General features: G+C 31.7%; 4 protein-coding genes across 4 annotated transcripts; 3 read left to right on the forward strand and 1 right to left on the reverse strand.

Annotated features, from left to right (window-relative positions):
• Positions 1–1386: 1386 nt before the first annotated feature.
• LOC124357226 (4-coumarate--CoA ligase-like) lies at positions 1387–70041 on the reverse strand. The gene is made up of 9 exons (XM_046808776.1): positions 69664–70041; positions 55319–55529; positions 53442–53662; positions 52832–52961; positions 47887–48041; positions 44849–45026; positions 42621–42799; positions 42085–42240; positions 1387–2906 (listed from the first exon to the last, which is right to left on the reverse strand). Exons 1-9 carry the CDS (start codon positions 69961–69963, stop codon positions 2604–2606), a joined length of 1833 nt encoding a protein of 610 aa, XP_046664732.1. The 5' UTR covers positions 69964–70041; the 3' UTR covers positions 1387–2603.
• Positions 8560–20678, forward strand: LOC124357225 (serine/threonine-protein phosphatase 4 regulatory subunit 2-like). Its single transcript, XM_046808774.1, has 2 exons — positions 8560–10755; positions 18220–20678. Exon 1 carries the CDS (start codon positions 8763–8765, stop codon positions 10728–10730), a length of 1968 nt encoding a protein of 655 aa, XP_046664730.1. The 5' UTR covers positions 8560–8762; the 3' UTR covers positions 10731–10755; positions 18220–20678.
• A 21565-nt stretch (positions 70042–91606) lies between the features above and the next one.
• Positions 91607–107483, forward strand: LOC124358694. Its single transcript, XM_046810995.1, has 4 exons — positions 91607–91669; positions 104075–105121; positions 105272–105405; positions 107123–107483. Exons 1-4 carry the CDS (start codon positions 91661–91663, stop codon positions 107265–107267), a joined length of 1335 nt encoding a protein of 444 aa, XP_046666951.1. The 5' UTR covers positions 91607–91660; the 3' UTR covers positions 107268–107483.
• A 3732-nt stretch (positions 107484–111215) lies between these two features.
• On the forward strand, positions 111216–121316 carry LOC124358696 (odorant-binding protein 59a). The gene is made up of 7 exons (XM_046810996.1): positions 111216–111331; positions 112577–112751; positions 115659–115894; positions 117867–117902; positions 119133–119259; positions 119579–119646; positions 121127–121316. Exons 1-7 carry the CDS (start codon positions 111266–111268, stop codon positions 121202–121204), a joined length of 786 nt encoding a protein of 261 aa, XP_046666952.1. The 5' UTR covers positions 111216–111265; the 3' UTR covers positions 121205–121316.
• Positions 121317–133480: the final 12164 nt, after the last annotated feature.

Here is a 133480-nt window from a genome sequence, read left to right on the forward strand (position 1 = left end):
TGGAATAGTGTTATGTGTGATTCCAAACTTGTGTATTAGATTACCAGGAACTACAAAAACAGTTTCACTGAGTAAAAGATAAAAGATTCATTTTTGTCATTGTTATGGGAGATTGACAGTATTAATAGGGTTGAGGGGGCAAATATTTGAGCAAGAAAGAATAATTTAAGTGATAAGAAACTGTTCTCAAAGACAGTAATTTTGGCGAAAGTCAGATCATTGTTAATTTCGTCTCTGCTTTCCTAATTGACATTTATTTTGTGGTATTATTAAGAACTTGAACCTAAAATTTTTCTTTGAGTTTATAATGTTTTTCTTGAGAGCTAAACAACAAATGAATAAGAGTGATGGCCATCTTGATTTTAGCTCCATAAAAACAATGTTTAACCTCAGACACTTGGGCCACCTTATTTTTGTCTTGGTTAAAGTGATGTCTCATTTTAAAGATATAATTATACACATCTTAACACTTTTAAAATTTTTCAATATTTTTATTACTTTAAAAATCTTTCATTTTTGTAGTTTATGCTTTAAAACTAAAAAGTATATAATTTATAAGAAAAACAAAAAAAACCATTTGGTTGTGTATAATTGATCATATCTTAAAATGAGGTATGAACCATAATTCTACAACAATCGTGATGTGATGTGAAAATGTTTGAGTTTTAACATAGCTCTTATGGGGAAAACCTTGACATTTCATTTTACTACAGCTGACTCTTTGTATGAAATGCTCGTTTGAAATTTTCAACTGATGTTGAGTATTTATAATGAAATTTTAAACCATTTACAAATTACCATTTATAATGGTAATTATTTTAAGCAATAACATATATTACACTAAAAGGCAGGAAAGTCTTATAGGTTCATAATGCAAATAAGGGAAACTAAGTCTATACTAGAGCATCCTACACCAAAATAGACAGTGGATGGTGTGACTAAATAATATATTCTGCACCCAACACTATGGAAAATTACTGATACAATAAACAAACATCATCAGTTGTTACAGTAAACAAAATATAAGTACATTGGATTTGATTCATCTGTTTTGCAGACAATGTGTAAATCAAACCCAGAATAGTGACCATAGTCACGTCATAGTAGGAACAGCTAGTGGTTATCAGCAATATGGCCAGACTGCCTTAAATGTGAATGGACTATTTTAGTATAGATTGTTTAAGTTTTTTCAGTTATATTTCAAAGAACATAATATAATACCAAATAACAAATCGTACAAAAATTAATACTTGGGATTGTGTTATTAGAATTAGAGAGTTTGAATTACTTCCTGGCATAGACCAGGGAGGTATTTCCTGTTAGTATGTATTTAACCATCACCTGAACACCAAACTTGGATAACAATGGATATAAAAAAGCACTGAAAACTTGTGAACTTTTATTCATTTTTTGTGATAACAACAAAATTAATAAAACTGAAATTCGGTCAATACTTATGATCCGTATAATAATTAAGTCACTTATAAACTTAACAATCAGATTATAATTACCGATTATTAATAATAAATCATAACATATAGATAAAAATAAACAAAAAATGCTTTAAAAAAACATATACAAGTGCAGTTCAATCACAATACACTACTTAAAATACTCTATACAACTCAAATTATTCTAAAACTATCTTAAACTAAGCTTACACATAAAACAAATTGTCAGTTTATACAATCTCAAACAAATAACCACAGTCTTATCTTCGTGATTTTTGGGAGTATATATATCTTTACAGTAATATCAAATGAGCATATTTTAAAGCAAATTGCAAATTTTAGAAGTATAGTTTTAAAAGTTGTAAGACTTATATTTGAGATGGAAAGCCTTTATCTTTAACGTAATGTAAAAGAAAACTATACATTCTAACAGGTCCATGTTTTAATTTCTACACGTTGATAATAATTCTTTTATGAATATACTCTAATGCCTTTAGACAGAAGTACGCAAAATGGATAGAAGAAATTAATTATTTCCTCAAATGCTTAAAACGTTCCAAATATTTGGTTATTTTGCTTTCTCCCTTCGTTATTTTTAAGTACTGTAATCAGCTGTCATCTATGTAACCAATAACCGAATTTCGTTCAAGTGACATAGTCAAGTTTTCCTGGTGAATAATATAATCAATAAAACATGTAAACATAATTTTTGTGTGAGTCACCAATGTTACGATTTTGTTGATACGACTAATAATAAAACAAATGTTTTTCATTTCTTATATTGTTTTGTGTATCATAGCCACTGTTAAATAGTTGTAAATTATAATAACACCCAATGTGTTTGTAAGTAAAAAAAGAAATTAATGTTGCTCCCATGATTTGAAAGTATATTAAATTTGCAATTATTATCCAGATCCAAAATTGAAAATATTGACTAAATAGCCATTTTTAGGGTAGATTATTGCAGCCGTATTAGATATAGTTAACTATTCACATTCTTTTCCGGAAAATTTCAAATATTAGCTTAAACGTTCTTTGAGTTCCTACATTAGTCTTTAAGCCTTGGGGAGAGGGCTAATGATATTAATACCTGATGTTTTCTGATTTGTATGTATTTAATAAGAAACAGCTTATTATTGTGAAGAAAAGCAGTTAGCTAGAAGCAACTTCTTCTATATTGGCACCAAAAACTTTCAATTCATCTCTAAGAACTTTACCAGCTGGATTTCTAGGAATTACATCCAAAAACCTAACACCTCCTGCTAGTTTCTTGTAAGGTGCGACCTTTGGCTCCAGAAATGAGCATACTTCAGACTCAGTTAAGTGATGTCCTGGCCTCAGGACAACAAAAGCTCGAGGAATTTCACCAGAAAGAATGTCAGGAATACCAACGACTGCACAATCTGCCACTCCTGGCATCTGCATTATTATGCTCTCCAGTTCAGTTGGGGATACCTGCAACAATGGTGTTCTTTATTAAAAATAACTCAGTAAATTGTCAGAAATGCCAACTGTACAATATTTACGTATCTATTTTGCAATATTCCCTACTTTACAGTAGGAGTATATATGTATAAATGCATAGAATGTAGTGTCGGCCAGTTAAAGCAATGAATGGCAAAAACAAAATTTCGCACCCCCCTTTCTAACTTTTGACTGTGTGCTTGGACTGCAGGTGATACTTTTATTTCCAGCATTATGTTCAGAATCATGTGAGAGTGTTGACCTGTTGGTTATATTGTAGCTCACAAACCATTTGTGCCACTCCCTTTCCCCTTGTTTCTACTTTAAATGTCGTGGCAGCCATTTCTTTCATTAAAGTTCAACATCTCATTTACTCATAATTTTCCCTTAAGTTTATAGAATCTTCGTTGTGAGTATCCCCTTTCCTAACCCTCAGACCCTGGTAGTGTCAGTGAATATCACGTCTCCAAACTCTGTGAAGACTATGTATTAAATTCTACAACTGTGAAAAATCTATTTAAAAAATTAGGCCTCATGTGTTTTCGTAAAATTGTGTATACCTCTTAAAAACTTTTTTTAAGTAGACAATTTTCAAGAGAGAGTTGACACATAGTTACAATTTGTAAATGTCTCAAGGTAGATATTTGGAAATTTTTCAGTGTTTTAAATTCTAATGAAGTCTATATTAGTCAAAATAATACATTTTCTTAAAAAAACTTCAGATTTTCAATTTGTTTTTACAATAATATAATATTGGTTTTATGTTTGGTATAGGTACTAGGTGGAATGAATATTTGTAATATTTTTTATTTATATCAACAAGGAAATAAACAACAGAAATACTATTCTACATTATAAATCTTATTTGTTAAGGATGGCCCTGAAGAAGCTTGGGTTAAAAATATAACACATCAGAGGCAGATTAAAATAAGAACATATTAAAAATATTATATTAAAAAGTTAATAAATAGATTTATTGCATGCTGTACAGTACATCTGTATTTTCATTCCTTTAATATGTGTTATAATAATAAATATAATATTTGTCATTATGTATTTCCATACAGTGGTAAAGTAGCAAGCAGCCCACAGTGTTTATTTATTTATATGGCAATACACCATTTTACAGATATGCTGCTCACTTTAGGTAAGTAAACAACAATAATAATTTGCAGAAGAATTGTAAGCTACGAAATGTTTATAATTAATAATAATGGAAAACAGTATTTGATAGTGTCCCTTAAAATTTAAATGATCTGAGGAGCTAAATTACTACCCAGGTTACTCCCAAGCCAGTATTCCAGTCAGCTTGGGAAGCTTTGTTTATGGCCTACAGCCGGCAACATCCTGGTTCAAAGAGCGATTCCCAGTGAATTTAGCGTTTACCATTTTCGATTTCGATATAGGCTACAGGTGGTAGAGATGGAGTTTCAAACCAAAATTTAACTCTTCAAGTTCTTATTTGAAAGATCTTAATACAGATGAAAACACAAAATAATGTACTTTTATTACTAACTGGTGGAATAGGCTGTGCCTTTGACTTTCCGGAGAATAGACCTTGCATCCATGTGGGGATTGTATGGCAGAAATATTGTTGGTAAAACTAGTTACCTATGTCCTTTAAAGCATATATGGCGCTATTATACTATTTACCTTTTGTTCAGATTTTAAATCCATTTTTATCTTATAGAAATTACCTACTTTTTATGAATTGAATTTAAAATATAGAGCATTTTTTATTGTAGAGGTTTACTCAATTTTATGACGTATTATAGTAAGTTATCTATGATATTTTTATAGTCACTGTTTCCTTCATTTGCCGCTAGATATCGCATAACCTCAACGTATTTTTGCACTGTTATCCAGTTCTGAGTTATGTTCCAAATTCAATACCCTTATTTTATTCTTCTGGGAGTTATTTTTAAATCAATAAATTATTAGTACTTACAGACAAAACATGAACTAATTACATTTAAAATCTATTCTGGTAACAGCGATGTCGGATTTCGAGATAAAATGAACTGACTTCCACTAAAACAACTGCATAAATCTCACACATACAAGGGATGGTTAAACAGACAAATGTGGCTAATACCTTGATAATAACTGTAAAGTATATTAATCTCAGTAAATAAATAAGTTATTATGTATGGAAACGCCTGTTAATTTTCTTTCGAAATCTAGTACCTATATTTCCTCAGTTACTAAAAACTTTCAATTTTATTAGTAGTTAGGGCTATATATGTATAACTATATAGTCTTTCAATAAAATAAGCGTGAAAGTACTCAAACGAAACAATTTGGAGACCTCTGATTTAGCTAGAGTCCTTTAAGGGCCTAAACATTTAAGTATATATTCCGCTGAAGTTACCAATAAAGATTTGCTTAGAGAAAAAGAGGTTTCCTTAAATTGTATATAGTGCCTCCAGATACATGTATACAAAATATGTAAGTTTTTGCTTGTAGGTCATGACAATCAAATTATTTTACACGCATGCATATAATCGAAAAGGGTAGAGACAGTTATATAGTTATTAACAATGTGGCTAATACCTTGATAATAACTGTAAAGTATATTAATCTCAGTAAATAAATAAGTTATTATGTATGGAAACGCCTGTTAATTTTCTTTCGAAATCTAGTACCTATATTTCCTCAGTTACTAAAAACTTTCAATTTTATTAGTAGTTAGGGCTATATATGTATAACTATATAGTCTTTCAATAAAATAAGCGTGAAAGTACTCAAACGAAACAATTTGGAGACCTCTGATTTAGCTAGAGTCCTTTAAGGGCCTAAACATTTAAGTATATATTCCGCTGAAGTTACCAATAAAGATTTGCTTAGAGAAAAAGAGGTTTCCTTAAATTGTATATAGTGCCTCCAGATACATGTATACAAAATATGTAAGTTTTTGCTTGTAGGTCATGACAATCAAATTATTTTACACGCATGCATATAATCGAAAAGGGTAGAGACAGTTATATAGTTATTAACAATAATAATTTTTTAAACCGGTCAAAATAGCTCGTATCCGAGACCACTTATAAATACACACTTTATTTTGTCCCTGTACTGATAGAGAGAATTTTATAAACCCTATTGTCCCAGGTTTATTTCTGTGGAATTGCAATTTTAAACGTCTTTTAACTCTAATCGACATCGCTCTTGAAATAAATTCAGGCTACATGATCTGTTGATAGGAAAATCGTTTTGAATAATCTTTATTTTAGATCAATGTTATTACTTTATACACAGAACAACATATATTTTATGTTAAAAAACATGATAACAAAGATAATTAGTAGTATTGTTAGCCTTATGAATCTGTATAACGACTGTCTGCTAGAGGGAATTTTTTCCCAAGAAAATTAAAATCTCTCGTGTCTGGCCGGTGTTTAAGAAGGTTCCTACAGACAAACCAGAAAGTGTCCGTCCAGTTTCATTAGTTCAAATTTTCTCTAAAATGTTTGAAATTATTATCCATGATCAGACTAATAGTTTTTTTACAATTGTATTTTAGCGAAATTTCAATTTGATTTCCATAAAGGAAGATCAACCATGGATACCATACATGAATTGGTTTGCCAAGTGTTGTATGTGCTTTAGAACAGGTTCTTTGCTCAGGCTATGTGACCTCACAAAGGCTCAGGATAGCTCTCCACAGCGAGGCTGAAATATTAAAATTTGAATTGTGTAAGCAATGTTTGGACGCGGTGTGAATATTAAAACGTTCAATTTTGTTAGGCTATGACGTAGTTATTTATACGCAATGTTTACTGTAGCCTTCCATTATGTGGTTGTATTTTTAGATGTTAAATATGACAACTGGAACTGTGTTTTTTGTTATTACCAATGACTATTCAATATCACAAGTAATTTTCTGTAATATATTAAATATATAATAAATAATATAATAAATAAATAAATATATATAAATTGTATAACCAATATTCCTATTGTTAGCCACCAGGTAGCACGCAACCATAAAATTTAAAATGACAGATTTTAGCATTGGATGCCATATATTTCCATAGACTGTTGCATAATAAAAGGTGTAATATATTTCACTATAGGTACAAAAAGCCCAAGTAAAATAGTTTGTGTGCTAAGAAGAATACCAACCAACATTTAGACGCACGTATTTCATTACAAGTTAATCGATTATGAAATTTCGATAATGATAATTTCAGCATATTTTCTGTTTAGGTATTTTGGACCAATTCCTTGAGTGCCGATCTATCTTTGTGTTAATAGGCCTTGATTTAGGATATTGTTTTGAGATTTCATACCATAATCTAAAAACGCCTATTCATGTATTTATATAGTACATATATGAATAGGCATTTTTAGAGTATAATATGGAATCCCCAAACAATATCCTAAATCAAGGCCTATATATATGTTTATACTATATCATTTATATTCTTAACATTATAATTTTAATGGCCCATTTCGGCTATCTATATATATCCAGGTCTATATACGACACATTTAATAATATTTAAACCCTCATGATAGATAAGGTATTTAATTATTATCAAACAAAACCTTGGATTGTGCTTTACATTTTTGTATTTTAAAGGCAAAATTTCAAGTCATGGAGTGTAAATCGTAAAACGAGATAGATAGGAGTGAGTGAATTAAGAGATCCTATAGAATATGAAAAAAATATGTAATTAAGAGAGGAATAGAAACGTTACAAACAAAACAGAATATACTTTAAATAAATAATGATGTAAATTATAAACTGTAATGCGTTTCACACACATACAATCCACCATAATATTGATCATTGACTATTTTGAATAGTATGCTACTATCAGATGATTTCAATTACGTGTAGAAGTAGAACATAGATATAAAAATTCGATTCACATCGTGTTTAAAGCATTGAATTATTTGAATTTAAGTATTAGAATTGAATTTACTTGATTTTGGCATTCCGCAAAATAAGCATTTTTCAAATGACTAATTAGCAACGAACTGCAGCCACAAATAATTTGAATCGTAATAATAACTCACTGAATACCAACTAAGTCTAATAAAGTAGACTATAGTCATAAAAGCGTAAATATTTCTGTTGACATCTAACATTTACAAAAATATCACCTTTAAAAAATTAAAATGGTTTATAATTAAATAAAATCTCAATTGGGACTGCACACTCAAAAATAACTTAAAAATTAATCCATTCCTCTTTGATACTGTCATTACAATAATTAGAACAGAAAGTATTGATTGCTATATAACTCAAACAACAATAGTGCCACGCAGATGATACAGTTAGTCATGGTACATTACAAAACAATGACCTTTCGTGAGTCTGACAATGACGTAACATACAATCGAATCGACGTAGCTAGCGCACTCATACGAGACATGGCGATAAATTGAACTACCGAATAAACAATCTACCGCTATTTAACGTTCTACGCAGTGTAGCCAACCTCAAATAAATAGTTATATTATTATTGTCAAAAATTATTAATGTATTTTTGTTAGATTGTAATTTTACATGCATAGATTTTCTTGGACATTAACGTAAAAGTTGTAATTTTTTTCAAAACCAACGTAAGTTCATGAAAATCGTTATTATTACTTGAAGTACCTTGCAAGATGTGTAGGGAAATTTCACTGTTGTCATTGGTGAAAGCTTGAGTTGGAAAAGTGAGTAGTGTGGTGGTGTGATGAGTAGGTGAATGTGAACATTTGTTGTCGTGTTATTTGATATCTGCAATTCTGTTTACTAATAACATTTTTTTGGTGAATTATAGTTATAATATAAAGAATAAGATTTATGTAGACTAAGTTTATAGTTTATGTTAATTAGATAGAGCTCGTGTCATGGAAAACGCAGAAGAAGTGATGCAGTTATTGGAAGAGTTTTCCAAAATAAAGCCTAAAGAAATACCTCCAGAACTGGATGACTATCTTGGTTATGTTGCGAAAACGGGTGATCCAGTTTACCAGTGGTCTTTAATAAAAAATTTATTTAGAGAAAAGTTACTTAGTGTGATCACAGACTTTTATGAAAGTACTTTAACTGTAGAGCTACCTCCTTGTCCTAATGTAGAGCCATTTAATTATGAAAGAATGAAAACTAGCTTGCTTGAACGTTTTGACACATTTTCTAGTGCACCTTTTACTGTTCAAAGAATATGTGAACTTTTGACAAACCCTCGAAAAGAATACAATAGAGCTGACAAATATATGAGGGCTATTGAAAAGAATATTTTAGTTGTTAGCACACGAGAGCCAGGTACTGGGAAAAGGTGTTTAGAGTGTGATAGTCAATCAGAAGCGGTCTTAAATGGTATTCCAGAAGTGAAATTAAATGAATCGGATGGAAGTTTGGTTCACGTACCTACAGATTTGCCATATCTAGGAGCCCCTCCAGCTTCTAATGATGTAACAGTTGAGACAACAGAAACTAATGTCACAGTAAGTGAAAGAGTAGTGTTAGATATCAATGGAGAATCTACGAACAAAATCTTTAAACCCAATAATGATAAGCAATGGACTAGTCAAGGACCTGCTTCTACTGCTCAAGAACAATCTAACTCTAAGCCAGAAACAAATGCCAATGTCACCATTACTATAGTGGACAAATTCCCAGAAGACAAAGACTGTAATATAAGTGATAGACCTTCTTGGAGTAGCTGTTATAACAACTCTAGAACTGCAAGCCCTAAAAATGTTGAGGGTGACAGTAGTTCCGATACTTTTACACAAAATAGTGAATCAATCCTTCCAGATAGCATAGATTCTTCTCAAGAAGATGCTGAAGTTCAACCCACTGTAAGACAAGAAAATGATGATGTAGAAAATAACAGTGATGAAAATGAAGTCTCGTCAACACCAGTGGAAGAAAGTACGGAAGTTCCAATAATTCAAGAAGTAGAGGAGCCAGCAGATTCAGAAGCGGAAGCCACGAATTCTAGTATTTTATTAGAAAGTGAGTCTGATGTGAATTCTTCAAATGACAATGAAATAAATAGCAGTGACAGGGTAATAGTACAAACGGACGAATCAAAACTAATAATATCCGAAGTGACTGCAAAAAACTCAGATGAAGTAGATTTAGAATGTAATGAAATTACTGGTACTGTTGTTTCCCCCTTTTCACCACCAGAATGTATATGTGCAAAATTACGGGCAGAAGAAGTGGTTCAGAATATTAGTATAAATGTGATAGAGGAACCTGAACAACCTGAAACTCATCCAGATTCAAGTAATGATGTCTGCACAGAGATTAAAGTCCCTATACCAGTAGAAACACAACAGCCTGAAATAAGCTCAGAAGCAGATTCTATGTCGGAAACAAATGAAGAAATAGGTGAGTCAGAGAGTAAACAATATTTTTCAGGCAGTGTTCCAGACCAGACGAACAGTGAAATCATAGATGAAAATACTGATCAGGGGTCTTCTCCAGACTTGAATAAAATTACTGATGAGGAGGAATGTGTGGTAAAAGTATCAGAAAATGCAGTCCTTTCATCCAATTCTCAAGAAGAAACAATGGTGAGTGGAGGGCCGTGTTCTGAATCCAAAATTAATGAGATACAAAGCACAAGTGATCATGATGACATGTATGACCAGGAAAGGAGGGAGGAATCTGTGATTCACTCTGTTTCAAATGTTATTCCTGACAGCCAGCAACAAATCACAACAATTGAAGAAATTAGTGTTGATCCCAGTTGCGAAGCAGAAGAAGAAGCAATGGATGTAGATGACACCAGTAACCAGATGTTGATTGGTGAATGTGAGAATGCAGGAGAACCAATGGACCAGTCTGATCAATTGCAGAGTTAGTTCAAGATTCAGGAGTTTGAGTTTGGTAAGATTATATCTGTTGGTTACTATATTTGAGCAGTTACTTTCATACAATCTTACATTAATTTTAGTTTTTAAATTGGCCATTAAGAATATCATGTCTGTCAACTAGATGGCTGCAGGATAATAAGTGGCCACCACCACAATATAATCGTTGACATTTATAATCATCTCAATTACTGAAAATAAAATGTTGAACTGATAGTTTTTTCAAATTACAGTGTAATTCAACTGTTTTTATGTCAAAAAGTAATAATTTATTGATAAGTGAAGTAACAATCTAGGCTATTTATTGAATGTTAACAAACAAAGAAGTGCAACATTAGTTCCTTTTTACTATGTAGAAGGATAAACATTCACGACAGCTTGTGACAAATAAGTTTAACACATGTTCATCACCATTGTACCTGTAGCTACTACTCAATTAGGCTACCATGCAAATGCCTTTACTTTGTTTGAATAAATTTTGAACAATATAGTTATTTAATACATTAAAAGATAGGGCAATAATTGTAATTAGAATATTTTTGTATTCAATAGTCAAAGTAATTCTGTGTAGGGTACGATAAGCGGACCCGGTTTTTTATATCGAAATAGGCAAACGATATTACTTAATCATAACCATCTATATAATCAATCGATACTGATTAATTAATTTGAATAATTAACTTAAATAATCTATATCACTAGCTGTAAACACTTTCAAATAATACTCGTAAGGTAATATATCAATTTTACATAATTAACATTTGATTATTAAAAATAGCAGTCAATTTTAGAAAACTGCACGAAATTGCTTTGAAATAAGATATGTTTTTCGTGGCTTCAACATGTTGTATTCGTACCAAAAAACCCATTATGTGAAATTTGTGGGAAAGAAACAACTGTAACTGTGAGAGGAGCAAATATGGTCGTCTTCAGTTATTTTCCTAATTTTGGTTATAATAATTTGTTTGACCACTGTAAATATTAAATTCATATTTTAATTTAAAACATATGATTGTTATTGAGGACTATAGATACTTTTATATCGATTGATAGTCTAGGATTTGAGATGCGAATATTAGGTATAGATGGTTACATTCTTCGATATAAAAAACCGGGTCCGCTTATCGTACCCTACCCGTAATTCTAACTGATAATTTTATTCTATTGCCATTTGCCGGTGGTGGCCGCTTACTCTATGCATTTGATTAGATCTTCAAAAATGTAACCATTCATTATATCATTTGGGTAGACTTTTAATAAGCGGCCTACACTATTCAGTTGTTCTTATCTGAATGGTTTGATTGTTGTCATCGGATAATTTAGTACTACAATTTATTTAACGAATCATATGATTCCAACTTATTAGTTACAGTCATTTGTTATGTAAACAATAAACAGCAAGAAATAACTAATTTGTTGAGAATTAGAAAATGACAATGAATATGAGGAAATTATGTGATAAATTTCTAGATATACATGTAGGCTTGGCTACTGCCTTTACAAAAGCGGTTGCTCATTACTATCCGCACAATTAAAAAATATTGTAACATGTTTCTGATGTGTAGGTCTAGGCCAGAGTTGGATTTGTTATTTTGTAATGTTATTGTTAAATTTATGTTATTAAAAATTGTAATGTATGATTCTTGTAGTTAATGTATTATAATTCTTGTTTCATATGATGAATATGTAATATCGAATTTTGATAATATATCAAATAGTTTGATAATAATTGATAATAATAAAAGTGTAGGTGTAGGCCGCTTATTAAAGTCTCCCCCATCATTTCTCAGAGTTTACTTATATGAACAGCGTAATTGGAATGAATAGTTTTATTTACATCAATTATATTTATTTTATTATAAAGAAATTGAATAATTCTTGATTCTAATAATCCAATAAAAATATTTCCCTACTTTGTGCCGTCTTTGTGAAATACCCAATCTAATACATTGATAACAATTTAATAAAAAGTAATAATTCTCCAGGATTCAAAGTAATATTAGGCCTAATTTATATGAATTTAATTAATAAACCCAATCAAAGTTATTTTGATAATTATTTGTGCTTTCAGTCATATGTTACTAGTTTTATTAATCAAGTTTTCCAGTTCAGACCATGTTAAAATCTTGAAATATTTTGACCTCAACAATTAAGAAACCTACGAAAATAATATGTTAATTAATGTTTCTTTAAATGTGTGAAGGAAGTAGAAAAAGCAAATCAACCCTTTGGCCAATTAGATCGCCGCCCTAACTGGTGCCCTGTTAATTTGATAAACACGTGTATTTTTGCTTTCTTTAAAAAAGTTACATTTTACTTTCATATGCAAGCTTTTAATACTTTGGTGTTATTCTGAGACTACTATTATTAGAAGAGAGTTTCTTACTGGGGACCGAAAGAAACCACATTATTTGAAAGAATAGATTTTATTTGACTAACTGTGAAAATTACATGTTATTATGAGAATTGTTTCTTGTTTTTTACCTCCTTAAAAGAAGTAATGTCGGCGAGACAACTCTGGCTCTATCTACTAACTCAGTGAAAATATTTACTTTCTTTCTGCCATCTTTGTAAAATCCCCAGTCTATTACATCAATAAAAATTAAATAGCGCCGAAAAGAAAAGATTCTTGACATGTTATAAAGAATTAGAGATTTTTGCATCTAGTATAGTTGAATTGTTCATTAAGCAGGTATATTTGTTATTAGGCTATAGTAGTTAAATACATACAACGTATTATAAATATAAAAAGTTACTGAGCACTCGTATAATCTGAGCTAGAATTTAGGTACTACCTCGAGAGATGTTTTTCTTTTTTTGTCAGAAATATGGCACTGAAGCCTGTACTAATGGCTAGGGGAATTTTTGATCATTACTTTCCCAACCTGCTATCATGTGCCGGATCATTCAACGTGGTCTGATGTTGGAAAAAATAGAAGATGTGTGATGTGATCATAGGTTGGAAGGTATCGATTGGAAATGCCCCTGCCCATTGGTGTGGGCTTTGGTGGCACCGCACTTTTGGCAGAAACATAAAAACATCCAAGATAGCACCCAAATTCAAGCTTGGATCACTTGAGAACTCGTAAAGGTTATCTTTAATTTTGATACTACTAGTAATATGTTTATGATAACCTATTCTAAACATATAAAAGATAGTAGATAGAGACAGAGTGGTTTTCTTTTCGCCAACATCGCTTCCATTTGGGAAGCAGAAAACAAGAACCAATCTCATAATGACCATATAATTTTCATAGTAAATCAAATGAACCTTGTTCTTTCTAATAATGTAGTTTATTTTAGTTCCCAGTAAGAAAAACTCTTTCAAAAATAGTGGCCTCTGGATAATACCAAAGTACCATGATTTTTACACTTATTAAACTTACAAAACAAACAAGAAACTCTTAGAGTTTTATCGTAATTTTAAAAAGAGATACATAATTTTTTTAAATTGTAACATCACATCACTGCAGTATAGTAAATGGCCGCCACTGCTATAGAATCGAGGTATCAAAATATTGATTAGAAATACCTAAACTATCAAATACAAAAGTATTCTAATTATAGTTATTTATATTTAATTATGGCCAGCTCTTTTTAATGTATTGAATAGCAATATGTTCCCAAATTAATTCAAACAAAGTAAAATCATTTGTAAGGGAATTTGAATAAAGGCTGCAAGTAGGCTACAAAGGTGATGTACATGTGCTATTTGTGTCACAAATTTACCATTCACGAAAACATATTTACCATTCATAATAGTAAATAGTCACTAAATTTTACACTGTTTTGTTTGTTAAATTTTATAAATACACATAGCCTAGTTGTTTTTTATTCAACATAAAATTAATGTGTTTATACAAAAACAGCTCTGTGCTGTAACTGTTAATACCTATAACATAATTCAGTTTGGTATTTTGGTTTAGGTAGTGAGGATAATCATGATTATCAATGATTAATTTTATTTTTATTTTATTTTATTTCCACGGATCAACCATAACTAAAGCGAGATTCAATTGTGGTGGTGTCCAATTACTATACTGTAGCCTATAATGGTAAGTGGCAATGGCAGGTAGATGACACACCCTTTGAATTCACTTTGTTGTTTTCACAACAAAATTGTAAAATTGTTCTGCAGCCAAATGTTTATTTGAATCACAAAAAGTAAGGGCTCTGTGATATACAGGGTGACAATTAAGTCTGGAACCTCTTTTTTAATTTTTGAACCACAATAGAAAGAAATACCAAAGTTCACACGTGCTTACTGGTGATAGTAACGCACACATCTGCCCAATTACCGACCGGATAATCCCTTTGGGGGACGGTCCACAAGGAGTCAGACAAAATTCTTAAATAGCAGTATAGGTCAAGTTTGGTATCAAATTAAAGGTCTTACTTTAGCAGAGTACAATCCCACAAACCGGACTTCAAAAGGTGTCATTCAGTAGTTATAGCTATTTGAATTTTAAAACAATTGAACAATGTAAATTAATTAAGTATTACAAGTAAACACCAATTTTTTAAGTACCTGTGATCAAAGTGTTCAAAATGATCCCCCTCCCATCATCTGGCAATGTCCTAGGCGGTTGTAAAAGCCATCCACTGCATTTTGAAGGTAGTTACGAGGAATAATCTTGAGCTTCTTGGACTATGAGATTTTCTTAGGTGCGCCAAATCTCGAGGCTTAGTACGATAAACTTTATCTTTGAGGTATCTCCAAAGAAAAAAAATCCAGCGGAGATAAACCAGGGGAACGAGCAGGCCACTCTACTGCACCATGTCTTCCAATCCTCAGTGAAGGAATATTGTATCCAAGTATTCTCTAACAAGGAGAGCAAAGTGTGATGGCGCGCCATCTTCTTGGAAATAAATTCTTTGAAATTGTCGACCAAGAGCAGCTTGTAGTGCAGGAAATTATCTCATTTTGGAGCATTGCTAAATACGAGTCACCATTTAAATTACCATTGATAAATAATGGGCCCATAATTTGATTTCCTATAATACCTGCCCAAGAAAGTTTCTGTAGATGCTGTGTATGACTCAATCTGCCACTTTCACATTCTAACAGTAGTTGTGTTGTTGGTAATAATTATTGATTCCTGGCTTCGATAACTACATTGTCAGATGATGGGAGGGGAACATTTTGAACACTTACTTTGATCACAGGTACTTAAAAATTGGTGTTTACTTGTATTACTTAATAATTTAGATTGTTCAATTGTTTTAAAAATTCAAATAGCTATAACTACTGAATGAATCCACCTTTTGAAGTCCGGTTTGCGGCATTGTACTCTGCTAAGTAAGTCCTTTAATTTGATACCAAACTTGACCTATGCTGCTATTTAAGAATTTTTGTCTGACTCCTTGTGGACCGTCCCCCAAAGGGATTATCCGGTCGTTAATTGGGCAGATGTGTGCGTTACTATCACCAGTAAGCACGTGTGAACTTTGGTATTTCTTTCTATTGTGGTTCAAAAATTAAAAAAGAGGTTCCAGACTTAATTGTCACCCTGTATATATATATATATACATACATATATACATATATGCTTAGTAGTTAGTTTGCATGCTTGCCTAGTAAATGGGAAATCACGGTTTTTTAATTAATTTTTTTAACTATTGACTTTCCATCTAATATTGCTTTCTAATAATTATATATCAACTTTACTTTCGCTGTAAATTATTTTTGTTTTTTCATATTATTTAACCTTGCAACAACAATCAATAAATAAAATATATAAACAATGAATATTTTAATCAAACAATAACAAAATACAATGGTAATGTGATGTGTTTTTTTTCCAAGAGGAGATGCAGATTAGCATCTTCAGTTGGATTATTACAGCAGCACAATTATTTTGTGGTTAAGATGTAAGTTCTTAAGAAATATACGGTCAAACTCGGAACTTACATGTTAATTGAATGTTATTTATTTTGATTTTATCCACCTGATGAGCATAATTTTTAAATATAAATTTAATTGTCCCCTTGCCAAAATCTTGTTTTTGTAAAAAATAATTTTATTTTACGTACATCATGCTTAAACAATATTTTCATTACTTTTACCTCAAATGTAGGCCTGTCTGAATATAGTTTTGAAGAAATTTAATATATTTCACATATTGATTATTTGATGACTATTATTTCAAAGAATATTTTATTATTTTAACAACAAAAATCAATAATTCTGGCATATCTAAATACAATAATAATGTTGACTATAGGCTTACACGTTTAGGAGTTGAAACCAAAAATAACATTGGGTTTATAGTTAATGGAATATAATTAGGTATATATATATAATATATATATAAAATTACTTTTGTTGTTAAAATAATAAAATATTCTTTGAAATGGCAGTCATCAAATAATCAATATTGTGACGGTTAACTAACTTTCATATAGAAGATAAAAAAAAACTTGTAGAGTGACAATTAATATGCTACTTAAGCGGACTATATGGAGTTATAGGAATCTTCCTCAGACTCACAATTTTGTTAACCAGCGCTTAGAGGATTAGGCCACACTATTAATACAGGCTGGAGTCATTAGATACTGTGACATCACATGTCGTGCTTCTGTTAATGGCAATAAGCTACATGGAACAAATTTAAATTCATTTTAAACTTTATAGACAACACCGTTTTTATCCGAGTTTCATTATTAATCTGTTGTCTAGATGTATTTTCACACTCAACTACATTCTATGAGTAAATTAACCTAGATACATATAATTACACATGATATATGATAAAAAAAATACAACTAAAGTTAATTAGTTACCAAAAATACTAATTTGACGCATAAATTTACACTCGTCCATTAAACGTTACAATTCAACGTCCTTTAAAGCAGAGAGAGCCAATATCCTCAAAATCGAGGTTTCATTTTACACCGTACAGACTTGAAGTTGTATAACTTATGTTGGAATATTATAGTTTTGATCCTTTAACTAAAAGATATGTATGTATTAATGTCATATATTCCTATGAGGTATACATTGACTTTGAGTTTTACCTGCGTTTAAAAGTAATCAATTATTTAGATTAATGCAGGTATTTATCAAATAGTATTAAAGTGACAGATCATTTATTCTTACACTATTGAATGTGTAAAATGGTCTCTATCCTAATATTGATTGTCAGCATTTCCAACTTACAGAACAAAATTAATACGTGTATATCCTAAATCTACATCATTATTAGACTTATTAAAATGTATCGCTAATCGTCATTCCTTTAACTCAAAATACTGTCATCACTGTTGAGACAAACAAAAAACATCTTTCAATGTGGTCAATGAATTTCACTGAAGTTTCACATTTCAGCTGAAGTTGAGATTTGATAGGCAGAAGAATCTGAGTTCTTTCAAAACTTTACTGTAGATAATGGAATGCCTGAGATATACATGAAATGTGTAAACTATTTTTATGTTAACATATTATCATCATCATATTTAGTAAAATTTATCTTTGTTACAGGTCCAGGCATATTTATTCAGTCATGGATTCAGGAGATTTCCAACTGTATAATATTTTATTTTAAAAACTTTGTTCTGATAGTTCATAAAAATAAATTACTGTTGTAATTCTGTAAGAAATAAGTGCTACATTTTTTCTAATTTTTTTAGATACATTTTAAGATAAAAATTAATTATATTATAGAACAAAAATAAAAAACAGACAACATTATCGTAGTAAAAGTGTTAAATATTTAGTGTATGGAGCCATTAAGTGTATAAAGAAAGTTGAACTCACAACTTCCCATTATAAGTGTTGTAATGCTAAAAACATATTTTACCTTCCTATGAATAAAATACAGCTAATCCCATGTGTAAAACATGAAAGAAGGAAATCAATTTTTAAAGTGAGAATGGCTGAATAAAATTACATTTAAATTCATCTAACCAAAGACAAATTGAAATGACAAGTGGTAAAGAAACATTTTTTCAGAACCACCACAACAATTTTTATTTAATTTGTTTGAAGTGATCACAATAGAGGCATCAGTTCTTTCTCAAACACTAAATCATGTCCCACAAAGTGGGCATAATATTATAAGGTTGTAAAATACTGCCTCTGTACTTGTAGCCTGGTAGTTGTAGGATATTTAATTAAGGGTTAATCTTTTTAAGTTTGTATACTGATTACAGCATTGCTTTACCAAACCATTTAGTTCCTGTTAAGAAAATTATATTAAGCCCAAAACAAGGTATGGAATTATAGTTGCTACATTAGAGAGTTAAATTTTTCTGAAGTAATTTTTTATGTCAAATAAAACAGATTACAAATATGCAAATTAGAGGATTAAAACTGTAAAATCTTGTATTTTTGCACAAGATTTCGGCCAGTTTTGTATGTCCGCAAATCATTTAGTGTTTTTGTTAGTTTTATATGAACAAAAACGTTGAAATATATAATATAATATATATATAATTTCTGTAAATGTACGTTTCTGATATTGAGTTTGTGGATAGACTACTCTGATACAGTACGACACCTTCTGAAGACTTCCACACACTCGCTGTAACTGTGACTGAAGTGAAGTTACTCTTGCTGCATGTTGATGAAAGGATATAGAATAATTTTCTTCACCTTCAGTCACTGTACTTCCAATAAGAACGGTTTGAGAACATAGTGAAATAACCATCTATCTTCTCTCAAATATTAATAAAAAAATTGATTTATTTTTGACATAAATATTGTGGCTGTTGTATATCATGCAACAACTTTTAAAGTTATAGGCGCTTATGGTTACAAATAGATCATCTGGAAGTTGTCAGCAACATTTATATTTGTGTTTTCCATTTGATGTCAACAAAATGTTAACAGCCGTTTTAGAAAACTTGTGTGTACGTTATGTATGTAATTTTGAGGAAATCATTTTACATAATTGTTATTTTAATATTGCCAAATTTTTCAACTTCAAAAAGTATTTGTTTTAAATATTAACTGCTTTAACTGTTTTATATCTATTTCAAATCTTGGTTTATTAAAACTGTAAAATCATTTTATCATGTACACCAAGATTGTTTATAAAAATCATGGGAAAAATGGAGGATATCATGATGTTTTAAAAGATGTGAGATTGGTAAATTATGAATGTCATTGAGCATTGACATTTATATATATTTTATGTTTAGTTGGCTGTAATGAAGAAAATATTTAGGTGGCCATTAAAATTTAAATTCTGTGAATATGGAATTTATTTAAAACTATATTGGTGTTTAAGTATTTCAGTTATATGTACAACTGGATGTTGTAATGGCTAGCAAATAAATTCCAAACTGTTTGGATAGTTAAATAGAATTAGAAGTCTGTAGTAAAATTAATAGTGGAAATCTATTTCATTTTTACTATTACTAACGGTAATATACAAAATTACATACAAATCGAATCTGCCATATCTTCTTTTTTTAAGCACAAAGTAATGTACAGCTTTACATACATCAGTTTAATGTAAGGTAAAATTTAAAGTTATAATTTTTAAGATTTTAAAATAGAATTTGCATATTTTAAATTAAAGTTAAGATGCAAATCAATGAAAATTCATGACTTGTACAGTGCATAAAAGCACAGTATCCATTCAGATATGAAATTTAATATTTTTCATTATACATGTAATATTGACAAATTTGGCATATATTTTCTTTTTAACATAGAAGTTTTAATACTCAGTTTAAAATTGTGATAAATAAGATTTTTAAAATCCTAACTACTGTGAAGTGTTAGTTGGTACACTTTGCATAATAATCTTGTCTCAACATAGATAATGTTCAAGCAGTTGTAATATGTGTCAATTGCATTATATTATTGTATAAACTAGACTACCTCTAATTTTATCTATTTTGTTGTTCTTAGCTAGAACTTATTTAAGTTGTGAAAGTGTGAGTTTTTTTATCTAATGTAGAAAATTAAAAAATATTCTTTTAGTGATAAAACATGTATTATTCATCCCAGTTGTGTTGTGTTCACCCTGTATTAAATTATGTAATTTGTCTAGATACATTTGAATAATCGGTACTGTTACTGGTCTTCACTGTCCAATAATTTTTAAGTTTCAATTATATTAATAGAATTTTCTTTTTTAAATACACTATAGTGAATTGTTTTCCAACTCCCAGCAAATTTGCTTAGACATTTATATTTTATTAGAAAAACTATTTAAATACAAGGAAATCTGAAATAATTATGCTAATAATTACATAATACATAATAATGTTATGTCTTAATTTAACATAAAACCAAGCTACATGCATTGTCAAGTTCCAGTTTTTCTGGAAGTGGAACAAACTTGTTGCAGATCTTTCCAACTAATTTGCCCTCTCCAACTTACTTACGAAATTTCCGTAACTGAAAGACCATTTTTATGTTTTGTACTTGTATTAAAAAAATATTTACTATAAACCTTTATACTAGGTATGTTCATAAAGTAACGGGTATTTTCATTTTTAGAAAAAATATTTATTTGTCTACATTAATGTTGTTACCTTCAAAATAGTCCCCATTAGACATTATGCCAGCACTTCTACCAAACCTCGAAACACTTCTCAAACTCGATCTTTGGATTTAGTTCTTTCAATGATACACTTTTAATTTCATCTATGGTAGTAAAACAACAGCCTTTTAAGGTTATCCTTTTTTTAGAAATAAGAAAAATTACACAGAGCTATGTCTGGAAAATATGGAGGCTGGGGCATCCTTGCGGTACTGTGTTTGGCCAAAAATTTACAAAGCTATAAAGTGTGAGCAGGTGCATTTTCATGGTGCAAAAGTTATGCATTTTTTTCACAAATCCAGGCATATATTTCAGATTGTTAACAAAGTTGAACTTGCAGGTAGTATTCCTTCTTGGCCATTTAACCTTGTGGCAAGAATTTATGATGTTATATGCCATTAAAATCGAAGAACACAGTGTTTAAACCTTCACGTTCATCTACACTTGTCGAGCATTGTTCACATTGTCCAATGGGGGACGCTGCTTTAGCACCCCCTGGAATAAGCACCCCCTCGGGCTCTGACGTCATGGCAGGGGGTGCTAATTCAGCGCCTGGACACGGACCAGGCACTGAATTAGCACCTCCCCAACTACAAGGGGGTGCTTTCAGTGCATGGACATGGTCGAAGCCCTGAATTAACACCCCCCTGTTCCAAGGGGGTGCTTATTCAGCGCATGGACATGGCTCAGTCACTGAATTAGCACCCCCTAGCATTCAACCAGCAAAAAGGATATTCATCTTTTACACATTTAATTTAATCATAAATATAATAGTTGTTATCTGGATTTTTGTGATGCTGCCACTTATAAGCTACTATCTACGATTGTTTTGCAATTTCCGATAAACAATTAAATAATATAATAATCAAATATGCCTACTTTCTCTTCAAAATTAACATAGACTTAATATTACATAAGTGCTCCGACGAACAAGGCTAATAGACCTTAGCACTCCTCTCTCTCACACGCATTGTAATATTTTTGTAACAATTTTCACTCATGACTTTGCTTTCTAAATTTTTTCTAAATATCACCTATTAAAATAATTAATTAAATCATATCCTTCATTTATTCTATTTCAGTCGATTCTTTCAGTTAATACGTTTGTAAAATTAATTAACGCACTGCTACATATATATCACAAATACATAACATTCTTTTCGCCAAGATCATTAAAGCCCATGTAGGCTCTTTTCCCTTTACGTTTTTTAATTACGAGTATACAGTAATTAAAGACAAATTAAAACTAATGATAAATGCTGTTTTTGTTTTTAATCTTAATTAGCTGTCCTAATTTAGATGTATGGATTCATTCTTTTGAGATATAAGATTTGTATTATTGTATATTAAGTTCTGTCATATCAACTATAAGGATACTATAAAAATACCATAATTTGTTTTCCTCTTGAATATAAGATATTTACTGCTGTACCTACAGTTTTGTACATCCTTTTGAAAGTAAAAGCTATTTTTGAGTCGATTTTTGGAATATTACGGAAGATAAAATGTAATTATGGGTTTTATACACAATTAGTCTAGTACAGGTTGGCGCAGAGAAACGGGAAATTTTAAAGTTGCTGTTGGTACACCTGCAAGTTTTGTAGGAGTGGTGGACGGAAGTCATGATGCCAAGTAGAAACGGTCATTTAGTTGAGATGGAGCAGTGGAGTTGTGTAGAGCGTTTCGTTGCTGTGAGAGCATATTAAAAAAATGGCGATAGTGTAACTCGGCACAACGAGTGTTCCGACGCCATTATGATATTCCTCCCCGCGGTCGAGTTCCTTCTTCACATGCCATATAATCATGGGTTCGGAATTTTGAAGGGACTGGTTTGGCCTTAAAGAAAAAACCTCCTGGGTGTATAGTGAATGTTCGAACCCCAGAAAATGTTGATGCAGTGCGAGTCACAGTGGAAAGGAGTCCGCGTCATTCCGTATGAAAAATCACCTCATCATTGCGACTTGAGCATCGGAGTATGCAAAGAATATTGCACGGCCTGCAATTTCATCCTTTCAAGCTTCAGATTGTTCAAGCTCTAAAACCAAATGATGGTGAATTCCGCTTACAATTTTGTGAACAGCTAAATTCAATGAGGACGCAGATTTCCTTGACAATCTTTGGATGTCTGATGAGGCCCACTTTCATTTAAATGGGCATGTCAATAAGCAGAACATGCGTTACTGGGCTCGCAGAAATCCCGGTGAACTTCATCAACGTCCGTTACAAAGCCTTAAAATTATTGTATGGTGTGCAGTATCTTGTCGAGGAATAATTACTTCTTTGAAGATCGTAATGGTTCCACTGTAACTGTCACATCTGAACGTTACATTCATATGCATGCAGGCCTTTTTTTGCTCCACGGCTTCATGCTTTTCTAGATATTGGCATTCAGAAAATCTGGTTTTAACAGGATGGAGCCACCTCACACACTGCCAATCTATCACTGGCAGCACTGAGGCGTTTGTTCAGGGAGCGCGTAATTTCAAGGAACGCTAACGTCACTTGGCCTCCACGGTCTCCAGACCTCTCAGTATGCGACTTCTTTCTATGGGGACATCTAAAGAGCGTTGTGTACCAGACTAGGCCAAGAAATCTTCTTGAGCTCAAGACTCAGATTGAAGAACACGTCGCCAACATCCCAGAGAACACATTGCGTCCCACAATGACAAGTTTTCGAAATCGATTGAATGAATGTGTTAGGTGCAATGGACAGCACTTAACTCATGTTATTTTTAAAAAGTGACATTAGATTTATTGTTATTTCAAACATTTCTCATGTAATTTCCACTCTTGCCTAACACATTTTAAGCATTAAAAAGCTGTTTGTACAATTCATTGGTTTATTATGATTATTTCCAAATTTCCCGTTTATCTGCGCTACCCTGTATCTATGCTGTGTCATTTTTATTGTACAGGCGTTGCGTACTGGGCGTCCATACCAATGGAAAATCTACTCATTGTCTAGTTAAGGGTATTCCCTGAGCATTAACAGTTCAAGCTTAATCCAATCGTGAAAACTCAATGAAACATGTTTCTAGATATAATTAAAACTATGTTATTTGTATATGAATCCATAATTAAACTATTTATTTCATTTAATAGCTTCACGGAAACGGAGTGTTCTTTTTTAGTTTAATTAACTCAAATTTAAAAACTAATATAATTTTGTAAATCATTTAGCCTCGTATTTTAGGCAAAATAGTTCACTGCCACACAGTATAAAATTTTTCTTTACGGCATTTTTGTTTCATATTTAATTTTAATTACATTTCAAAATTAGGTTTTATGGAATTAAACAGATAAAGCATGAAAATTACAGTTTTTGACTTGTCATTTATTATAGAAATAATTTTTCAGTACCTGCCCTTAAATAATTACTCGTAACCATCTGCAGTAAGAAACTAGATTATAATTTTTTATCTTATGCACTATTAGGTGTACCGTGAATCATCTGCACAATGGAACAGCTCCATAGACTTAACACTACAAAAAATCCGTAGAATGGTACGGTACTCACAAAAATATCTCAAGGTTACTCCCATAAGTATTACTATAAGCTTCCGTATAAAATATCCTCTATAGAATCATGCCTAACTATTTTTCATAATTAAAGGAATATATAGAAACATCAAATACAAAATATCCCTTCCGGCTGAGTCTGAAGAAAGGTATATTTCACATGAGGCTACAACTTGAAGATGCATTATTAGTTTATGAACTTAACACTGTGATAAAAAAAACTTGTGGATGAGGCATTGGTAGCTAAGGACGATGAAGTATATTAATCCACAAAGGTTTCCTCCTAACTAGTTAATATAAAAAAAAAATGTTTGGTCGACTTCTGTCCATCTTACCTCTAGCAGATATATACCTCTGGTAAAGGATTATACCCTCGATTATATTACTTTTTCTAACGGTATCGATGATAATTAGTGTCATATTACGAGAATGAATAATAGAATTCATATTGGAACTTTGATATTAAGTGTTATCAACTATTACATGTAAAATATTCTCACATGTATGTTTTTTTGCTCTTTTTATGAGTAACCCTATTTTCAAATGTGGATCATAAGTCTTTTATTACCTACAGTACTATAGGAAAGGAGGGATCGCGATTTATAATAATTACTTTACAACATCAGTTCAAAAAATCATGGAATGTTGCATTAAAATTTAAATTGGAATATTTTCCAATGACCATAATTTATTTCATCAGTAGTATGCCATTTTTTTAAAGACATGAAGGAGATGTCTATAATGTACCAGTTATTCTACAAAAATTCCGTACGAAGGGGCGGGTATCAGCTAGTAAACATATAAAAACTTGAAACTCCTTATTTTTGCCTTAACATCGTTGCTCGTTATATATCGGCCGTCTACCAAATTTGAAATATACAGAGTGAAATCAACCTGCAAATATCGATTGTAGGACTGTAGGTCCACACATAATTTTGACGAAGCTGACGAAACCCGTTCGTACACTACTGACCCTACTGTTCAAAACTGATCTGGCCGTATCGAGTGGTCGAGTAATAATATCGATGTTATTCTCAGTTGTTATTCCTATATTAATACAGAACTTATTATGTATAGTGAATTTGTTTGATGAAATTTCGTAAAAAAATATAAGAAGAAATTAAACAATGTTTGAGTGTACAGGCCCAAGGTGTGGCATATCTCTAAGGTAACGGATGCTTTTACACGAGTAAAGAGAAAAGATAAATTAGAACACGGTAATTATGTATGGGCAAAAACGGAAATTATCGCCTGTTTGTATGCAGTTAATCTGTAACTATTGTGCGTTACATTAGTCACATGTGCACTTCTAACCCCATGTATCTGGAAGTGTCAAACTTAAGGATGAACATTCTTACGTGAAGTCTTTAATAAAGCGTCTAAAAAAGGTAAAATTTAAAATTACACTTCAGCTTAGCTGTACTTTTATTTTAAGGCTATTTATATCAGATAGTGTGATGGATGTTGTTACACTCTAATTTTCAATTTGTTGTAATTTTTACAACTGATTTGTAAACTAGGTAGTCAACAGACGTATAGAAGCATAAATATTACTTCATTAATAATAACAAAAATACTATACAAAAATACATTATATTTCATTTTGTTTAACAGTAAACTTTTATGTTTTTTAATGTTTTATTTTCTGGGTAGAACAAAATCTTCAAACCTCAGTTAGATCTTTACTGGTACATTTAAGCATCTACGTTTACCACCGTAATCAATAGCATATCTACAAACTCCGTATAAATTTACAAGATAAGGGTCAGAAGTAAGTCTGAGGTCTTCCATTTAAAAAACAAAATATTAAATAGATATATTAAGTGATTTTAATTTTTGGTCTAGGTAATCAACATGTATTAGGGTGTTTTTTCTGACGTCTTAATCAAAAGAAACCTATATTCAGAAATAATTAAGGATATTATGACCACAGTTAAGCAATGTAATGTTAAAATCACCTGATTTAGAGCAGCTAAAATCAAAACAGCTGATTGTTGCAGCCCACATTCAGTGGTGACATATAATAAAGGCGGATGTTTGGTAATTGGTTTTAAAAAACAAACTGTCTCCTTTATTTCACAACTCATTTTTAAAACTTGGTATCGTTGGATTTTTAATTAAATTGTGTAATAATTGAGACATTTTTACCATATATCGCTTTTAAGATATTTACGCTTAAAGATTTTTTAAAAATCACTATTTTGAAAATAAAGCTTGTAAGAAATTTAAATTTTTGATGTAATTAGGCCTTAAGGTTATAAAGGTATATACAAAATTTTAACCTAAACAATCCATCAAATATAAATAGTAAATTAATTTGGATAAAATATTTGTGGTAATAAGGTCAGTTATAAAGAATATTCATTAATACTTTCGAAATGGCGGCCATTAAATCTGATTAACTTTGAACGTCTTAAAATCCAGCAGGTATACAAGAATAAATCTGATCGTGGATTGTATCACAAATCTAATTACTCAAATACTATTTCAAACTAATAATAAATAACTCATTAAGAGCATCTTTACTGTGAAAAAACACGGTTCGTTAAAATAAATTAACAGCAGCTTTAGAGTATCTTATCCCTATTTTTGTATTTATTATGCAAAACATTTGAAATACATGTTTTCAGGCCTATCTAAGGATAGAATATAATCATATATTTGATGTGTAATGAATTTATTTAAATATCTGTTGTTTTAGAACATATTTATTTACGAAAATTTAGTCAAGCAACTATCATATGTATTTCCAATAAAACCGCTTATCTTTGATTTTGTCATCTATAAAAGCATTATCGTCTGAATATTACTGTACGATTTTTCTTGTTGTTTATTATTCTTTATTAAGAATAATAAACAACAGAAAACCTAGTCACTTTATTTAGTTTTTTAACATATATTGTGAATAAATTTAAACTTTATGATAAATAAAACAGTTTATTATTTGTTAATTAAAACGTTTGTTTTTGTCCTTCATTGTTCATAAAGGCGTTCATTGTTGATAAATTTGCATTATCTCTAGTAGTTTTTAATTTATTAAACAAAAAAGTTGCTTGGTAACAGATATTAATGTATTTCCTGTACTTTAAATGAAGGGACTAAGATGTGAGCACAATTAATTATTGGCATAAGATATTCTGGAGCTGCCGTTTACTCGATTTTTGTATTGTGACCTACTCGCTGAGAACCTCAATGTTGACAGTGTTTTGTTACAGTAAATCTGTGCATATGATATTTCATATATTTGGTCATTAGATTTGTGATAGAACCCTCTCAAATTCATTTTCTTGCAATATTTTAGAAAAATTGCAGATTTTAAGAAGTTAAAAGGTAAAATATTTTAATAGCCACTATTTTGAAAGTATTAAAGATAACATCTTAATGTATTTTTAGCCGCCATAAAATTTTTACCAAGACTTGGTAGGATTAAATTTATTAGGTTTTAAGATATTCCATTTTTAACAACAACAAAAAAACGCACACTGACCGACAGAGGGGAAATTAAGCAATGTAGATCCATAATACTCAGTATATAAATGTATGCTTTGACCTAAGCAATAACGCTTTTGAAAATATGGTAGACCTAGTATATTTATTGCTACGTGTTTTAACATTGTTTTCAGCGTTTTTTTTTTTTTTTTTTTAATTATAGTTGAACTAACATATGGGTATAACTGAATGATATTGATTCTTGTAGATATAATTCTTGTAAATGCATAATTTAGGTTTCTCGTCTAAGTTGGTACATTTTTTTTCTTCTTACTTTTTTAATAGGTTACAATATGTTTCTTATATGGGGCACAATTCTAGTCAATATTTAGTAACTTCAGGGGTTCCTCAGGGGTCAAACTTGGGCCCAGTACATTTTAATATGTTTATCAATGATATTGTTAACTGCACAAAAAATTCACAAATTTTACTGTACGCAGATGACCTTAAACTTTATAAAGCAGTCAATAGCCCTCAGGATTCCAACGCATTACAGGGGGATTTGGATGCAATTGTAGATTGGACTAGTAAATATAAGATCTTTTTTAATATTAGTAAGTGCAAAGTAATGTCATTCAAGGAAAAAGATATCAATTTCGAATAACTATGTCATAAATGGTAGTAATCTTGAAAGGGTATTTGAATTTAAGGATTTAGGCGTAATTTTGGATCCTACTTTAACTTTCAATCCTCATATCTCATCTATTGTAAATAAGGCCTACCAAAATTTGGGATTTATTATTAGACAGTCTTCAAATTTTCATTCAATTTCAACCTTAAAAACATTGTATATATCACTTGTCTGATCAAATTTAGAATTTGCCAGTATAGTATGGAATCCTTATTTTGCTAATCGCATTAATTTAATTGAAAAGGTTTTTATGATATTTATATTTAAAAGAAACTGGTCAATTTACCTTCGATATTTCATATAATCAACTTTTAAGCATTTTTGAAATGGAAAGTCTTCAAAAACATAGAAAATTAGCGAATTTACTTTTAATTTTTAAATTGCTGAGAGGTGAAGTAATGGATTCATTTTGCTTGTTAAAAATTAATTTTTACACTCCATCATTTTATAATAGATCCCAAAATTTGTTTCACATTAATTTTTCTCGTACAATGGCACATTTTTCATCACATTTTTCATACAATGGTGAGATTGCATAATTCTTTGCCTGGGAAGGTTGATATATTTTTACATAATATTAATCGATACAAAAGACTATGTCAGAGGGATATAAACTGAGCTAGACTATCTAATACCTTACATATACACATTTAACAAATATTACACTACCAATATTTTTATTAAGATGTTTATACTTTTAATCACACACACACACACACACACACACACACACGCACACATGTTCTTTTTGTTATGGCTTATCTTGACTTTGTTAATATTTATGAGTATTTATTATTGTTGTTATTTTGTTTATAGTTTTATTATAGTTACGTTGTTATATCTATATATATGTATCTGTTATTTATCTTTAGGCTTAATTATCTATTTAATGGGAACTATTTTGGTGGAACACTGGACTGGACTGGATTATATTTGAATGTGTGGATATTATTGCATGTCATCTTGATTTAAACATGCACAATGTAATTGGGTGTGTAACCTGTATTGTTGCATGTAAATAAAATAAATATAAATATATATATATAAATATAAAATAATATTTAAATTGTTTGTCAAGTGTATTTGAATTATACTATTCAGTTTAAATAGGATAATTCAGTTTATGATGCAAAAAAATAACTTAAAAATAATTGGCTCTTAGCCGTCGCAAAATTACAATTTCACGGTTCTAAATTTTCCCGCTTTTGATTGGTATTCGAAAAATTAAAATAAATAAATAATTGTTTTAAAAGTGGTTAATAGGTTGATATAATCTCTGACCATGTAAATTTATTAAACATGCCGGATTTACTCAATATCAGTTCCTCTGCGTTGTTTGTACCATGGTTTAAAATTAAATTTACTTTAAAATAAACCTGTATATTTGGTGCATATTATTTTTACAATAATTAGTAATGAACTGATTGTTTTTGAAATATTAAGTAAACCACAGCAATGCAGTAAATACACTCATTGCAATATATTTAAATCATTATATATATATATATATATATATATATATATATATATTTATATAATAATTATATATTTATATTATTTTATTTTATTGAAAAATAAATCACAATATGGTTAAACGTTTATTATTCTATTCCGTTGGGGTAATTATTCATCTCATAAATACAGTATAGACGCTGATTTAGCAGCCCCCAGATTCAAGGGGGTACTAAATAAGCACATGAGCACGGTCAAGGCGCTGAATTAAGACCCCCCCTATTCAAAGGGGGTGCTAAATCAGCACATGAACACGGCCAAGGCGCTGAATTAGGACCCCCGTATTCGAAGGGGATGCTTATTCAGGGCCTGGACACGGCCACTGTGCTGATTTAGCACCCCCTTTCGTGACATCAAAATGACGTCAGTAGCGAGGGGGTGCTATGTCCAGGGGGTGCTAATTTAGGCGCACCATCCAATGCCCCCACGAAGATTATTGAGCCTTAGTTTCAAAATCATATTCGTAAACGCATTTATCATTTTCTGCATAATTTAGGTATAGTAAACAACTGTTTACTCACTCTCGTCCTATCTAGTTTTGTTTTGTATGATTATTTCATAACCATTTAATAAATTTTTGGTTCTAGGAGAAGGCAGTTTATCCTTCGTTGTGAATGTTGATGAGAATTTCTTTGTTTCTTCATAAAACACATATACCCATAGGATAGTTGTCAATGTATATATCAATAAATCACTTTATTCTAATTTAAAAAAATTCAGTAATATCAGAATACAACAAATTTGGTCAACTGAACCAATTCAAGACGACATCACAACCTGGAATATGTTAAATGCTAATAATATTTAAATTTGTTAAAAATATTTAAAAATTTGGCAGCTGTCTGAGAGCATTATTATTATTTCATCCTCTATGAGAACGGCTATAACAAGCGAAAATGTACCCTTATGGAGACTGCCCAATAACAAAACAGAATTTCAAAAAAATTATGCTGTGTTAATAAGAATAAGAAAGGCTTGGGAAATGTCTATAACTTAAAAACTGAAAGACACATTCTCCAACTTTTACCTAGAATTTATATGTCCAAACATGTGCTTTTAAGATACATATACGAGGTATGGCTATTAAATAACGGGACTGACACTGCAGTGGAACGAGTGCGCATGCACCAACCAACAATGACCAACAGCTGTGTAGTTTGAGACTTCCTCTTCAGAATGCAGTTAGTCTTGTTTCTGTAAACAACATCGTTGTGTCATAACCTTCATTTATGTAAGTGTTGTTATTTTGTTTTGCCGGAAAAATGGTTAGCGTAATAATAGAGCAACGAATTGTTATTAAATTTCATGTTAAACTTGGAAAAACCGCTACCGAAACCTATAATTTACTAAACGAAGTGTATGTCAGTGAATGTTTATCGCGGACTCGTGTTTTTGAATGGTTTAAGCGTTTTCAAGATGGTCGACAAGACGTGGAAGATGATTCGCGGCCAGGTCGTCCTTCAACATCAAAAACGGAAGACAATGTCGAAAAAGTTGCTAATTTGATTCGGTCTGACCGACGATTAAGCATTCGTGCAGTTGCTGAATCTGTAGGCATTGATAAAGAATGTGTACGGCAAATTTTACATGACAATTTGAACATGCGAAAAGTGTGTGCAAAAATGGTACCAAAAATTCTTACGATTGATCAACAAGCAGCTCGTAAAAATGTTTGTACTGACACTTTGAATGCCACTGAAAATGACCCAAATTTATTGGAAAGAATAATAACATGTGATGAATCGTGGTTTTTTACTTATGATCCGGAAATGAAGCGCCAATCCATGCATTGGAAGACCTCAACTTCACCGAGAGCCAAAAAAGCAAGAATGAGCAAGTCAAAATTTAAAGCAATGATGATTGTTTTTTTCGACATTCGTGGGATTGTGTACCTTCACTGAGTTACTGAAGGTCAAACAATTAATCAACATTACTATCTTGAGGTACTTAATAAACTACGTGAAAGATTATTTTTGACGATGGAAGGATTGTGAAGGAAACAGGATTTTTCCGGACATTTGCCATCGTTCAGTGAAACAAGGAAAACAACAGTTAACACTACGTTTCGAGATCTGCAATCTGATCTCTTCTTCAGGTAAAGAACTAACCTAACACATAATTACAAACTAGGTTAATAAAATAAACAAATCTTACTAAAGCGTTGTGGCACGCCTAAGTCAGGGAATCACAACCTACATGTTGTTGTCAACTTCACTAACACTAAAGACATGCACTTAATACAAAACTATACAAAACACTAATCATTAAAACTAAACTACGGAATATAGGTCACAATACGTCTTCACTCGTCTACTAACCACCTACGACTGACCAGAGGGACTAGCCAATGGCAATCGTGACGGCTGGCTAAAACAAGATGGCGGAAAAAATACAAGGGAAGGGGAACAGGAATGGGCCCTTTCGTTATTATTGGTTCATGCGAGATGAACTTCTTAAAACCATATTGTGACTCCGCATTGGTTTATTACTAATATCCGATCCGTTTGATACTTTTGGTTTTCTCTTTAGTTCATTTTTTAGAATTGGCAACCAAAGCGGCCTAATCTCGACTGATGGTTGACTGATTGGTTGGTCTGCCAATTTAATGTATGTTGCCTCAATTAATTTCCTTTTGAAGAAATGTGGTTCCCGATGTATTATGGTGGGCTTCATCCCAATTCATATGATGGTCTTTCGGACCAACAATGGTGTGCAATTTTTGACTTTTCTGTGAAACCCTTTCTCGTGTTTTCTTTGTGTTCTTTTATCCTTACGTTTAGTGGTCTTTTTGTCTCGCCTATGTATTCCCTATTGCAGCTACATTTTATACTGTAAACACAGTTTTTGGAATCCTGTGTGCCATTTTTTGGTTTTGTTTTTACGAGACTTTGTCTAAGAGTGTTGTGTGTTTTAAACGCGGTTCTAATGTTGTACTTTCTACCTACTCTTCTAATTTTTCTCCGATAATCCCGGCACATAAGGGATTGACATAAACGCAAATTTATCACAATTCTGTTTTTCTGACTCAGGAATGATTCTTCTGGTTCGTTTGCACTTATTAATTACTAATTGAGGGTATCCATTGCTTCTGAGATCCGATTCAATTTTCTTAAATTCTTCTTTTAGTCCATCTTTATCTGAGCACAAGCTCTTTGCTCTATCAAACAACGAGTAGGCTACTCCTTCTTTGACAGATTTTTGATGGTTGGATTGAATAATTTAAATATTTTCCTGTGTGTGTTATCTTTCGAAAAAACAGTTGTCTTAAGGACATCCCTATCTCTTAATACACACACATCCAAAAAGGGAAGCTTGTTTTGGACTTCCACTTCCATTGTGAGGCGGATGGAAGGAGAAATACTATTAATGTGATTCAAAAAATTATTTAATTTAATGTCTCCATGAGAAAAAATAACAAAGGTATCATCCACATACCTCCACCAAATCTTCGGTTTGAACTGAGCTGAAGCCAAAGCTTTTCGCTCGAATTCCTCCATAAAGATATTGGCGAAAATAGGAGACAGTGGAGAACCCATTGCCATCCCCTCATCTTGACGGTAAATTTTACCCTCTAACTCAAAATAATTGCATTGAGTGCATAGTTCTAACAGTTCCATAATTACTGGCACGGGAAGTTTAGTTCTATCCTTTAATGTTTGGTCTTCTTTGAGACGTGATTTAATAATTCCGAGAGTTTCTGGAACTGGTACATTTGTAAATAGACTTTCGACATCAAAACTTACCAGTTTGTCAGTTTCACAGTCAACTTTAGGGGATTTTGACTTCTCTACGAAATCCCTGGAATTTTTGATGAAAAGAGTCAGTTTTTCCTACCAATGGCGTTAAGATGTCCAAGAGGACTTTAGGACAATTCCCTGCAAGGTGAATCACGAGAACTAATGATGGGCCGAAGAGGGATGGTAGGTTTGTGGATTTTTGGGAAGGCCATACATATGGGGGATTTTTGAGTGGTGAGGGAGTTAATTTAGATCTAAATTTATCTGAAAAAAATTCTTTATGTTTTCTTAAGGTGTTTGCTACTTTGCGTTCAAATGAATCAGTCGGGTCTTTATTTAAAACTGTATATTTGCCAGTATTTAAAGTTTCCGCAATCTTTTCTTTATACGCTACTGAGTCAAGTACGTGTACCTCTGGTCAGTCGTAGGAGGTGGTTAGTAGACGAGTGAAGACGTATTGTGACCTATATTCCGTAGTTTAGTTTTAATGATTAGTGTTTTGTATTAGTTTTTGTATTAAGTGCATGTCTTTAGTGTTAGTGAAGTTGACAACAACATGTAGGTTGTGATTCCTGACTTAGGCGTGCCACAACGCTTTAGTAAAGATTTGTTTATTTTAACCTAGTTTGTAATTATGTGTTAGGTTAGTTCTTTAACCTGAAGAAGAGAATCAGATTGCAGATCTCGAAACGTAGTGTTACTGTTTTTCTTGTTTCACTGAACGATGGCAAATGTCCGGAAAAATCCTGTTTCCTTTACGTGAAAGAGTAAGAAAAAAAACGACCTGAAATGTGGAAGGACAAATCATGGATTTTGCACCAAGACAATGCACCAGCTCATTCCACGTTATCTGTCAAGCGGTCCTGACCAAGTACAGCATCCCAGTGTTAGAACATCCACCTTACTCGCCAGACCTAGCACCATGCGACTTTTATCTTTTCCCTAAGGTGAAATCTGCAGTGAAAGGTACAAGATTTGAATCCGTAGAAGCTGTTCAAGAAAAAGTGGCAAGACTCCTGAAAGAGTTGACAGAAGATGACTTTCAGCATTGTTTCCAACAATGGAAAATTCACATGGAGCGTTGCAGGGATAGAGAAGGGGTGTATATTGAAGGTGATAATAAGTAATTATGTTTAAAATGAAAATAAAATTTTTTACAATATCAGTCCCGTTATTTAATAGCCATACCTCGTATATTGCTTGAAAATATGGGTGTTTAATTGTATTACTTAAATAATATGTATTTACATTTAAACGATTTTTAATTTCAAACGTTGTCATCCTAATAAAAATATTGGAATACAAATTTAAATGAGGATATATTAATTTTACTGTATATACACCAATTTCAAGACATGAAATTATTATTTGTGTTGTTGCTGCGTGGATGACGCCGAGTACATGCATTGAGTATAGAAACAGCAAACTCTTGGCGATGAACAAATCCGACATAAAAAATGTGAACTTTAAGTTTAGTATAATTTACAAAGCATGATATTTTGTTATTTTGGTTGCGTAATTTTGGGTTTTTTTTGCACAAAGTGTGACAGAAACACGTTATAGTGAATGGTTAGTAACTATTGTTATAATTAATAAACGTACACGAATATAAATCAACAAAAGATAAATCTATTGTGTATTTTTGGCAATTTTAATGTCATCATACTAGTGATAACAAGACTATTGCCATGGTAGACAATCTTTTGGGTTACAGTTTTAGACAAACTATTACCAGCATCAACCTGAGATCTGACAAGAGAGGCAGGGTATAGACATTTTTGTTAATTGTTCACAAAAAAATTTGGCTTTTATTTTGTAGTTTCTTTGAAGCAACTATGTTGAACCTAAAAAAAATAAAACTGTTAACTCTTAGTTTAAAAAGTATTGAAAAACATTGCAACATTAAAATAATTGGAAGAAAGTATTTAATGAAAGAGATGTTGAAAGACGAATCATTAATGTTTTATAGCCAACGTTTCTTAATCAGAAAATTAGAAATTAACAGACGAGAACTTTAAGAAGCTTATATTTTATGTATCAATGGTCCACCAGAATTAATAGTTATTATAAATTAAAGAAGTTTGAACATAAAACTTATTGCTAGAATACAATTTGACCACGCCAAGGGCTTCACTGTTGCTGTTGGCAACCTAGCAAATTATTACCAATTCTATCTATTTTATTATTATTATACATGGTGTTTGAAAAGTCTGGGTACGGCTTAATATTTTACAAACCATAGCAGATAACATCTATAAACTTTGCACAGTGTCATATGGCTTTGTAAACTATTTTTCCTTGCTATTACCATGACATGACAACCATGGGGGGACGGCCCACAGAGGAAAACATGAAAATCTTAAATTAAAGCATGGGTCGAGTGATACCTCATTTGAAAGAGCTCGCTTAGTAGAGTTGAATGCCGCAAACCGCATCTTAAAAGGTTTATCCAATCAGAAATGGCGGGTTGTTTTAGGTACACATTGTGAAGTACATTATGCGCTGCCATTTCTGACTAGATCGTCGTATTCTGATGCGATAGGCGGCGTTTCACTCTACTAACCTATGTGTTTTCACTGACTTTTTTTAATTAGCAAATTATGTCATAAATTTATAACACAATAAATAAACCTAAAATGAATTCGTCGTCTTTATGTTTACGAATTAATTAAGTTCTACCATTGTTCTTTGTTGGTGAAGTAGTTAACCTACCACTTCATTTTGGAATTACATTTTTTTGTTATTTTTTATAAATACTAATGAGTGAAACCATTGGTTAGTGGAGTGAAACGCCACCTGCCGCATCAGAATACGACGATCCCGTCAGAAATGGCAGCGCATAATGTACTTCCCAATGTGTACCTAAAACAACCCGCCATTTCTGATTGGATAAACCTTTTGAGATGCGGTTTGCGGCATTCAACTCTACTAAGCGAGCTCTTTCAAATGAGTTATCACTCGATCCATGCTTTAATTTAAGATTTCCTTGTTTTCCTCTGTGGGCCGTTCCCACATGGTTGGCATGTTATGGTAATAGCAAGGAAAAATAGTTTACATAGCCATATGACGCTGTGCAAAGTTTATAGATGTTATCTGCTATTGTTTGTAACATATTAAGCCGTACCCAGACTTTTCAAACACCTTGTATATATATATATATATATATATATATATATTTAAAAAACATATTTTTTACTGTATGGCAGCTGTTATAGAAATATCAAACAAATTAAAACAAAACTGAACTATGTTACATTATTCGACTACAAGTATACTTTCACAAGTTAAAATATACCTTGAATATTTGTATCAATGGGGAGGGGGAGTTACCACCCCCAAAACCCTCCTGGATATGACTCTGATGAGAATTTTCCATCTATCCATTTCAAGATTGCAGCTATTTAAATATTTTTACTTAAAGTAACTCAAAATAAGCATTTTAAAAATATTTTATCAAAATAACCTTTATTTAGAAAATGTTATTAAATGAAACAACAATAAATCATTTAAGTATAATCATTGAGTGAAAAATAACCAACACGTAACCTTAGTGAAGATAGTACCTAGGGTCTGTAGTTACTCGAGCCAGTTGTCAGTGTAACAATTAAAATAATTTAGGTAATAAGACATATTAACTTTCTAATGCACGCTATTGGCAGTATACATGTCGTAAAAGGAATAAATGAGTATTTAAAACTCACTTTCAAGAGCGTATTTACTGTCATACAAAATACCTTGAATACAGCATCGTTTATTAAACATTGTGTTCTTTGTGTTAATTCTATTGCTTTGCTTTGTGATTAACAAACAGCTGACTGTAATCAGGTGGCAATAGTACATACATTTATTTAATTTTCCCACTGAAGTTTTTATCAAAGCAAAATTTCACTAAATAGACGTGTCCTTACCATTAATTTTTTTACATACCATTAATTGGCTGTAAAACGGATTTTAGTTATTATGAAATATTCTTCAGTCGATTATTATATTATTCAATTTTTTCATGAGTTTGCTGACAGTAAGTCTGTTGCACACTGCAAGTTATCCTAACCGTGATTATAGTAAATACTAGACGGCCAAGGACAATTATCCATTTTTTAAAACTACATGTAAAACTAAAAGATATTTGTATTACTAATTATTCAAACTAATTTTCTATTATTGGAATTTGAACTGTTAAATGTGCACATTCTTTTGCCCAATGTTTGTTGATCTCCAGCACGGGCTCCCACCCCCTGAAACCTCATTGCTCTTGTAAAATCTATAAATTTACTTAATAGGTTTAAGTAATTTTCAATCTTTTCTCATCACGAGACATTACAAATTTAATTAATAAACAGTTACAGTAATGTCTTTCATTTTGAAAGACAAAACTAAACTAGTGTTTATATTGTTCAATTAATCTATTTGATAAGGTTCAAGTAATTAATTGGTAATTATCAATGTTATATTTTAGCATAAGTATATATTTATTTTCAGTGCTCCTAAACAGCGTACCAATACCCCTGTCTGAAAAATGAGTACTTTTTTATAGTACAGCATAGAAAATTTTGTCCTGATCTTCAAAAATGCATGAAAAACTCTTTTGAGACCTTGTATTTTCAAAATATTCTGAGGGTGTGTTTACAGATTTCATTTTTCTCTGGTAGGTATTCCACAGCTGGGAGATTACAGTTCGACCACCTCTAGTTCTATAAAAATCTATTGTTATGAATGTCTATATCTTTTAAAAGTATTTCTTAGCGCATACAATAATAACAATTTGGTCCAGTGTCCAGGTTGTAACGTATTTGTTTTGTTTATAAGAGATGTAATTTTGTAAGTTTAAAATCTATGAGTAGTGTTAATCAAGCTAAGTGCACATTAGCTTAAAACATTAGTGTTATGCTAACATGAGGCAAGTTCTCATACAACATTGTTATGAAATACCTACATGAAAAGTTATACAATTATGCATGTAGTAGTACAGGTAGATAGTCCCTATAATGTATACTTCCATTTAGGAAATGAACAGACTGCTCTCAGTGCATTAAAAACAATGCTTACAAGCATGCATTGATTTGAAGAACTGCAATGCCTACTGCCAGTACTTTCATGATGAAATTCTACAGCATTAACTTTTTCATGTGACAAATGGATTCCTTGAAAAATGAGTGGAGATCAAATGTATAGCGTGGCGAAATATAAAAATAGATTTCACTTGTGTATTTTATTACTTCATATTAGAGGTACTTTATCATTTTTGATGATCTACATCATACACTACTCAGTACATTTAAAGAAACTACAGTCACATGTGAATTATTATTCCAGTACAATGAAGGAGTGGTACTATTGTATAGAAGAGTTCAATACTAATAGATGTTACAACAGCCAAGTCAACTATTTGTAACAAAGTTGTTTCTGTGAGCCAACATCACTCCTAGCTCTTTGGATTTTATTTATAGATAAAATAACAGGCAGTAATGCAAGAAATAGATGAGCATGAAATTAATGGCATCATTTCATCATACTCTGATTATTTAAAGAGGAAAATGATTAAATTGTACTATTGTTCATTTGTTAGGGCCAACAAAAGTAGCCTGAATATACCGAATACAACAAACATAAATAAGCTGTAGTGGCTTAGAAATGTATAATAAGCTCAACTACAAACAATAAAATAGAATAACATAGTTCTTTATTAGTTTTTTTTACTATGTTTGATCTCAATTTAGGAAAGGAAACTTTGAATTAAATTAGGTGTATTTATTAAACTGGGAATTTAACATGTAATGTTTTCACCATAAGTAATATTAATGATATCAGATATGAAGAATTAATCTATAATCAATAACCCCCTAGGTGATAAACCATCAACAGATCCAAGATTGCTGTATATACTAAGGCCAATAACAGGTATTGTGTTTTCGAGGTTGATTCTGGTTTAGTGGTTAATGGTGTATTCCTAAATAGAACTGACTGCACTTCTCATTTTCGAGTTCTTAAGAAAGTATTTCTAATTTGTATGTAAATCCAACTTGGTTCATACTTTTGATCAGGGTATATGAGTAGGCACTGAAATAGTTTGTTTTCCTATGCATGGACCTGCAGAGTTAGAATTATGATAATGTGATTGCAGAACTCTTATGGCCATTATTGATCTGTGAAGCCGACGAATTAAATGTTAAACATTTGTGCATTGGTCACAAAGCTGTAAATAAAATTAATTGGACAAATACCTAAATATAAGAGAGAACACCTACTGGCTTTTATCACAGTATCCTGAAAACTCGCCAAGGCATGTTGAAGTGGTTGTCCAAACAACACTTTTTCAATTCTTGAGGGATTAGGAGAAAAATATAAAGTCCTCCAGAATTACATTTGAACATCATGAAAAATACTGAAATGAATAAAAAAAAACACTCCCTCAGTCAAAAGATTATTCAAGAAAACCTTCCCATGTTTATAGACAAATGAATAATGTTCCAGCCATAGAAACTTAAACCGTAAACATCATAATTTTGTGTGGCACACCATCCAGGTAAACCTGATTAAAACTGGATACCTATATACAGTTTGTGTTATGTGAGCACTGTAAAATCAAAGGGAGTTTCCTGTGACTATAAATGTCACATTAATATGTATATAGTAAGACATGAGCTCAAAGACAATCTATCAGATCGGATTTGGAGCATTGTGTTCTCCTAATAAACACCTTTAATTTGATGTATTACTTGACTTAAGAGTTGATTTAAGATTTTCTTATGACAATCATATCTGTGATATAATGATTACGGGATATTAGCTTCTGTTGTTCCTATTCATTTTGTATGCCCCATATATTCAAATGCTGAAAAATAATTCATTAAGTTTCCAATCTACAGGCCGACCATTGTGGGTTGGTTTTACTTTATTCATAACTAAAACTTTTTTGTTTTTTGACTACTCTTTTGATTTGGATTTTATAGTGTCACATGTGCAATGTTAGTCTATACAGTAGTAAGATTTTTTACATTTAGTTACAGGTATTTTGATATGGACCTGTCATTGATTTGAACATTTATGGTCAAATGTAATGTTGGTAACTTTAGTTAGCTGGCCAACAAAAATATGCTGTGAAGCATTTTAGTTTTTTTCCAAACCAATTATCGCAAACAACTGAAATATGAACTCATCAAAAATAAACAACAAAGCTGACTGATTTTCTTGTAATTTAATGGAAAAAAGGATAGTATGTCCATTCCAATGGAAAGAGCACAATAAAAAATAGACTAATATTATATGACTGTTTGGGGAAAAAAACAACAATGGGTTATGTTAGAATGCTGGTTAAAGGTCGAGCATCCTAAACAGATGGAGATTATCTACATTGAGGTTTGACATATTACAAATAGTTAATGAAGACTACTTTTTCAATTTTTGTTTCTCATGTAATCGGTAGTCAGCAACGCTTTAAGACAGACCAACCTAGCAGATGATTTTACAGGTTATTATTCCTATTTATTATCAAACTCCTTGCTGCTTGGCTAAATTATCATTTGAAAAACTTAAAAATGTTAGATGTAAAAGAATTTCATGTCTGGTTACTTCAAATATCATACCAATTTAAAATCACATTAATCATCTGGCTGAATAATTCTCTGACAAGTCTAGTTAGATTATTGGAAGCTGAAAAGGCACAGATGAGACACAAACTGTCAGGCATGCTGTTTGGCGTATTGGCTAGTTTGTGGTCTATGTGACTATTGTTGGTGTATTGACCTTATTTCTGAGTATGTCGTACCTTTTTCATTAAAAGCTTTTACTTCAATTCTTGTATTTTAAAATAGGAGTCAAATTCTTACGCAATGGCTGTACATTATCCACAAGAGAGTTGTGCTTAAGCTTTGCTGAGCTTCCCAATCTAACATCTGTTGAGTGAGTTAAACAATATCACTAAAATCAATGATAAGAAATGTTATTTATATGAATTCACTGACCTGATTGCCTTTGACTTTGATGAGTTCCTTGGTCCTGTCGACAATGTAGAAGTACCCATCCTCATCGTAGTATGCAACATCACCTGTGTGTAGCCATCCTTCTTCGTCAATCGTCTCCTTTGTAGCTTGTTCATTGTTCAAGTATCCAATCATTACCTACAAATCAGGCAACTAAATGTTACAAGTGTTTTATTTTTCACTTGTAGCCTATATAAATTTAAACTTTTGACATGAGAATTACAGATACTCCTGTTAGATCTGATATGTATTGAGAGTAGGATATTAGAAAATTTCAGTGAATATTTAAGGGACATTAAAATCCCAGGGCATTAGTAAATTTGGTGCAGTCTATAACTTAATAGACACAGTGATTAGAGCACAGAAGATCTCAGGTATCAGTCCGATGGTTTCAAGCTGTTCCCTCAGGATAAAAGGGTTTTGCACATGCTCTCCTACAACTATAAGGAAGCACTCTTCCCAGTCTTTAAAATATTTATTATTGTACCCAAAAGTATAAATTAAAGAGATCAGCTCACCTGAGGGCCTTGCACGCAGAGTTCTCCCGAACCATGAGGAGGCAGATTTTCTCCAGTTTTGAGACTGACAATCTTTGCTCTTGTACCCAACACCAGCTGTCCAGTAGACCCAGACTTACTCTCTGGCATGTTGTTGGGAGTGAACAAAGTTACAGGCGATGTTTCTGTCATGCCATAACCTAGAAAAACCAATGTATATGAATGACTCCATTCTGACAGTTATTTAATAGCATCTTTGCATTTTGAGACGTGCACACAACCAAGAGACACATTCCCTCCAATACTCTTGCTTCAGTAGGTTATTAATGTAAAAGATTATCTCTATCCACATGAAAATTCAAAGTCATTCTAGTTCTTGGGATTCTCAATTAACTGCTCTATAAGTACAAACAGTTATTCTCCAAATAGGATAATACCTCCTGACAGACTAAGAGGTACATAACTACAACACATGCCTTACAAACAGCTACATATTGCACACCACCACATAAACCCTCTTGGAAAGAAACCCACTTACATTGGCTGGAAGCTGTGAAATATCCTACCCCAACATATTAAGGCTCTAAAGAGGAATGAATTCAAGAAAAGGCTTTGGAACTTCTTAACCAGACATCCAAGCTACACATTGGAATCCATTTACCTTTCAACAACAAACTGAAAATATCTGTATTTAACATATTGACTGTGGTGGATGCAACTTACTGTATTCCAGCTGACCTAAAGTCGGTACTTGTCTTATGTTGCAGTGGTTGTGTTAAAGTTTATTTAGCAAAGAATATGACTATAAATTTTCATAACATCCTAATCCTAATAATATTATAAATGCGAAAGTGCCTCTTGTTTGTTTGTTTTGTTTTAAAGCGTAAACTATTCAACCGATTTTACTGAAAATTACATGGACATTCTTAGGGCCCCTGGGATGAATTTAGGCCTATTCTTATTTCAAAAATTCCTTTGGGCTACACCCCATTGATCTCTAAAGCGGTGAAAAATCCCATTTTGGTCCCTAAAGTAGTGCAATGTTAATAGGAAGAGCTTGTTAAATGTAATTAACTGTTCTTTGTAAACATTTAACCTCTATTTTAAATTAGTTTACATTAGTATGAAAATATATAGTAAGCTGTTAGCAACAACACTTCTTATTTCAAACTTTTGTGTAACCGCTGCTTGTCACATAATTTGATAAGAAAATACAAGTTTTAGTAAAAATGTACTTTTAATTGTACATTTGAACACATATTAAGTATGGAGTGCTTGGTCAGTACAATAAAGCAGATATAAAAGACAAAGTTACTATCTTAACTTCTACTATAAATTTAAAGACTAATATAAAACCCATATTCAGACCTGTGTACGTATTTCCTTAATTAGGAAACAAGGTTAAATCAACTTCGGAAAAAAATACTAAGCCCATAGTAAATTACAATGGTTGTAAATATACACTTTTTGACAGATATTCTTGATTGTGGCAAAAGGCAAACTCAACTTTGCCTTATAAATATAATTACCTTGTGAAATATAATTCACTCAAAACAGAACCATTCATATACGTGCAAAGCCTACAAAATTATGTGCGAAGCTGTTGGTAACTACAAGTGGAATCACAAAGCAATACACCAGATGCTAAATTCAATTTTTAAATTACATTAAAACATCGTAGGACATTGTGTCCATTTTTAGCTCTATTGCATTAAATGCTTTCACTAAAAAGCAAAGAACTTCGACTTTGGTGTTTCTTCACATAAGTCTAAAATAGTTCCAGTGTTACTGAAACAGTTGGAACTATTCAATCAAATACATGGAATGTTAGATACAATACAATGCAAAGGAGTTGTGGGTGAAGTCATGGGTAAATGCTAGCAATTTCTAACTTTAATCTTTGTTTTGTTGTTAAGACATTACAATTATCACATGAATCATTTCACTGAAAACAGTGGTAAAGACAATTAATATGAAATACATTATAAAACATCTTCACTCATAAAATTATTGGCTTTTTCAGATATGTTGTTCTCAATTACTTCAAGGAACATTTATGCTAAGTTGATTAAAATGAATCAAAGCACTTAATTGTAACCGTGTAGCAAAAAATTATAAAAATCCAAACACTGAATCAAGAATTGACTTTGCTTTGCTTAATCAACAAAATTCTTTAGGATGAAAAGTTATAATGTAAATTAATTGAGTAAATAAATCCATTTGTTCTATAGCATAAATTCAACACACACCTTGTCTAATGTTTATGTCAGTACGGGCAACTTTCTCCAGGAACTTATCCATGAGACTCTTGGTAGCTGGGGCTGCACCGCAGGTGACTTCCTTGATAGAGGCAAGATGTTCAGACTTGACCGCGGGGTGTGAGGCGAGGAACAATAACAAGGAAGGCACCACAAACAGGACAGTGGGCTGTAATGTACATTTAAACAATCAAAAAGGACACTTTTAAATCTAGGAATGTGTATAAGGAGTTCTAAAATACAGTTTCTTCATGGTATTTCAAAGGCTTTCCTTATAAAACTAAAAAACAATTGTTAACCTTAGGTATGAGGTGTGTTCAAATGTAACAGGAATTTATATGTTTCACAGGTTCGGATGAAAGTCCGATTGTCAAGATTTTTTGTATTATGTTGAAAGACCTACTCATGTTCCTGAATTACAATAAAACTTCCAGCTATATTGATTATTTACTTTTTCAGTGCAGCTGCTAAGATTACATGTTTTTTTATGAACTCAGTGATCTTTGTTTGTTATAAAAATGGATCAATGAACTTGTAATTCAAATTTTGTATGAAAAATTAAATAAAGTGTAACAAAGTGTGGGAAATGTTAACACAGGTGTATAAGTATGCTAGGAATAAAACAAGGATTTACGAATGGTATAAAAGTTTCAAAGATGGCCATGAAGACATTGTAGATGAGAAATGCTTCGGACTCCCCAGGACATGAACAACTGATGAAAACGTGAAAAAAGTGGAAGAAATGGTTATGAACGATTGCCGTATTACATTTAGAGAAGAGGCAGATGATGTTGGTATATCAATTGGCTTATGCTATGACATTTTTTAAATATTTTGGGTACCAAATGTGTGGCGGCGAAATTCGTTCCAAAATTATAGAATTTTGAATAAAAACAGCGGCGAATGGAAGCAGCTCAGACGTCACTAAATGAAGTCAACAACAATGCCGAATTACTGGAAGGTGTTATAACAGGTTATGAAACATGTTTATGGATTTGATGATGAAACTAAGGCCCAATCATCCCAGTGGAGGCATTCTGGATCGTCAAGACCGAAAAAGGCTCGCCTAGTGTAGTCGAATGTGTAGATTGTGCTCACTGTGTTCTTCGATTTTAATGGCATAGTACATCATGAATTTTTGCCAAAAGGTCAATAAGGAGTACTACCTTGAAGTTCAAAGCCGTCTGTGTGAAGCAATCCAAAAAGCCTGTGACTTTTTTAATTTCCAAAAGTAAGAGAACCTTGAAGGGCCATTGTTTTATAAACATAGATTAAATTAAAAGTGCAGCAATGAAAGAGCTAAGGCTATTCCAAAGATTGAGTTTAAGAAGTGTTTTGAGGATTGGAGGAAGCGCTAGCACAAGTGTATAATATCTAATGGGAGCAATTTTGAAGGTGGCAACATTAATGTAAACAAATATACAAATATTCGTTCAAAAATAAAAATTCCATTTACTTTTTGAGCATACCTTATATTTATGTTGTTAACCATAAAGTAAAACTCATACGCTTTCATTTTAAGGTTCTTTGATGATAGTCCAGGAGAAATAGCAGTTAAAAATGGTCAAATAAATAAACGTTTTCTTACAGCAAACTAATGGCACAATTTAGTCAAATACATCATAAATAAATAAAAAAAATATTCCGAACCAAAATCGTCTATTAGGGGGTATAGGAGGGGTGGTTTTTAGGGGTGAAAATGGTTTTTTTGCAATTTGTGACTAAACAATGCATCCTATTGAAAAAAGTCAAATAAAAAAGTTGTTGGAAATAAAAAAATCTACAACTTATGTAGTAATCATTTTTGCCCTAACCTCAAAAATTTCAAAAAAAATCAAAAAACCGTTTTTTTGTTTTTATTTTTTTTTACAAAAATGGTTTGATTGAGCTGAAAGTTTGATCAAATATACTTTGGGCTATTTAAAAAATACTGAATTTTTTCATTAAGAAATATTCAGCCGTTATAATAAAATTTCACTTAAAAAAGAAATTTTGATAATTTTCAATCACCATTTTGAAAATTTTTTTTATCAAAAAAGGTTCTCTGACGGCTCATTTATTCGTTTTTTTTGTCTATTTTGAAGAAATGAAATAAAAAATATGTAGTTTAATTGAAAAAACTGCAAAAAATTGAAATTAAACAAAATATTGACATGTTTCATTATACATTGTATTATTTACGTGGAAAATTGTTATTATTTATTTAAAATTATAATTTTTTTTAATGTTGAAGAACGTTTGAATATTTTGAAAAGCTTATAAACATTGTTGAACGTGAAAGTAATCAGAACTAAGTCAACTCTCATAAGGTTAATATGATATCTTAATAAAGTGGAAAGAATTTCTCTAATGAGAGCGATTGTAGTTTGAAATATGTGTAACCCAAACCAGTTTGTAGTTGCTAGCATACTATGAATAATTTATTTCAAACTAAACAGATCTCCGATCTCCGGGGATTGAATAGTTTATTATGGTTACCAACATTAGAAAGCTTTTTCATAGTTGCTTTTTAGTAATGATTTTCAGTGTTCATGTTTCATGTGGGGAAAATAATACACAAGGTAGGTAACTACCCAATAACAAGTAAAAATTTTCCAATATTACCTTTCATTTTAAATATAACATATTTTTCAACTTTAGTCTATTTTTCTTTAAATAAATAATAGTTAATATATTTTAAATTATAATGTACAAGTAATGCCCTAAAGCTTGTAAAGACAATATTCTATGTTTACAATGAAGATTTTTAGTTTCAAGATTAAGCAGTTTTATTGTTGTCTACAGCCCATTTTGAACACATAGTTCTATATTAATAACAATGTACTTCTTGGCTGACAGACACTTTATCAATTATACAGAAAATGATGAACTGATGACTGATGAATCATTCCCCTTGTATGGACAAAGTTATGTTGGATTCATTGACTTGTACACTGATATTTGGTTAATAGATGATTTTTATTACTTGTGTTCTGATAAACTAACTTTGATGTTAAATTGTTATTAAATTATACTAATTAACTACTCACCTTGTACTTAAGCACGCATTCAATGTATGATTCTGGTGTGAACTTAGGGATTGATATCATATGCATTCCATAAGACAGAGAAGTATTGAGGATACCATTGAACCCATAGATGTGGAAGAATGGGAGTACACTGAGTATACGCTCCTGGTAGCTGTCTGTACAAACAAGACGAAAAATGTTATAAGAAGATATCTGGCATGATTACCTGTCCAGCTACTTGGGTGGCGGGGGAGGGGTATGTATTAGGGGGATGAGGCAATAAGGTTTGTCTATAGATTTGATCTGAATTCATTGAAACATGAGTCTTGCAGTATTGTCTGAACTAACCTCTCAGATCATAGATATATAAGGTTTTTAAGTGTGTTCAGGTCACCACATGCTGATGAAGGAATGGAATTTTGCTTTGGAACCAGGTTTAAGCAGTATATCAATACAGGAAAGTTCATGTAATAACGACTCATGCTTTTCATAAAATCATAGGACTTCTTATGTTTCATGTTGCCATTAACCAAGAGCTATTAATTAATGACATGCTACAAAACAAACCACCTTAAATTACTAACATTACACTTCATTCAAACTGTTCCACAAATCCTTTGTGGAACTTTGCATTACAAAACACATCTGGTTTTATGGTTGTCTTAAGCTGGTAATTGCTAATTTAAAAATTACCTAATATTTACATTACGTTCCTGAACAACACCCACGTAACCAGAAAAGTTTTGTATGTAGAAATTGGTCAGGATGAGTGTTAGAACTGTAATCCACTTTAACTTATGTCTTTTGACAAAGTTACAATTCCTTCAAACAATATTATAAAATTTATTTACCATGTACAATTTTTGTTTGAATCAAATAGTAAATAATAGTTTTGTAGTAGAGTAAGAATACAAATGTTATGAGCTTAAAAGTAAAAAACAAAAATAGATCAGTTGTATTGTACTTTAAACCATTAATGTGCCAAAATATTGCTCATAAACAGTGAAATAACTTCAGATTTAATGTTGGATGATAAGTATATGCAAAAATGCACTAAAAGCCGCCTTTTAATCATTAATTAACAACTTCCTCATGATGTCTTCAATCTTGCTGAATTGTTAAGGAATTTTATTTTGAGGTATTGATTTAAATGTTTAAATCCTAATATTAAATATTTAGTGTATATATTTGTTTAAGTTATCCTCACCACACTTTCAATCTTGTCTTATACAGTATCAGTTTCATTTTCCTACATGGCAAGTCATTTGATTTTAGAATAAAAAAAAGTAGTTTGGGTGGGATTTTAACCCGATTTATAACAAAAACCATGTCTTAATAACTTGTGTTACGCTGTCACTGATTTAAAAAAATTAGTTTTTGTTGTAAAATGTAAAGAAAATTAAGTTCTTCAAATTCGAACTTGGTTTAAAAGTTTAGATCAAATTGAGAACTGAACATATTGTTTGGTGAAAATGTGTAAGTGAGAGCTGGATATAGATATTTTTGTTACAGTACAAATACCAAAATGCTAATACAAGCAAAGTCAGAGCATAATTAATTGGCAGTTGTACAACAGCTGTCAGTTGTGACAACCAGCTGTTCTTGTTCTGTACTAGAATCATAATCTATTGAAATTTCAACTTTAAATATTTTTGATAAAGAAGTATATACATATACTTCTTACCGTAAATCATTATTTGTGAAATTTTTCTTTAACTTGATTTCTCAAAGTTTTTAAAAATTCCTTTCAAACTTTGCTTGAATTAAATTCCATTCATATAATCGTAATTTTATTCATAAACCATATTATTATTCCAGTAATGAATTAAAACTTATTGAGAATAAAATCTTTTGACGTGACAACGTCTTAAATTAGGTTGCGGCTCGGAGTCACTCATGAAAAAGTGTAACGCCCGGTAACGTTACGATGCCCGTCCAGTGGGTCCGCCGCACGGGATAAAGCAGATAACTGTGGGTCCGCCGCACGGGATAAAGCAGATAACTATGTTTATTCGTGAAAATGTGGAGTGCTTAGATTCGTCATTTACAACAACTACAACAATAAAGGTAAATAATTGTACACTGATATTTCATTATCGTAAACTATGATTGATTGATTAATTGTTAGATTGACACAAAAGTTGAGAAACTGAGTTTATAGGTTATGTCATACTATTGACAAATGTTGATAGTGTTAAGTAAATTATTAGTTTAAATCACTCTGCAATCAATCGTAATTCAGTCGATTGAGAAGAAACAGCGCGTATTGCTAGTCAAACATTTAAAATAACAAATTATAACCTCTAACCTGTCATAACAGTGCGACCAAACAAACGAACTAAACCGACCAATCACCACGCGCGGAGTTAGAATTTAACTGTGTTTAGCAAGAATTTCAAATTCCAATTTTAGTAAATGTTTTATTCAACTTTACCATTTACAATAACAAATTTTAATTAATTTCAAATTATGTACAATGTTTTAGTAAACAAAATATATTTCTATAGTTAAAATTTGTGCAATTCTTATTTTCATTCAATTCCTTGTTCCTATTGTGCAATTTAATAATATTCATATCAATAAATATTCTACCGAGAAAAAGACGTCACATAAAATCTTCGCCCGTAAAACCGACTTTACAGGCAACCATAATGTTTTTATTTTTGTAATGGGGTCACCAATAACACAGCCTGTATGGTATGTTCTAGTAGTTACAGAGGTTATTGCTACAGGTTATTAGTCACACACTGAGCATGGGTTTTCTTAGATAAGTGACTGTTGTATTAATCCTTGCCATGCCATACTGTTGATTCAAACATTAGCTTTACAAAGTTGGTCAAATATAGAATAAAATTTTCACAAAAAATGGTTTTTTTTGTAACATAATACAATTATGAAGAATACAAAAAATTATAAGAAAAGATTATCAAATTATTGTTTTGTGAGAAAAATTAAATATACTAAGTTATTCACATTTGTAGCATTGCTTGTGCTTAAAATAAGATATATATATATATATATATATATATATATATATATATATAAAATATATATAATTTTATATATATATATATAATATATATATATATATATATATATATATACACTAAAAAAACACAAACGGTTCACCTAAAACAGAGAACAACAGTTATAGGAATAATAGCGTTACTTCAAGGTTTAAAAAGCATTGTAATCCATCGACACGACACATTTGTTTTATGCACCGTGACTTGCCAAAGGGGATGCATGACCCAGAGGATCACAAGGTGAATTGTGTTTTAATAGCTACTATATTAACCAGGTAGAGATTTAAATGGTTTGATCTTGCACTTTAGCACATGGTCCAACATAAATAGCTGATAGTGGAGTCATTGTTTGTATCAGGGAGCAGAGGTCATCTAACGGCCCAAACATTCTATGATTCAATATTCATTATCTGCCTCTGATACAACCACAAACTGACCTCAAACCACTCACCCAACCCATTTATTACAAATACATTTCATCATCTAGCACAAATACAAGAATGTATTAGATGGATTTTATTTTCTCAGTTATGACAAATTATAGAATCTTTGCATATAAATCAAAGCTTTGTCAAATAAAGTGAGGCAGCATTAAAAATCAAAATTTGATCAAACATACCTCAAATATAATAAACCAAATGTGCTGAAATTTTGACACAAGATTGGGATTAAGCTATAGAAGTGCTATGTACTATTTTGTAATGCATATATAAATATGTATTTTTAAAGTGTCCAAATTTCAAATTTGTGTCGACAATTAAAGAAAATGATAGAAAACAAAATTGTAAAAAAGCAGTACTAGCTGAATTTGTTTTCAAACAAACTAATACCTATTTGGTCAATAAAAATATTACGGTCAAAGCTGAAACGTATTGAACTGTGCGATTGACTCAAAAAAAAGGAAACATAGCTAGGAAAGATTTCAAATTGAAGTATAAAAACAACCCATGGAGAGTGAAGTTGTTACTCTTAGATAATGATGACATATTTTTCATCGAAAAATTCAGTGACTATTGTGTGAAATTCTACAAAACTCTGTACTAATGTACGTTAACATTCTATAATTTTCTACAATTTGAGCTTGAGTTTGAAAATTTAAAGTTTATGTGATCTCTTATAATTTAAAAATATCATGTAATATTGGAATTAAATGGACAGAATAATTAAACAGAGTTAGATAACTGAGATTTGAAGAATGTAAGAAATTAAAAACTGAATTTGGTTTAACAAATACTGTAGAATTATAAGATAATAAAGTACATTTACCTAATAGATTTTAAAAATTTTTAGATCATAAGATGATTGAAGAAATAAATAAAAATTTAAATTTAAATGTTATTGTTATAAAAATTACAATTAAAGATAATGTGTTAAGATTAATGTTGTATAATAAGGGATTTTTTCATTAGATTTTTGGTTTAATGAATTTTTTAATAATTTTTAACAAAATTTTTATTAATTTGAGATTTTCATTATTTGAAACTAAATTTTTATTCGTTCTCAACAGAATTTTTTATTCATACTCAATAGATTTATCAATAGTTATTGTTGAATGTTCATGATGTTGTTTTAACAGCAGGCAGTATAAATTTTAATACTACTTTTTAATATGTTTTCCTTTTTAGATTTTTTATTAGAAATATAGAAACAAACCATAAAAGAGTTTTATTTAAGTTATTTGGACAGTAAATTTATTCATTTTTGGACTGTCCCTAAAGTGTGTTAGGAGTGACATCTCTATCTATTAGTATAAGTATATATAATACATAAGTATATAATTTTACATAAAGAGCTTACACCAAACATATTTACCAAATTTTCAGCACACTGATGAACTTTTACTTCTCCCTTAAAGATTTTGATCTAAAATTTTACTTTAATACAAAATACTTGCTACAGTAAGTGAAATGGGTTTATTCAATGCAAAGTGAATGTGTTACCTGAAGTAGGTACATGGTTGACTAGGGCAGGGTGGTTGCACTGACACAGGTTGGCCACACAGTTGCGGTGAGACAACATCACCCCCTTCGGCATGCCTGTTGTTCCACTAGAGTACGGCAGCAGGGCAACCTGTCAACCCACCAGAGTTCATTGACTCAACTGTCTACAACCCACTGTAATCCTTCACATTTTTATTGAATTTTAATAACTAAGCAGAACTTTATTGACATCTGTGTTTGCACTGTATAGGCTGATATGTTCAGATGAGCTATCAAATTCAAATCTATGTTATCTTAACACAGGGATGAATGGACCTAATTTCTCACATAATATTGTATTGATCGAACCAAATAATATCTCCATGTGAGTGCTCTGTTTAGAAAAAAACACAATTTGCTATTGATTTGCTTTTTTTGGTCCTGATGAATGTAGACTTAAAATTGATATAACTCCTGAGTTTTCTGAAAAAACTTACCCAACAGTGCAAGAGAAGGACTTGTTAACAAGTAGAAGAGCCATATTGTTTTGTCTCTTATAAAATTTCCAATTAAGTCTTCCAAATTAATGATTAAATGAAAGGGTAATTGCATTAAGTATTTAAATATATACCTCATTTGGATCAACTTCTGGCAGTAAAACATTGGGTTTAGCTGAGGTGACAATATCCTTAAACCCGAACACTCGGTTGCGTTGATCTGTCTCTCCACCCACGACGATTGTGCCCTTGTAGTTCTTCAGCTTGGGACCAATCGCCTCAGAGACTGGGAACAGCTGAGGGATAGTGATGCAACATTTCACCCCTGCATTCTCAAACTGCCTCAGAATCTCCCCTATAACACACCAAACACTATGGATTTACAACAATTCACCAAACACTACAAGATTGGTACTACATAACAAACCTGTAATGTTGCAAAATACATATAATATTACACATTTAATAGAACACATAAGATATTATTTATTTGGTACAGCATCATACACTACACATGTAATATTTTTCAGCAGACACTAAATGTTTAGTACAATGTACTATATATAATATATTTGATACAGCACACCAAATATTACACATTTACAACAATTTACCAGACATATAAGTTTGGTACAACGTACTTAACATTACAGATCACACCAAATGTTTAGTACAACACACTGATAGCACATCTTTAGTTCAATACGTTAAACATTAAACATGTTTGTTGTACAAAATACATACACCAGACCATATGTGTTTGTACAACATGCCTAACGGTGTACATTTAAAATTGTAATAGGATTAATGACTACAGAACACATAAGAAGAATCAAAGGAAAAAGAAACATTCTAAATGATTTTCTCAGGAAAGCAATACATTTTAGTTGTAGTATGTTATTTCGTAGAAACCCGAAATCTATAATTAAATTTTATACACATACTTTCCATTATCTGTTTGATGCTAATATGCATTTTGAAGCAATCTGAGTTCAAAAATTAAAATTTGATGGAAATTGTACGTATCTTTACATTTTTTGTTTTAATTGGTGTTTAATTATGAAACACTGTTTTAAAATACATTGTTCCTTTTTTAATATTGGAAAGTTGTAAAAATTGGATTACAGAATCCTGAAAACATGTTATTTTAGTAGCTCTGGTGGGAGGGACTTTTATTTCATTACATTGTTGGCTGTAGTATTTTTTAGACATCAGTTGATAGGTTGTTTGCTGTGTAATTTCAGTTGAATTTTATAATACTAATGAGCTTAGTGTGTAAACATTTAAACAGGTCCTCAGAAAACTATGGGTTTTTTCAGTACAACATTTTTTTTAACACATCATAATTAGATCATAATTATTATTATTTTCTAAACAACAATGCAATTTTGAAGAAAAATAAAAGATATAGGAAATAATTTTATTAATGAGCTTCTAATAAAAATAGAAATATTTTGTGACCAATAAGTCTTAAAAGTTAATAATTTTAAGGATGTTTTATACCCACCTGAAGCTTACAATGCACATTTTTAATATTTATTAATAATGGACACTGTGACCGACTGATCGCACACAATGTATTCTGCTTGGAGGAGTATCTTGAGAAAGGTGTTTATCTTGTTATAAAGACTTGGCAGAGGATTTAGAACTAAAGAAGTAGGAAAAAGGTTAAAGGTGTAATTTATTTTTGTAAACCTATTCATTTGTTTACTCTGCACTTAATTTGATTGTATGGTACGCTCATAAGTTTTTAAAGATAATCTCTACGATCATAAACATATTTTCATAGTTTAAACAGCAGCCAGATAATATTTGAAAGTATCAGAAAATCACTGTTAAGTAATCACCCTGTGGGTCACAGTATCGCTAACGTTTTAAGAAAGAATTATTCCAGTGCATGAGTCTGAAAAAAGATTTTTTGTATATGAAAAAATTTAAAGCTTGGTAACATTTTTACATCTCAATTTTTAATCTTATATAGTGCCATAAATGTAATGCACTGAACACTAACCAGTGGTGTAGAGGGGATTCACAAACGTGACAGCCAGTCCCGCCTCCATCGCTCCGTAGATAGCAAACACATATTCAGGAATGTTAGGCATCAATACTCCCACTACATCCCCTTTCTTGAGCTGCAGGCGCTGAAGCAGAGCGATGGCGAAAGCGTGAGAAATAAACCTTGCCTCCCCAAATGTGTAGCTACGCCCGCTGCTGCCACAAGTCTGTTGGCAAAAAAAGTTCATTATGAATGAATGAATTAACGAAAATAAATCTTTATAAAGCAAATTTAAACATCTTTATGAATAAGTGTTCTTTCATAAAAAAATAACAGAATCATTCTAAAAATCAAATCAAAATGATATGACAAAGATATTACTAAAAATGACAGACATTTTCTTTTGTATAACTAAATTATGTGTCATTTAGTAATTGAGAATATTGTTGAAGTAGAACCTCAGATAATTAAATATTTATATGCTTGATGTAAAGGATAAGTGGAGAAAGTTACACAGGAGACAAGTCACTTTAGAGACTCATGTTTCAAATAAACATTCAACCATAATGACGAACCATATTGCTAAGAGAGGGTTTACATTAACCTACTCTCTGATTGAAGTGACTTGACTTAATTTCATAGTCACACTAAGAAATCAAATAAAAGGAATAATTTAAATGCATACTTGAATGAATTTTAATTTCTTGTAAATTGTGGTCACCACAAGGCAACAATGTCAAAGTCAAAAATTCTTTATTCATAATTTGTACATAAATACAATGAATAGCTAAAAACTAACATAACATATTAGTTAAAAAAAAACATTTTTACATCACAGTTTTAATCACATTTTGTATTTAAAAAATCTTACATTACCTAAAATATTTAATTGTGTTTTGAGTGTGGAAAATCTCTCAATTATCTATATATATAAAAATGAATGTTTGTATGTTTGTCCTTTATGGAATCGTGAACTATTGGACCGATCATGATGAAAATTTGTACGTATATGTATTTTTCCACGGAGAAGGTTTATAAGCTATGCCCATCCCTTTCCCGATTCAGGATTCCGCCCCACTGGTTACAGAAATACCCATAAGAAATGCATTGCAGCAAACATATGTTAACGTCTTTTCAAATTTTTAATCAGCTGTTCTTTGTAAACATATATTACACTTATAGTTTTAAAGCATAGAGTAAGCTTAAGAGAAACGACAAATTTTGTTTAAACTGTTTTTGCAATCACTGTTAAACATAGACTTTACTATCCAGATAATACAATTCAAATTTGACGTAAAAATTCACCTTTAACTGCAATATTTATTTAATATAAACCATGCTCATGCTTGATCAGAAGAGTAATGCAGATATCATAATTACTATCTTACGTTGGCTACAAATATAAAGAATGTTATAAAATCAACCTTAGTTGTTTTTTTTGACAGAAGTATGGTTCTCAAAACTCCGTGTGTACATATTCTCTCGATCGAGACAACAAAGCAAGCTCAATCGTGGCATCGGAGATATAACTAATTTAATCTAAAATTTATTATAGTAAAAAAAAAAATTTACTAAGTAATATAAGGACTTCGGTTCTTAAGATTTGCGTGCGAAGCCGTGGGTAACAGCTAGATAGAGGCAGGAATATGGTACATACCTTCATAATACGCCCAAGAGGCTCACGATGGAACGACTATCAATTATCTCAGCAATGTTTAGAATGTGATAGAAAAAGAATAAGTGAATATAGTGTACTGTTTTCAACGGGAAATTGCGTGCGAAGCCGCGGGCAACTTTTGCAAAAAATTATTGAAATGCGCAGCAAAGCGCGCCGGGCCCGCTAGTAGAGAATAAAGATAAGTTAAATAAGGAAGCCCTACACAATTTTTTATTTCTCTTATTTTTAATTTGTATAGGAATATAATTTAAAAACTTGGTACCAGTATACATAGTTTTTTTCATTCAAATTTAACCTGTGATGGTTTACAACAATTTCATTCCTCATACAAGTATTAAACATTGGATTTGTTCAATTAAGTTTTCTTGGTTATTTTTTACAAACATTATAATCTCATAAATGTACAAGCTATATAAAATAAACAGCTTTAGCTCTCCAAAGTATCTTTTGACAGATTTTATATATAACCCTCAATGCTCTCTTTTGAACTTTAAGAATTTAATTCTGGTTTTCTTTTTTTTTGTTCAATTCAATTCAATTCAATTCGTTTATTGCCGTTAAATAACATATGTTACAATAGGCTTTGTCACATTAGTCAATTAAATGGTAGCACAATGATACAAATAAAATAGCAGACATTTGACTTCAGTGAAAATTTGATGTAAGATAGCTTGTTGTTTGTCAATGTGTCTTAAGTCTTAATCTAAATATAACAATTAACAATATATAACAATTAACAAATATAGCAATTAACAAACATAACAATTAATAAAATTAACAATCAATAAATACATATAATACAATAACAAAATTAATACAAAATTACAAAATATGAGAATAAATTATGATATATAAATATTACACCTAAAATATTATGTCATCTAATGAAACATTGTAGAATTCGTCTAAACTATAAAAAGCTTTTTTTTTAAAAACCATTTCTTAAGAACTAATTTAAAAACTATTTACAGACAAAGACTTTACATTTAGAGGTAATTTGTTAAAAAGCTTTATGCCAATATGTATGTAATTACTTTTTGTCTTACTTAGACGTACAAATTCTTCATCAATAAGGTTTTTATTTCTGGGTGTTATATACATGTTTACTGCTTCGTAAATTAAATTCTGCATAATGGTCTTTAACATACATAATTGATTGAAACATGAACACACAGGGTAACGTTAGAATACTCAGATCAATAAAATGCGGGTTCTACATGATTCAGTGTCCCCAATTCCCACTATACATCTAATCGCCTTCTTTTTGGCATATAAAAACCTGTTGAGCCCCAGAGGAGTTTCCCCAAAGAGTTGTACCGTATAATAGGTGACAGTGAAAAAAAGAGTAGTAAGCATTTAAAATAAAGTTCCCTACTAGTACATGTTTTTAGTTTCCTTAATAAGAAAAGAACTTTAGCCAATTTTTTTACACAATTGATTTGTATGTTCATTCCAACTAAGCTTGCAGTCTGATTTATTCCTAGGAGTTTAACAGATCTATTTTCAGTGTTTTTAAGCCCAAAAAAACAATTCTTTCAGTCTTATTTTTATTAAGTAAATAATTTATTATTTTCAAGCCATATGCAAGACTTTTTAAATGTGGTTTCACTGTCTTCGAGTAATATATTAAGATCTTTTCCTGCATTTAACAATGTTGTGTCATCAGCATATAAAGCACAATTACTGGATAAGAAACTTGGGAGGTCATTAGTAAAAATAATAAAAAAGAAATGGCCCAAGTACTGAGCCCTGGGGAACCCCGTTTAATACTTTTTGCAGGCTTGATTGTTGTTCACCAGTTTTAACCATTTGATATCTATCCATCAAGTATGACCTTAATAGATTTAGCTCATTTTGCACAATACCGTAAAATTCAAGTTTTGTCATAAGAATATCGTGAGACACACAATGTCAAACGCTTTACTTAGGTCCAACAAGGTTGCATGAGTATAATTTTTTTCTTCGAATCCTTGAAATACATAGGGACACTATATTTTTCTATAGCATTGATGGTAGAAAGACCTTTCCTAAAACCATATTATTGACTTGATGAATAGAAATCTATTTATTTCAAAGTACTTATTGAGTTGTTCCTTAATTATAGCTTCTACAACTTTTGACATAACTGGGACTAGTGATATTGGACGATAATTACTTTGAGAGTAAATATCTCCTTTCTTAAAAACAGGTATTGTAATGGTAATTTTCAGACACTTAGGATAGATACCCTCAAAAAACATCCAGTTTATCAAATAGGCCAGAGGACATAGCAAAACACTGTAACATTGCTTTAATACATAGTTTGATAAACCATAAAAAATCTTCGGACTTTGAAACTACTGAGTTTTTTAATACATCTTTCTACATCAAGTACAGTTACATCATTCCATTTAAAATTATTTACAATGTTAACATGTGTTGTTTCTAGCATTTTGTCTACATTTACAATATTGGCTGGGTTTGAAATTTGGTATAATATCATTACAAATATTTACAAAGTAATCGTTAAAATTTTTCAGCGGAGAAAGGAAAGGAAAACTATGATTTTTGTTGCTGCTCTCCCTCCCCATTTCTGAATTTATGACCTTCCAAGCTGCCTTACACTTGTTGTCAGAAGTAGTTATAAAAATTATCATTGGCTCTCAACTTTGCTATTCTAATTTCATACCTATACATTTTTTTTTAATCTAGCATAAGCTCCTTTGTACACTGTGTTGGTTTTAGATTTGTCAAAATAAAGTAAAAGTAGATTTTTTATATGTTTTAATTTTGGAGTGTACCAGTTTTTAACAGACCGAAAATCTCTAGGTTTTGATTGTTTTTTATTTTTTATAGGACAGAATTGGTTATAAAGATCAGAGACAGCCTCCAAGAAAAATTGAAAAGCCTGTTCAACAGAACAAAACTTTGACAGTTCACCAAGCCAATCTAATCTGCTTAACCTACTTATAAAAACTATTTACAGAATAATTATTCAAAAGGTCTAAAAGTACTTACTGTTGTTTGGTCCTTGCAATTATTTTTATAATTTCCGGTATTGATTTTCAATTTGGTTGCTCCATAAATGGAGAGACCAAATAAAATATGCGAATGAACATGGACAAAATATATATTTTTAAATTTCTACACTAATCAGTGGTTTCATCCTACTGACTGCAAATAACCCTGAAATCATGTTGAGTATTAATTTAACATGTTTCACTTTATTGCCAGGCACTAATCCAAGAGATTCTATTTGTTCATTTTTACTTATTTCAACATTATTAATGGACTTATTCAATTGAGCTTGTTTTTTTGTTTGTTCAGTTTTAAAATGTATATATTTAGTTTTTTCAGGATTTAATAGTAGGTTTCTATCTGAAAAACAAATATTTAGATTGGACAGATTAAGTTCAAAAAAGTTTCCAACTTCTTCAAATGTTTTTCCTGATATTTTTAGATTTGTATTGTCTGCATAAAGGTGATAACATCAAATATTTGTCTATACATTTTACATTTTTTAGGTAACATAGGAAGAGAAAAGTCTAAGATTTTATCCTTAAGGCACTCCTATTTCAACATTTTGTTGTAATTTTGATTTAAATGTTATGGTACGATATGAATACTAATTTATTTGTGATATTTCCACATATTGTTGCTGATTTGACAAGTACGACTTAAACCAATCAAATTAATTTTTTTTATTCCAACTGACTTAATATTGATAGTAATATCTGATGACTTATATTGTCAAATGCATTTAAGCCCATTAATATTCCAATAACTTTTATTATTTTCAACTGAGTTAATGATAGATTCAATAAAGTTTACTGAGGCAGTGATAGTCGATTTCCCTTACCTAAATCCATGTATAAAATCTAAAATATTATTACTTTCTAAATACGAGGATAATCTGTTGTAAACAACCTTCTCATATATTATTTCAATTCTTGGAATCAAAGAAACTAGTCTATAATTATTTTTTACTTAAGGATAAAATATATTGTGTATTGGGATGACTTGAAATTTTAAGCATATCTTAAAATTTACCATTCATGAAAGAGGAGTTAATTAAATGAACCAGTATTGGCCATAATTGTGTTTTGGGATGTTTAATTATAGTAACACCAATTTCATAAAAACAACAAGAGTGTTTGTTATTAAAGGATTCAATCACTTCTTGATCCTTTATGGTGGTTGGAACCAAATGAAAAGTTGTATTATAATTACAGCTATTTTGCAACACAGATCAGCTGACATTGGTACTGGATGAATTATTCAAGACCAAATTAACATCATTATCAGTAATTTTCACCATATTCACAGAGTATTTATTAAAAATATTAATGATCCAACTGCATAATCATGAAACACTCCTATTTGAATAAAATTAAGTGGGTTTATACCAAAGAGGGGTTTACACCTAGTTGATTTTAGTGCATTCAGTTGAGTGGGAAGTAAAAATGAGACATATCCAATTTCTACTTGATACTTAAACTACTTAGTATTTATCATTTTAACAATCAATTTCAATTACTTAAAACAGTATTTACACACACATATACCATTGAAGTTGGTTGAATCAATTAAAACTTAAACACAATTTTACACCCTTATTTTTGGTTGTAGAACTACAGGAGATGTCTTATTTTATAAACAAGATTTCTAGTTTTCAACACTTTTATTTGTTGTTCAGTAAAAATCTCAAGGAGAAAAGAATAAATTCTAGTTTGAAAATGAGACCAAGTCAAGAATATGGTTTGAATATAGTATGGTTATGATAATTTTATAAGTCAGTAAACTAATTGGTATAATGAAATTTTCGGCTGTAAAATCAAGTGCAATTTAATATTTAAGTTATTAAACATCTGCATAGAAATGAGTCATTAAACGAGTTAAGATGTGTCAGCAGTAATCCAATAGGAGCCGACAATCTCATCAACATAACAGCAGACTTCAAGGCTGAGATGATAGGTAACGCCAGATACCGAGTAAGCACAGTATGCAAGGAAGTGCTTACTCATCATAACTGATAAACATTCTTCTCTGTGTTGTCACAAGTCTTATTTACCATTTGATCTTCAGTTAGAACTTACTAATGAGTACTTTGACCAGATAACAAAGGATACTATGAAACCCCAGCTACACAAAAATTCTTCATTCCTTCGTACAGTCTGGAGCCAAGACACAATTTGTATTTTATAAGCACAAAACCTAATTTTTCACTAAACTAAGAGAGTAATCTTTACCAAGAAAAATTTATCATCAGCTATATTTTTTAAGAAAGGTTAAAATGGGGAGTGTATCAAAAGGTTTAAAATTTTACCAAAAGATGAATATTTTATAGTATAAACTTGTGTTTAATCAGGCAAAGCCCAAAGTCATTTTATTTTAAGTGACTCTCAAAAATCATCTGTAAAACAACAACGATTAATTTAAAGAGACTAAAGACTTTACAATAGTCTTTAATCATCTTTCAAAAGAGTATTCCAGTATTCTTTATCAACATATTTAGTTTACTTTACACACTTTAAAATAAGTATCTGACACTCAAATGATAGTCACATCAGTGCAAGCCACTGAGTAAAGAGATGAGCCATAATTTTCAACCAAATAGTTGGTTTTTATATAGTTTATCTGATAATTAGTTTTTTTTAATGGCAAATAGAAATGGAAATACATTCACAAACAATTTGTATTATTAGCCATTTTACATATTTTATTATCTATTTAATTTCTTGTGATATCAATGTGCCCGTCACCCACTATAACATAATGGGTGTCTTGTTAAAACCCACACGAAAATAGCCCAATGGTGGCTGGTGCATCTTAATCTACCCTTTAAAATATGAGCCCAACGTTGTAGCCAGTTTTAAGTCTATGGAAAATTACTGAGCTCTCTGTTAAGACATTCAATACAATAAACAATACAAACATGTTTGATGTTTGATGATGATATGTAGCAAAAGACAAACATCATCAGCTGTTTTATAAACAGATATAAGTACATTTGATTTCGTTAATCTGTTTTGCAGACATTTAAACCAAGCAGAGTATGAGTGATTAGCTGGTGGTCAGCAGTTATATGCCAACACTCCCTCAAATATCATCAGACTATTTTGGCATAGACTGCTCTAGTAATTAATTTGTGCATTATTAAAGTAGAAAATAATGTTATATATTTTCCTTCTCCAAGGTGTTTATACTGTCTGCAGAGTTATTTGAGAATCTGATAATATATTATTAGAGCTTAAGACGCAGTAGTACATTCTGGTGCTGTATATTTTTATCCCTCAGGATCAATTCTTGAGCCTTTAATATTCCTGATATTTGTCAACAACTTGAGTTAAATTATTCAAAATGGAGAATTCAATTTATAATCCAGTTTTCTGAGAAACACAAATGTAAGTAAAGTCTATTAAAAATTATTGGGAAGTAAAATCTTCCATTCAAATGAATTTTTGGATTCAATATTTCTCGAAAATTTAAAATGCTATTAATTTCTGTCTTTAACAACAAGAAAATGCAAACAGACCCCTAAGCAGATGTGGAAGATTTCCACTTTGAGAAACCAATTTTATTAAGATGTTTAGAATGCTCTATGACTAAGGAACATAAGCTGTGTTTGCTCAAAGATTGCATCAGAAATCTTTGCCTTATGTAAACTGACAAAATCTTTTTCTCCTGAAGCCTTAAAGATAACCTAATTACTCTATATCCTAACTTGCTGTATGGACTAAGACTGTGGAAAAGTTGCTCCAAACATAAATTTGATTGTTTAGACTACAGGAACCCCCTAAAATGATATTGAGATTTAGATAGTTGTGCAGAGAAACTTCCAAAGAGATTAGCTTTACCCTGTCTTAATATCTTGGATATGATCCTTTCCTACCAATCCCAATTTGAAATGTTGAGAGATAGACACGTTCACTTGTACAAGACTAATGAAAATATTTCCATTCCAGTATAGAAAAAATATTCAAGCAACTGCCATCATAAGTTGGTGTCTACAACTTGTGTAACTAATATAGGCATAATCAAAGCTACAATTATCAGTCTTCCTGACAGCATGAAACATCAAACAGTTTAAAAGTCCTTGACACGCCTACTGGTGAGTAAGGTCCTATTGGTAAGTAAGGTCCAGTTTTTATTTCTGTTGACAAATTCGCAATGTGTGCTTGGGAAAACTCTTAATTAAGTTACCGTACATCCAAAATCAGAAATCAGAAGGAGGCAGAATCGATATCAAAAGAATGTAATTTTGTGTGAATGTACAAAGTTGTCAGTGTGTTCATTTGATTGAAATGATCAATATGTTTAGTTAGTATTTATTTGACAAAAACATTTACTATTGCGATGCAATTTTATTGTTACTATGCAATAATTGCTTTTAAGTCTCTATAAACTATGCAGTATTAATTGTAACAGATTGGTATAATATAAAGTTGGTTTATTTGCAGTGTTATTAGAATAGATACAACCACAACACTTTTGTAATACATTTATTAATCAAGAAGTAATAATTAAGTAAATTTCTGGGCTTATACAAAAAATGAAAGGTAAATTTTGTAGTCATTAACTATTTCAAAATATATTTTTAACTCTTCATTTAATTTGGAATATTTTAGAGTTATTTTTTTATTATGCAGAATATATATATAAAAACTGCATTAAAAGTCTTCATTACTTAAATACCACTACTATTGCTATCTTATAGATAAGGTCTAAGCAAATTTATCATAGACATATCACTAACAAGAACTCTTATCATAAAACATGATAAGTGATATTATTTAGAGGTACTGTTTGTTTATTTTTAGATTGGATTAGTGGATACCTGTTGATATTAAGAGCTTGTCACTTACAAATTGTGTTACAAATCTTGTAAAATGACTTCAAATGTTTTAATCAGGCTATTTTATTAATGTGATTCTTCACCTACATAAAACACGACAACCTATTATTATAATTATTATGCTTTCAATTTAGTGAATAATTATGTTGGTTGTATCCCTAGTGAGAAGTTTTATTGAAGAACAATTATGTGAAAGATTTCTTATGATGTGTTTTAAAATTAAACCTCTCTTGTAGTGAGGATTATTAAACAAATAATTGATATTATTGATGAACAATTGACCTACCTTGTTAATAAAAAGATAAGAGAAGGTATATTACTTGATTGTTTAAAAGTAGCGAAAGTAGTTCCTACCTTTAAGAAAAGTGATAAAACCTCCCATAGCTATTGCTCCATCTCCTTAGTACCAATTTGGTAAAATATTAGAACGTTTATTAAAAACCAGTTACAATAATTTTTCCTGCATAATAGTTTCCTATGAAACAGAATTTGGGGTTTTACCAGGACTCAATTCTACAAAAGCTGTTGAAACTTTAGTCAGTAATGTTTTAATCTTTTTGAGTGCCAACACTATTTATAATGATCAAATTATTAAACATTTGTAAGTTTTAAATTTGTTACATTTCTTTTTGTTAATTAATGCTTGTGAATTGTAACGTGATAAAATACACTTTAAAAATAATGATTTCCCCTATGGTAATTTAGTTTGTACATCTGTGTTTTAAACAGTTTTTACATTTTGTTGTAGTCTGTCTAGAATTTGACTTTGACAAATTTATTGTAACTGTATACTTAACGAAAAATAAAACAATCTTTAATCTTAACAATGGCAAATATGTTTAGCAACCATTAACTTTTTCTTTATTCTTTACAAATACCTATATAGTTTTGTGTAAATCATATAATATGGATGATGCCTAGTGATCTGTACAAGTAATCACATTGTATGACAGTGATGCATCAATATGCATCAATGCATCAATAGCAGTCAATGTGTTAAAAAAAATAGAAAGGCAAAAATACATATAAAAATGCTCAAAAATATTTATTAAGACCTAAATGATACCAATGTCTCGAGAAAATTACTCCAACAGAAAACTCTAATCATCAATAAAAGTTTTAACAATATTTGAAAAAAAGTTATAACATGTTGTAAGATACTGTTTTAAAACTATTGAGTTTACATCATTTTGTGTTTAAATGATAGCTTTTGTAGAAAGGTAACCATTTACAAAACAGTCTAGGCATAAAGTTAAGTAGTATAGTAACAAATGTGCTTCATGTTAGATGCTATGCAGATAAAAAAGCAGAGAAACACCACAAAACATAATGGGAAAGGCCAAGATTGCTAGAACAACAACCAGCATAATAACAAATACAATAAGAATAAGATGAACTTACAGCAGCCTACATAATAGTCTTCATTGTGGTAAATATGTTCTGATTGATTTACAACTATAACAGTGAGTTATATAACTGTGATGCTTCTTTACTGAAAGTTTAGTTTTTTTTTACATAACTAGTTTAGTAGTAAGTAGTTGTGTCTTTTTCTCAAAAAGCACTAAAGTAAGAAAAATGAATTGTTTATAAATAGAGTTTAAATCTTTTCATAGAAATTAATAAAAATGTGAGTTCCTAACTTAAAAATACAGTAATGTGTAAAAAATTAGATGTAGAAATATATTTTCTTTTTAGTTTTAAAGCATGCAAGAGTTTTGTAAAAATCTTCAATGGCATGTATTTTATGAATACATGTATATTATAAGAAAGTTTCATGACTGTAGGTTTTATAATTTCTAAGAGAAATGTACCTCAAGTTTCTAAATCTAACAGCAAGTAAATGTAGATAAACCCATTTTAGGAAACGAATTTTAGTATAAAACACGTTTTATTACTCTAAATGTTTTATATGATCCAAGGTAGATTGATAGTGATTGTTCAAAAGTTCCAAAATGGAGTAAATCTCAGTTACTAAGCATTGAAGACCAAAACAAAAGAGAGCTTTAGGACCCCCCAGATCATTTACAATAACTGTTATTCTTATACATTTTTGTGTACACATTCAAATACATCTCAAAAGGTATCAAGACGTCCGCTGTACAAAGATGAGTATATGATAATATACAAGTGGGAATAATATGTAAATAACAATTACAATAAACAATACTGTAATTTGTGATAATGCTTTATGGTTATTATTTTTTGTAATAACCATACAAAAAAGGCCTCTCTTTTAGAGCTGACAAATTTTCACATATTGAAGACCTATTATAAAATTTGATAATTTTATTAATTTAATAGTTGAATAATTTTCATTTTTTAAAGTAGCAAACTCAGATTTAAATGATATTTTTAAACCACTCTTTCAGCAGAACAAAGATAATTATCAATCGTAAACCAAAGACCAACATTGAGGTGATAAACTATTAATGTCATGTTATTGTTCAACTTCATAGCCGCTACATATTTGATCATGGACATCAGCTTAAATCGCCGTAGGAAATTGATTTAGAGGTTTTGCATGTTATGGCATACCATGCTAGCACTAATCAGAATAATTTGTGTTATTGACTACTTAAGACTTTTTTGTTCTAAGCAAATTGTTGTCTCATGACATGGGTGAATAATACATCCATACAAATAAAAACATAAATATGTTGTTAGTGTTGTCCATCTAACATATAAAAACACTGAAAACGAGTCTTTAGCTTGTCATATTCTTTACTTAAATCTTCCAATATTTTTTACTCAATATTCAAAGTTTAGTTTTAAATATACTCATCAAATTATTACACATCCTAGTTTTAATAATACTGTATTGTAAAAATTGTTCCATTTAAATTAAGTTAGCCAAGTTTTTATTATTTTAGTTTAGTTTAGTATTTTAGTTTTTAATTCTTTAGTGCACACATGAAAAACGTTTTAAATATAAAATACTTGCCCTGGTACCAGGGCATTTTGTTTTATTTGTCAAATAAAGGGCAAAAGGGGATAAGCCTCTTCTTAAAAACAAAAAATCTACATAAAAACATAAACTTTAATATCAGTTAAAAAATTTATTAATGAGATTTGATCTATTAGGGGCCAAAATGAATCAGTTGAATGTAATGGAGAATGTAGCAATATGTACATTTATTCCAGTACAGTTACAACTAGAAATTTTTAGGCCTTGGATTGCTATAGATGCACTGGGACTAGTGTAATTAACAGCTGTTTAACAATGCCACAGCTTTGGCAGTGTGTCTATCTCTCTCTCTCTCTTTGTCAGCAGCAGAACTGGCTATATGCCAAAGTAGGTGAATGGTCAGCTGTGACCTAATAACACAACAGATAAACAAAGTCAGACTGCCATTTGTGCAATCTGGTGGGTGTTGAATAATAGGTTTACCATAGTCCAAACTCCCTTCCAAATATCAAAGTCTACAACTGAGTATATCATTGTTGATTACAAAACAACTTCCGACTCTTCATTTTCTTTATGTTTTTTTTTTAAGAGTGATAAGTAATTTGTAATCAACATTTTAGTAGGGTATTTTTATTCAATTAAAAATTAATTAAGATGACTTCTTAGTTACTGAATACAGTATTGTAATATAATACATATTTTCCATGTGTGGTCTAATAAGTTAACTATCAGGTTTGACTACATTTCATTCTGGAGGGAAAGAAATTTATTTTTATACATCAGTGGCTGATTAAAATCCCTTGAGACTTAGCTTTTGAAATCTGACACTTCCTCCCCCCCCCTCCTAACAAGACAAGTCCTCATCATCATTTTGTAAACTACTTTCGTGATGATATGATTGGCCACAAGATAGGAGTGCCTTTTGAACTTTGGAGTTGTCCCATACTACTTCACCAATATTATTTGGGAAACAGAGCAAATAAAAAAACTTCAATATGAGCAATAAACACTCATTACATTTATTGGTTCAATTCTATTATTATGTAATTAAGGGTGGGTTTATTTTGTTAACTCGCTGTCTAATTTGTGACAAGTTAACTAACATTAAGACATTATATATGAATGTTGTCACAATAGTCCTACTAAAATCTAAGGACCTGCTGACATGAAACCATTATTGGTTTATATGCACTCCTAAACCCTCTCAGAACTTTATTGGAATTAAAATCTTGCTAAATATTTGGACAGTTGCATTTTAAATAACACAATTGACAATCCTGGTTAATTGTTTTTAATTGGTTGTTTGATAGCCTCATCCTCGTTTAAAATGAGTGGTAGTTATGTTAACCAACCAAATAACAGAATATTGTTTTGAAAAATAATAAATAAAAATTGAAAATATCTCATGAGCTATATAATAATTTCCCGGGTAGTCTGGCTATAAAACCCGTTTATTAAAAAGCATTTGCAAGTTATAATAAATATTACAAATATAAGGCCACAAACTTTAGAAGCTTTTATTTCTGCTTGTAAGTACTGTACAAGTAAAATATTTTGCAGGTATAATATGTACTGTATGTTAGAGTTAATCAATAAAACAATGAACATGTCTATAAAATATTAAAAAGCTGAGTTTTGATTCAAATAATTCCAATTTACAAAGAAGTGTATCACAACATACTTAATTACTTTTAATTCACTTTAGATTGAAGGTTTTTATTTCAATGCATGACATCACCACTCCAATGTGTACTTGAAAAAATGTTGAAACCGTTATGAAGAATATATTTTTATATCAAAATATGTTTGTCATGTCAGAGTTGTTTTCCTAGCCATGACCGACATTGTTATCGTCCACAGCCTCCCCAATCCCGTGCGCGATCAGCCGACAACAGCCAACAGCTGATCGCTGCCATGGCAACATCGTGACGGTGTTTACTTACAACAGCTGGTTTGTCCGACCACTCCTCGAAATCTTTCCAGATGTATGCTGGCAGGGACATGTCCGGGACATTGACGGGTCCGAGTGGGGACTCGACAATGTACTCTGTCGGACCGCTGGACTCGTACCTCACGGTTGACACCGATGAGCGATGTTTCACGCCACTCAACAGACGGGTTCCGTTTAACACGGTTTTCACGGAAACACCACTAGAACATTTCCGCGCGCAAATGCTTTTGGTCAGGAATGACTGTTTGCCCGAAAACACGACAGCCCACACAGAAGTTATGCACTTGGCCATAATCAGAGTTGAATCGTATCCGGTGGCTTCAGCTAGAGCAAGTAGACTAGACTGACGTCTGACGACAGCACGAGAATAGTCGCTCCCCCTCCCCCGTCCCCTCCGGCACTATCAGAGACCTTTCCCCCTGCCCCGGCCTCCCGGCCGGTCCGGTGTACGCTGCCCCCTCACTCCGTTTCCGCGTTTCGTACATCGCGTCTTCAATTTTCCTGATACGTTTTATCAAGTGACCCATACAACATTTTGTACCAACGAAAAAAATTCCGTCAGTACGTTTGCGTCAAGCGCTAAAAATATGCTAATAGACTCGGCTGGAAATATGAAAATAGTCAACAATTCGTGCCATACTAAATGAGGCTAATTAACTATAAGCGCAAATTTTTAACGACACTTTATTTTTTTGAAGAGGCATTTTGAAACAAATTATTTCATCATAGAGTGTTAAATAAATATTTGTATCAGAATTTTGCAATCCGGGGCATCCAAAATGATTTTAAAATAAATAATTATATAATCTTATTATTAAAAATAAGTAATATTAAATTACCATATAGTGTAAATGCAAAGAAATTGTAACCGTTTAACCACTGTAAAACAATCTAAATAAAAACCAATTTAGTATCTTATAATTTGAGATGATTGTTGAATAGAGTTTAAAAGGGTCAAATTTATTATTCATAAATGTGTACTGCTGATTTTGTTGTCGTAAAGTATTGAAGTTTGTTTAAATCTAGATTACAACTGACTATTTTTCTTTCTGAATCATTTAGTTTTGTCTGTCCTAAAATATGTACAATAAATATGTACTGAAATAATGAATGATTTTCCTCATGACAAACAATTATAGGAAACTTGCTAAAAGACAAATTGGCAAGCAAGTGTTACCCTGATTTACGTCCTGAAAGAGTTGCTGGAACTTGCGGCGTAGTCCATATACGTGAAGGCCGATTGTGAGTCTGGACTATAGGGCATTTGGAAACGGTCCTCTATAGCTAGTTGACAGTCTGGATGGCATGGGAATATTTACTGTTCGGAATCAAAGTTTTCTTTGCGCTGGTATTTGGCATATTGGACATTAGTTGTCAGTGGCGGAAAGAAATCTTCATGAAGTCCTAACTCCACATTTTACCACAAGACAGCAAGTAATCTTATTTATTCTTACGCTAAAACACACGCTTGTGTATGTTGGAACTAGAGTAACATGTTCCTCAATTTAACAAGAGCCTCAAACGTCTGCTAAGATAAAAAGTTATTATTAGTATTCATTACATTGATAGTAGGCCTAGAATCATATCCAGTTAATAAGATAATACGAAGACTGTTGTAGAACAAAATGTGATAATAATATAATATTAGCAATGCTTGTCAGCACAGACACCCAGGAACATTTTTATCGATATTATTTATCTCTTTATTTAAATGATTTTTAATTGTCTACATATTTACATACAAAAATCAACTTATCCATATGTGCTTTGGATCGGTGACACAGTTGTCACTATTCACACGATGAGATAGTTTACATCTCAAGTTTTATATGAGCTTTCTTTGCGTGTAGAAAATAGTCGACACGGACTTGAGACTAGGGGTCGTTCAGACTTGAGTCTACTGGGAAGTGAGCTGCTACGGTTTTTTGTCCCGTCCCTGAGAGGCGGAGGAAAGATAAATGAGGACCTCTTGTTTTTTGTACTCTATCGGCCATTCTTTGTTTAAGTTCATTATTGGATTATTTAAAAGGATAGAAGGATTATGGACATTTGCGTATACCAAAGTTAGTGTTGATAAATAAAACATTTACACGAAAAACACGAAGCTCTATTTGAGTACGAACCATAGTCAGAAAACTGCCAGCAAATTAAATGGGAAAGGCGCGGAAAGAGGATGTAATTATGAAATCGAACTGTAGGAAGAGTACTCGTAATCGAAGTCTCATAAAACCCTGCAGCTCTGCATACTATAACAAGGTTCTTCCTATTGTTTCAGAGTACGCGACGAACCTATAAAATGTCACAGGGTCTTTTTACACAGTAGTTTAATGCACGCCTGATTATTCTTTAAAACGGTTTCTGTTAAATTGATCTGACATATTTGGTCTGTATCTTTGATACTCTATTCATAGTGTAAAATGTAAAATCCCAACGTTTTCTGCGAGCGAAACTGTATTTAATATATAAAGTTTATTTATCTGCAAAGTTCTACTCGTCTTCAATACAAGCGGACGTATCCATTAGTTCTCAAATACTATTAGATACTTGAAAATTTCTGGTTTATGTTGAAATACAGTCTGTATATTGTTGAACATGATCAATCTTACATAATAAAAATTAAATTAAATTTGATCACCTATTTGCGGTATATGTTGAAATACGTATATTGAACGTGACCAGTCGTAAACAATAACAATGAAAATATCATTGTGCACTCTTGTTTAGATAGTGATTGTTTGGTATGATTTCTCATGACCGCCTTCAGTATCGTATGTACGAAATTTCTTAACTTTTCAGTAAATGTTTACTGCGTCTGTGGATAGGAAGGCGCAATAATGTTTCTCGAGTTGTGGGAGAAATAATGTTATAACATTCGAATATCTTTCTGATATTATGTTATTTCGGATTAAACTACTACTATTTTGATTACACTATCTCTCATACGAACTGAGGTTTATAAAAAGAGATAAACTTATAACACTTCTAGTATGTTTTAATTTATCCCAGTGTTAGTATATTTTGCTTGAAATGTAATGTTTTATGTATTTCGGAATCTGGAGTTCATAAGTTTCACAGATGAAGGGCGTGTGGCCATAATCATTAATACGATATAAATGTAATATTGTCATGTTTATTATTAATATGCTGATTTATTAATTTATCTAGAGCTGTACGAACTTACTGTTTTGTGAAGCTCTTTACTTTAAATTTACAGATTTGTCTGATGAAAAATCGACAATCCTTTGTCAGCTTGGAAAAACAACTGTTATTTATTTAAAAATTGAAATGTATTCTTAGACAGCCGGATGTTAATTAATTGGTGTCAAGGCGCCCAACAGCTTTGTAGATACTGACAACAAGAATGTTTCAATAATTGAAATTAATTTCTTCATCAATTATTACTCGTGAATGATTTAAAACAAAATATACGAGTGCATAGAATGTTCTTTCGGTCAGTTGAAGCATATCCTAAGCTTGGAAATTATCAGAGATGTCATGTTTGCTTCACTTACGAATACAACGAATTAACAGTAATTATCATTTTTGCCATTGCGTACAGCCAGTTTATTTTTAGAAATCTAACGGACCCATATTTAGAGAAAGCAGAGATCTGTATAAATAGTTGTTTGCTATGACTATTGTGAAAGTTGCATATTCCGAGATAGAGTGCGGACGCTCTTCAACATAAATCTGGTCACAGAGTAAATACTTTAGACATATACTTCGTATCCATTCCTATTTCATGCATATTCAGTTTTTAAACGCAAATATGTTGATTTAGAAAATATCACTTTGCATTGTTTATTTCCAACCAATCCTAATATCGGAAAGAAACGACCCGAGATGATTTGTTGCTATCAGTTCAGAGGCGGGCGGGTTAGAGAGATCTCACTTAGTTGTTCGGATGGAACTATGTTTCTTGTTATTACAAATACAATACACGGTATACAGTTATCAATCTGGAAAAAATTAAATCAGTATTTAAACCAATGTAATATATTGTCTTATTAGTTAAAATTGTGCAATTGTGGTTTAGTTGGGTTAATATTGAGTTATTTATTTACTTCTAAGATATAAAAAATTTACAAGGTTGTGATAACGCCAAGAGGATTTATAGGCATTTCAGTTAAGAATATTTCGCAACATTTTAAACAGGTCCAAGAAAAACAGGCAAAGATAACAATGCGATAGCTATAAATTATAGATTGAGGACCATTTATAGCTTAATGAAATTAATTGTTTAACGTAATCTAAGAAACTTACACGTTTTAAATCAAACATTACATAACAGAATCACATTTTGTAATAAGTAATAAATGTGTTACTCCCTCCCTACAGCCATCTTTCATTTACACACTGTAAAAAGTTCATAGACTTATCTTCACCCTTTTTTCTGCGGTTCTGATTACAACAGATCCCCTTATTAATTTAAATGCGCACGATATTCGTTATGGAATGACACAAATTGTTTATTTATTCTGGAATGGCATCTTAAAGGGCTAAAGAGTTTAAAATCCTACAACAATTAACCGAAACCGTCATAGATCGTACCTTCTAAATATATTTATACTGTATTTAAATATATATATATATAATATATATATATATATATATATATATATATATATATTATATTAATAAAACACTTAAATGCCTTTGAACCAATCAATTATTTTATTACACCTCCAGGGATCATTTTTCTCAGTGAGGAACGTATGTCGTGTAGAGCGGCAATTCATACAAGTGTACAAGTTTGTGTACAAGTTGAATGTGTAAATGGAAGTAGCTACTTACATAAAGGTTTTCAAATCTTTGATGGATCTCAGGTGTGAAACTTATGTAAAAAAAGGGGAAAATACTCCTGGAGGTGGAGTTTTAGTGTGGGAGATTTCCTTAGAAAGAACTTGGATAATCAGTTTATTTCACAATATCTTGAACTTGTGGTCTTATAAAGCCTGTACCTATAATAGTATATAAACATTCATAAAAGAAGAGATCGAACAATAATCCTCGCCAACGATAAAATATTATATGATGGGTGTGTTACCCTCCCTTACAAAATAATCCCATCGATACGCCACTGTCTCTGGTTACGGATTCGAGATTAATCCTCTTTTTAACGAGACCTTCAACTCGGGCGCGATAAACAAGACGCACTATTGTAACCGTCTTGCGGAGACAGTTATTTGCAGGCGTTTAGACGGTAGGAAACAAACAACGTGTGTTCATATTAAATAGTAAATAAACAATAAACTAATTGTACCTATTCCGATTATTACGAACGCTTTGGTCCCTAAGATATTTTTATTTTTTGTTTGATTGAATATTAATATGTAATTTACAATTGATTGTAGACAGAATTTATGGACAAATACTTTAATATCCGCGGGATATACAAAATAGTACCACAAAACCTCTCCAACCATGTCTTTATATAGAACTGGACGATTTTTTAACCATGCCACTATTGGGATATTGGAAACTATGGGAATGGAAAAGATACGTCTGGAAATTGAAATTCGATATTTAATACCGAAGATAAGAACGTTTAAAACGTTTTCTTTGTGGAATAGAGTTTTGGCTCTTAACACAGGCATTTCACTCAAAAAGATATAACTTCGCTTTGGTAATGTTAAGGCGGTTGTGGATATGGCATGGCATAATTTAACAGAACATGATTCATTACTTCTTGCAATGAAATATACTAATTACCAGAGGCAAGCAGAGTGTAATGTAATGATTAAAAAAAGCAATGAATCGCTAAGACCCATTATAGAGTTTTATGAAAACGATGATTTTAATGTGATTTAAAACATTTTTATATATTTCTGTAAATTCGATAGAAAATACTTTTAAACATTTTCATATAAAAACTCAGTGATTTGAATTTATTTATTACTTTTATGCACTTTAAGAGTATGTAAAGACACGTACAAGTTATGAAAATATGTTTAATTATTAGTGAACTACCACACAGTCGGTTAATAAAAGAATTTCTAATAAAGCAGCGACAAAAGTTCAACCGTTCTCGACTTTGTTTTTCTTTATGAAAGTATCTGATAAAGGCTCTGTTCAGTATTTAATTTTTAATACGTACCTACTACATGCAAGCATTACAAATATACTTATATCAATATAGATATATCTCATATCGCAGGTAGGTTGGAAGAGACATCTTTCAGGAAAAAGCCTCACCTTTGGTACTTACGTATTTTTTGTAATTTGTTCAATTTTGTTTACTAACGTGTAAAATAAATTGCAAATTAAATAATGAATAATATAAAAGTATGTATAACAAATAGACAGGGCAGTCTGTGTAACAATAGATAGTTTGCGTTATCCCACAAGTTTATAACAGTTATTGCATTAATAACTATTTAGTATTCCACTCGCGTGCGCTTGATGGCTAAATACACTAGGCAGTCTGTGTAACAATAGATAGTTTGCGTTATCCCACAAGTTTATAACAGTTATTGCATTAATAACTATTTAGTATTCCACTCGCGTGCGCTTGATGGCTAAATACACTAGGCAGTCTGTGTAACAATAGATAGTTTGCGTTATCCCACAAGTTTATAACAGTTATTGCATTAATAACTATTTAGTATTCCACTCGCGTGCGCTTGATGGCTAAATACACTAGGCAGTCTGTGTAACAATAGGTACGAGTTTGCGTTATCCCACAAGTTTATAACAGTTATTGCATTAATAACTATTTAGTATTCCACTCGCGTGCGCTTGATGGCTAAATACACTAGGCAGTCTGTGTAACAATAGATACGAGTTTGCGTTATCCCACAAGTTTATAACAGTTATTGCATTAATAACTATTTAGTATTCCACTCGCGTGCGCTTGATGGCTAAATACACTAGGCAGTCTGTATAACAATAGATACGAGTTTGCGTTATCCCACAAGTTAATAGCAGTTATTGCATTAATAACTATTTAGTATTCCACTCGCGTGCGCTTGCCATCGTATTTACTTTAAGTGCATCCCCTATCACTGCATTGCACTAAGTGACTTGATTACTTTAAGAGGCCTAAAACTATAATCTCGTGAGTAATAAAATGTTTCCCACCGTCGAAAGATTTACAACGATGCGACGCGACGGCCAAGCCAAGATTTCACTAGATCCGGTGAACTACGACCCTCCTCGGCCGATGGCAAGTTTCTCCTACAGTTTAAACTTTCACACAAATCTTAATATCTTCAACGAAAGCTTTCATTTAAATATTGCTCATTTCATAACTATAAATGGAATTTTAACAATAAGCTATCACACTGTGGACTAATTAATGCGCTTTGAAATTTGGCGTGCTGGCAAGTCTTGAGTTCAACTTCCAGGAAACAATGCCCACTATAGCCTACTTAAAAACCACATGTAATTATACAAAATGTAATTACATAATATACATATAACACATACATATATTACATACACATACATACATTACATATACATATGTAATTACATGCAATTATCATATATAATTAAACTTTAAATTATAAATTCTATTGTCGTATTGTATGTAGTTCTCCTAAATTAATTTAAAATCCATTTTGTGTGGATCTAATGATGTTTTTAATAAAAACAAAAAACACTACAAATATAAAACTAAAATTATTTTACTGTTTCATTTTAAATTAATTAGGTAGAATACTTATTTTTTTGTTTTAGGATCATTTGTCCAGGCATAGTTTCCATATGTTCTATTTGTGACGAAAACGTAATTAGTTTGGGATCTGTTTATTTCATTGTATATTTGTATCCATCAAAAAATACAAATTATTTCAAACCATTATATGCATACTTAATACTTTATAAACCTTTAGATAATTAGAGGTCAAAATTCGAAGAGCAAGAGAGTTAGAGTAGTTTAGTTCCTTTGTTATATGCATTAAAAATGGTTCAGTATTTTTTTACAACAATTAAACATAAAATTGAATTAGGTTAGGGACGATACATTTAGTTCAACGTTTCTATATACAAAAAATTCTAAATAAAAGAAGTAAATTTTATTTCTTGTATTTAGAATTAAATTCAAAATAAAATAAAATTTATTGTATATAGAAATGTGGAACCTAGTAAAATTTTATGATTGTTGTTGTAAAATTTATTAATACATTTACGAATTGCAATATAATAAACCGTTCGTTATATATTTCCCTTTACTGACGAAGTGTAAAGTATTTGTGCATCAAATTTATTTGTGTGATTCTTTACGAGTTATTGAACTTCTCTGAGATCCTTAACGTAATATGTAAATTAGTGCGACATTTTGTTTTCCCTAAGAGTCTCAGTTTCCACTTGAAACATTAAAGCGAAGCAACTTAGGTTTTTATAGTTTATTTTTGATTATGGAGCTTTGTAAGATATAATTTAAAAATACTGTTTATACGCATTCATGTATATTTGCGTTTTGTCGTTATTGTATATGGTCTGCCTTGTCTTATTATCCGTTTTTGTATAAACTTCCCTTGAGATTTTCATTAAACAGATATAACAATTTAGCTGGAAGTAAAATACTTGGATACCTCGTATAAATATATTTTTGAAATGAGGAACGTCGACATACTTTACTAACAAAGTAAGGAAGAAATCCTATTCGATTTAACAATGCCCTCTTAACGTGATGTGACATTAAAAATTGATGATATTCTGTCTCAATACTGACTAATTATTCGTTTTACTTTAAAGATTGTTATAACTCTTTAATTTACCTGCGACTTTTCCGTGAGTCTAATATTAAATTATGTGCAGAAGAATTAAATACCGGAAACTCCTAGTTCGGGCTGCACCGACCACAATATATAAAGCAAGAAATAGGCCCTCTACAGGTTTTGGTTAATTTGGACGAAAATGACATAATATAATTGCATTACATAATGACTGAAAACGGACGATAAACAAAACCTACATGAGAAAAACGGGACGGGAAGTGCTAGAGCGTGTTGCCGCGGAGCGGGGCAAAACCTAGCGCCACCACTCCGCTGTGCTGCCGAGTCCTGATGTACTGCAACTACAAATTACTGAACAGTACTGTACCGAGATCTGGACCGGAACATCGCCGCGGGCCGTGGCACTGTACCGTCGTGTCGCTTGTCATCGTCATTACTCAATATATACTACTTTGTTTAGTAGTTTTCACTGTTTTTGTATTTAACTTAGTATTTTACTTAGCTAATACGAGTGTATATGTTTTAACCTAACTGTAAGTTAACCTCTCCACATCTAATGTTCTACAGTACTGAGCTTATTTATCCACTGACCTATTAGTCAATCGCTATAGGATCAACATGGAAAATGTTCATCTAAACTACTAAATAAAGACAACCATCATAAATCAAGCCTTTATTTACTAAATAGTTATCGCCCAATACCTGTAATCCCTGTTATTTCAAAGATACTTGAAACATTTGTTTTCTCCAGATTGTCTTTTCAATTTGTAAGATACATTAACTGTCATAAACCCACAATAAAATTAACATGGGTTTCAACAGGGTAGATATATTTCAGCTCTCTATGATTTTACAAATACATTCCATTATTGGGCCTTGAATGAGTCACAGAATAATGGCTGTCTTCAGGCTAAAACATTTGCCTGAGTCCTGAGTCCATAATGGTGAAACTATTTTGTCTGAACCATATCGCTATGGGATCAGAGGCGTGAATCCTACTTGGTCCCGGTCATTTCAGTCTGACCGCAAACTGTATGATTTTATTTTTACACTTTTACGCTTCGTTTTCAAATTTGGGGGGTAGTGCGTATGGGGGTCCCCAAAGCTTTTTCTTTCAGTAAGTAGTAATTTTCTTCTTGATCAATGTATGTGTACACATGCATTGATCAAGATTTGTATACATATATATCTTCTCAAAAGTAGACAAATGTGTAGATGCACTTGTCAATAAAGTCAAATCCAAAAGTAAACATTCTCTTTATTCACAAAGTATTACAATGTATATCTGAATAGTGATCTTTCATAATGTGATGAAAGAAAAAAGCTAACCTTATTTACCAATTTACCTTATTTATTATACATCATATATAACCAGCATACATATATAACACTTTTTATGAATTAATTATATATTATTATAATTTGTATTATATTATACATTATTAGAATATGTTATGAATCATGACTATATATGGTGCCCACTTTATATGTGCAACCATAACGTTATTGTAAATAGTATCTCTAAAACGAATAAATTTAATTGACAGTTTTAATAGGGGATTTTACCTACTTTTTAGAGACAGTTAGAAATATGACTTTAGAATTTTAAAGCTTGGCCGCCATTTTTCCATATGGCGACTAACTTTAAAACACTTTATGGAACAATGTATAATTTTTACAATTTTGGATAGAAAACAAAAGTTTAAAACATGTTATTCTTCGTGATTGGGCACGATTTATGTTTTTTCTTGTATTTTAAGAATGTATTAACAAATATGTGGAGAAATTAACATATTTTGAAAACTATTATTTTGTAAAAAAAGTATTGGCTATAAACTCTTTTAATATATTCATAGCTCTAAAATATACCCAAGCCGAATCTTCAGGGAGGATGGTCTTAATAAGGCTGACTGCTTTTTGCCGATTCAAAATTTTATCGAGATTTTCTATTTTCTGTTGATCCATACAGACTTATTCAAAATGAAATATGGAAATAAATATAGGAATGGTAAATAATTTTAATTGTGGATTCGCTATATAAACTGGAGATTTTTCTCAAAGTATAAATGCCAGAGATAAAATATTAGATAAAATCTTATTTACATGTGTGTTTCGACTCAAATTATTATGTATCCAAATACCAAAAATCTTTGTACAGCTCACAAGGTGAATAGGTTCGTAATTGATACAAATTACAGGATCTGTTACATTTTGTGATTATGCAGTTTTAAAAGAGAGATAATTAGTACAATATTCGTAAATGTCTTATATTTTCTAATTACATAGAAGATAGCCTTGCAATTTGATATATGAATTGAGCAGAGATTCTGAGGTTTGAATAATCAGCATACAAACATTATTCTGCTGGGTACTTAACAAGTGCATTAAACCTTTGCTTTTCACACAAGCTCTTTAATGAAACAGCAACTGACGCGTATTGTATCTGTAGTTCACACTTGACACTGGTGACAATAAATGTGTCTGGCCGGTGTCATTATTACAGTACTTGTATTCAAGTGACGTGACAAATGGCACACGCTCAAGTGACGTGTCACTGGAACTAGCACAGACCAATGGAGCGCCACTGAAAATGACGCCATTAACATTTACTTTGACAATAAGTGGCGCAATTAGCGAGTGTCGTGCCATCTCAGCTAGCACGCCACTTTCAGTGACAAGCATAAACTCGCCAGACAATAAAATGGGAAGTAGTACGCCACACAACAAAGCTCCATTTACATATACAAGCAAAATAAAATGAGATGATTGTGCACTTCACTCAATGGGGTTTTGCTGAGTGCTAGCATATTTACATTGGTCTTATGGTTAATCTCATTATGGCAACGAGAAAATGACAGAATAGATAAAATTGTACACAAACTGAGTCCAATCATATAAGAGTTTAAGAGGGGCTTAAACGAGTATTTTAAATTATGTACAATCGCGTTTTTTTGTTGTTGTTTACTTTACTTTAAAACCTCCTTTTGAAATGGTGTGTTTATGTTTCTACTATATATGTGTATTTTTCTGAAACGCTGTATTGAAGACAGAACATGGTGTAATTACAAACAAATTTTGTTGGACGAAACTGTCTACGATCACAACCATTTTAATTTACTTAATGAAGTGATTCTTAGAATAAAGCAAACAGTTACATATTTGGAGGATTCTCAACTTGTGGAAAGGTCTGTGCAAGGGAAGCCTCAAGGTCCTAATGAGTCACTCGATAATGTAATTTGGTCTGTCTGCTAATACCGAAAGGAATGTTTGTTGGGCTACCTGTACTGAAGTATGGCTGTTTATTTGGTAATTTGCATATTAATAATGACCTAATTATTAGAGTCGGAGTAATGAAGAATCTTGGACTCTCACCTGGGAAGCATCTGATTGCCGAAATGAAAAAAAAGATATACCAACTGCGACTGCGGAAAGCTGAAAAGCCAAAAGTGAAATTTAAAAATTGTTAGGAAAGCTAGAACACTAATAAAAAGGAAGGTAGAAGACCTCTTCGATCACCCGGAAGCAGACTACCCAGCATACAGTGCAGGGAATAATTATTGATGTCACATCATATTCACCTTGCTGAGTACACTCGCAATTTCTACCAAGTTTTGTTATTAAAACTTTGATGTTATTTATCTCAGTTCCCCTAATAGCTATATTAATAACTTTTACTATGTGTTTAATATTAGTTTAATTTTAATTTAGTTTTAAAGAGTAAAAATATTACCTATTCTTATGTCAAAACCTAATCCAAGACGTATTTTAAACATACCAAAGAATCAGGTTATTATGTGTAATTAAAAAAAAGACAGTTAACATTAGACATGCTTTCGGATTCCCGATAACATGTGACATTTTAAAACACGTATCGTAACTACACCAATACATACGTATAATATTTGTGACGTTGATTTTTGTAAACTTTTATTCATAGCGTAAACAGAAAAATACTAGAGCGTAAGGTCAATCATGAAAGTCGGTGACAAGATCTGATTTTAGTGCGCTCTTGCGTTGTAGCAAGCACCATCTCTAGCTCTCCAGAACGTTTATTATTTATACACACTATTATATACCTAACTTAATGAACTGTGAATTATCATGTGGGAAGATATTTCGAGAAAGATTTAATCTGTAAAGATTTCACTTAGAACGAGTTCTACGCACTGGTTTCTTTATATTTTAGACTTTTTTGTAAAGTATGGTTATAGACTAGTATTTTACAATCACGTTTTCACAACATTATCTTTTTTACAAAATAATTGTGCTGATACCACAGATTGGTTTCATTTATGTTAAGTTGGCTAGTAACTTTAACTGTTATATCTAAAAATCTAGTGTCTGTTATGTTGTCTTGTGTAGCTGAGGCCATGGGGAGATGTTCTATGTACGATATGATAGCTGGATTCATTTATTAATTGTTTGAACTGAGATTATTTTAGTTTTATTTACCGCCAACTATAATTACTGTCAACAGTAATTAGTGTACATCCCTTAGTTTAAAAACACCTTTTAATGAGTATGTTTTGAATTGAAAGAATAAATATCATTATCTCATTATTATTATATTATTTCTTAATAGTTTTAATATGTGATCACAGAGAATAGGTATATATTTCTCTGTGCAGAGGTTCAAAACTTTTTAAGAACAATTAGTACTCTTAACTCTAAACCTTATCGAACTTTGCCTTCTGCCTAAAAACGCACATTTTCCCTTCCATTACTCATTAAACGTGACATAATTAGAATTTTAAGTAATCGGGTACAATGTGTTCAGAATTTTTACTCGTCCTTGAACACGTAACGCTAAGGGTTTAATGCGTAAATTAAAATAAAATCAACATAATGAAGATACCTAGACGAAATACATGTGACATGGTACTAGGGAGCTTTTCTTTCAGGTGGCTGTCAGTGAAATAGTTTTTATCCAACTCAGAAGAAGATAAAGAATACCGTAAGAGTATGGCTTACAGATAAGAACAGCTTGTTTAAAAAGTTGAAAAATGTGGCATCAAACTGTGGGATGGCTGCAATTATATATTCTTTACAGAGCAATTATTAATTCTAAATGGTTGATTTGTCTGATGTGACACCGTGTTTGTTAGTGTAGTAGACTTATGATATTCTTGTGACATAACTTGAATTTACTACATTTTCAAATATTTTTACTCAATGAGTTAAAGTTCTCGACAGTTGAGGGATCACCATTCGTTTATTTCGTTTATACCATTTTACGGTTATTTGGATATATCCCCTATTCCAGTTCTATGTTAGTGGTGCTGTTAACAAAGCACTACAATATTGTTGAGAAAGAATGCAAGAATACTATCTGGTCTTCCGCCCTTGTTTGTATCTTAATTCTCTATGGATTATCCTATGGCAGTTATCTACACCACTTGAACCTCAACTTTATCTTTAATTTAAAAAGTTCGTACTTTTTAATCAATATGACTTTAATATATTAATTTTTAATTTTACAGTAGCTTTCATAATCTTGTCTTATAACCTATCATAAAATACAGTGTGTCCACAAAGTTATGTCACACTTCTAAATAACTTTGTATATAAAGGTATATAGATGCTGCACAAGAATGAGATTAGCATATCCTTAAACAGTACTTTAAACAACTTTACGTCAGTTTAAATGAGCTCAATATGAGCATCATGAATAAATCATGATGTAGAAGTCCATATTTGATGAACTTTGATAGGTACCATATTTTGATCAGGACGACTAGGGTAACTGATTCAATCGCAAGCTCTGGTTCGTTGCTTTAAGTGTTCAGTACAAGAACTGGTTATGACGATACTCAATTCCAGACAAATGAAAGGTAGATTCAAGACTAAACAAAATTCAGTTTAACCAATTGTATACAATTGAGCAAAGTCATAACTCATTTAATTTGTTATCTGGCTTCAAAGAATGCAATATCTGAGGGTATGGACTATTAAATTTAAGCAATTTCTTCAAACTTTGTGAACTTTATACTTAGGGACATTCAACTCACGTCCACGTTGTAGCTCAGACTTTTTTGCACTTCTTAGAAAACGGTTTTGAATGTTTTCGACGGTTGGAACTCTTATTTATAGCCTACCTGCCCGCGTTTTGTCCAATAACCTGTCTGTTTCCTTAAAAGAATCATCCCATCGATAACTGTTGCGTCTGTCACTGGGATTCTTATGAAACAATCGAAGATACTCTGGCTGCATTGAAATCATAGTATAAAATTTTGCTAGCCACAGAATAAACTATTCTTTACTAAGTTACCATTATGGCTGTTTTTCCAAACCTTACCAGATGGGAACAGCGGGTAACTCAACTAGTAAAACAACACTTTCTACAGTACTGTTTTAATTTATATCTGTTTCATAGACCTGCGATCAATGAAGAGCTACAATCAATTAAAAGTGTAACGACTTTGTGGACACACTGTATTGTGAGTGTATTCATACAAACACAATCTCACTTTCCAACGTTGATAAGTAGCTAGCCTGAAAATAGCTGTTTAAGGATATTCATCGTATACACATAATTTTTATTTTTTAGTAAATTGTATTTCTGTGCACCACCTGTATAAAAATAAATAATTCATCTAATAGTAAGAACTATGACGAGATGAGCAGAATGTTAGAAGTTTGCAACGTGTATTGAGAGTTGAGAGTGCCATTCTTGAGTAGCGATCTCTAATCCTTAGACTCCAGTTCTACGTCAGTGAAGTAGAGCAGAAACGTGAAACTTGCAGTTTACATCCTAACCTATTGACTGTAGACGACATGGTATCCAGATAACAAAATTATAAAAACTGGCACATGTTCAGAATTCATTGCCCGAACAAGTCATTCTGACCTCGTCTGAGCGGATGTCGAGTCCGGGCAGTGTTCGAGTGCCAATAGAGTGAAGAGACCACCTGTCATTCTCGATCTTGTTCACAGTCTCGAGCTGAAGACGTGAGAGTAGCCTTTCCAGGGGCGTAACTTTTATGTCGCAGAATACTGAGCAGCTATTCGACTCAGAAGATAGAAGATGCAGATTTGTATATTCTCGGGAAGCCGGGGAGGCTAGAAAGTAATAAAGGACGGAGAAAGCTGAGAGGACCAATTGGTGAAGTGTCAGTTAGGCTATTGTAATGGCTTGGACCCGGCGTTGTGTTATAGTTAATGCGGATGTCGTGGCTGACCTCTGGGCTTTCACCCTGGTGTCCTGACGGACGGTCACCATGACGTGTCGGCCTCTCTTGGGTCAGATGAATAATCACTTTCATGTACAGGTAATAAGTTGACCCCCCAATCCCGTCTGCAGAAACGTAAACTCATTAGCGGTTCAATCTCTGCTACAATATTACGCTTCTTCGGAGTTTATTTTGGGACTCGAATTTCTCGTGGATACTCCGGTAATCATACAACTTTCAGCAGGAGGGCGCCACTATCACTTTCACTATCATTCCTCATGGGTGTTTTTGATTCCCATGTCAGTGGGGTCGGGAAGCAATGTAATAAAAAACAAAGCACGGAAATGTTTATGGTTTAATTTTGTTTTATGTTAATTGAAACCTAATTTATACCATTAATGAATATAATTTGTTTTCGTTCAGTTTACACATTTTATATATATATATATATATATATATATATATATAATATATATATATATATATATATATCGGAACAGCGAATCCAAGAAAATTAATATTACCAACTAATGAAATTTTGAGGGCAGTATCAATACGTATGATTCAAAACAACTTCCGATAGATAAGTACATTCACAATTTGTTGTTTTTTTTTGTAAAAAGGGGGAAAACAATTAATTTACCTTCCTTCTCTCCATAGGCTGGAACATTTTCATTTCTATCCGTCTGTCCGCACGAATTTCAAAAACAAAATGACACATAGACCCGAAAGTTTGCATGAAGCTTCATTTCTATATAAGCAAAACTGAGTTCGATGATGGCGCATGTCACCCCATAGGATTTGGCTGAGCGTTATCGAATATTTTTACATTGGTCTCACGGGTAACCATAATTTCAAAGAGGAAATAGCAAAATTGATAAGCAAACTGAGTACAATCATATGAGTTTTAAACATGTAAAATGTTTATTCATAGAGTAAAACGAAAAACTAATAAAGTGGATAGTCAGTGGTGAATACCGGTGGTAAGATTTGATTTCAGCACACTATTACGATGTAGTAACCTCCCTAACTCAAAGGTACTCTCATTATTAGAACACTGCTATGAAACTTTATGAAAAAATGGGAATGCATCATATGGCAAGATATCTCGAAAAAGATTTCTTCTGTAGACTTTAAATTTTGAACGAGACTTAAGTTCGAGATAGACAAGAATGTGTTCATGCATGTGAATGTTAATTTTGTGTAGTTTCTTCTGTTTTGTATATCTCCCCACAGGAAATCTTGAGAATGAAATGAGTTATAGATTTTAAAATGTGCATGCAATTTCGGCGAAGTCTATGACGCGACACGTGGTGTGGATAACTTGATATTTAAAACGTTACCGAAACATCAATAGACAATTAAATTAAAGAATATATTTTATGAAAAGAATATCTTTCATAAAAAGAATGTCTGTTATGAAATGAAACTAAAACAATATAGACAACACGATTTGGAAATGTAACTTATCAAGTCACTACAAACTTATTAACAAAATTGTGTTCATTACCTGATGGTAGATCTGGTGTTAACTGCATCTTCCTAAATGTCATATGGTATAAACTTATCTCTCTCTCTATATATACGAGTATAAAAGGCTAAGCCTTCACACACTCACTCACACTAATTCTCCAATTTCCAGATATACCGAAAAGATGAAATTTTGTACATATATGCCTCGTGACGTAAGTAGAAAAACTAAAGCATTTTCATAAGCATCAAACATTCGTAGGCGTTGAAATGGGGTTATTTTTGGCTACAGATTTTTTTTAACTTCTCGATGCCCTAATAAGATGACATTTGACACATACGTGTCTTATGGTGTCACTCGACAAAAAAAGAGTTTTAATGAAGGTCAACTGGGGTTGAAGTGGGATTGTAACCCCTAAAAGAACTATAATTGGTTTCATCCCTACTTCTCAATATTCCATAAAGATAATTAAATTGACACATACGTACCTACATAAAAATCGAAACTATGTTCAAGAAGATTAATAAGTAGGGTTGCAACCCCTAGAATAATTATATTTTTGTTTTTCCATCTTCCAAATGCCCTAGAAAGGTAAAATTTAACATATAAATTTATCACTTAAATACAAAAACAAAGAATGTTCACGAGGTTAAAATAGAGTTGCAATGCTAGAAAAACTATATTTTAGTTTTTCAACTTCACAATGTGCTACTAAGAAAAACTATTTTTCAAGTATTTCAGGTGAAATACTACCTATAAGGCCTAAAAGGGTTGCAACCCCTATTTTAAACAACGATGTTTTGTTTTTCAACTCCTCGCTATCCTAGAAGGGTGAAATTTGAAATACACTTTCCTTACTCTCTCAACAGACAAAGTAAATATTTTTTTAAAGAATTTTAATCGCCCATTGCAGCTTAAATAAGATTTACCGTAGAAGAACTATGATGTATTTTTAAACTGTTATAGAAAGTGGAATTTGACACATATTTATTATGCCCTCAGCAGATTGCCCGACAGCGAAAATACCTTGGACAAGAAGTACATTACAATGGCTAAAAGTAGTCATTTTTACCAAAGTAGTTTTGCAGACTAACGTACTTATATACTTTATTGATCGGCACATTAAGGTAAACGTTAGTACGGTGCCTGAAATACCTTCGACCGAAGTAGACGCTTTATGATTGTAGAAGAGTTTTCAGGTCAATGTATGCGTATATTTCCATGACCACGGCATCAAAGTAAACACTACGGCACCAAAAATATCTTTGATCGGAAGTAAATTACATTAATCGAAAGTAGTTACCTTCATTTTAACTGAACTAGACTTTTCAAACCAACTTTCTTGATCGGAAGAGCAAGGAAAACGCTGTTATGGCACCAGAAATATCTTAGACCTGAAGTAGATTATTTTTAATGTAAGTAATCGCTTTTTGACTAAAGTAGTTTTTCTAACCAACGTACGTATTTAATTTCTTGATTGGGACAAGGCAACCGCTACTGTAGTTCCAAACATTAGACCGGAAGTAGTTATAATGACTTGAAGTTGTCGTTTTTAACAAAAGTATATTTTTTAGATTAATATGTAAAAATATCTTGATCGGGGCAACAGTGCAACCGTTATGATGGCTTGTTAAATATAATTGATTCGAACTAGAAATGCTTCTTCTCACGTCAAACCTGAAATAAGAGCCAGTGGCAATTTTTTTAGCTTTTGAACCTCTTAATCGCGAACACTTAAATAATTCTTACCATAAACATGTATGAGAATATTCATGCTTTCACTGGGTTTACTACGACAAACTTAGTATTCCTCGACTCTGGCCTAAATGTACGAAGTAATTTAAGTGTTATTGAAATTATTGGAGTTGATACAGTGAAATATGTTTATATTATATGTAGTCTGACCTATTACAGGACCCCAAAACGTTGCTCTTTAAACTTACAGTCCAATTATTCTGAAGTGGATCAGGAGACTCGAATATCTTTTAGTGACTATCAATTATTTTTTTTAGGGATGAAAACCACTTATTAAGCCATTTAAAAAGTACATGTGTATTACGTATCTGTTATTCAATAGAAAATAGCATGCAAAACCGCTGTTAACTGCTAGTAATCTATAAGTCTTCTAAATTGCAGTCACTCCCAAGTTTTATTCTATCAATAAAATAATAATTTTTGGATTGCGGCTTTTTAAATGGATTTCCGCTTTTATAAATACGTGTAATTACTGACTTCAAAAATAAATAAATAGTTAATAAAAATATCCTCCTGAAACAACCTGAAATTGAATTATCTAATGAGATGTTTGGTAAAACTGGTATATTGGGCAGTCATAACGTTTAAACAGAAACTGGCATGACGTGATGAGTACTTTTTTGCGTAGTTTTTATACGTACTAATGGGTTTTCGTGACTTTTTTACTAGAGTTTACGATATATGTGTATACTAGCGTGTATAGTAATCCAAAGCATTTTGGGACGGCGTGGTTGTATCTGCTAAAGCTATCCCTCACGATCTTGAATGAAGAATTTCGAAACTCCATCACATTGAAACCTTATAAAATTAAAATCGTTATGAGCATAAACAATGGTATCCAAAAACTTGAGGTAAGTTTTATAATCATCAAAAATTAATTAGTATGGCGTATTTTCCATTTTATCGCTTTCAGAATTGGACATTTAACACATAAACAATCCTTTCTTGCACAGCAAAGAATATATTGTAATGTATTGCAATCATCAGACATAGTTTTGAGCACTACCTTTGCTATCTTAACCATAAAATTAATTAAAATCATTCGCTCGCTCTGTCATATTCTATTTTATTCAAAACTCGAGGGTGTCTGTTACTTTCAATTTTTTCATCGATTATTCATGGACTCTCTCGGGGAGAAAGAGGCACCTATGCCCATTGTATACAAGTACTGTTGCCGAACTTAGGTAGCTTATGTATAAAAAAATCATTCTATGGTAATCTGGCGGCAATTATAGAAAATGTGTGCATTACTTCACAGAATGTGACCCTCAGAACTCAAAACTACCCCCGTTCAAAATGTCAAAATATATTTATATATAACTATAAAGAGAATCTATCTACTTCTTTCGACTGATCCAAAAGGACTATTTTATTTTATTTCAATTTTCTATTGTTTTATGTCGTCAGTTGGTCTGCTGACAAACTATATTTCTAAAATGGCAACTTTTCAGTAGCAAAAGTTTTGTGTTGTCGAACACGACAATTTTGTTCCTTGCCTCAAAAAATAGTCATGCGTCTCTATTCTCTACCAAGAACTTATTACTAATTAGGCTATTATAAACTAATTTAAAACTGGCACTAAGATATTCCTTCATGAACGTAGAGACACGGCACAATGAGCCATGAACTGCCCGAATGCATTTTAACGTCACTCAGCGACTTTAAACTTCCAAGATTTTTAGAAATTTCTCCAGAAGCCTAACAACTCTGCCGAATTAGTATTTGGCAAATCTGTACAAACTCTATCATACTCAAAGTAAGGATAGTCATGGACGTCACCCGCCCCACAACACTGACCGCATGCGGACAGGAAGTCACTAGCGAATCGTCATCAACAGAAATAATTGTGGTTTGCTGTAATGAGCTAGCTGGAGAGCGTTTGCCTGCCATTCTAATATGCATTGCTTTGGTAGAAGTTGACTATTCCTTTAATAGTAAAGGTTGCATGAAGCATTTCAATTTTATACCTGGTATAATTCTTGAGATATTCTGCGCATAGGCAAACAATAGTATAGAAAATAAATGTTTACATTCCCGCGAGCGATACGCTTGGCTAACGCACAGCTAATGAACTATTTGGTAAGCTTTTTAGTACGTGGTAAGAATATACATTGCTATGAAAGGCGTTAATGGTTGATTTATTTCTTTTTGTACGTATTTGATCAAATGTCTTATGGTTTCTTAAATACGTTTCACGATGTGTTGAAGTTTTCAGATTTATAAGTGAAGAGATGTTTATTGAAACGATGTTATTCCAACATGTGTTGGGCAAGGATATATTATTGGTACAGTTTTGAACATTTCCGTTATGTTATCTGTACAGTTTTGAAAATTTTCGCTATGTTGTGTATACAGTTTTGTACATTTACGTTATGTTATTTGTATACTTTTAAACATTTCCGTTATGTTATTTGTATAGTTTTGACATTTTATTTCGCTATGTTGTGTATACAGTTTTTTACATTTACGTTATGTTATTTGTATACTTTTAAACATTTTCGTTATGTTATTTGTATACTTTTAAACATTTTTCGTTATGTTATTTGTATAGTTTTGAACATTTCCGTTATGTTATTTGTACAGTTTTGAATATTTCCGTTCGTTATTTATACAGTTTTGAACATTTCCTTTATTTTATTTGTTCAGTTTTGAACATTTCCGAAGTCAGATTATTGAGTCCATTCCAGTAATTGATGTACTTAGTTCGTATTCCCCTTAGCCAATATTTCGGAAAGCTACTCACGGAGCGTAGATACGGCGCTAGGTGCTGAGGACCATGACTGGGACGACGGGCATGAGTGGGCAGTGGCAAGGAGAAAGGTATAAGTGAAGATTCTGTGGGCAGCGGCCCAGTAGTGTCTGGGAGCTCTTGGATACCGCAGTCTCTGGATATACCCGTAACAGACCTCAACAATGAATTTGGTGAGCAGTCAACTCATTATTTTGGTTTACTTTAATTTACATACTATTTAAACATGATATGAATGTTTTTTTCTGCTGGTTAAAGCTAAGGCCTCAGATGATTTTACAATTACCAACTGACACTGCATGTCCCCGCGAGGAAGAAGAGCGGTTATATTAGTGACATTAGTAATGTTGTTGCTGTGCCTAAAACGCTCCAATTTTACTAGTCGTCAGATATTTCTTTTCAGTTTATAATTTCTTATAAGAAGATGAAGAGAAGTTGTTAATGTATAAAATGAATAAGAAAACCCTTTCATTCAAGATAAGCTACATTAATGTGTTCAAATCTTTATTAACGATTCACTTTTATGGTGTTCTTTTGGAAATAGAAGGGGGTTCAAACCGAGGATTATTGATAAAAATGAATATTTATAAGAATGAAGGGAGACATATGATAAAATAGTAAGCGCGTCAGTCAAACCGCCTTGATTGCAAGGGTAAACATTAATCTCTTCCGTTTGTTTCCATTCCTTTCATTATTAATTGGCTTTAAATAGAAATAAATAAATACGGGTAGTCAGTTTTCTTTGTAAACATTATGCATTTTGTAATAACTCCGGTATGCAGATGTAATATGTAAAAAGAAATTACAAAATAATTAGAACCACGATACTCGTAAAAGTGCTAAAGTTTTGATTCAAACGGAACATAAACAGCTTAAAAGTTGTTAAAAGAATGGATGCGTATAAATTTTAATTAAAACATATCGATGGTTAACTATTTTTATACAATTTATATAAAAATGTTAAAAATACAGCAACTTTTCTTCTTTTTACTTTTGAAATAAAAATAAAATAAACGTCTTTGGAGGATGTACATGACATGACTTTTTGTAATCTGTAGTGTGTGTGTGTGTGTGTGTGTGTGTGTGTGTGTGTGTGTGTGTGTGTGTGTGTGTGTGTGTGTGTGTGTGTGTGTGTGTGTGTGTGTGTGTGTGTTTTATTCTCCCGCCTGTAGAGCACAATATGCTTTTTGATATTTTGGAGTTGCTCCCCTCCCAAACCATTTAGGGGGAAAACTAATTTAAGACAGGCTGCAAGTACTGCAATGACTCCCCTTAAAATTTTGTATTTGATTACAATAATTTAAGTTAAGAGAGGACACTACTTTATTTGCACACCATATAAAGTCCAGTTATTATACTATTATAAAGCTTACATCTCGCCGATCGATGTGACGTAATTTGAGAAAGAAATACAATAAACAAAATGGAAATATAATCAATTCAATTTGAATTCAGAAATGACTAGCTGTTAGTTCACAGATAAACCGGTATTAAACTCAATATTAATAGTTTAATTTATATAGACGAAACAAACAACCAGTAATTTTTGAAGATTAATGACTAGCGATAGAGCGGAGCGGATAGGAAGGGAGGAGTGGGGAAGCGCCGTGTAGGCGCCTAGCGGCGGAAGATAGGATGGAGCCTCGACGTCACGAACTTGACTCGTTAAATAAGTTGTTTAGTTACTGAAAGTTACAGGGAAAGTGAATTCGAATGTAACCAGATCAGAGATCCGGCCGGCACCTGCTCTCCAACACTATAAAGTAACAAGAAAGTGTATCGCAATACACTGAGGACTTAAAGGAGATCACAATCTCTCCTTTCTGCTCCAGTGTCTGGGGAATTAATGGATTGTAGGAATATTGATACTACAGGCTAAACATTTTAATAAACCAACTGAGTTCGGAATTCTTGTGAATTGCTATTCAGTTACGATACGCAATCGTCCCACTGTAAATCGTCCCATTTTAGGAGTGTAGTATTTACAAGTGCGGGTGTATATTTATAGTAGTACGGTTTTCTTCTCAGACCAGAAAACCAGCGAGGAAACAACAACGAATTTGAGAGGCCCAAACTTGAGTTTCCTATAAAGAATCTAATTCTAATTTTACTGAAAACGCATTTTTATTTCTTTACATAAAAATCCTTTATTTTATCGTGAGATGTACCCCAACATTGTTTTTCAGTTGGATGATATTGGTATTCAGCAGGTAATTACTGCAGATGTACGTTTATGATATTTTCAATCCAACAATTCCATTTTTGAAGATGCATTCTTTTTTGGAATCTCCAAGATCACTGAAGTTCTTTTTTAAGAAAACATAGCCACTTAATATAGGAGTGTTTTGTTAACATTCATCCAGAAATAAATCAATGCATAGTCTGTTTTACCTCTTATGCCTTATTTTATTTAAATATGGTTGGTTATCTGGCATTCATATTAGAACATTTTGTGCATTCCCATAGGATTTCTTTTTGTAGGAATTCTTTAAATATGTATTTTCATTGGCTGAGAAAGGTACACTTAAGTTAAATTCATATTCATAGCCTAATTAAAAAGAAAACACAATATTCTTTTGTTCAGGTTAGATGTCGCGCAAACGACTAATAAACAAATAAAGCACAGCTCAAACCAGTAACATATACCATCCTGTGACATGGAAAACTTAAATAATTATCATAGTGCACTCGGAATACCGAACGCCTTCTATTGCATCTGTTAACGCCCATTTGATGAAGGTGTAGCACATGGATATGTTAGATGTGCATTATTATTGTTATACGGGTCATATTGGAAGTTAAATCTAAAAATGTCAAAATATAGAAATTAAATCTTTTATCATTTGACAATATCAGCTGTTTCTATTTCACATCCAACAAAACCTGGGGAAGACAAATTAGGAATTTCGTTCAACTCAAACCAAACTGCTTCTGAATAGCAATATAAATAATTTCTTTATTGGAATAACCAACGTGGGAATATTGTGGTCTCAAACATAACTGTCTCGAATATTCTGAATACCTGGCTTCCGAGGAACACAGTATAACTACGCCTCCTTAAATCTAGATACGCAAACACAATTAATTTTTCATGCATCGGTTACTCAGCTTCCGACATGTTGGCATGCATTGTAAGTTCCTAAAACGCGATTTGTGTTTGTCAGAGCGAAGCAAACAAGAGAAACCTGTATTATAACAAAGACGCGCTATCAACAGTATTATCGGCGATAGTTGGTGGCACTGCGCGTGCGTTGTGGCTCTTGAACAAGCGGCCGATAGTATCTCCGACAACTCCTGTCGGCCCGCGCAGCCGCGGCGCACTGCGCATGCGCGTGTGGTGTGTGCGTAGCTCGCTGAGAGGAGATGCGTGTATATACTCACGTTATTATAAAATGAAAGATTCGGCACTTTACCAGCAAAATACCTGTAATTTACTACGGCTTAATAAACTTTGCAATTGAACATGCAATTCCCAAAATAAATATTATCAAATAAGATTTCTTCTATTATTAAAGATGCAACATTATATACATATTCATGTCATATCTGACTTCAGTCAGTTGCCGTGCTGTCTTGGGAAGGAATATTTCAATCCCGGCACGATATGGCCAGCTTAAAACAAACTAAATAATCTTTATTGCAGCAACAATATTTGTATGGCAAACGTCAATACGAGTTTTATAAAATTTCTGACATTCATACATACAATGTTACAATTGCGCCTCTTTCATTCATCGTCAATGTAACCCACTTAGTGCAACGGTACAGCGGAGTCAGTTTTCTAATTGGGCGGTCTCCCACTCGAATGCCAAAAACTCATCTGCATTATAGAATGCTTGAAAAAACAAAAAGTATTTGAGACAAGTCTCTAACGCCTTAGGTGTTGGCTCATGTTTAGTTGAATTTGGAAGTGTATTGAGGAAATGAACAATCGCTTGCTAGGGCAGGCGTTCATAAACCACCGTTCTCTGACTCCCAGTCGGTAGTTTGCTCTCCCACGTGTCTCGTGCATGTATATTTGCATGCACTACTTAAACAGTATTGTTTTCCCACTAATTCTATTATAACTAAAGATAAATTTAAAGACTCGAATGCTGAACACAGGCATTAGGTAGCCTTTGGGTAAAGTTCTATGTATTAATTATACTTAATTCTATGTATTAATGTACTATTCAATGTATTAGGTCTTAAACTATTAATGCTTCATCAGTTATAACATAATGTTTGTACCCATGTGAATGAGAAAATTTAAGACATTAGACAACTTTAATATCGTTGATTTATAACTCAGGTTACTTTAGGTAAAGATAAGACACAAAGGTAAACACAACTTTAACACTTTAATGTACATTGGTAAGTCAACAAGAAAAGTCAATCTTAAGTACTTATGAATAAATCTTTAGTCATAAAATAAATGTAGGCTACTGCAAATCATGATCACTTCAGTCACGCTTGCTGATTGCTTTCCACCTAAGCTTCTCCGCAATGAAGCCGTTTATGATGTTCCCATGGTTTAGCCTATCTTCTGACATAGAGGTCCGGAGTCTGTTCTTGATCAGCTTCAGCTTAGAGAAAGAATGATCTTCCGGCAGAGTAATTAGTCACCATTATTATCGCCACTTCTACATTAGTAAATCATAAGTTGATACATCCACCTTTCTTTACTAATGTGTTTTTCACTTTTCTCATATCCATTTTGAAAGTGGCTGGACAAATTCTTGAATATTGTAAAACTTCGTTGCGCAATTCTTTGTCAACTTCATATTCTAGACAGTCAGTTAATTGATAGCTTTCTGCTCATATTCCTCGAAACTTTCCTGTTTACCTTGAATCAGGGTTCTGGAAGATTTCAACAATGATGTCACTGTGGTCACGTCGATTCTAAGGTTTTGTAAAGATTCAATAGTTTTTTTTTGCTTGACCAAAAATATCGTCCCTAAAAACGGCACACAGCCCTGTCTCCAACTTGTTTATTTTTCGATCTAAACCTAGATAAGCCAATCTTGACATCTCTGAATAGTCCATGTCTTCTAAAGCTCTCAACAGTGAATAATTTTTTCTTGGTATCCTCGCAAAACAGCTTTGGTGGCATCAGCTCAACATGGCCATCGTGTTGTCGTTCTTTTTGGTACAAACCAGATCAAATTCGTAATGAAATCCATCTGTAATAACAAATATTGTGTATGCTTGTCAAGCAATTCATTTGTAAGGTGTAATAATAAAGTGTAACTGTTAAATTAATGTTTGAGTTAAGAGAATGAAGAACAAGCTCATTCGTTTCACTGTGTAACCAAACGGCCGTTACAACAACTTCTTATATCGCGTATCAATAAGATATTCATGATATTCAGTTATGTCCAACAATGTAATTTTGGAGTTAGTATCTTTGGTATTTATTGGTATTTAGAACGTTGTAAGATTTTCAAACTGGATGCAGTAGGTATTAGAATCTCCTTAAAATATACGTTGATATATGAATGTGATGACCCAGTTTTGAATATTCCATTTGTTATATTATGCAACTTTGAGTATCAAAGATCTTTTCGACAGGCCAATTTATTTTCCCGAGTTAGTATGAATTGGACAGTGAGGATAAAATTATAGTTGAGCAGATATGCCGAAGTTTAAAGTTCTATAAATTCACTTTACAGACACTTTATATCGTAACGCTGTTCTGTCCCCGATTGAACGTGTTGTCCTGTTGTTGTAAATAAGTCCGTAAGGCCACTAAGTTAATACGCCTATCTTAATTAAGGTGATAAGTTGGAGTCCGACCCCTTTGTCTCTACCTCAGCAATATTTTCAGTTCCTCTCGTTACATTTTCACTGGGTGGTCGAGAGATCGAAGAGCTACGTTGTGGTAACAGCTGTAGTGAACGACGCCACGATGCTCAACTTTCCCGCCATGCCGCGCAGGGCCGGTGCGCGTATTTCAAGTCATTCTAACAAGTAGGTTTATGTCCACTTTCACCCCAATAATTTGTCACTGTCGAATTTAAATAATCTCCGAACGGATTGTTACGGGAATTTGCTTCAGTTAAGGTGCGTCCACAGTGGACGAACATTGATCGACGAACACTGTCAGTGAACATTTTATTGTTCACCAGCGAATGTTTGGTGTTCGGTAAATAGTAGACACTTTGATAAACATTCATGGGGGTAGCGCACCGCCATCTGTGTTCGGCCAAAATATTCGCCCTATGAGCAAACTTTTGTAAACCCTTTGTATCGCAGCTATTGCAGTCCGTTTCATGCCGAGATTTTGTGTTTCTAGTAAATTCATTGTTGCTTGAACACCGTACTACAGTAGTAACCATAGGGTAGATAAAGGAGCCTCCTGACTGATAGATAGGCTTCATTAACGCGAAGGAAAAATCCATGTTTTGACTAGCACCAGCATAGAACTCATTCTTGTCTTTGTGGAAATGAAGTTGCATTCAAAATTAAATTATTTTACAGATAATCTTTCTCGATATACCCCTATCTAGCAATAAGCTACATTTACAGTTTGTTCATTAAGTTATGTTTCATAACAGTGTTCATATCTGCTATAGTTAGGCTATACTCGTATGTGTGACATATAATTTTGTACATCGACTTTGCACTGTATTACTTTTTCTTTTACTCTATGAATAAAAATGTCACACGTTAAAATATGATGATTTACTCAGTTTGTTTACAAATATTTATTCTGCCATTTTCTCGTTGCCATTATGGTTACCTATACGATCAATCTAAAATATTCGCTATAACAGCTCTCAGCCAAATCCTATGAAGTGACATGGACCATTAGCCAACGTATGTCGCCCATATAAAAATGAAAGCTTCATGCAAACTTTCAAGTCTATAGGTCAGTTTATTTTCGGACATACATACAGAAATTAAATAGTAGTATATAAGCTTCGCTATCACTCAGTTAAGTTGAACGAACAGCATAGTTTACTATGAAATCCATAAGAAGAGAGTTGAAGAAAGGGTGTAATAACAGTTTAAAAACAATTGCTACAGAAACTGGGTCAGACGTTAATTCAGCCAAGAAGTTGATAGCCTATTTATACAGTACAGTACAGACGAAAAAAAGTGCAGAACGATCAGGATTGGAATAGGCAAATCCGCATTTATTGGTGACAATTATGCACTAATAGTACACTCTCATGCAGCTAAACAGTACAATCTCAAGAGGAAAGAAGATATCGATGTAATTTATGATGATGTCCAAACACCATGACAAACAAAGATGAAGCAAAGATGATTATAAAATATTGTTATAGAGAATTAAAATAGGTATCGACAAGAAGGAACAAGAACGTTTTCTGTTACTGGAACTTTTGAAATTCGTAGTCTGTAAGAAATTGATTTACCTATTAATGCTATTAGCATTCAAAATCGATATTCGAGTAAAGTTGGAGAAATGGTAACCATATTTTCAATCCGCTCTGAGGTCATCACCATGCCACCACCGTGACAACATTAATGGCTGGTAACTTATATTTGCAGCAGACACAACAGTAACTAGCAAGTAAATTCCGAAGCGCACCAAAATCCACTTTCAGGCATTGAAAATGCAGCAAACACTGAATTCACATGGAACGCCACAATTTGTTTACCACACATGAAAATAAATGTTCGGCAAGCAATTTTGAAAGAATATTTAGTTTGTATTATGTTTGGCGAAAATTTTCGTCGTGAATGTTTGCCCAGCTTGGACGCAACTTTCTAAAAATTACGAAATATGACGAAATATGCTACGTCCAGATCCAGCTATCAAAACTCTTCCTCAGATGGATGAATATCAACCCAACGCGTGATACAAAAAAGAACAACTCATAATCAGACATCTGTAAGTTCAAAGCTGTTGTATGTGTTAGATGACTCATCCTCTTGAGAAATAACGTTATCGGACTTCAGTTCTGAAACGTGTGAATCAAACTATCATATATCTAAAACAATAATGAACTGTATTCAGGAATCATCAGGAATAAACACTAAGCGACGGATTTCTAAGACATTCGTCTAATAATCATGAATAGAGGTTAGTGGTGGTAAGATACAATGTCGTCGACTCACACGCAGGCTCTGTTATTCCAAGGACTTGTTACACAGAGTTGCCCAACACATCGCTGCCAACTCAGCTGTGTAACAGAGGCCGATCTTGTCAACGCGTGCAAGGAAGTAATCGTTCATTCCATTGTGTTCAAGTATTGGGTATTTAACGCTTGTCAGGAACCGTTTAATAGGCCAGGGAACCATATCTAAGAAATTGTTAACAGCTTAATGTCTCCGTATGCTGGGACTTCTTTCTGGAGTTCTTTGTATTCGAACGTAACGTACAGCTTTCTAATTTACTTTGCGTAGTATATAGGGCACATTGCAACAGTGTGTACTAGCATCCTTCTTCCGGGACCCGTACAACTGACTGATCTCACTTCTTTTCTCGAGAGTGTGTACAGAGTGTGCAAAAATCACATTTATTATGACCGAAAATAATATAATCGAATATATAAAAACGAATATTTAGAGTAACAGTACGACCTAGCTTAGAAATACGTTTTTTATCAAACATCGTAATTAAAACGATTTTCAATACCGTCATGGCTGTATGGAACCTAATTAAGTAAATGATCGAAGAAATAATCATCACTAACACGAAGAAGAATTTTCCAGAGTGCAGAAGAGATTATCACTTTCTTGTTTGATGCAGGTGTAATGGTAGAATAGACACCTTTTGAGAGCGCAATGCCAACTTTGATAACTTCGCAAGCCTTGGGAAAGAATCGTAGCACATTATCCAGCATAGAAAATCTTTTCCTCCTGTATTATGTTCAATATACTATACACCTTAACCACCTATACCTATACACCTACTATACAGAGAGGTTTTAAAACATTCCCACCTGCGGAAAATTATTCCCTATTCTCTCTTAAAATTACGTTAACGTATTGCTTTTAGCAAGCTGCCGAAAATAACTCCTTAAAAGACACATTAACCCACATTGGTTAAAACCTCAGTTGTTTAAAAAAAGAGTTGACCTGTAGTGATTGAAAGTTACAGACCTAACTTAGCGAACGTGCTCCGGGCGAATCACTGCTGATTAATCAGTGCGGATCATACTGGCAGTGGCGTGCACGTCTGTAACACTGCTGTGACCGCACAATGACATTCACATTCACTCGTCACGTAGCATCGCGTTGAGGACATCACTTTCACTGATTCGCACGATTTTCCGCTCATTGGCTCTCGGCGTTTCATCTACCTGCCCCATTTCTTCTGCTTCCTGCCAATAGTTTCATCTGTGGCATAATACCACTTGGTTGATGAAGCCCCCAAATACATCTTGAGTAAGTATTTCTAACACCGACATTTGACAAAAATAAATTCACCTGAACCACAAGTAGGGTGCTAATAAGTAGTTTTTTTTTTTTTTATTAGTAACATAACTATCTAAGACCCTTACGATATCATATACAGGCAAAAGTAATATCATACATAATAACAAAATAAACATTTAATCATAATCCTAATAATATTACAAATGCGAAAGTGTCTTTGTTTGTTTTGCTTCCACGTATAACCTTCCCAACCGATTGTACTGAAATTTGACATGGATATTCTTACGGTCCTTGGGGTGAATGTAGGGCTATTCTTATTTCGAAAATCACACAGGGCTACACCCCACTGGTTTCTAAAGCAGTTAAAAATTCCATCTTGATATTAAAAGTTGCGAAATATTAATTTAAATAGCTTGTCAAATGTAATAAACTGTTCTGTGTAAACATTTTTTGTGACAGCACGACCATATGTTAATTTAACTCCTATTTTAAATTTGTTTACATATACAGTGTGAAAGCATAGAGTAAGCAATAGTCCTCCTCCGTAGACTAATGGTTATAGTCTCGGCTCTCTAACTGAGAGATCACGGGTTCAAATCCCGGGGAGGGCCAATCATGTATAGACACAAAAAACAGTGTACTTTGAAAAATAATTATGTACAGTGTACTTTAAAACCAGTGAACATCGCAGCCTACATAGCAGAAGCGGAGGCTTAAAAGAGATTAGAAAAAAGCTTAATAGTACAGCACTTCTTAATTCAACATCGTGGCAACAAGGCAAACACATTAATTTATTCTCGGTTTTACTTCATGAATAAAATTGTATAGGTATGAGTACATGTAGGATACTGTACATTGTAAGACGACATATTTCTAATACCTGAAGGAACACAAAACGGAGGGACTGGGGCATTAGCTTCATTCAACAAACCATTCACTCCGTGACTACAACTTAACGAAAGTAGTGAGCGCAGTGAGTCCCTAGGAGATTATAGCAAGCGAACTCACAGAATAATACAAGAGATATTAAATGAAATTTTAGTACAGAAAATCGTTGAGGGGACAATGCACCAACTTTACATTGATGAGGTATACGATTAGGTATATATACTTATAGTGCATATAGAGAGATATATACGAGTATATAGTATATGAGGAGGTTAGAATCAAAGTGCACATGTTCTAAAAAATTCGAAATTTAGATAGCAGTGTATTCTTTTTCGCCTCGTTGCCCTGCACATTGCTATACTTTAGGTTTGTTCCTAAAAAATCATGTTCCTATGTAATTTAATGTTGAAAAAGTAAGGTTGGCAACACAACTCACATGTTCCACTGGAGCTTGTGAGTTTTGACAGACTACGAAATCAGCCAAGTCACGTGACTCCTTTCGACCAATAAAAACAGAGTTGTGAAGCAAAACAAGAGGTTGCCTAACCTAAAATCTGTATATTGTGAGTGAAACTTAACTTTATTTATTAAACTTATGAGAAGATGGACGAGTTTTTAACACCTTCAGCTAAAGATGAAAGGCCTACAAAAAGTAACTGGAAGAAAACCAAAGAAAAGATAGCCAGGTAGGACTAGGCTATCTTTTCAGAAAAGAAAAAAGACGTTGACAAACTTCTACGTAAGCAGTAAGCACTTTGGAGAGACCTGGAAAAATAATGACAATCTCCATTTTTATAAAAAAATCATAGAAGGTGAACCGTCGGTCAACGGAAATCAATTAACCATGCGTGAACCGCGTAGATAAATTCCAATATTATTAATTCAGACTTTTTATATATTTTAATAAAGAGATTTTAACACCAATATAATATGCTTGTTGATGAGTAAGACAAGCGGTAAGTTAGGATTTTTCACTCTACCCGTTTACCCGAAGTGCAACACAAACGAAGAAGTAGACACTTTTTAAATGTAGTGAGCTTTTCAGTCCAAAGTATGGAAAATGTGTATATATTTATAACTTTGGCCCAAAGATTATGTTGAAAAAATAATCTCGATTTCAAGAGTAAGAATAACTCATCATTGATTTGTTATCATTCACCGAAATTCTGAGAGACCATTATCTCCATATGTAATTCAACATAGTCAAAATTAGTTTAAATTGTCTCAACCAGAAAGGAATTTTCATTTATAACTTAATATATATGTTATATATTTTAAAAAATGTAATCGTATCAGGTCTAAATAAAAGATAAATCTGTATTCCTCCTCTATAAGTTTCATTTATTTGTTGAGGCTTAAAATATTCTACATAACTACCGAAGACTTATTTAATGTTTATTATTTCCATTCGTTTATTATTAATTTTAACCTAAAACATTGAAATACTTAATGGTAGTATGGATGTCAACCTATCATATCGTAAGTATTGAAATGTGAAACGTATTAGTAGTATTGATGTTGTTGATTTTAGTTTTAAATTTTCAATAACAATATGTATATCCTTACAGTTCAGAAAGCTGAATCCGATCTCACTACAAAATAGTAAAAAGGTATATATATTTCTCGAGGTGAACAGCAAAATCCAATTTTGTGTTGGGTACATAATTCATTTGAACAAGAAATGCAAAACTTGAAATAAGAATTACTCGCAATTTTCCCCTCTCGTCCTCTTTTAATCATTAACACTGAAAATGGAGACCTAATGCATGACATATGACTAATTCCATTTCAAAAATATCATAAGACCCTATCGTATTAAATCATAAGTGCTATCACTAAGAAAGGTATGAACTTCGACTTTGAAGTTCCTGTATGTTGGTATAAATAGTTAAAATGTTACTGAAATCATGAGAGCCATTCAATCAACGGAATGTTGCATAGGAATTGCGAGCGAAGCCGCGGGTATGTGCTAGTAATAATTGTAAAATTCACGTAATTAACACCATGACTATTACGAGTGAATAAGTATATAGTGTAAATGATCGAGACTCGTGTTTAAATTTTTGGACATCGGCGGATGGCTGAAAACGAGTACGTAGTGTAATTATATGTAATAACGTTAATAATCAACACGTCGCAAGATGTAACTCTATTACTTTACAATTAAAAATTAAATATTAGCCCAAAAATAATAATTGGCTTTAGCATTATGATTAATTTTTTTCTGTTAGCAAGTAAATGCCCTAGAACAAATTTGCTTTGAACAATGCGATATTTATGCTTATATTCAATATATTTTGACTAATTAGTTCCCTGTCTCTTTCTCATAAATACGTTTTGTAAATCTGTCTTATTTTCAGTTTCAGATACTGGCGGTTGGTACACTTGTTTTCTACTCCAGCAGCGCACAGCTGTTTCCTTTTTCAAATCTACGAGCGTTCTTCGACCCGAAGACAACACAGGGAGGAAACAACAATCAGAGCTCTACTCCAGAGAGCAATGTCAGCCGCCCTCACCGTCAGACAGATGACGACTTCAAAATGCCATCCTTGCAAGAGTTTGATTCACCGGACATATTCGCCATAAACAGAGATATAAACAATCACAGAAGTCCACCTTTAAAGAGATTACCTGCATCAACAGAGTCAACTACACCCAAACCAAAAAGAAAAGGAAGTGGGTCCAGGTACCACTCCAGAATAAGAACAAGTCAAATAGCTCAAAGGCCTGTTGAGGAGGATTCAACTGATTTACTTTTCATAACTCCAAAACCAAATTCAGATCTTAGGGATATAGATGACCAAGAAGAACTGAGCTATTCAAAGACAAAATCCAAAAGTATAACACGGGAAAGGAAACCATTTCCTAATCAGAACCCCCCCAGATCAGTTGAACCAGTAGAGTACGGTACTATACAGATAAACACTGGTAAAGAAGACGAAGTCCTTCCGATTTCCTCAGTCGATCATCCTTCCCAGTTGTCCTTACCTTCAGAAGAGTCAAGAATCGTACAAAATATTCCTCTAATCGGTGTTAATCACCTGCAAAATAGTTTTGAACCACAAGATGAACTAATAGACTATTTGGTGCCACCGAAATTGCCTTCAGTTTACGAAAGAAATTTGAAACGTCAAAAACTAAGGAATCCCACAATTTCTAAGTTAAAACCCCCACCACCAACGCCTTATTCGAAGAAGAACAATAGACTAAGGGTCAAAAAACATCGACATGACATGACAACCGCCAATGCTCCATTGACAGATAGATTGACCACTCAAGCTAAGAGACACATATATCGTAGAAGACCTAATCATCATAGAGATCTCCCAGTTAGGAAACCAATCGAAGATAAGATACCTCTGAGGCAATTGAAGCTCCAGCAGGAAGCAACACAGATGGATGAACAGGTTAGATAAATATCAAGCTAGATTATGTGTATATATGATTATGTGTATGTGTTGGATAATACACTTCTACACTGTTTGACAAGCGAGATTATGTGTACAATACACTGCTACACTGTTTATACTAAGTACTAATGCTGAAGTTTTTTCCAGATCACAGCAGAGACAGGATTCACAGGGGCTGCTTCTCAACCTCATTCCTCACATGACAACGAAAGGGTTGAGTTTCAGATGCACGGTCAAAAAGGGCCCAATTCCTACAAATTTGGATATGATACAGGAAAAGGGTAAGTAAGTCCTTCAGTAATCGTAAGAACGAGTCAAAGTTGAAGTTTTATTTTAAATAATTTAGGTTTTTTTTTAAATATTGCAATAACTGAAAACATTTGACGATTCAATGTTATTTTATAATCTATCCAATTATTTTATAAATGTGCTACTAAATTGCAATGTTACTGTATAAAAATGACACGACCTGCGTTGTTGCCAAGTAGCCTATTACAAATTTCAGAGGTAGAGGTGTTAGCTCTAATGTGAAGCGTTTAGTAACTGATGTCTTTACATACATTAAATCATTTGTGTTTACCTTTTAAAATTATAGGACTAACATCTCATACGTTTCTACATGACTATATTAAATTTACATTTTTAACATCATTACAAATCTTAATGTTGTAACTTGAGACACCAATATTCAACAAGAGTTCGGACTTATATTGTTTTGCACCTTTTAAATTACGTAAGACACGGATTTTTCAATAAGGAGTAATTTTACAACCTTTATATGTGAATACCTTTGCCGAAGCACCGTGGATATTAAAAGGAGATTAAACTCTTTCAATTGTCTACGAGATAGCACTAAAGTTTGAAATATCTACCTTCGGAATCCTCTAAAGCCAAAAAACTTAGCTAAATGCAGTATATAATTAAAAAAAAATTTTTAAAGGATATTAATCTGACTAATGAAATGTACCTAGTTAGAATTTGAAATGACATTTACAACAGTAGTGTACGCTGTACGATACTGTACGTTGTACGTTGAAAGAACAATAATTGTCAAAAATAATAAACGGCTATTGGTTTCAACCTCTATGGTAAATTTGGCATTAGGACGTTAGGCATTTATATCAACGAGTAATTAGATCCACATCAAAATGAAGAGTCCAAAACTGACATATCTTCCTTACATCCAAGGAACGATGGATAAAATATGTAGAATAGTAAGAAGTAATATACAAACGAAGGCTAAACATTGAAGACAATTAGAGACCAATAACGGACACGATTGTTGTGTGTACACCTGATATCTATGTCGTAGTTATGGCTCAGTCAGTCTTCATTGGAGGAACAAAAGGTTTAATGTCTACATGAGTTTGTGAACAAATTAGGCACACGAAGCGTAGAGATACGGTAAAATCTGTCGTAACGGAACACAGTTACAAAACCAAACGAATAGAATTGGATAAAAACCAAAGTAGGTACTTACAAAAATATCACTCTAATATTCAAAAATAATAAGAGAATCCATAGAAATAATTAGGAAAGAAAAAAACTTTAAAACATAAAGCTTGAACTTGAACATAAAGTTGAACTTACCGCAAAAAGCTGGTAGCTTGTGATATGATAAATAAGCCATGTTGATCACTGTTTTGTCACATCGGCCGTTGATTGGTTACGCTGTAGCCAACCACGTTACATCTTCATGCTCTCAACTACTTGTATAAGCAGACTTGTTTTAATTGCAGTTTCCTTTTAACATATGTTGACAGAATAGGTATCTTCACCGCAAGGTTAAAATATTTCAAGAATGGAATAATCTTAACATTCTTTCGACGCGGTGTTAATCATAGATAATAATCATTAAATACAACAAGCCAGGAAAACACTCTAGTTATCATAAGGCTACCTACCGTAAACTAAGATAGCAAAATGGAATAGAGTAGTTTGTGTTTATTCTTTCAATTGATAGATTTAGTTGCTACATAATCATGTCTCTGTTGCCAGACACAACAGACAGTTCCGGTTCGAGGAGAAGGATAACCACGGACATGTAAAGGGGCATTACGGCTACTACGACAAAGACGGAAAGCTCCAGTTAGTCAACTACGAGGCGGACCCTGAACATGGCTTCAAGGCCGAGACTGTGTGACAAGTAACACATTGAAGTCAACACCTCTCTGTATTGTGATATCAACCAAAGCAGTGGCCACGTGCAATATTAGTGAAATCAAAACTTGGAAACATGATCTTTGAGACTGCAACACGAGTTAATGACAAAACACGCAATCATGCTATTTATCTATAAGTGTTATTCATTGCTTTCAATTTGTAAATATCTCAAATAAAATGTTATTTAATTAATTTATTTAGTGGAATTTAATTCTTCACGATATGATTTCAAAATTGACCTTAATGTCCTCCGCAGTCTATTGGTAAGGTTTAAGGTCTGTATCCAAGAAGTAAGTTCTACTTAATATAGTGTGATGTATCTAAACGTGATTTGAGGTAACCTTAGAGCATTATTTTCTGACAAATAAGCTGTTCCCTTATAATCCAGTATTTATTCATTTGGACAACAAGGATCTTTTTTATTAGAACGGTCTATTGAATCTTTTGAAAATAAATGTAATAACTATAGGTCTTATTTCCATAGTTTTGACTAGACGTGGAAAAACATGCAATAAAAAAAGAACGGTTGAAGAAAATAGAGGTTATACGGACTACTTTTTGTGGATTTGATTGAAAAATTGAAATAACATTTATCTGGTAAACATTACATTACATTAGACATGTTTGGTAGGAAAACGTAGTGAAAATGTGTTATTAAGAAATCGCCATCTTTAAATTTATTTGAATATGTAAAGTTAAAAGTACGGTAATAATTAAAAATATACTTTTACATAGGATTTTACTATTCTTCCTTAACGGTTTCGGAGAAGCCCTGCAAGTTGAAAACATTGCTTATACAAAGTATTATGAAAATAGATGGAAGGCGGCTGTCCTAAAATTTGAATCCATAAAACAAGAATGTGGTGTCTACAAATAAAAAGGTACGCTCAAATCTTATAGGTTCATGGAACATAATACTCCTAATATTGTTCCTAAAAAACAAATGAAGGACCATTGTATTTTCGTTTTAGGCACCTTACTGAAAATAGGAGGACAACAGGAAGTGTTAAGATTAAGGTCAAGGTAAAAATGTATTAGACACCATTTAGAAGCAATTGAAACAGATATTCTGAGTTTAGTACAGGTAGATGGACAGACACACAGAGTAACAAGGTATATATATACAGTTCCCGCAGACCAGCAGACTTGTCCTGCGCGCGGGCCTGAGGCAGATTTGGTAGCCTACAGAACAGCTGATACGGATGTCTGCGCATTTTTTACACACTATTTGTCACTTACACCTTTCTTCTGTCTCCTGGTTGTGTCCTGCCCACCTCCCTCAATCTTCCTATATCCCTTCCTTATTAATTTCATGTCTGGATCAGTTTAGTTGATCAACATGTTCTAGTGAACAGGTCTTGCTGTGGGTTGCAGAACATGATCCATTTGGAATATCTTTGGGGAGTGCGTTTTTTTTTTTTTTTGAAGTGAAAACTTCTTTAGGCGCGTTGAGCGTTTTGGTAGAGGGTAAAATCCTCGGTTCGCGTCACCGACATGCTAGTGATACTAACCTGCATGAAAAAGTCAGTCTCGCTGTGTTTTTTAACCGTAGACTTGGCCGCGGACTTACTAACCTGCATGAAAAAGTCAGTCTCGCTGTGTTAAAACTGTCCCGGCGGAGTATGAAAACAGACTGCGAAAATCAGTGACCTTTACGGCTTCCTCTCGCGATTTAAAAGTGAAGCCAATGTCGTACAATTCTGTAAGATGCGTCAAATTAAAGCTCTTAATATTGGCAATCTATTGGTTACATTTTTAAATATTAAAAAAAATTTCGAAATAATTTTGATTATTGTTTACATTTTACATAGCGTTTACAATGACAAGAAAAAAGTAGTAAGCGAGGATTTTTTTTATTTTTTGGTCAGACAAAATTTGTCAGCGAGAAAGTTGTGTGAAAATATATGAATATTTTTTTTGTAATTTATCATTTTTTTATTGGAAGTTTAGTTTAGCCTGTAGTAGCGTATGAAGTGATGAGTGAACGTTTCTGCCGGAACTGTAGTTGGCGCATTGGCTCACTGATACCGTATTAACTCAATAAATTAGTTTATTGTGAAATAAAATACCTTTACGAAAGAACCAAGTTAATTTAACTAATTTATTAGTTTTAAAAATATTGTGGGTTTAATTGTTATTGCAATTATATACTTTATCCGTAGCAATAACTGTATTATTTACAACGGTGTTCAACTCACTGTTGTTCACTCGGTGTTTACTCACTTATAAATGAATAATGAAAACAACGAATATATTTTTAAACATTTTTAATATTTGTACGAATATTTGTATTTAAAATTTAGCATTATTCATTTTAATTATTTTTTTAATATTTAACCTCTTCATCATGAAATGAGTATTATTACGGTATAAGATTTATCTTACTAGCGTGGTAAAGTAGATTTCTAGTTATTTGATAATATTTTTTCGTGGATTTTAAAATTGGAAAATTAAAAAACGCGTCACATTTACAATTACAAATGTACTGCTACTATAACGTATTGTTAATTACTCTCAACTTAATAGTTCCGTTTTCACTTCTATCGGCAGTCCCACGACTGCTACTGTTTTTTTTAATTTGTGAAGATTAAATTAGATAAAAGGAATGTAATAGACGTTTTCTGAGCTAAATTTTAATTGTGAAAGACTTTAAGTGCAAGTTAAAACTTTTTGATAGTTACGATTTAATATAATATACGAGGGCATTCAATTTTGAATGCCGTGTAATGCATTAAGTTCATTATTACAGACGTATAATGAAAGTGATGTTAAAAATTCGCATCATTAATGGTAAGATAAAATATATAGATAAGAATATAAAAATATATAGTAATAATTTTAGTATTAATGCGACTGGAAACGAGCGTAACGATTTACTGTAAACAGATGTCAAAAATATTTTATTTCCATGTTTTATACTTGTATTATTCAAGGGTGTGTAGGAATTTTAAATTTTAGAGAACCAAATGATTTTTATTTTGGTTTATTGAGTAACCAATTCTGGTTTTGAATAGCAAAATAATTTTTATAAAACTATGTAATACGTTTTAGATAAAAGAGGGAGTAAATAATATATTGGATTTATTTCAAAGATATCATAAGCCTTATTTATAGAAGTTCGATCTAATTTTAAACCAATTTTACTACCAGTTAATTGTAATTTTACTGCATGATATCGTGTAAATTCACGAGGTACATAATTCGTAACAGATTTATACTGTAGGTAGGCCTTCAGTTGCTGTTGGCCACTTTATTGAATTGAAATGAAATGAAATGAAAAATGTCTTTATTAGAGGCGAAGTTAGGACTATAAAGTCCTCTCTACCACTTAACCTCGTAAAAAATTAAACTAACATACATATACATGTATAACTAAAAATAAATCTATTTATTTACCTTATACGTTAAAAGAATCTTAGCTTTAAAATTAAAAAAAAACATCTATAATTAATGTAACTTTATAAATATTTACAATACTATAATAAGACATACACGCATTCATTCAACTTGTATTCAGTTGCCCTAAGTACCACATTCCAAAGCCGCCAACCGCTATACCCCCTGAGCCCCCAGCATCAAGGCCCTGACCTCCGCCCCAAAGTGAGCGCGCTTATCAATGGCTCTGATGTTTATAGGTAAGGCATAACTGAATAGTAATTGAATGTGAATAAATGACATAATAGGATTTATTTTAAATTTATATAATTATAGTGCGTGTTTTCAAAGAAGAGAACCCATGGAATCATATGTTAGCTATAGAATCATGTGTTATACTGTCAGTCATATATGACACTAAATATTTCCGGCCAGTGACAGTGACTGACATTGCCTGTCCAATTATGTTATTGGGTTGTATCCGTAATCCATTACGAACAAGACTGGGCTTCGAAGCGAACTAGGATAATTACAAAAGCTATGGTGTATAAATACAAACCAGATGTTTCTGGAGATTACAGAGGTGGGACTATTGCCGTTGCGATGAGTGTAACTGCCCCTATGAAGTCTTCATACTCATATATTTTTATATGTTCAATCTTGATTGCAGTAAGTTTTAATTATACAGTATCGTTCCAGAAAACACGTATTTTAAATAAGCTCATTAGTCATACAACACAATTCGCATAAATTTTAACATTCATAAGTATGAAAAACATATCAGGTATAGATTTCTATTCATTTTTAAGAAGTCACTTTAAACTAGGCTTTTTATTTTATTAGCTGTATTTGTTTGATTTCCTCACACGTCTTAATTATTAGTTGTTGAATTTAGTTTCCTACACTGGTAGCGATGGTACTCGAAGAGTGTGTGAATGCAATATTCTGCTGCACAATCTTCAACTGAGTACGCTGTCTTGATTAATACTACATTGATTAATATGTCTTTATTAATATTGCATTCATAGTTTGTTACATTAAATACAGTGATATATTATTATATTATAATATAACATGTTTTATATAAACTACTAATAAATATGTAAATGTCATTTATTTGTAATTTCCAAGATAGCTATAACTTAGAATGAAGTTCATGGTTGAATTTAATATTGAAGTTATTATAAATCATTTTGTTAAATATTATACCGACTTTCTTGTTATAGTTTTATATTATATTATGTTCCTATATTTCGGGAAAACCCATCCTCATATTATTAATTTATCTGTATGAACTATACATATACATACATACATAAAGATTGAATCACAAATTACTTGCTCCACTGGACCTCGGACCCGGATCTTTCACGTATCATGCGAGTTTGCTAGCACTAATAAATACATTTTTCTTTTGTGTTTGGTCTTATTTTCATTAAAATGTCTGTAAAGTTTCCTTGATTTTTAAAGTTCTGCTTGTTTTGTAAAGAAACCTCATTACATCTTATTCTAATAGCATTTGATATTTTAAGTTTAAAATAATTAATCATTAACGTAAACGTTAGAACCAGTTAGTAGAACATGTGGGACACCCATTCGTTTATAATTGCAGCGTAAATTGAATCAAGAAAAAAGCACTAACCATTTGAAGAAAATATCTGTTAATTAAACATTATAAGCCATTCAGAGGTTTATCACTAAATTTCATTAAATCTTTCATCAATACAATATTGAAATACATTATCATACTGTATCAATAAAATTATTCATAACACGTTTTTCAATGTTTTACTCGTATGAAAGGTTTACAGGTAAATAAAACTACAAGCAATCTGTTAGATCACAATTATAGAGAACAAAATTAAACGATTTATTCTGAAAGCTTGAAGTGTTGATAAGTTTTTTGTCGGCGAGGTGACGGTGACGGCCGGACTCAAGTGTCGAGTGGACAATGACGAACACACCCAGGAGAGTTTCCAGGACGTGGTGAGGTCCTGCATGTCTGCAGACTTGAGAGACGAGGAAGTGAGAGACAGCAGGCAACACCCGCCCCGCACTTGGCAACACAGGCAACAGCAGTGGGGACAAGGTACTTTACTTACAGAAACTAGACCGGCACTAGCATGTAGGTTAATATATCCCGGGTACTTAAGGAATCGAGGCAACGAGTTTTGTTTCTCATGATGGTTAGAAGCAGTTTCCTGGCACTTTGAGACACAAGTAAAGTAATCTATTTTACGATATTCGGGTATGAGGAAGCGTGAATTCATAGTCCGCCGTATTCATATGCTAATAGAATCAGACCAATCAATACCTGTGTGGTTCGGATTCCTCATTAAACTGCAGATCCTTTATTCTCTTGGTCACTGAGCTAAAAGATAAGTGGACAAGACTACATAGAGCACACACATTCATTCCACACACCATTCGTGTTATTATTAGTAATGTACAGTGTAGACCGTTGCCTTAAATACTTTTAAAACGCCCCTGAGATTCTTACGCATAAAAATACTTGACGTAACACAGAACCTGTTTTAGCCATGTCAAACCTCAAAGATTAATTTAGATTATTTCAACAAATGTTTCAAAAGTAATTATAATAAACATCAAAATGATCTTGTACATAGACTACTGTTAGCCAAGGCAACGAGGTCCACCGTCCTCTAAGTAAATCAAATTGTCTGTGTAGTATCAAATATATTACACTGCAAAAGTCAATACAACACTATTAAGTATATTAATATATAAGAATAAAAAATACGAAGAAACATAAATTTAATAACATAACATCAAAGATACTATTTCAGGGGGATGATAAATACTAAAATACTCGTAATTAAAAAATTTCAGAGCAGCTTGATAATCTCAATAGACAGGATATATACCAATGTTGATGTAATTGCATCTCATCTGATTATTAAAAATGTGGAAAATAAAAACAGCGTAAAACACATCTCGATACATTTTACTCAGTCGATTTACTTTCCGTAGAGTAGAAAATTAAATCTATTCACTTTCCAGTGTATGGTTCAATAATTTTTAATACAATACGTGTTGAGATAATAAGTGAATTGTACTTCATATCAAATTAAAGATCTCAAAACAAAACTCAATGAAAATGGGGGTACTGGCATTCAAGTTAATGTTTTTTGTTTTCATCCTTGTCCAGCCAAACTGATTATTCAGTTAATTTTTAGTAACTTGTAAAATGATTGTCTATCCATACTACATCATGTTTGTCCCAAGAATAGCTTCACTACAAAATAAAACTACATCAGAATCCTGATGTATGAACATTGCAATTCTTGCATTAGTAATCAGTATGTTTAATTGTTCCACAATAGACATGGAACTTCCAAAATAGAACATAATCTGAAAATGCAATATGAATAGCCAAATGTCTTTTATACCTTTACTGAAGTCGGTGATTGTAATTTTTAATCTAAAGTTTATTAATGAGCTGTTTAAGGATAGCTTCCACCTGACTTCCAACGGGGATTTCTCTCGGGACCTTTGGATGAACAGCGATCATATTCTAACATCACAGAGACAAGCCGTGGATTGAATTGAATCTACATATCCGCAACCTATTCTGTCTTGCTTCTTCACATCACGTTCCAATGTTTGTAAGACAAGCGTCACCTTGAAATCAAACTTGAAAAGCGACATGTTCCATCGCTTTCAAAAGAAAATCATTGCCTTTAGATTAATTCTAATTTGATACACCATCATGTATCGTTGATCAAAAAACAATCTGCACAAACACCTAATTGCTGCGGCATCCCCAAAAGCAAACGGAAAGTAATATTTTCACTACCATTATTGTGAACAGTTATAGTTATAAAGAGAGATATCCGATTGTGAGTAAACTGGTCAATCTTGTTCTTAATGACTGGTTTTATATGGAACTCCCAGAAAGAGTTATTCAAAATGTACTCTGATATCACTGAAGTTCGTTACGCTAATTTTATTCTTCCTCGTTCCACGATCATTTCCAAAGACTTCGCAGTGGACCATCACCCGGACACTGGCGTAAAGAGAAAGGTTTCTCCTGTCATCTGACCATGGAAATTTTAGATCTCTTTTGTTACACCAAAGCACTCTCACTTTTCTGAAGATTTGTATATCTTCTAATGTTTTATTTCTCTCTTTTTCAGGCATTTGTGATTAACCTCTTTAGAATTTTAGTCTTTTGCTTGATGGGCACTATGTATTTCTTTTCTCGCCATCAGCGTAGGCTAACTGAATTCTCGAGGCATTAGTAGATTAGATAAAACAAGATAGGACCGTTCCTCGAAACCCATTTTTTGTCAAACAAGATAAATTATACCTTTGCTGAATACATCCTCATAAATAACGATTACAGTGCGATGGTTTCATACCTTTTTAAGTCCTTGCAAGAATAATATAAACCCGATACTTTTCCGAAAAAGTGACATTTAGATAAAGCCCAAAACCTGCGCTATGTTCTGTTCCACTAAGTCAACTCGAAACAAAAGAAAATGTTTTGAATTGTTTGTAGCACGATTTATTTCAAAGAAAATCATATTCATACAATCCACTATGTCTATATATTTCGCAACGTTATATGTATCTTTAAAGGGAACACACCACAATGATAGTACCCGGTATATGTATAAGAATTTCCATCAGATCTGCTGGCCTACATTGGCATCGGGGTTTCATATATTAATTCCACACTTAAGAATTTGCTCAAATTAATGGGCTCAGAAGAAAGCACCAACACCTGTCCATCCATTTCAATTCTTAATTTGCCTCTTTAGTTCTATATTATTCCTGTAAATTCCTCTACTCCTACAAATGAAACATATATCTTCCAGTTCACTATTCACTTTATTCTTCTTTAACATTAATAATTTTAAAAAGCAGATAGTCACCTTCTTTAATTTTTAAAAACATATAAAGTGTTAATGAGCATTGTTTTCACTAGGTTTTAAAGACACAGTTTAGTTTGGTTTTTTCTTTTGTTGGTCAGGAATTCCAAGATTTCCAACGAAGAATGACAGAGATGGAAACAAGAATCAGAACGAAAGTGATGAAGATGATGATGACAATTCTGGAGAGCTGGATTACAACCGAGGCAACGCTCACAGAGGCTATCATCCTCGCAGTCGGCGGTCACAGCCTCCTAGGAGTATGTTCGGGTCCAGGAACAACCAAACTACTAGACGCAGGAACAGTAACACTTCACCTATACAGGATATAGAACCTGTAAGTATTGTTACAGTAGTTCTAGAACTGCATTTGTATATCTTAGGTAGATTTTGTATTCAAAACTAGCGTACTGAAATCGCCCTCGTCCACTTAACGAAAATGTCTGCATAAATTCTCAGAACATGACGCTAAGAACCCAAAACCATCCTCATTCAAAAGCTTATGTACATATGCTATATAACGCGGCTTGTGAAAACGATAACTTTACTGACCCAACAAACGCCAAAACAATTTTTAAACTTGGTACAAAATTGATCTTATAAATATCCAGGCTACATTCGTTCATCAGCTTGGTACGCAATTTCGCTTCAAAATGGCGGTCTTTTAAACATTTTTTTCATTCACTATTTATGAACCTAGATAAAAAAGTATTTTTAAATGCTTACGTTTCCTAAATATGTTGTTATATAAATAGTCTTGAACAGTTTTTAACATACATGTAAATCCCATCAGAATAAATTAATCACTGTTTGTTTATAAATACATTTTATATGCCCTTGATGGTTTGTAATACGAGTAATACCAGCACAGTTTATTGTTTTATAAATTAAAAAATTGCCTCTCCAAAACAGGAGGAGAAGAGAAATCTTCTCCTTCAGGGCTTCAGGGACTTCAGGGCTTCAAGATACACCTTTGAACAAGACCTGTTTTTATTCCTAAATACTACTAATTATAAAATACTCATTCCAAAAATTTTGTATTTATTTGCAATAGTGTGCTGAAAATAGTTTGGCATTAGTATTATCTATCTTTCACTATTATAGACGACAGCAGTGACGATTAAACAATTTAGTTTATTTTGGATACTTGATTAAACAAACGAGAGAAATGACCATTGCAGATAGAATCGCAAAGCAATGCACAAGACACAAAGTGTAGTTTTTTATGCCAGAAAACTATCTAGGGGGCAGTGGATCCTTTTGCACATCATAAATGCTTTCACTAACAAGAATATGGCCTTACATTGTATTATATCTCCATACTGGCCTAACATGTTACTAAAATCATTGGGGTTATTCTGTCAAATATTATGGATTGTTGCAGAGAAATTAGATTTTTTGATACTTTTAACAACTTTTTAAATTAACTTCAGGGCTTCAAGATACATCCTCTATAAACTTCCACTAATTAAGTCCATTCGAAAATGGACCAGGAGATTGGAATATCTTCCAGAGACCATCACTTTTCACAGAAATCTTTAATATATCATTTAAAAAAGATATCCCTATAATGTTTCAGCTGTTCAGCAAGAAATTACTTGTGAAGTTGCGGTAACTATGCTAGTATATCATTGGAGAAAGAATATTGGCTAGTTTTCGTCAAATACAACATATAATGACCTAAATACTAACAATAAACAAGCAAACATTTCTCTGTATGATAATAGAGTAAATGGCTGCATTTTTGTATGGAAAATAACATTAATTTTCTTTGCATATGGAATATAGTGTTTTTAATATGATTTTGCTTATCTACGAGTATAACATAGCTATGGTGGGAGGATTTTAGTCAATGTGAATGTTGAGATTAGTTCCAGTTCACCCTCCGCTTAGTGTAGCTTCTGAAATCTGACAGTCACGATGACTTGTCTCCTGTAATCTGGAGCATTGTGCACCTGAGACAATGCAAATGCTTCTTCACCTAGATTTTCAAACTCAACTTTCGCATTTTAGTTCATTTTGAAAACTCACAAATTACTCATAAACAATTAATGTTATTGTTAAGGAACATAAAAACCTATATGTATATATTATTTCGCTGTTAAATAATGGATAGCTAATTATTCTTAGAACATGGCAATTCACACAATTATCTCATAATATTATCTTCTTAAATTGTAAATTTAAGATTTAGTTTTTACTAAGAAAATTAATAAATCTTCGGCTATACAAAGAGAAAGAAATATAGTTTTCTTCCTCTATATGCCATCCTACTTATACTAATGAATCTTAATTTGATTTTGTTACAGTGCATCATCCATTGTATATTTCGAGAAATGAAAATGGTAAGAACGCGTTTAATGTTTCATTAATTGAATACATTTTCAGTACATATTTTATTATTGTATAGATTTATTATTTTAGATATTTCTTTACTAGAGAAGATAGCCAAGTGTTCTTAATTCAGACTCAAAATTCGATGCCTTTGGAGATAGCTTAAATCCTGTACTTGGCCATTGGCTGGCAATAAATTGCACAATTTTTGTGTCCGACAGTGTAAACGGGCGCAAGAATTTTCACGACCAGTGTCAAACAGTCGATCAGCGAACTGGAGACTGGTGTCGGACTTTTAAATGTCAATACTAACAATTTCCGAGATATCACTGTCATGTGTGAATGGATTTGGACAGTCTGGCGATTAACATTGCTTACCACTGTTTACATTATGTGACAGCAGTTGCACAATTTCTGTCCCAACTTTAATCGCCAGTGTAAACTTAGCTGAAGAGCCTCCTGTAGAAAAACGAGCTTATGTAACGTAAAGTTAAAGTAACTCCCGTTCTTGTAGCTCTATTAGTTTGTGGTCAACTTCAAAGTCGGGTATCTAATTCTTTGATCTGAGAGTAGACATCAACATTTAGCTTTGATCTTGATTTATACCTTAAACTTATCTATTTGACTCAATATTCTTTTAGTTAATGTGTGATTAATTTTTGTAAAGTTAAATTCACCCTATGGAAACTGAATTTGTTACGGAAGATTTTATTTATCCTTGTATAAGCATTTTGGCGATTAGTATTAAGAGTGGTTTACTATAAATTTTATACACTTCGGGCTGATCTTTGTCCTCCCTTTGACAAGTTGAGAAGAAGTACTATAAAATAACGATTGTAGAACCTAATATTTCAAAAATTTCCTGGAAAAGGTCCCCCAACTCCCCCTCTTACTGAGTGGGGGAATTCAATACCACGACCCCCCATGTTCCATACACCCCCCAGAGAAGTTTCCTTGGTATGCCACTGACGATTGATACAGTTAATATGGGATTCTCTGTATCTTTCATATTTTTAATATAAACCTTGGAAAAGGCCAATAAAATGTACTTCTGAACAGACAAAAAGTAGACAGCTGGCTTATCTTCGCTGGCTTATCCATCAAAGCTGTCTACGCTCATAACCACCCATTAGCGGACACACGCTTTATAAAGTTACAATTCCAAATTATTCATCATAAAAATAAATTGATATGGTTATGTACTTAGTTGCTTGACACTTATTTCTTGATATATGTTCCAGTTGGATAGCAAAAACCAACTAGAAAAGACTTCAGTTGTGAATGCGATGACAACGAAAATGAGAGATCCCGAATTGAAGGACTTCATTCGAGATGCAATATCCGAGTGTTTTGAAATATTGGACTCAGGTAAAGTGAAGAAATGGAGGTTTAATTACTCTACTGTTGTATATAATATTTTGGGTAAATTTGATTTAAACAAAATATCACTAAACTTATACAATATTTATTGCAATGATTTAAGTTTTAAACAGTGCACCAAAGGAAATTCACATAACCTTCTATAAAATCCTGTTTGTTTAAATAATCCCAAAATGAACAAAATTGATTTTTCATTAGTGATAAGTTTTATTAACAGAGTTGGTTTTACTATTATTTTGTGTTTGCTTCCAACAGCATGTCTATAAAAACATTTCTTTTAATTAATAAAATGTTTATACATTTTCAGAAAGCCACAATACTAAATGTACATTTTCCAAAGGTTTTGCTTTATGTATGGAACAAAAAGGGCAACAGGTGAGTAAATGTATTAATTTTAACTGTTAATCAAATTGTAATTTAATTTTTTAATTGGTTTTTAATAATTGCTTGAATTGATGTATTTTTCTACAGTTATTTCGTAGCATAAAAATATTTCTTCAATAAAAGCGTTGTTTATATATTATGTTAAATGTGATTTTCAAGCAACAGGTACAAACAATTTGAAACATTGGGGAAATTGCCCATAGCGGAATACAGTTTCAAAATCGACCATGTAATATTATAATTTGACTAAACAAATGTAATGGTAAAAATTACTTATTATTATCCAAGAATAATAAGAGAAACCTTATGAATTACCAAAAAAGAAAACAAGTAGTATATATATATATATATATAATATATATATATATATATATATGTATATCAAAAAGTAGGTATTCTGTGGTAAATAAGCCATATTGATCACTGTTGGTCTTATTGATCATATCGTTATCACATCAAAGCTTTCCTTTTAACTCATCAGTACAGACAGATATGTATTATTTTAAGTTTCAATTTAACATCAGATGTTAACAACAGATTCTGTTGACTGAAGATGGCTCTCCACAGCGAGGCAGAAATATTTTAAGAATTTAACTTTGTAAGCAATGTTTCAATGTGGTATGGAGCGTAAAACCTATATTTGCTAGTTAAATCATCAATTTAAATTTTTGGTATAATATTTATAATATTTTACACTTTTTAATGTATTGTCTAAAACATTTAGGAAAACTGCATCACATTACTTAACGGTTGACCTATTTTCTTAACATTATAGCTATTTCTTATATATCGAATTCCACTTAAAGCGTTGTGGCACATTTACACAGCATAATTTAAAGACTTGAATATCAAACTGTGTATTTTTAGAAGTAGCAGTAGTAATACTATAAAATTTCCTTACAAATTGTTCCTTTGTACAAAGTTTTATGATAAACATGCATTCAATTTTCCGCTCTGAAACATTAAATTAATATTTTTCAAAACTAAAATTCAAAGTCTAATTTTACACAGTATTCAAAACAAATGTTTCTAGAAACAATTTTTAATTTGTTGTGTTCAATATGCCATAAGTAATTAGTTATTAAAAATTGTAGAGGTGTGGTAGAGAACATTTTAGTTAAAAATATACATGGCTGGTCAAAATATATCATGGTGAGTTTTGAAAACTTTACTTAGCTGATGAATTAATTAGTTTATTGGTTATTAAGAATCACTTATGCCAAAATTGTAGAAATCAGATGGTCAAAGAGAATAAACTAATCTGGTTAAAAATATGGATAAAACAGAGCTATCTGCCAGCTGGCTATCGTACCGTAGTGGCAGTATTTGGATTCTGTATATAATGAATGAATGGGTACTAAGTTGTTAAAATTAAAGCTCTCTAATTGCCGACAAAACAAGAACTATACCATTTTCAGCACCTTCGGGTGTGTTTGTTGGCTAAATGTAACTAATCTGTTTAATTTTCCAGCATTGTGACGATTGGGATGAGAATACGAAAAAGTCAAAACAGAAAAACAATGTCATCACGAACAAACATCGGGGCTGAAGTCTTGACTCGGTTCAGTAGTACAATATTGTTAGTGTAATGTTGATGTTGATGTGTAATGTCATGTTATGGCTTCCAAGTTTGTATCAATACAGTATTTGCGTTAATTGAATCTGCTCACCATCATTTGGCTTTTATCACCATCTAATATGGCACAAAATATACTCTCTATATGGTCTATATGGTTTGGATTTTGTATCCTATATTAATATAGACTAACCCACGCGTATTTTGTTATATTACGTAAAATTAGATCGTTTTAAGTTTATTAAAAAATTACAATAACATATTATCATTTGTATAGAGTCTTATCAACAATAAACAACATATACTCGTAGATTAAAACCAACAAATTATATTAATTCTTCACATAAATATTGTCAGCTTAGTTTCAATATTGGTCGAAATTGAGTACCTTAAAACAATTTGAATCTGTTCAGTGTAGCTATTTTCAGTGAAGTTTTGACAAACTCACCAACTTTTAGTGAATAACTATTTTAATTATCTATGTTTCATTCTGTGAAATGAATTTTATGACTTAGGTATAAAAATGACAACAACACATCAAAATATTAATTTCAATATTATACAATTAAACCTCATAACTTTGAGATGATATAAAATTTTTTGCGAGTTTGTTCAATTTAAAATAGTTGATACAAATTAATTATAAGTTAACATCTCAAGATTTAAATGATTTAAGGTAAGATAGTTTGTGGCATAAATAATTTGTTCAGAATTAAATATAAAAAAAAAACAGGGTGTGCATAGATGAAGAGTCTATTAATACCATTTTAGTTTGAGAGTTAATTCAGTAAATTATTAATTTATTTATACCTAGAAGTTAAAAGGAGCCTTGAATCATAAATTAAATTAAAAGTCTATCTATTCAATTTAGTTGTTAACTTTAAATAAAAACTCAGAATTAAGATCCTACACATAAATTAAAATTCAATTGTTCTCTGAATTTTTTATACATCGCCTAATGATTACAAAACCACAGATTTTCTAAACATATTCCCATGTCAAATATTTTTAAACTTTAGATAAATAACTTTCTTTTACCTTAAATCTAAAATTAAAATAAAAAAATAACTAATAGTTTGTTAATGTTGATAAATTCCCTTCTAGATTACAAAATATCCATGTCCTCTGATTGGTCCAGCACACAACCTTTCAGGCAAGGTTCTCTCGCTCATATCAATTGAAGGTCAGACATTCAAAATTATGTATGAGTCAAAAGTTAAATTGTGGGAAAAAATCAAATTCTTTGCAATTCTCATAAATACCAGTATTTCTATTGATAACAATATTTCTGTGTTATTGTTAAGAACCCATCAATAATTTTGATAGTAATTAGAGCTTTGGTATGAAAAATGTAATTAATTGAAAAAAGATTATAACATCAACTTAGAAAAATCTAAATACAAACATGAGTTTCTTGTAAACGATCTAAGTCCGAAGTCCTTAATACATGTTTTCACTGGAAAATTTCTTTAAAAAAGCCTTTTTCTCATGAGATATATTTCTACATTGCTCTTAAATCTTTCTTCTTGTTTTCTGAAATTGGGAAACGATCAACTTCACTGAAACTTCAGATGAAATGAGGTACAATTCCTGTCCCTTTGTTGGGATTGGTCCAGTTAATTTGTCAGATAATGGAGATCCAAAATTACCATGCTTAATAAATATGGCTTAATGAATCAGTTTTATGAGTGATTTTAAATAATCACATATTCTTGAAACCATGATGATGTTTTACTGAATTTTAAAAATACATGTTCAGTTTGTAATTTGTATTAAGATTATAATTCAACATAAAAAATCAATTCAATTAAAATTAATTGGTTGATTGTAGGAAAAATAAGATTGTCTTTTAGAATAAGGTGTATAGAACGTATTAGAGTAACTCCTACAAAGTTTCAAATACATGATCATAGACTAGTGGGATGTGTATGGCATTTTCATAAAATGCAGGTGTTTACTACTTTTTGTTTTATTACTAATGCATGAAATTAAATATGTTTTTACAAATATAGAATGAAAAGAGAAAGTGCAACAATATATACCAAAATAATACATATTTGTAATAATAATCATACGTAACTTAATTGTAGGAAAAATCAACACAAACAACCTCAATAGTCTAAGTAACATTACAGTACAATAATAACAAGAATAACTGGAATAGTAGTGAGATTTATAGCTGAAAACAAAAAAATAGATAAAATAAGGTAGACTGATTGATAAATGTATGCAGAGATATGGTAACAAGACGTATAACTGATATTAGTAAAACAGCAACACAACAGATCAATCTATATAATACAGAATAAATATGTTAAGGTCCTGATACATAATACTATTTGTCTTTACAACATCTTTTACATTAATTAAAAGTAGTGACCACTACTCCTCTGTTAGTGAAACGGTCTTTTAATGATATATAAACATTTCCAGTTTTATTTATTTTACTGTAAACAAGACTAGGAACAAACATTGATTGATGAATTTGGTTGTAAACTAAATAGACCTATCAAAAGGCCTATTTCATAATGGTGGCCAATGAACATCTTTCTTTAGAGAATAGGGTTTTTTAAGGCACAAATGTGCAAACTATGCCTAGGAACAATCACGAAATTATATCTTGTAGAGACATTCTTTTGAGTTAAGTTGGTTCAAATTAAGATGGATTGACGATATAATATACAATGTAATGTGACATCAGTGAAAGAAAGTTATTTTGTGCTGAGACCTTCTGCTGCTCATGTAGATAAACTTGATAGATTGAGAAATTTACATTAAAAATAAAGAATGTTACGTTTACTAACAGAGAAGAACGGCTAAGTGAAGGTAGTGTTTCACACTGGAGAGCTTAGGCTTTTTTCTTGAATGGTGTTCTAATACTTTTGATTTTCCAAATACTAATCAATTTTGAACATTCTCCACTTACTATCTGCCCTGTAAGATTCATCAGTCAGCTCAGATCAGTAAATCTGAAACAATGTCAGGTAGAGAAATTGCAAAGGATCAAGGAAAATGAATGGAAATGGATCAAGGTGGTCTTCTCAAATAGTGTGAAACATGGAGTAACCATCATTCAATATGGCTCTCTAAAATCCCTTTGTCAGAGAAAATTAACTTGCTTCTCAACAGGATTTTCCTCAATATCAATCCAAAAAATAATTGTCAAAGGTGGTTAAGAATTCCAAGAATACAGGGTTGTTCCCTTCCTAATCCATGAACTAATGATAAGTACTTTGGTAAAAGTGGCATTTACAGATTTTATCTTCAATTTAATTGAAGAATGTAAGTAAAAAACAAAATTACTGCAGAAGACCTAATGGACTAGTTTGATAACAACTTAACAAACATACAATACTGGCCGACTTGTGCATGAAGACCACTTGACCTCATGTAGCCAAACTACACAGCTTATTAAAAAAATGTGATTCAAGTTTTTTTCAATAACTTTCAAACTTCAGTAAACATTTTCAATACTTATAGAATCATACCTTTTGAAGGAAATGCAAATACATCACAATCACACAGTTTACGAGAGGTAGTTATTCGCTCTTCTCAACCAGAAAAAAAAATTAGCCCCACCTTGGTAAGCGTTAAAAGCACCTAAGTATTATTGGAATAAAATTAAAAGAGAGCTTGTTCACATTTTAAGGATATTCAGTTCATTTTCCTTAAGGAAGTGTGGTATTTTTCCAATGTTTGGCAATTACAAGGAGGTAATGTTTCTATATACTGCGTTAGTGAGCTATTAAAATTTTATAATTTTATTGTAAATGCTTAGCTTTTTCACAAAATTCGTCTGAGCAAATAAACAAAAACTTTCTCACAGGGGATTTTTGATATTTTGTAGTTAAACAAGAGTATGTTACTAATTTTGTACCCAAGAACTCTCACCTGGCTCATTCTATGTTCCGAATGTCACACTCATTATGATTATTTTCCAGAATTTAATTTAATTATAAATTTGTAGTGTAAGCAGGCATAAGAAACCATCTAAAAATGTAGGACGACTATAAATCAACTTGATTATTCTTACAAGCAGTGATGACATACTAACTCTGTGAGACAATCAAACGACGTAATGAGTGATATTTATTTTAATAGAAACATATTTTTAAACTTTGTTGAGCCCATCCCATCAAAACAATGATCTAATTTTGAAATTTAATCCCATCCTAACAGTCCTATCTTTTCGAATGTAGATCCATCATCCACCCCTAGGTTGATAACCCTGAATAATCAGGATAAAATTCTATACATTTTTTCAATATAACTATTTTTAAAACTCACCAAACAACAGCCAGCTACAACTGCCTTAGAAACATAATTTTAATACACTTACATAACTAAAGTCTCTCAAATTCATATTATTGCTCAAATTATCTGTTCTGAGGATAAAGTATATCCATCCGGCTGGGGCTTACAAGCCATTCTTTGGCCTTTAGTAAGTTTGCTATACTCAAAATTGTGCTATATAAAATGTAATATACTGCTGTATTGTATAAAATTCATATTTAAGATGTTTGACTTGTTGTTGCATTAAAATATTACTACAGGGAAAATATATATATATATATATATATATATATATATATATATATATATATATATATACTATATATATATATTAAGTAGATATGAATATAGGGTTTCTAGCTCACTTTTGGGACAGACGGTAAATCAATGAAAAATACTGTTTTAAAGGACAATAAACGAATCTGTAACTCACGAATGAAAAATTACCGAATCTATAGCTGTTTGCTTCTACTTTCTTGAGCTGTCAAATCAATCTATTTGAAATGTCTCGAATAAACGAAAAATCTTCTACTCTACAAAATTTATAGTAACACAGTCTTTATCTTTAATAGTCTTCTTTCCAGTAACAACCAAGTGTAATTTATCATGTTTTATTCAATTCTTTAATCTTTTTTTCATCCAAAACATTCAAAAGTCTGTTCGGTAAGTGTACTTTATTATCTTCCAACTCGGCAATTATTGTAAACCCGAATTTATCTTTTATTTTCTCCAAATTCAAAATTTTGTATTTCTTATTTTCTTCTAATTCATTCAACTTCTTATATTCTTTAAACTTGAATTCACCAACAGCGTTCAACTCTTTCAAGAACTCCATTTAGATAGAAAAAATTTAAAGACGGAAAAAATGAAATTTGCTAACAATCACTCGAGAAGTCGAGGGAATTGCCAACATCTTCATTGTTTGACGAGGTTCTTCATTTAATTTCTCCAAATGTACTATAAAATCATCGAGGATTTCTAGCTTAAAATCGTAGACAAATTCAACATCCAGATAATGAAAAAATACAGGTAATATCTTTTCATAATAAAACGTGTGTATTTTAAACCAACAAACCTAATGTATTCTTTGAAAAGGAAAATAATTTTGTCAATGGTTCTAAGAGATAAGTAAAAATTTTTATTCTGTTTTCTAAATTCTGTAACAAAATGTGTTTGCTTCTTGTCTCCATATTGTAATTTTTCTAAGCAGGTTATTCAAATGTGTTAATTTATTTCGAAATTTCTTAGGTTTAGGTCTTTCGTACAAAATTAAATTACAACCTCTACAAACTAAATATCTTTTATCGATAATTTCTCCTCTATTAGAACACTTGTAACAGTTGGCATTATACTCTTCCATTTAAACAAAAAGATTTTTTGTTTAAATGGAGATTATGGAACTAAGTCTACCGAGATATAAATTTTTCAGCACAAATGTTTATGTTTACATTTTCTACAACAGAGATAAATAGAAATAATTTCATTCTACTGTACAACTATTTAGGATATTTTGTCCTATGATTACAAAGATTATTCCGGAAGAAATCGAGATTTTTCATCAGCGAAAGAGTATATTTTTGAAGTTTTAGAAGGAATGAAAAGAGAATAATATGAATTTAGCAAATTATTTTTCTTAAATAAAAAATCTATTCTAACTAAATAGTCATCAAACAACATGAACTCTCCAAAATTCACTTTCAGTTTCTAGCATTTAAAGAACTTACCACAGGAAATAGTTATAAGACTTCTTTGAATTACCTAAATATGTTAAACAAATGTTTGATATTTTCCTTAAGTGAAAACGGAATCCTTAAATGAAAACGAATTCAGAGAACTTTTAAGTACTAAAAGGTGTTCAATGCAATTTATTACAGACAAACTTAGATAGTATAAATATGTTAAATGTAATAGGAGATTTTAAATTAAATAATAGAAAAATAAGAAAAATATTCCGATTTTTTACAAAATAAACTAAAACACCAACAATCTGACATTTTTTCATCGCTTTTATGCTAAATTTTCATTGTTTATTTGTTGAAATGTTGAGAAGACAATATCCATACTGGCCAAGGAATATGCATACAGCTAGTTTTTTAACAAGTCTTTGTAAACAACAAGATTTATCAAAGGAATTTATAAGAGATCACGCTTTTGTTGTAGATTGGGATAAATTATATGGAAAAAAACATTTACGAAACAGATATATTGTGTGTGTGTGATTCTGACGAAGAAAAGAGAAACGTTTGTCATTCAGCAATTCATTACGATATAATGAAAGACATACAAAATGAATGATTTGTCATAGTAGGCCTAATGTTTCCTTGTTTCTATACACAGCTCAACGATGAGTTTTTTCCTCTATGCGTCAAGTGTAACCGCAACAAGCGCACGCTGCACATCACTCACGCTGGTGTGGTCACTCTTTGTTATCAACAGTGTATCTGTAATCAAGTAACTATTTTCATACTGTTAATTGTAGTGATGGAAGAGGTTAATGTAATTGAACAAGTGAATACTTTGAAACGGTACCATAGGGAGTGTGTTAAGGTTTTGTTACAAATTGAACAAAGTGGAATTGATAATATTAAGCAGAAGTATGATAGTGGTAATTTAGTGCTTTCAAAACGTCCAAAATATAGCGTTGAATCGCTGCTGAAAGAAAAAACGTCTAAAGCCAAGGATCCATCAAAGTTACATAGCTACCTTGTAAGTCTTTAGTTAACTCATTAACAGTAAATGAAGAGCCACTTCCACTACAATCAGATCAGACTGCTGTTTATAACTTCCTCACTAAAATGTAGTGATAAGCTTAAAATAAGCAACGCAAAACATTTTTAACATGTATGCTGTTTATGGCCATTATCTCTGCATTTACAAAAGTTTTTTTGAAGCTGAATACAGGGATGAGACATGGAAAAGGCATTTGAAAATTAATTTTAATATAAGTGATGGTTATGCAAGCAATCTTTATAAGTGTTGGAAAACTTATAAACAAATACCCAAAACTTCAAAACTTATCAATATCAGTACACAAATTTCTACAGATCAAGAAAGAAATAAACACTATGTTGGGAAGGAATGAAGAATACAGATTGTTTTGGAAAGATAACAGTCCACAGTGGTGTCACCGATGTCGTCAGAACAAAGAGAAGAAATGAATATGTATTAATCACTACGCCTGCATCATATCTGTAACACTTCCGCCAGTGATACCAAACAATGACCTTGCTTTGCGCACGCCGTGTGTGGTACAAGGAACAGTAGTGACACCAAACAATGACCTTGCTTTGCACACGCCGTGTGTGGTACAAATACGATGTGAATACGTCTTTAAAACGATACTTATGTTTCATCTTTAATTAATAAAAAAACAACTTCTTGAAATATCTTCAATGTATTTTATTTATTCAATCCTTGTAATAACTTTTTAAGTTAACGTTTAAAAATTATTTGTTAATAGAAAACAAGAACATATTAAAAGTCTTTTGTTATTGAAATTTCTCTAATATCGTTCTTAATCACATCATAGGCTAAAATTTCTCAGAAACCACAAACAACATAACATGTCGAGTTTGTAACAGCTTTTTGAAAATCCATATTGATAATTATATCGTTCTTTGAACCAGAAATATTTGTCAAACTCTTTGTTGTATCAATGACATAAATAGGTCTATTCGCTAAAAATTCTTTAGGATTGTAATACATTTCCTTAATTATTACAGTAAACTTTCTTAAAATCTTGATACATCTGATACATGATTCCTGAAAAGACCTCCTGAAATGTTTAAGTTTTGTAATTCATCTGGATAATAAGAACCGTTCAATTTTACTCTGATATTTTTTACATTCAAACTATCGAATTTTGAAGGATTTTTCTCTTGATTATTCTGTCTATCTGTTTGAAAACCTATGATAACGAACTTGGGATTGAAGATATTTCTATAAATATTTGTGATATCGAACGAATAAGTTGTTCCGGAAATACCTTTTTGTTCAATACATTGCCAATCTAGAAAATTAAACATAATGTTTTGACTTTTTGTAATTTCATCAATCAACCTAATTTTACTCGTGGTTTTATTAATCAATCATTGGAACTCTAATAAAAAAATCTGTAATTGTTGTTATTTTCCATCAACAGGCATAACATTTCCAGTTGCAGTCTTCAGAATCACATCATCGTCTTCTGCTGCTTATAAAACTTAGATAAAATCCTCCTTTATAGATCGGAATAGTAACATTTTCAAAAAATCCTAATCCAAAATGAGATAAATTTCCAGCTGCTTCAAAAACACCAAATTTAAAATCTGATTCAAAGCCATTAGAAGTTTGAGAAATAACATCACTTTTTGAATACGAAATAGTTCCTTTAATTGTGCTTAATTGGCCACAGTTTTCGACTTCTTCTATCAATTTATTGTGTGTTTTCTTACTTCAATCTTAGAAAATAAAAACGGTATAAAATTATCGATTAATCTAACATTATCAGTTCCAAGATATGCTTGACCATCTTGTTTTGTTAAAGTTCCAGAAATATAAAACTGGAAGTTAGACGAGCAAAAGTTATCTCCAAATCAATATTAAACTCAGTTCTTTTATTCGGTTCATTCAAATGTTGTTTTACTAATTGGATAGAAATTTTTTAAACTCCGCCCTTTCAATATCACTAGCATATTTTTTTCTGTAGTCCGCCATTTAAATAAGAGAAAATTTAGAAATTTTAAACATCATGTATAAGAAAGATATCATTTTTTCATCGATCTAATGTACGTTTTTTATAAGAAAAGATATAAATTTTAGTAAAATAATTAAAAAGATTAGAGTCATTTTTAATGATCTACTTCGTCCATATTCAGGATTCTCTTCCTTAAATTTTGCGATCTCGGTCACATATTTCAATAAAATTTGCACAGGATAGTAAACCGCTATCTATAATATTGTTCCAATCAACTGTATCTTTTATTTTCATCCAAAAACTTTATACTCAAGTGTTGATAGAGACAAAGAACAGACATATGATCTTTTAATTGATAATGTATATTTTCTTGAATGAACTCTGGGGACAGAGTTTGATATTTTGCAATGTTATACCAATTCAATTTGTTTACGTATAATCTCATCATATCTTCGGATAATTCATATTTTTGAGAAATGTCATCCCAATGTTCTTTTTTCAAATCTCTTTCGTGTTGCATGATAAAAAGATCGAAAGCACTGTAATGTCCCGCCATCTCTATTTATTAGGAAAAAATTTCAAATCAAGTTTTTATAAATTGGCTCTTTCTTGAGTTACATTCAGCACATTTTCCAGAAATTCTCTTAACTCCATTGATGTTTGCATAGTATTTTATATCATTTTGTTGCAGTTTTTTCTTTACATCTCACACAATATATGAGCGCCATTTATTTAGGGAAAATTTAAAATGAATCATCATAACCGCCTAATCTATTAAATCTGTTATCAATGTTTTCAAAAGATTTATTAACATCTTCTTTAAATTTATTAAAGTTTTCTTCTAGTGTTATTTACTTTATCGAGATATAAAGAGTATTGATCATCTATTCTTTTAAGTAATTCATTATTATGTGTTACTTTCTCATTGAAACGTGTATCAAAATTTTCCAGAATTTTTTGTAACTGCTTCACTAACTAATTCATTAACATTATTTTTATATGTATTAAAGTTTTCTTCTAGTTTATTTACTTTATCAAGTAATTCACCAACATCGTCTACTGATCTTCTATTTCTGGCTTCTAACTTTGTCATAGACTTCTGTTGTAAAATCTTTAACATGCTGTTTTATGATTTCTCGTAATTTTGTTTTAGTTCATTAAACATTTTAAATATGATCTTCGAATTGATCTTTTACGATAACATCAAACGGATAAATTCCTTTACTAACGCTGCTAAGTCTTTTTCCTTTAAAATCTAAGGCATTTTTAACATTCGGATCATGTAAATCAACAATATTGATGTTTTCAGATAATTTTAGAGGTTTTAACATTTGTTCTTTAACAACAACATCATGTTTGTCAATACCAGGTCGAACACCGACAATTCTTTTTTTATTAGCCAAACTAACATAATTCTTTTCAACTTTGATCGCTTCAGTAATTTTTATCAGCTTTTTCGATATGAGACATTAAATTGGTAAATAATTTTTTTACACCATCATCAACTTCTTTTTCCAATGTTTTTATTTTATCAGCAACTTCTTTTGAACTCATGAAATTTGCAAGTTTGTTATCATATTCTGCTTTAAAAATCTTCAATCTCGACAGCAAACATATCTGAATCTGGAAGGGTTTGTAATAAATTTTTCTAACTTGTTATCAAACTCATTTCTCAAACTATCAAAATTGAAACTATTATCTACATTTTGAATAATTTGTGTACCAAATACGTCAAAAATATTTTGTGAATCCATATTTATTAAGCAATAATTTGTTAACAACTTCTTTAAAATCTTTACCATTACTCAGTTCATCAAAACAAAAACACATAAATGACCACAAATTGGGGGATCATTGTAGTCTTGAATTTGAGAATCGTTATAATAAACGTTTGATTTTTTTTAAATATTGGATCAATTCTCTCGGTGGTTTGTCCTCAATTCTTCCATACGAATCAAAATAATATGCATTCTTATCATTTTTATAATAACAAATCCAATGTGTTCCACTTCCCATAATCGAGTCTATAATTCACAATTCCACATTCAAATTTCTTAACTTTTTCAGGTAATGTATCTCTCATGAAGGATTCCTCTAAAATGTTTAATATATTTTTGCAGATTTCTTCCAATTCCCCGAATGTTAAAGGTTTAAATTTTTTTTTTCAATGTTTGATTTCACGTAATTCAAAGTTTTTTCATCTAATCCAGATCCTGTAACATCTTCCAACTCTTTATCTAACCAATTTTAAAATGTTTTCGAACAATAGGATACACATCTTTTTTAACGATTGGAGCAGCTTTATGAACATAAGGAACAACATTTTTAACAACTGGAATATTTTCTCCAAAATCTAATAAATCTTTCAAAAGTCCACCATTTTTGAGTTTCTTTCAACTGATTATAACGAAAATTCTATTCTGTTCCTTTATCGTTTTTCTTATGTTTTTCGAGTTTATTGTATTGTCTATTTGTTAAAAATATCTTATCTTTCGCCATTTTTTAGTTGATCTATTTTAAATTGAATACTAACGGGTATTATTTTCTTCTTAAAAGCGGATTTTATTTTTTCTTTCTGATTTTTGCTGAAATTTACGTTCACCTCCATTTATATAGTTAAAATTTCAAGTTCTCTTCGATTCCCATTCCTAGTTTTCTCTTCAAAAACATTGCTCCAGCTGTTGGAAGCGCAACAAATCTTTCACCTAAACTAGCATCTTTTGATAAAAAATCTATCCATTGCCTTATCTTGCAAAACTTTATCTGCGATATGTCTGGAATTTGTGTCTCTATGTTTTGCATAAAAAATATCGTGTTCCATAGCAGCTTGGTCTAATTTATTTATACCAGTATCTCCTCTTTTTAGTCTTTTTTCGAGTTTTGTGCCAGGGCCCCAGATACTGATAAGTTGGTACGTGTAATTCAAAAGGTAAATTGTGATAAAATCATTCAAAAGTCCGCTACCTTCAATCATAGATGAACTTATTGCCGGCAAAACTCGTTTTAAATATTTAATTCCATCAGGTTTTTCAATCATTTCATCAAGTTTGTTCGAAATAAAAATCCTTAATCGCTTTCTTTTCGTTCAAAAAATTGTTGTTTCCAGCCTTTTCTTGAGCATAAATATAATTAATAATTCCATCCAGTTTTTGTCAAATCGTCGATATATCTGTACTCAATCTTATTATCACTGTATTTTCTTATACCAGATCCTTCGATTCGTTTTTCCCAAATTGGTTTAATTAATTTAATATATTTTTTACCTCTACTTGACTTAGGCT

Source organism: Homalodisca vitripennis, chromosome 3 (genome assembly GCF_021130785.1).
Source record: "Homalodisca vitripennis isolate AUS2020 chromosome 3, UT_GWSS_2.1, whole genome shotgun sequence".
In the NCBI taxonomy this organism is placed as follows: domain Eukaryota; kingdom Metazoa; phylum Arthropoda; class Insecta; order Hemiptera; family Cicadellidae; genus Homalodisca; species Homalodisca vitripennis.

What these genes read in the sequence shown, in the direction of transcription:
- LOC124357225 (XM_046808774.1), top strand. Translation starts at nt 8,763, where the DNA reads ATGGAAAACGCAGAAGAAGTGATGCAGTTATTGGAAGAGTTTTCCAAA.
- LOC124357226 (XM_046808776.1), bottom strand. Translation starts at nt 69,963, where the DNA reads ATGGCCAAGTGCATAACTTCTGTGTGGGCTGTCGTGTTTTCGGGCAAA. An exon ending in GGTCGGACAAACCAGCTGTT is followed by an intron (nt 55,530 to 69,663) that starts GTAAGTAAACAC and finishes TTTTGCCAACAG; the next exon opens with ACTTGTGGCAGCAGCGGGCG. An exon ending in TCAAAGTCAAAGGCAATCAG is followed by an intron (nt 2,907 to 42,084) that starts GTCAGTGAATTC and finishes CCATTGTTGCAG; the next exon opens with GTATCCCCAACTGAACTGGA.
- LOC124358694 (XM_046810995.1), top strand. An exon ending in CAACACAGATGGATGAACAG is followed by an intron (nt 105,122 to 105,271) that starts GTTAGATAAATA and finishes AGTTTTTTCCAG; the next exon opens with ATCACAGCAGAGACAGGATT. An exon ending in GGATATGATACAGGAAAAGG is followed by an intron (nt 105,406 to 107,122) that starts GTAAGTAAGTCC and finishes CTCTGTTGCCAG; the next exon opens with ACACAACAGACAGTTCCGGT.
- LOC124358696 (XM_046810996.1), top strand. Translation starts at nt 111,266, where the DNA reads ATGAGTGTAACTGCCCCTATGAAGTCTTCATACTCATATATTTTTATA. An exon ending in TATTTCGAGAAATGAAAATG is followed by an intron (nt 117,903 to 119,132) that starts GTAAGAACGCGT and finishes TATATGTTCCAG; the next exon opens with TTGGATAGCAAAAACCAACT. An exon ending in TTTTGAAATATTGGACTCAG is followed by an intron (nt 119,260 to 119,578) that starts GTAAAGTGAAGA and finishes ATACATTTTCAG; the next exon opens with AAAGCCACAATACTAAATGT.